At 48.8% G+C, this 144,179-nt stretch overlaps 1 long non-coding RNA gene across 8 annotated transcripts; it reads right to left on the reverse strand.

Moving 5' to 3' along the window:
- Positions 1–15,052: 15,052 nt before the first annotated feature.
- LOC119963272 lies at positions 15,053–85,902 on the reverse strand. 8 transcript variants are annotated; one of them, XR_005460064.1, is made up of 7 exons: positions 85,721–85,902; positions 60,984–61,088; positions 60,065–60,207; positions 32,469–32,621; positions 28,052–28,328; positions 24,979–25,047; positions 15,053–17,357 (listed from the first exon to the last, which is right to left on the reverse strand). It is a non-coding gene; the product is annotated as an uncharacterized LOC119963272 (long non-coding RNA). The 8 variants fall into 8 exon arrangements; XR_005460062.1 differs by lacking the exon at positions 15,053–17,357 and adding an exon at positions 17,399–19,336; XR_005460063.1 differs by lacking the exon at positions 28,052–28,328.
- Between the last annotated feature and the right edge of the window lie 58,277 nt (positions 85,903–144,179).

Raw genomic sequence — 144,179 nt, forward strand, 5'->3', positions numbered from 1 at the left:
TCAAATAATCATGGAGATGCACTATCAATTACGACGAGACGAGAGTAGAATGTAATCGAGGCTTTATTAAGCTGAGATGTGTGGCCTCCTGCAGCTGCTGCCGAAATGGCCGCAGCACGGTGAGCACACACATTTATACTCCGCCTACTGAGCGGAGCCAACAGGCAAGGATCTGCCCCCGTACCTGTAGCACAGGAGCCTTACCGTATTACATCTCATATGTGATATATACAACAGTGGTGACGACCACATTCACCCAGAAAAGAGTCCAGCGGGGGTAGTGGAAAACTATTTACAAATTAACAAAAAGTTCACAAATTCAGCAGATCGGGTGCCTTGATCCTCCGTTGTGAGCGCCGCAGACCCGGTGGCGATGCAGGCATCGGCTTAGTCGCCAGTGACTCCGGGAGCGTGTAGACCTCACCTTCATCCGCGGGTGGGACCAAGGGGAGGACGGTCGTCCTGGAGCGGGGGCTGTGGTGAGGTGTGCTGGGGGGGAGGAAGGGTGGCGCTGGGGCAGAGGGGGGGTTGGGGACCCAGCTGGTGCCAGGTCCCTGAGGGAGACGGTGTCTTGGCGGCCGTCATGGTATGCCACGTAGGCGCACTGCGGGTTTGCATGGAGTAGCTGTACCCTCTCGACCAATGGGTCCACCTTGTGGAGCCACAAGTGTTTGCGGAAGAGAATGGGTCCTGGAGCTGCCAGCTACGTTGGGAGCGAAATCCCGGAGGTGGACTTCCTGGGGAAGGCAAGGAGATGTTCATGGGGGGTGTGGTGGTATGATTTGCATAGCTGTCTGCCATTGGTGCAGAACACCGGCTTACCATTGGCCCTGGTCGGTCATGTGCCTCTCGACCGATTGGTTGAGACCAGTCATGTGACGGCTCTCTGATTGGTGGAGAGGCTGAGTTAACCACGCCTCCAGATCGAGGTATAAATAGCCAGAACGCCCGGCGGTCGTCCATTTACTGTAGTCGACCGCAGGGCTAACTTCTAGCTTATTAAAGCCTAACTTTTGTACAGCAACTCGTCTCGCGTTCGATTGATGGTTCATCAATTTAATAAGCTAGAATTTCGAAGATGGAGCTCCGGATCAAGCCCGAATGCCTCCGCATCAGCCCGCAAACTCAGAACGCTTCAGAAATCTTTCAACATCGGCTGGCATGTCTCGAGGGATACCTGGCGTCTGCAAACAGTCCCCCCACCATGGCACAGAAGCTTCACATCCTCCACTCCAGCGTGGGCACGGCAGCCTCCGCGGTGATCAGGGAAGAAAAAGATTACGATGCGGCCATGCTTAAGCTGAATGGACAGTTTCTTAAACCAGTCAACAGAGTATTCGCCCGACATCTGCTGGCCACCAGACAACAGCTCCCCGGTGAGTCATTAGACCAATTTTACCAGGCCCTCGCTATCCTGGGGAGGAACTGCTCCTGCCTCGCAGTTTCAGCTACGGAGAGCATGGAACTTCTGATCAGAGATGCTTACGTGGCTGGGATGCAGTCTGCCGCTATCCAGCAGCAGATGCTGGAGAAAGATGACCTCAGCTTAATTGAGGCACGGACTCTCTCCACCTCCCTGGAGGTCGCCGATTTAAACGCCCGCGCCTATGTCCCACCCTGGGCCTCCTGGCACGCTTCCCCACCGCCATCCGCCGCTCCCAACCTCCCTCAGGCCTGAGCCGCGGGACGCCCCGACAAGTCCATGGGGCCCCGCTGCTATTTCTGTGGGTTCGCGAAACACACTCGCCCACGCTGCCCAGCCCACTCCGCCCTCTGTAAGAGCTGCGGGAAGATGGGCCACTTCTCCTCCGTCTGCCAGGCCAAATCGGTCGCTGCTGTACCGCGCAGCGACCGGGGATCCCCCCCTCCGGGCCCTTACTGGCCCCTCCAGTACGCCGGGCCCCTGCGCCCGGCCTGCGCGCCACCCCCTCTCCTCCGGGTCTTTCCGGGCCCCCCCAGCGCACCGCGCAACTCTCTCCTCGCCGCCCCCGGGCCCCTGCGCCTGGCCTGCGCGCCTCCCCCTCTCCTCAGGGCCCTTCCGGGACCCCCCAGCGCACCGCGCAACTCTCTCCTCGCCGCCCCCGGGCCCCTGCGCCTGGCCTGCGCACCTCTCTGCCCCCGCTCTTAGCCGCTCCGGTCGGCCCGCCGGCACCGCTAACTCCGCCCCCCTCAACCACGAGGGCCCTCGGGTGCTGCCATCTTGGGGCGCCGACTCCACGTGCGGGACCTGGGCGCCGCCATCGTGGGGCCCCAACTCCACGTGCGGGTCCTGGGCGCCGCCATCTTGGGGCCCCGACTCCACGTGCGGGTCCTGGGCGCCACCATCTTGGGATCCCGACTCCACATGCAGATCCTGGGCACCACCTTCCGGGACTGGCACGCAAGGTTCTGCCAGCTACTACTCGGGTGAAGACGACTGCGACGATGGTTCTTCTCCACGGCTCGCGGCCATTCAACGCGACCAGTCACGTCCACGCACGCTCGCCAAAACAACAACGCTGATCCACCTCAACGGCCACGAGACGGGCTGCCTGCTGGACTCCGAGAGCACGGAAAGCTTCGTACACCCTGACACGGTAAGACGCTGCGCGCTCCCTGTCCATCCTGTAAAACACAAAATCAGGTTAGCCTCAGGTTCACACTCTGTCCGCATCACCGGGTGCTGCATCACGGACCTCACAGTCCAAGGGAAGGTTTTTAAAAATTACAAACTCCTTGTCCTCCCTGACCTTTGCGCACCGGCACTCCTAGGACTGGACTTCCAGTGCAACCTGCAGAGCTTGACCTTCCAATTCGGCGGCCCTATACCCCCCTCATTGTCTGCAGATGCGCGTCCCTCAAACTGGACCCCCCCTCCCTGTTTGCTAATCTCACCCCCGATTGCAAACCCGTCGCGACACAGAGCAGACGGTACAGCGCCCAGGACCGGTCCTTCATCAGGTCCGAGCTGAAGGAAGGGGTCATCGAGGCAACAGTCCCTGGCGAGCCCAAGTGCTGGTGGTCTGGACTGGGGAGAAAAACCGGATGGTCATCGACTACAGTCAGACCATCAACCGGTTTACGCAACTGGACGCGTATCCTCTCCCCCGTATTTCCGCCATGGTAAACGATATCGCGAAATACAAAGTCTTCTCCACGGTGGACCTTAAGTCCGCCTATCACCAGCTGCCCATCCGCGCGAGTGACCGAAAATACACCGCGTTTGAGGCAGATGGGCGCATCTACCACTTCCTTAGGGTTCCATTCGGTGTCACAAATGGGGTCTCGGTCTTCCAACGGGAGGTGGACTGAATGGTCGACAAGTACGGATTACGGGCCACCTTCCCGTATCTCGATAATGTCACCATCTGCGGCCACGACCAGCAGGACCATGACGCCAACCTCCAGAAATTCCTCCAAACCGCAAAACTCCTTAACCTCACATACAATAAGGATAAGTGCGTGTTTAGCACGGATCGTCTAGCCATCCTCGGCTACATAGTGCGTAAAGGAGTGATAGGCCCTGACCCGAACGCATGCGCCCCCTGATGGAACTCCCTCCCCCCAATGCCCTCAAATCCCTCAAATGCTGCCTGGGTTTCTTCGCTTACTACGCCCAATGGGCTCCCAATTACACTGACAAGGCCCGTCCCCTCATTCAAACCACGACCTTCCTGCCGTCGACAGAGGCCTGCCAGGCCTTTAGCCGCATCAAAGCGGACATCGCAAAGGCCACGATGCGCGCCATGGACGAGTCCCTCCCCTTCCAGGTCGAGAGCGACGCATCAGAAGTAGCTCTGGCGGCCACCCTGAACCAAGCGGGCAGATCCGTGGCCTTCTTCTCCAGAACCCTCCAGGCTTCCGAACTCCGCCACCCCTCTGTGGAAAAGGAAGCCCAGGCCATAGTCGAAGCTGTGTGACATTGGAGGCACTATTTGGCCGGCAGGAAGTTTACCCTCCTCACAGACCAACGGTCAGTAGCCTTCATGTTTGATAATGCATAAAGGGGCAAGATTAAGAATGACAAGATCTTACGGTGGCGGATCGTGCAGTCCACGTACAACTATGAGATCTTGTATCATCGTGGGAAGCTCAATGATCCTCCTGATGCCCTGTCCCGCGGTACCTGCGCCAGCGCGCAGATAGACCGCCTCCGCTCCCTCCACGCGGACCTCAGCCATCCAGGGGTGACCCGTCTCTACCATTTCATTAAGGCCCGCAACCTGCCTTTCTCCATCGCGGAAGTCAGGACAGTAACCCGTGACTGCCACATCTGCGCAGAGTGCAAGCCGCACTTCTACCGCCCCGAGCGCGCACATCTGATCAAAGCATCCTGTCCCTTCGAACATCTCAGCATTGACTTCAAGGGGCCCCTTCCCTCTAACAACCGCAACATTTACTACCTGGCGGTAATCGACGAATACTCCCGCTTCCCCTTCGCCATTGCCTGCCCCGACATGACCACATCGACCGTCATTAAGGCCCTCCTCTCCATCTTCTCCCTGTTCGGCTACCCCGCGTACATACATAGCGATCAGGGGTCCTCATTTATGAGCGACGAGCTGCGTCAATTCCTGCTCAACAGGGGCAATGCCTCTAGCAGGACGACCAGCTATAACCCCCGGGGTAACGGGCAGGTCGAGCGAGAGAATGGTACCATCTGGAAGACCGTACTACTGGCCCTCCGGTCCAGAGATCTCCCTATTTCCCGATGGCAAGAGGTTATCCCCGATGCCCTACATTCTATCCGCGCACTCCTCTGTACCGCAACAAATCAGACACCTCATGAACGTCTTCTTGTTTTCCCCAGGAAGTCATCCTCCGTATCCCCTCTCCCAACGTGGCTGGTCACCCCCGGACCCATCTTGCTCCGGAAGAATGTGCGGGTGCACAAGTCCGACCCATTGGTGGAACAAGTCCAGTTACTCCACGCTAACCCGCAGTATGCGTACGTGGAGTACCCCGACGGTTGGCCGGACACGGTCTCCCTCCGGGACCTGGCACCCGCCGGTGTGCGGCCTTCCCCCCCTCCACCACAGACCCCCCCCCTGTTTTTTTTCCCCCAGCGCCCCACCCTGGCCACCCCTTCCCCATCCACGGCGTCTCCACCGCCAGCTCGGGTGACGGAGACTGTTCAAGGGCCATCGCTCCCGGACTCCAGGACGTCAGCGGAACCACCACCATCGGCTGAACCGACGTCACCTACTCCACTGCGGCGGTCTGCCAGAACGTCACGGGCCACGAAAAGACTGATCGAATCGATTTAATTTACAACAACTCCATGGACCTTGTTGGGACATTTTGTACTATTGTTAATTGTCTGGGCCAGTGGGAAGCCAAAAAATAAAAATAAAAAAAAAGATAAGAAAATGTTTTTCTCCCTTCTCTGGCTGCTACTCATACCACCAGTTCTCTCCCCCCCCCCCCCCCCCCCCCCCCTCCGGCTCTCGCTGATACCCCCCCGGCTTCTTTCTCCGCAAGGGGTGAATGTGGTGGTACGATTTGCATAGCTGTCTGCCATTGGTGCAGAACACCGGCTTACCATTGGCCCTGGTCGGTCATGTGACTCTCGACCGATTGGTTGAGACCAGTCATGTGACAGCTCTCCGATTGGTCGAGAGGCTGAGTTAACCACGCCTCCAGATCAAGGTATAAATAGCCAGAACACCCGGCGGTCGTCCATTTACCGTAGTCGACCGCAGGGCTAACTTCTAGCTTATTAAAGCCTAACTTTTGTACAGCAACTCGTCTCGCGTTCGATTGATGGTTCATCAGGGGGTTGCATTAGTCGCAGTGCAAAGTAGCGACCGGATGGAGTGAAGGGCGTCGGGGAGGACCTCCTGCCAGCGGGAGACCGGGAGATTTTTGGATCGTAGGGCCAGCTGGACGGCCTTCCAGACCATCCCATTCTCCCGCTCCACCTGCTCGTTTCCCCGCGGGTTGTAGCTGGTCGTCCTGCTCGAGGCGATGCCCTTGCTGAGCAGGTACTGATGCAGCTCATCGCTCATAAATGAGGATCCCCGGTCGTTGTGGATGTAAGCGGGGAAACCGAACAGGGCGAAGGTGGTGTTGAGGGCTTTGATGACGGTGGCAGACGTCATATCGGGCCAAGGGGCGGCGAAGGGGAATCTGGAGTATTCGTCGACCACGTTAAGGAAGTACGTGTTTCGGTCGGTGGAGGGGAGGGGCCCTTTGAAATCCATGCTGAGGCGTTCAAAGGGGCGGGAGGCCTTCACTAGATGCACACAGTCTGGCCGGTAGAAATGCGGTTTGCACTCCACACCGACCTGGCGGTCACTGGTCATAGCCCTGACCGCCTCAATGGAGTAGGGCAGATTGCGGGCCTTTATGAAGTGAAAGAACCGGGTGACCCCTGGGTGACAATGGAGCACCGTGCAGGGTCCGGAGTCGGTCCAGTTGTGTGCTGGCACATGTACCTCGGGATCGTGCATCTGGGGGCTCGTCGAGCTTACCGGGGCGATACAAAATCTTGTAATTATAGGTGGAGAGCTCGATCCTCCACCTCAAGATTTTATATTTTTGATCTTGCCCCGCTGTGCGTTATTGAACATGAAGGCAACCGACCATTGGTCATTGAGGGAGTGAATCTCCTCCAAGCCAGGTAATGCCTCCAATGCCGCACAGCTTCTATGATGGCTTGGGCCTCCTTCTCGACGAAGAAGTGCCAAATTTCAGAGGCATGGAGGGTGCGTGAACAGAATGCCCCGGGCCTGCCTGCCTGGTTGAGGGTGGCAGCCACAGCGACGTCTGAAGCATCGTTCTCAACTTGGAAGGTGAACGTCTCGTTGACCGCGTGCATCGCGGCCTTGGCGATGTTGGCCTTGATATGGTTGAAGGCCTGGTGAGCCTCGGCCGTCCGGGGGAAAATGGTGGAGTGAATGAGTGGGCGGGCCTTGTCCGCATAGTTAGGGACCCACTGGGAGAAGAACCCCAGGCATCGTTTCAGGGTCTTGGGGCAGTGGGGGAGGGGGAGTTCCATGAGGGGGCATGCAATCGGGGTCGGGCCCTAGGACTCCATTTTGCACCACATAGCCGAGGATGGCTAAGTGGTTGTTGCTGAACACGCACTTCTCCTTGTTGTACGTAAGGTTGAGGAGTTTGGCGGTGTGCAGGAATTTGGAAAGGTTAGCGTCGTGGTTTTGCTGGTAATAGCCGCAGGTTGTGACGTTATCCAGGTACGGGAAGGTGGCCCGCAGTCCGTACCGGTCAACCATTCGGTCCATCACCCGTTGGAAGACCGAGACCCCATTAGTGATGCCGAACGGAATCTGAAGGAAGTGGTAATGGCGGCCGTCCCCTTCAAACGTGGTGTACAGGCGGTCCGCCTTACGAATGGAGAGCTGGTGGTAGGCAGATTTCAGGTCCACTGTCAAGAACACCCGGTACTGTGCAATCTGATTGACCAAATCAGACATGCGTGGGAGGGGGTACGTGTCGAACTGCTTGTACCGATTGATGGTCTGACTGTAGTCAACGACCATCCAGTTTTTCTCCCCAGTTTTCACAACAACCACTTGGGCTTTCCAGGGGCTGGTGCTGGCCTCGATGATGCCTTCCCGCAGCAGCTGCTGGTCCTCAGACCTGATGAATGTCCTGTCCTGGGCGCTGTACCGTCTGCTCCTTGTGGCGAGGGGTTTGCACTCCATGGTTAGGTTTGCAAACAGAGAACGCGGGTCGACCTTTAGGGTCGTGAGACTGCAAACAGTAAGGGGTGGTAGGGGTCCGGCGAATTTCAGGGTCAAACTTTGGAGGTTGCACTGGAGGTCCAGGCTGAGTAGCAAGGCAGCGCAGAGGTTGGGGTGGAGTGGGATCCGGAGGCCAGGGAGGTTCGCTAGTTAATGGGGTGTACCATGAGGGAGCAGCGCCTCACCGTATCGGGGTGGATAAAGCTCTCTGTGCCCCCGGAGTCAAGAAGGCATGATGTCTTGTGCCCATCGACCTTTACCGTCATCGACGCGGTTGTGAGGTTGTGTGGCCGGGACTGGTCGATCGTGATGGAGGCGAGCTGTAGCTGGTGTTGGAAGGCCCCTGGCTGGTCGGCGGTGGATGTAGGCGATGAGCGGCCCTATGAGATGCCCGACGAGCAGGGGTCCTGAGGCGTGGAAGATGGCGGCGCCCACGGGCCGCACGTGTGCTGAGGCAAGCAAGATGGCGGCACCCATGGGCCGCACGTGTGCTGAGGCAAGCAAGATGGTGGCGCCAATGGGCTGCACGTGGTCTCAGGTGAGGAAGATGGTGGCACCCATGGGTCGCACGTGTGGGGTGCAGGAACAATGGGCCTGGTTACAGTGGCGATAGAGCAGGCCTGGCACACAGCAATGAAATGTCCTTTCTTCCCACAGGCTTTGCAGAGTGCGCTCCGCGCCGGGCAGCGCTGCAGGGGGTGCTTTGTCTATCTGCAGAAGTAGCACTTGTGTTCCCCGGGATTGGCTGGCTTCTGCGCGGCACAGTCTTGGGATTGACTGGGGGCAGTCTCTGGTGGGGTCCACAATGGGGTGTTCGCTGGGGGGTCCACGATGTCCAGGAGGGGGGAGCCGTGTGGTCGGGGGCGTACGCTTGTACATTACGGGAGGTGACCGTTCATGAGATCGCGAGTTTCTTGGTCGCCGCGAGGTCGAAGGTAGCTCCTTCTAAGAGGCGCTGGCGGATGTGCACCGACCCTATGACCGTAACGAAAGGGTCCCTAATTAGGAGTTGGGAATGGTCAATGGCTGAAACGGCCTGGCAATCGCAGTCCCTCGCCAGGGCGTGCAGGGCACGCCAAAAATATTCCACAGACTCACCGGGGAGTTAATGCCGTGTGGACAGGAGGTGCCTGGCATTGAGTTTGTTGGTTTGCTGGGTGCTGTTCTCCTTCAGTAGCGTCACGGCTTCAGCGTAGGTGCGTCCCGGATGAGGGGAAAGATATCGGAGCTCAGCCGCGTGTACAGGATCTGGAGCTTCTGTGCCTCTGAGGGTGGTTCTGTCGCAGATCCGATGTTGGCTTCAAAGCAAGCTAGCCAATGTGCGAAGGCCGACTTGGCGTTGTCTGATTTTTTTTTATAAATGTTTTTTATTGAGTTTTCATATTTTATATATGACAAATTACAAATTATTAGAGAGAAAAAAAGAAAACACAAAAATTTAACATGTATATTTACAGGTAAGCATCTTCATAACAACAATTGTGGCCGCCCCCTTTAGCCGGCATACATATTTTACATTCCCCAATATGGCCGAGACACATGTTTATAGGCATTTATTTATAGTTTGGTTTTGGGCCTTAGCTTGCCATCAAACCCCCATAACGAACCCGTAACCCCCCCCCCCCCCCCCCCCGGCTACCTTCCCCCGATTCCCGTCCATTTTCCCCTGATTTTTGGCCACCCGACTATTCTTCCTCTTGTACGTTGGCCACAAACAGGTCCCGGAACAATTGCACGAATGGCTCCCACGTTCTATGGAAGCCGTCGTCTGACCCTAGGATGGCGAATTTGATTTTCTCCATTTGGAGAGATTCCGAGAGGTCGGACAGCCAGTCTGCAGCTCTGGGCGGTGCTGCTGACCGCCAGCCAAACAGGATTCTACGGCGGGCGATCAGGGAGGCAAAGGCAAGGGCGTCCGCCCTCCTCCCCAGGAATAGATCTGGCTGGTCTGAAACCCCGAAGACCGCCACTATCGGGCATGGCTCCACCCTCACCCCCACCACTTTGAACATAGCCTCGAAGAACGCTGTCCAGTAATCCACAAGACCAGAACATGTGGGCGTGGTTGGCCGGGCCTCTTTGGCACCGTTCACATCTGTCCTCCACCTTCGGGAAGAACCTACTCATACGGTTTCTCGTTAAGTGGGCTCTATGTACCACCTTTAGTTGCGTCAGGCTGAGCCTTGCGCACATGGAGGTGGAGTTGACCCTATGCAGTGCTTCGCTCCAGAGTCCCCACCCTATCTCCATCCCCAGGTCGTACTCCCATTTCCTTTTTGTTGCGTCCAGTACGGTGTCGTCCCTTTCTACCAGTCGGTCATACATGTCGCTACAGTTCCCTTTCTCTAGGATACTTGCGTCCAGTAGGTCTTCCAGTAGTGTCTGTCGTGGCGGTTGTGGGTACGTCCTTGTCTCCTTTCGTAGGAAGTTTTTGAGCTGTAGGTACCGTAGCTCGTTCCCCCCAGCTAGCTGAAATTTCTCTGTCAGTTCATCCAGTGTTGCGATCCTGTTGTCCGTGTATAGGTCCCTGACTGTCAGTGTCCCCCCGTCCTGCCTCCACCTTTTGAAGGTGGCGTCAGTCAGTGCTGGTGTGAACCTATGGTTGTTGCAGATGGGAGCCTTGTCCGACATTTTGGTCAGGCCAAATTGCTGCCGCAGTTGGTTCCAGGATTGGAGGGTGGCTGTCACCACTGGGCTACTGGAGTGTTTTTTGGGTGGGGATGGGAGTGCTGCCGTGGCGAGGGCCCGGAGGGAGGTTCCCATGCAGGAGGCCTCCTCCGCACGCACCCACTCGGCTTCTGGCTCCTGAATCCATCCCCTTACTCGCTCGGCTGTTGCCGCCCAGTGGTAGAATTGTAGATTCGGGAGGGCTAGCCCCCCCCTGGATTTTGTTTTTTGTAGGACCTTCTTTGGGATCCTAGCATTTTTACCCCCCCATACGAACGCCATGAGGCATTGTCTGATTGAGGGTGCAGCTGCAGGCGATCCCGCTTGATACGGAGATCCATCATTGTAAAATCTTACCTTAATAAATTGATGCACTATCAATTACGACGAGACGAGAGTAGAGTGTTATCGAGGCTTTATTAAGCTGAGATGTGTGGCCTCCTGCAGCTGCTGCCGAAATGGCCACAGCTCGGTGAGCACATACATTTATACTCCGCCTCCTGGGCGGAGTCAGCAGGCAGGGATCTACACCCGTACCTATAGTACAGGAGCCTTACCGTATTACATCTCGTATGTGATATATACAACAGTGGTGACTACCACACATGGCCCCTTCATTTGAGTTTAAATCATTGGTATATTGGTCTGTACCCAAAAGTAAAGTCACCATAGTCCCTGATGACCATAGGCTGCTTTCCCCTTTGAGGGGAAAGGCTGATTGGTGGAGATTTGGCCTGAGGCCCACACCTCAGGCAAGGGGCAAGGTTCAGAAGGCCATGAATAACCAATTGAATCTGCATCAAAGAACCAGCTGTCCAGCCAACTGAGTTAAAACAGCCCCTAGTTATAGTTCAGACACTCCTCAGCATTTGTTCCTTAGCCAGTCACAATGAACATACAACATGGTATCAGAGGTGAGATCTTACAACATAGTGGCCACAATGCAGGACCATGAAATCTCTGAAAATATATATATTTTTAAATGTTCGCAAGTCTGCCCTGAACAAAGGCTTCAAATCTAAAAACTTTGGTGAGACAGTTGAAAAGTTTCAAAAGAACTCCAGAGAAGGAGTGGAGGCAGAGAAGAAGAGAGAAATAAAATCAACTGCTGTGGTTGCAGCATAGCATGTGGTGGTGTGAAAAATCCCGATCAAGCAGCAGTGTCAAAAAACCTAGCGATGATCAAGGAAGGGTGAGCAAACCTTGAAATAGGTTCAAAAGCTTTGATTTAGTGATGCAGTAAGCAGGCAGCACTGGAAAACTCCCATTCATATTGAGCGCGGGTTTCGATACACCTTGCAGTCTGCGTCCAAGGTCAGCACCACTACACATGGGGAGGGCCAGGCAGCAATTGAAAACAAGAAAATCAGCTGCTGAGATTCCTCAGCAGAAGGAAAGCAGTGAACAGAGCTTAATAGTGACTTCTAGAGAATAATTCAAAAACCCAGAAACAAACACCAAAAGAAAAGGGGCTGCAGCAGGTTTTAGTGAAAGCTGTGGATTCTAAATTCCTGTTGCCTGACTGGTTTTGCCACATTAAAGGACAAAATCAACTTGGAACTGGGTACTATGGAGGAAGAGGTTTTTAAGATACCAAATTGCCGCCAGATTGGACAATAAGTCTGAGGTTGAATGAGCCAATACATTATTGTAATCTATGGAAGCAATATCAAATGAGATTGCAGCAAAACAAGGAATTAATGAAACATCAGACAAGTTTGAAGAAACCTTGGATAATTATTTTCAATTTCAGAGTAACGAGACATTCGAAAGAGCCAGGTTTAACAAATGGGTCCAGAAACCAGGTAAAACTTCACCAATGACCTATTTCAACTGACTGATTGGTGAAAATACCCTGATCATAAAACAGAACTCATTTGAGACCACGTTGTAGATGGTGTGAGGGTGGCGCATTGGTGAGCACTGCTACCTCACCGTGCCAAGGACACAGTTTCGATCCCGGTCCTGGGTCACTGTCCATGTGCAGTTTGCATACTCTCCCCATGTCTGCATGGGTCTTACACTCACAATCCAAAGATGAAGATGGTAGATGGATTGGTCATATCTTTTTATTAAAACAGTAAAAAATATATGCAAGGCCATATCATTTTATTAAAACAGTAAAACAAAATCTATACAAGGCCAAACGGTACAAACACTAATTTTGTATTGGAGAAACAGGGTACCCTCCCCTCAGTACCAATGTACAGGGAGGGGTTTGGATACTCTGATTATTAAAACAGTTCACAACACATTTCTACAAAAAACAAATGGTACAAGCACTGAACTTTGCTGTGAAGAGACCAGATACCCTCGCCTCTGTACCAACAGAAGGGAAAGGAACGGGGCGGTGGGGAGAGAGGGGAAAGGAGGGTAGTGGGGAGGAAGTTGGGGTGTTGGTGGAGGGGGGCCCCAATAGGACATTGCCTGAACTATCTACGGAGGTAGAAAAGCAAAAGAACCTTCAATTATGATGTGCCAGATTCCAGGAGTGCCCCAGTGGGGAGTGAGGGGTGACACAGTGTCAGGCACAAGTGAGCGCTGCACCCCACTGCAGTGAGCCTCATGTGCACCCTGTGCTCCCGACACTGCACAGCTGACAACCTTCGGACGGTCGCCCTCCAGGCCCGAATGCTCCACCACACTGAGTGCGGTGGGTGACATGGGCCCACCAACCAACCCAGGGGCTGCCTTGATCCCGCCACTGGGATCATCGACAGGCGGGATCTCCTCAGGCTCCCCCCGGAGTCCCGGGCCAGTGGGAAGCAGGAGTGCAGATCCTGCTCCACCCCTGCCGCCTGGTCACTTGAAGGCCCTGAAAATAACTCCGGGAACAGGTCCGGGATGGTGGCAGAGGTGCCCAAAGACAGCGGTTGGGACAGGGGGTCTTCCAAACTATAACACGCTAAGAACCTGAGTAGCAGGGGGTTATCGCTGACCCCCTCCCCTGAGAAATTGAACAAATCCAGGGTGCTAAATTGTACTGGGTGGAACAGGACCTCTTGGGTCCTGTCCGACCCCGAAGCCCCCTGCTCGGGGGGACAGCGGCAGCTTCCTCACTATCCCCCCATCCCTTTTCTTTCGGGGACTTGATGTGACATCTATGGAAAAGAACCTGGATTGACTCCATTTGCGGGGAAGAGCGTGACACACCGGGAAGACCTATATCTCTGGAGGCCACTCCAGGTTGACTCCTTGTCCCTCAATGCATCTCTCCAGAATTTGTGGCTGGGTCAGAGCACCCCCTGGTTCGAGGTCGCGCACCTCACTACCGCCACCCAAAGGGGCCTGCGCCGAAGTGTCGCTGGGCCCGGCATCTGATGGCGAAATGTCACCGGGCTGAGGGTGTTGCTGGGTGATGGTGGGGTGATGGGTAATGGCTGCACCTGAGTCAGTAGCCAGGGGCACTGGCCCAGACAGGGTCAGAGGGTCAGAAGGATCCAAACCTGATCGCTGGCGAATCGCCCTGTTGGTCTTTCACTCAGCCTTCCTGCCACGCGGCTGTCCCCTCACCTCCATGCCAGTGGAAGTAGAGGGGGCGGCGGCACCATCAGCAGCAGTGTTAGAGGTGAGAAATCTTTCTAATACGCCCCACCTTCTTGCAGGCGTGGCACTGCACACCACCCGCAAACCAAAAGATGCAGTAGGTTTTGTCCCCAGAAGAGATGTCAAAAGCCCCTTTCAGGACCTCCTCCCAGGCCAGACAAACAATGACCTGGCGCCGGAGTGAGAAAACATGCTTGAGGGTGGGGTCTTTGAGGCCGAGCGGGAGTGGTATCACCCCTGACCGTGCCTCCCCCAATTGATGGAGGTGGGTGAGGCGGATCTCCGTAGGAATAAAAGGCAGGACATTAGAGAGGATAACTCTCTCGGCAGTGGCCTCCAGCGGGTCCACCGCCAGGTAGATCCCGCTCACCGTGAGCCCTTTTTCCAGAGTGGGATTTCTGCGTGAACGGCTATTCTCTGCTCCCATGCCGGGCGCGATTCCGATGCGGAGGGTTGGAGAATCCCGCCCCTGATTTTTTATGGAAGCATTGCTTGTGACATGCCTCTGACTTGTAGTTAGCTTGATCCTTCCTAAGCCGTACAGGAAGGCTTCCTGTATTGCTACACAACAGGAATTCCTCAGGGTAGTGCACAAGACCCAATCATCTTCAGCTACTTCATCAATTGCATTGTTTTCATCATAAGGTCAGAAGTAGGGATGTTCGCAGATGACACAATGTCCCGCACCATTCGCGACTCCTCAGATAATGAAGCAGTCCATGTTCAAATGCAGCAGGACATGGACAAGATCCAGGTAGAGCTGACATGTGGCAAGTTACATTCGTGCCACACATGTGCTAAACAATGACCACCTCATGCACTGCAGTAACTCGCCAAGATTCCTTCGACAGCACCTTCCAAACCCACAACCACTGCCATCTACAAGGACAAGAGCAGTAGATACCTGGGAACCCCACCACCTGGAGGTACCCTCAAGTTGCTCACCACACTGACTTGGAACTAATTCTCCGTACCTTCACTGTCACTGGGACAAAATCCTGCAACTCCCTCCTTAACAGCACTGATGGTGTTCCTCCCCCTCAGGGAATTCAGTAGCGCAAGAAGGCAGCTCATCATCAAGTTCTGAAGGGCAACCAGGGAGGGGCAATAAATGCTGGCCCAACCAGCGACATCCACATCCCGTAAATGATTAAAAAAAAACTTGAATAAAGTCCTCTCCAGAATTTTACAAGGCTTCAACCAACTTCAATCACCACAATATTCACCATTCTAAGCCTCAAGTACAAGCAGATTACTTAATCATATGTTCTTTGTCTCTTTATTGGACTCCAACTTTCTTACTTCTCTAAAAATCTTAAAAGCCTTGTTGTGACCAACAAAAATGATTGAATAGAAAGGGAGCCAATTCTCTCCTCGTCACCTGGTCATAACAGTATGCAGAGTTGGCAGGTTCTCCATTGAGGGGGAAAGCTGACGGGTGGTGATTTAACCTGAGGATCCTTCCACAGTCCAAAGATGTGTAGGTTAGGTGGATTGGCCATGCTTAAATTCCCCTTAGTGTCCAGAGATGTCTGGATTAGGTTATGCGTTTAGGGCGTGGCAATAGGCCGAGGTAAGATGCTCTTTCAGAGGGTCAGTGCAGACTCCATGGGACGATTGGCCTTCTTCTGCACTGTAGGAATTCTAACACATTTCTACCCCTGTTAAACTCTAAAGGGAGTCATATGGACTCAAAACATTCGGCTGGCTTCTCCGCAGCCCTGCGCCGAAATTGCGTTTGGTGGGGGGATGGAGAATCGATGTTTACACGAGAATCGGGCCCGGCGCTGCTCCAGCGTTAATTACGCAGCGCGGCTGGGGGGCCATTGCCAGAGGCCCTCCCAGCGATACTCCGGTCCCTACTGGCTGAATTTCCGACAGCGTTGTTCTAACCATGTATGGCCAGTCGGGACACTACGCCGACGAGGGGACATAGCCCAATTTTTGGAGAATCCAGCCCATTAACTCTGCTCCTCTCTCCCCAGATGCTGGCAGACGCTGAGTTTATCCAGCATTTTCTGTTTTGAGTACAACTTTGGTCTCCTTAATTGAGGATGAAAATTCTTGCTTTGGAAGCAGTTCAGAAAAGATGAACCAGGCTAATTCCTGGCACAAAGAGGAAAGATTGAGCAGTTTGGGCCTATACCCATCAGAGTTTAGAAGAATGAGAGGTGATCAGAGGTGAGAGTGGCTATCCTTGACACCAAGGCAGCAAATGACTGAATCTGACACCAAGGAGCCCATACAACTGAAGTTGATGGAAATTGAGGGAAAACTCTCCACCATTTGGAGTCTATTTCCTGAAAAACATCCATTTATGGATGTCCTGAGATCATCACAGAAGCTATATAAATGCAAATATTTCTGCACAGCCAACAACTTTTTTACTTCAAAAAGTTATAAACCACTGATGTGAAACAGACATTTCCATATCATTAATATGGAAAGATCCCAGGTAGTTCTCAATTTTGTTAATTATGACAGCTTGAAGTACCTCAGGCATTGCCTCAAGGCTCCATTCTGGATGAAACAATATTTCTTGCTGTCTTCATTTCTACAGACGCGCAAATAGTTAGCAAAGCTACTGCTTTGACAAACAATGTAGATATCCACAGGTCAGACTTAAGGAGGACAAATGGCTTTAGCTTTCAAATTCTTTTTAAGCAAATCCTGTGAATGTTTTGTTCTTTACGCCCTTGCCATCTATGACCTCACTGTGAATGATTACATTGACACTAGAGGCAGAATTATAACTGCTAAAGGAGGGCTTAAATGTTGGCATGGGTTTAAGTCCTTGAATCGTGGCGTGAGTCAGGAATCCAACATTATCATGCATGCTTATTAGTTAGTTGATAGTTTTTGTTCATTAAGCTGATTACTTAGTCTTTGGGTTCCAGTACTAGGTCATGCACTGCTAAATTAAGACAGGTCTAATTAATCAAAACACCCAATTTAAAACTTACATTAGAAAAAAGAAGCTGCATTGATGTTGTGAACCTTTTACAACAACAATATTCTGAAATAATTACTGATGAACAACAGATGAGTTAACTAGAAGGAAGTACCTCAATTACTCTGGAAATTGAAAGTTAAGTAACTAATAATCAATAGATAACTAGAAGCCTGTTTGTGGTATTTCTGTACTTCTGAATTAACATTTCTTATGATAGAATTTAAAAAAAAATCTTTTGTTGTCACAAGTATGAAGTTACTGTGAAAAGCCCATAGTCACCACATCCCTGCACCTGTTTGGACACACAGAGGGAGAATTCAGAATTCTCAGCCGGTACGGGAATTGAACCCTCACTGCTGATCTTGTTCTGCATTACAAACCAGCCCTGTGTAATGAAAGTGTTATAAAATCTGGGAATGAAATGTAATGACAGAAGCCTTGGACTCCCTCGCTATCAGGATGCACACTGTTCTTGCTTGTTGAATCTATCTTAATGAATGAAACTCCTGTAAAAAAATCAAGAAAAGAGACATAGCTTAAAGGAAGGCAATATCCTAAGTTTAAGACAATGTGCGCAATTAGCTAGAACCAATGTACCTAACCCTTATGATATAATTGACAAATTATAGACCAATCAGCTATTTCCAACAACTTGGGTTAAGGTGGGCTAATAATGTATTTTGAATATTAAAAAGGTTACAGAAATCACTTCTTTGTACATCAAGTGTGGAAGAACTAGTTCAGATCTTCAGGAATAGCTGAGCGTCCTATTTCTGCAAAGGTTGTTTCCAATTAACTTCAGGGCAGTTGAGTACTGAGTATGGTTTGTATTGGGACTGGGTCGGTGACGGCTTTACTGCCAGTCAAAATCCCAGGAAAGCGTAGTGCTTCTCCGAAGCAGCGACAGTTTCTCTGTCAGCATGAAAAGTTGAAGTTCTGGTTCCACATCTCTTAGATTGATCACTCACTTGAAAGCGTGGAGTTGATACATTTTCATTGATAAGTATACTTTACTTACATTCTTCCTCTATCAGTTGATAAATTTTAGTCCATTAAGTTGATTATTTAGGCTGATTGATAACTTTTTGATTGTTGATGATAGTATTGTTGTCTCAGATTTGTTTATAATCAATAAACTTCAATACTGTTGACTAATTTGGTATCTGAGTCTTTGACTGATGATTATTTCCTGTCAAACACCCACATTTTAAATGGAGAATTTGAGTTCCAGAATTAAGCCATGTATAGCTAAATTAAAATAAGTCTAACTTATCAAAACATCCCTTTTAAAACCTCCAATCATGCCCACTGCCATATTTGACCCAGATGGTGACCTGCTGTGTTTGATTCTCCATACATGTAACCCTAATTTTAGTGAACACCAGCACAAATATCTGAGATATCATAGCACTGATGTGTGAGATGAACTCCTTTATTGTTCTCCAAGAGTGCTCATTGCCTTTTTGGAAATGCTGACAGAAGCACACACATTTCCCATTGCTGCTCTCCAAAGTTCCTTTGTGGATGATCCTCCAGAGACTCAGCTTCTACAGCCAGCTAAACAGAGCTCCCATTACTCTGGGCTTTCTGATGGGAATGCTCCAATTCTGTCCCTATCTCCAGGGCCTGCTCCTACTCACATTGATTTGGGCCTCACCTTATGACAACCCCATTATCCCTAGTGCCCACCGAGGTGTGTGTTTCTGTGCTAGTGGAGAATGCATATGAGTCACAACATGGTGTGTGCTCAGGTTTCTCGCCTTGTTCTGAGAGCTCCTCTACTCCCTCCCACCCCATCTACATGATCAGCATTGAATGACCTGTGCGATATCAAACACGAGTTCATGTCGACACAGAGAAAGGATACAAACTCTGTATGCAGATCACCATATTGTATTTAGCGATGCCATCAAATCAACATGAGGATCTGTTAAGTCCCAACTCCCAGTAAGGTATCTTTGGCTGCCACCAGGTCTCTGGACCAACCTCATCCCTCCATCACAGACACCTAATGCCCGTGACACCCCAGCACATCACATGTGAGCACGATCTGCTTTCCAGAGTCAAAGTGAACCAAGAAGTTCAAGGCTTGCGTCACCACTTGAAAAGCTTCCTCTTAGGGCTCCTGCCATTGCCACCACTGATGATTCCTCAATAGTTGATATAATGGTGCCAATATTACATCTACGTTTGAAATTAATCTTCCATAGTAGTTTACCACACCGAGACAAGATTTGAAATCACTGGCGTTTCTGGCTGCAAGGACTTCATAGCTGTGAACTTTCCCTTCAGTAGATGAAACTCTGTTGCAGCAACACAAGATCTTAGATGTGCCACTTCATGGCCCAGGAAAGTAATTTGTTTGCATTTGAGATGGACTTTCATGTTGCAAGACCTTTTTAACGCTTCCTCCAGTCTAGACATGTGCTCTTTGGGGGTGTTGCCGGTGGTCAGAATGTCATCAAGGTAGTCGGCTGTCTATCCCCTAGGAAAACGGATTTATAATTAGTTTGTAGTCCCCACAAACTTTCATCGAATGATCCAGTTTGAGAACAGGGACAATGGGCACCGCCCACTCAGAGAACTGAAGCGGTTTGATTGCGTCCAGCTCTTCAAATATCTTAAAATCAGCTTCAGCCTTCTGATGCAGGGCACGGGGCACTGGTCTGGCCCTGAAGAACTTGGGCGTCAAATCCAGATTGACAAAGATTTTGGCTTTGACGCCTTTGACCTGGCCCATTTTCCTTGTGAAAAATGCCTTCTTACCTCCTCAGGACATCTTGGAGGACGGCGTTGGAAATTTAAAACATTTCCAACCAATTGAGCCTAATCTTCTGTCGCTAGTCTCCTCCCATCAGGCTGGGTCTGTGCCCTTCCTTGACAACTAAGGACAGAGTGGTCTCTTTTATTTGTACCCCATTGGTGTGTTGGTGGCTCCAAGCATTTTAAAGGCTTCGCCAGTGCAAGTGGGAAACCTGGCTGTGGCACTGTTCAAATGTAAAGGGTGAGTTCCATCCCTGATATATTTGAAAGTCTGTCCTCTCACAATGGTCACCAAATCTGTGGTGCCAATGTCCATTTTGAGGGGTTTTCCATTTACCCTGAAGATGACTTCAATTAGGGCTGGACTGTTATTGAACTGGACTGCATTCAACCCGTGCAGAGCATTCCCCTCTTCAGAGTTCTTCTCCACTATGTTCATTTGACCCATCAAGTCTGCTCCCCCAATAAATGAGACCATGACTAATATGATATAATCCTCAACTCCACTTTGCTGCCTTATACCCTTGATTCCCTTCCTGATTAAAAAGCTGTTTAGCTCAGCCTTGAACATACTTAATAATCGAGCCTCAACAGCTCTCTGTGGTAAAGAATTCCACAGATTCACAGACCTCTGAGAGAAGAAATTCCTCATCTTTTTCTTAAATGGCCGACCCCTTATTCTGAGATTATGCCCTCTGGTCCTCAACTCTTCCACAAGAGGAAACATCGATAAAGAGTCATCCAGACTCGAAATGTGAGCTCTCTTTTCTCCCACAGTTGCTGTCAGACCCACTGAGATTGTCCAGTGTTTTCTGTTTTTGTTTCAGATTCCAGAAGTAATTTGCTTTTAACTTCTTCCCTAATGATTGTTATGATATTAATTTCTTCCCTCCTTCTGGCCCTTGATTATTTAGTACTTTTAGAATGTTACTAGTCTCTTCCACTGTGAAGACTGAAGCAAAGTATTTATTTAACTCCTCTGCTATTTCCTGGTTCCCCATTATTATTTTTCCGGTCTCATTCTTGAAGGGACCTATGTTCATTTTGGCCTTTCCCTTTATATATTTAAAGAAGCTCTTGCTGTCCATTTTTATATTACTTGCCAGTTTACCCTCATGGTTTATCTTCTCCCTCTTTATTTTTATTTGTCATCTCATATAATCTTTATTAGTGTCACAAGGAGGCTTACATTAACACTGCAATGAAGTTACTGTGAAAATCCTCTAGTCGCCACACTCCCGCGCCTGTTCGGGTACACAGGGAGAATGTCCAAATCACCTAACAGCACGTCTTTCGGGACTTGTGGGAGGAAACTGGAGCATCCGGAGGAAACCCACGCAGACACAGAGAGAACGTGCAGACTCCGCACAGACAGTGACCCAAGCCGGCAATCAAAGCCAGGTCCCTGGCGCTGTGAAGTAATAGTGCTAACCACTGTGCTACCGTGTCGCCAATATTGTTGTTATTTAAAACTTTCCCAATCCTCTGATTTACCACCAATCTTTGCCACATTATTTGCCTTTTCTTTCTGTTTAATACGATCCTTCAATTCCTCAGTTCACCATAATTGTTGTATCCTCTTCTTAAAATCCTTCTTTCTCACTGGGATATATCTTTGTTGTGAGTCATGAGCTATTTTCAGAAACATCTGCCATTGCTGATCAACTGTCTTTCCTGCTAAACCCCTTTCCCAGTCCACTCCAACCAATTCTGCCCTCATTCCTTTGTCATTACCCTTAGTTCAGTGTGGCAGAGCTGTTTCTGACCCAAGATCTTCACTCTTAAATTAATGCTAAGTTCTGTCATGTTATGGCCACTGCTTCCTAGGGGATCTTTTACTCTGTGATTGTTTATTAAACCTGCCTCACTATGCATTACCAAATGCAAAATAGGGGGGCCTATAGATATTTCCACCAGTTTCTTCTTTCCCTTGTTATTTCTCACCTCCACCAATTTGGATTCTAAGATTCCGATCCAAGATCGCTTCTTGCATATTGTACTTATTCCATCTCGTACTAACAAAGCTCCCACACCACACTTTCCTTCCTGCTTGCCCTTGCAAAAAGTCACATACCCCTGAATATTCAGTTCCCAGTTTTGATCTCCCTGTAACCAAGTTTCTGTAATGGCTATAACATCACACCCATGAACCTCAATGCGTGCCATTAATTCACTTATTTTATGCTAAATACATGCATTTATGTAAAGAGCCATTAATTTTTTCCTGCTTCCATTTTTTTTCATTTTCTGACCCTATTTGTTGCTGTTTTATCATGTTTGTACACTCTGAACCTTTGTGTCACACTTTGGCTGTCATTACATGAATAGCTGTCTTGTAATGGTGTAATATCCTTTTGCTTGGTAAGCCTACATATCTCCTCTACAAAATCCCCCCATTTAGTTTTAAGCCCTCTCTACTCCCCAAGTTACGCAATTTGCAAGAACACTGGTCCCTGAACAGTTCAGAATAGCCATCCCAACGGACAGCCACCACTTTCCCCAGTATGGATGCCATTGCCGCACGAACCAAAACACACTTCTCCCACACCAGTCTTTGAGCCACTTATTCATCTCTCTAAGTTGATGTACCCTATGCCAATTTGCATGTGGCTTAGGTAATAATTCAGAGATGATTAATCTTGTAGTTTCTGTTGTTTGATTTCATACCTACTTCCTCAAACTTTTTCTGCAGAACCTCTTTCCTCGTTCTACCTATGTTGTTGGTACCTATATGGATCATGACAACAGGATCTTCTCCTCCCACTGCAAGTTCCTCTCCAGCCCACAGCAGATGACCATTCCTAACTTACTGTTCTCTCTTCAAACACACACACAGACAAACAACACAGAGAGGAAAGGTTGGTGGGAAGGGAAAAAAATAAAATGAAAATGAAAGGGTAAGGATCTTTGATGCCCTGGGATAATTTCCAGTCAATGTCTTTCTGAAGTTCAGGTTTTTCTTTTGATACTTTTTCCTTCAAGGCTTGAGATGGGTTTCTCTGGCAAGGTTGTCTACTTTCTCTGCAGACGTGGCATAATTTCTGGTTTACAGCAAAGGATGTGCCAGGCACTCTTTTGCTAAGTTCTCTCAGAAAGCATCATGCAGGAACCAATCAATGATCATTGTCAGGCAGAACACTATCCCTGGCCAACCCATCAGTTAACAATTAACCAATCATACCAACTCCCTCTAAACCTGATCCCTCCTAAGATCCACTCAGTGCCGAAGGGTCTGCCTTCTCCTTTCCAAAATACAAAACTTGGGAATGCAGTGTCCTGGCAAGCAGGCTGTTTCAACTCTGAGTCTTTTGATTAAAGATACATCCCAGTGAGAGATCCACAGGCCAAAATAATAAAAGAAATGAGAAGAAAGGAAATAAACAAGGAGGACACCTACACTTGTATCATAGTATTGTGGTCAGTTTGCTCACCCTCTCTACAGTTCCCGCTCTCATCCACACAGTGAGCCTTAGGCCCTGTTGAACAAGGGCAGGGGCTGAGACTCCTGCAGTGCTACCTTTAGATCCCTCTACCTGCCTTACGTTTAGTCACACCCTTCTGTCCCTGACCACTGACTGAATTCAAGATAGTTAATCTAAGGGGTGTGACTGCCTCCTGAACACAGTGTCCAGATAACTCTCCGCCTTCTTGATTTGTCGCAATGTCTAAAGGTCAGACTCCAGCTCATGAACTCTGAACAGAAGTTCCTGAAGCAACCAACATTTGCTGTAGATGTGGTCATTATGAACCACAACGGGAACCACCAGCTGCCACATGCACTCAGATCCTGCATGGACCAGTTGGCGATGTGTTCGCAGACATCCTCAACATCTCGTACCAGCCTCACTGGACAGGCGCCGGAATGTGGTGACTAGGGGCTTCTCACAGTAACTTCATTGAAGCCTACTCGTGACAATAAGCGATTTTCATTTCATTTCATTTCACATCTGTCTACTCCATTCCGAGGTTCCCACTTGCTTCAAGAATACCACCATCATACCGGTGCCAAAGAAGAACCAAGCAACATGCCTCAAATACTACCTCAAATGCTTCGAGACATTGGTCAGGAGGCGCATCCACTCCGTACGTCCAGAATGGCAATTCATTTACCGCCACAACCGGTCCACAGCAGACGTTATCTCCTTCGTCCAACATTTATCCTGTAGCATCTTGATGACAAGTACTCCTGCCTCAGACACCTACTCATTGACTACAACTCTGCCTTCAACACCATAATCTTAGCTGGCTCATATCAAAACTCCAAAACCTGGGACTTGGCTCCTCCCGCTGCAACTGGATCCTCGACTTCTGACCCTCGGATCACAATCAGTAAGGATAAACAGCAAAATCTCCTCCACGATTGTCTTCAATACCAGGGCCCCGCAAGGCTGCGTACTTAGGCCGCCACTAAACTCCCTGTACAGACACGTGGCAAAATCTGGCTCCAAATCCATCTACAAGTTTGTTGATGACACAATCGTAGTGATTTAGATCTCAAGCAATGGTAAGCCTGAGTACAGGAGGGGGATAGAGAACCTAGTGGCATTGTGCAACAACAGCAATCTCTCCCTCAATGTCAGCAAAACTAAGGAGCTGGTCATTGATTTCAGGAAGCATAGTATTGTACACACCCCTGTCAGCATCAATGGAGCCGAGGTGGAGATGGTTGGCAGCTTCAAATTCCTAGGTGTGGACATCACCAACAATCTGTCCTGGCCCACCCATGTTGATGCTACAATCAAGAAAGTACAACTGCGCCTGTACTCACTCCCTCAGGAAACTAAGGAATTTCGGCATGTCCACATTGACTCTTACCAATTTTTGCAGATGCACCATAGAAAGCATCCTATCTGGCTACATCATAGCCTGGTATGGCAACTGTTCTGCCCAAGACCGTCTGAAACTACAGAGAGTCTTGAACACAGCCCAGTCCATTATGAATTCCACCTCCCATCCACCGACTCTGTCTACACTTCCTGCTCTATTGGAAATGCGAGCAGCAAAATCAAAGACCCCTCCCACCCAGGTTATTCTCTCTTCCAACCTCTTCCATTGGGCTGAAGATGCAAAAGCCTGAGAACACACAATCACAAATTCAAAAACAGCTTCTTCTTCATTGTTACCAGTCTCCTGAATGACCCTCTTATGGACTGAACTGATCTCTCCACACATCTTCTCTATTGAGTAGCAGTTCACTCCATACGCTTCACCTAATGTCTGTGTCTATGTATTTACATTGTGTATTTATCGTATGTCCTATGTTTATCACATATGAATGATCTGCCTGGACTGTACACAGAAAAATACTTTTCACTGTACCTCGGTACACATGACAATAAATTTGAATCTAATTTCCACACTTACCTCAACTCCAGAGTTCCACTCTTCAGCTAACAGTCCTTTATGAGTTTTGGAAGCCTTCCTAAATCACACCTGCAGGGTGGCAGTGTTAACCATTGATTGGAGGTGGGAAGAGAATGAAAGATGGGTAAATAATGGTCCTGCCTCCTTTACAGTTCATCATGAATGTGTTTGTTCAGATGACCTTATTGAAATCTATCAGAGGGCTCTTGACAGAGTGCATGCTGGGAGGATGTTTCTGCTTGTGAGAGAGGCCAGAATTTGGGGGGACAGTTTAAAAATAAGGGCTCTCCTATTTAAGACTCATTGGAGAAGAAAGATTTTCTCATAGGGTCATGGGTCTGTCGAATTCTCTTCCCCAGAAAGCAGTCGAGGCTGGGTCACTGAATATATTTAAGGCAGAGTTAGATAGATTCTTGGCTAAAGTGGGAGTTAAAGGACATAGGAACAAGGAAGAAAAGAGGAGTTGAGACACAATCAGATCAGCCATGATTTTACCAAATTGTGGAGCAGGCTCCAAGAGAAGACTGGCCGACTGCTGCTCCTAATTCGTATGTTTGTATGACATATTGGGCCCAATTCTCTCAATAAATTTTCAGAAGGCATTTGACAAGGTGCCGCATAAAAGACTGATCCAGAAGGTGAGATCGCAGGGGATTCAGTGTAGAATACTAGATTGGATTGAGGATTGAGTGACTGACAGAACAGAGAGGGTCGGGATAAAATTGTCCTTCTCTGACTGGTGAACTGCCACTAGTGGGGTGCCGCATGGGTCAGTCCTCGGACCTCAAGTGTTTGCAATCTATATAAATGCTCTGCAAGCAGGAACAGAGTGTAGCATAGCAACATTTGCGAATGATACTAAAATAGGTGGGAAAACAGGCAGTGATGAGGAGATAAAGATTTCACAGATGGATAAAGATAGGCTAGGACTTTGGGCTAACATTTGGCAGATGGAGTTTAATGTGGATAAGAGTGAGGTTATCCATTTTGGCCGAAAAAAAATAGAAAGGCAAACTATTATCTAAAAGGAAAGCAGATTCAAAATGTATCTGGGCAGAGGGATCTGGGTGTCTTTGTTCATGAGTCGCAGAAAGTTGGTATGCAGGTACAGCATGTAAATAAAAAGGCAAATGGAATGTTGGCTTTTTTTGCAAAAGGATTGGAATATAAAAGTAGAGAAGTGTTGTTGCAATTGTATAGGGTGTTGGTGAGACCTCATCTGAAGTATTGTGTCCAGTTTTGGTTTCCTTATTTGTGGAAGGATGTGGTGGCAATGGAAGCAGTTCAGAGGAGGTTCACCAGATTGGTTAATCTAGAATGAGAGGTCACAGATATTGGTTAAGAGGTGGTATATTTAGAACTGAGATGAGGAGGAACTACTTCTTGCAGTGAATTTGTGGAACTCGCTGCCCCATAATGCAGTGGACTCTGAGTCATTAAAGGGTTTCAAGAAGGAGACAGATCCATTTCTGATTTTAAAAACAGGTTAAAGGGATATGAGGAACAGGGAGGGAGGTGGATTTGAGACGAGGAATAGATCGGCCATGATCTGATTAAATGGCGGAGCAGGCTCAAGGGGTTGAATTGCCCACTTCTGTTCCTAATTCCTATGTGCCTATGTTCCTAAATTTCGAAGTGTCATTTTGGATGGGTTTGGTGGGGTGTTTCCCGTCGACTTTTTAGTTGAGATCCAGACTCAGGTTCACCCACACTTTGTCATTTTTGAAGGCCTTGAGTAGTTTCTCCCCAGTCGAGCCCACACTTGGAAATATTTTCAGCACTAGGGAGCTGAAATCGCCACGAGAATGGCTCAGCAGAGATCAGTGTGCCCTTTTGAAACTCTGAGTGAGTCTGAGAGTCCATCACACCACGTACACATGGACAATGCCACCCCCCCCCCCCCCCCACCCCCACAGTCATGGGCATTCCCCTCACCCCCAAGTGAGCACACCCCACTATGAGGTCGCTGTGGAACCCTCCATTTCAGGACCCTCCTTCACTCCCCCAACCTTTCTGAAGCTCCTTCATCCCCCTCTTCACCTGCTACACGTCACACACGGCCTTCATCCCTCCTTTCTTGGGCATGACCCCCCTCAAGCGCTGACCTTTGGCACCCTGGCACTTACAATCTGGCACCCAGGTAGTGCCCCTGGCAAGTTGCCAGCTGCAAGGTTGCCAGCTTGGCACTGACAGGGTGCCCATGAACTAGAGAGAGTGTTAGGGTGGTGCCCTGCCCAATCCCTGACCACTCAGGGAGCTCTAATTACCTCTGAGATCCCCAGACTTGCCATCGCACTGGTCTCTGCTTGTGAACACCAATACTAATCGGCGCCTGGATGAGGCCTCGCGCGTGCGGATGGTGACTCTGCCGTGCCAGGAAAACATGCCCTCAAGTAGGCCACGCCTATTTAAATGAACCAAATGGCTCATTTAAATACCTTTATCTGGATCTCACCCAGTGGGGGCGTGACCCAGACTGCCCCGAGCGCTGCGAGTCTGGTGACTTGTGTGGGGTTTCATGCCTGCTGCAAAGCCCGATTTGGGCCTCTCCAGCAATGCACCCAGATCAGAGCCTGGCGCAATGCTGGGGGAAAAATCACAGCCATTGTAGTCTCAGTTAAATCTGTTTATTAAAGCGAGCAGTGACAGTGTTCCGATTGGAAAAGTAAGTGGCCATTCAATTAATGTGGTTTCCAGGTTGTTACATTTGATAACTGGCAAGCTTTCAAGTGAAGGAACATCATTGTAAAAGTGGAAAAATGTTCAGATGCATTAGAAAAAAATATTCACTGAATAAATTGCTATTCTGCTGTGTTTAATATTGAAAGGCTAGCCCAGTGTATGATCCAGGGCTAATTGTTCAAACTATCTCCCTACCTTTTATTCATTCATTCAGGAGAGTTCAAGCCATTTGGCTGTCTGAAAGCTTTGTCAGCTTTTGGCAGCCTCCAAAGGCAGTAATGGATTCTGCACTGCAGAAATTCAGAAAACTATTGTAGGGAAAGTGAGTTTGATGGCTTTGCTACCATTCAAAGCACTAATCGATTCTTTAGGGTTTGTTTACACAACTTACCTGGGGAATATGAGTTTGATGCCTTCACCAGATTTATGAGTTTCTGAAGAGGCCAATGGTTTTTCATGACTCTGTTGCACTTTGATGTTGCATTTGAGACTGTTGAACTCTAATTCCTCATTACATGCCACTTGCACCAATAAACACAGATTTTGGTGATGCTGTTCCTTTGTTCTTCCCACAAGAGTAGTATCATCTGCGATACAGATGCACCCTGCCACAGTTCAGGTAATGTGGTCCATGTGAGCTTCAAAGAGATTCTGGATACCAGGTAGCCCTAAAGGAAGTTGTTGAAAACAGTATTCTCTGAATGGAGTACAAAATATAGTAAGCTCTTGGGACCTCTCCGCACGATATACTGACCAGTAACCATATTTGGCAAGAAGCTTTGAGAAGAATTTTGCACCTGTACATCTCAGATTGAATTCTTCTAATGCTGGTATTTTGTAAGGACAGTGTTTCAAAGCTGCCTTTAAATGTCTCAATGATTCATCCTTTTTCATGACTCATTTAATTGAGCTCCACTAAACTGTGTGTCTCGTACCCTTCAAATGTTTTGCCTTTCTCCATTTTGTTTGTTTGACCTTGAATTTGTCTTTATGTGGATGCTGCACTTACATTTTGGTCATTTGACAGACTTGCACTATCCTGCAAATGGGGATGGGACAATTGGGCGCGGCCGTTTTGGCGCGGCCGTTTGGACGCAGCCGTTTGGGCGCCATAGGACAATTGGGCGCAGCCAATTTGGCGCGGCCGTTTGGGCACAGACGACAGAAAACCTTAAATTAGTTCATTTAGTTTAGTTCATTTGGTGATTATGAGCAAGGCTCCTCAAGTACTCAAATTTTCAAATTTAAGAACACTTTCATGTATTCTTTTATCTTTATTGTAAATTAAAAACCTTAAATTAGTTCTTTTAGTTAAAAACCTTAAATTAGTTCATTTAGTTAAAAACCTTAAATTAGTTCATTTAGTTAAAAACTAAAGTTAAAAAACCTTTAGTTTAGTTCATTTGGTAATTGTTCATTTAGTTAAAAACTAAAGTTAAAAAACCTTTAGTTTAGTTCATTTGGTAATTATGAGCAAGGCTCCTCAAGTACTCGTTAGCATCCATGTTTTCAAATTTAAGAACAGTTTCATGTATTCTTTTATCTGCATCTCTATACTTTTTTAGTTTTTGTGGCGGTTCATGGCCGGCTAGTAACCTTTCATAATATGCATCTCTACCTTTCTGTACTTTACGCAGGCCATCAATTAGTTTCCATATGGTGGGATGATGCATGCCAAGTTCATATTTCAATCGACGGTGGGCTGCCTCCGCATTATTGTTTGTGCGGTCTTCCCCGTTTAATGTTCTCTGATAAAGGTTCCAAATCTCAGGGCGAAATAAAGGTGTTCGTCTACCATTTCCTCGTCTGTTCAGACGACCAACATATGTATCTTCAAACCAGTTCAGTAAATCTTGAAGTTCTTGCGGCAGTTGGGTCGCTAAAGCATCCAGATATTCATCGATTTTGTTCAAAGGGACAAAGGCAATGGCAATAATCATTTTAGCTTTAAACGCGAAATCTGGATCAGTGTTATACAAACTACGGAACCCCATACTAGCTAGATGTTTTTGCATATTTTGAGCTAAATGAAAAAAACATCCTTTTATTTGAACATCAGGGAATATGTCTTTCATAGCACTGTGCGCAGCTTGTTCATAATCACAGACGATTGAACTGGGTTTCAAGTTGGGTTCGATTTCTTTCAATAATGCGAACATTCTCGTATATGTGGTGCGTTGCTTGTTGGGCAAAAGAGTATAAACCGTAGGAGTAACTCCTCCGTGTTTTTTTACCATAATTACATATATCTGAGAAAAGAGGCTGGGAGCAATACTGAATGTGCCATCTGCAAACCACATATCAGATGTCAATAAGTGCTGTAGCCAGCTCTGTCTTCCGAAGATTAATATCCGGTCGTGACCTGGTCCGCTATCACAAAGTAAAAATTTTTCTTCCACTCCTGGTTGAGGGATATATATCCTGTAGCATTCTGGCACAATCAATTGTTGTAAATCACTTGGATTGGTGGGGGGGTTCAATACATAATTACGCTTTCTGCTTATCATTCTCCTCAAAGCAGATATATTAGGAATGGCTGGTAGACTAGCTTGGGATATGTCTGTCAAACATTCATTAACAACTACAGTCGGTGCCTCAAGGGTTTCCTGTGCTCTCTTTTTTATTTTAGTTTTCACGAGTGCAACCTCTACTTGTGCAGCAGAAGCATCATGCGAATGGCTGTTCAGCTGCCTCACCATGTTTGCAGCTTTAGTATGGAGACGTGCTTTGCACCGGTTTTTTTGCTCACAACGCCAAAATTTCACTTTGCTGTCACCTTTGCTTGTTTTGTCAAAGACGTAAAGGAATCCGTTATGAACAAATTTTTCTTTACCACGTTTCGTTGATACTGCCTCAGCCATCATATGGGTATGCGAATTGGTTTAGTTACAAAATATATAAAAAGATGGTGATAGAACGCACCAGCACCCAACTCAACGCACCCGCACCAGCAGCCAACTCAACCGAGGCTAATTCACAAATAAAGAAATGTTATTTTGGTGCCAAAACGTCAATAATGCCAATATATAACGCCAATATATAAACAGATTGTGATAGAACGCACCAGCACCCAACTCAACGCACCCGCACCAGCCAACTCACCTGAGGCTAATAATAAAGAAATGTTATTTTGGCGCCAAAACGTCCGGCGCCAAAACAGCCGGCGTCAAAACGGGTTGGCGCCAAAACGGCCGCGCCAAAACGGCCGCGCCCAAATGGCTGCGCCAAAAAGTACCTAACCCCCTGCAAATGTAGTGTTGCAGCTCCCATGAAAACTGCTAATTTTGTCAAACATCCTGGATATATTGATAGTACTAGTTTCTGAGGTTGTTCTGCCTTTTAATGTCTGACTGATTCTATGGATTGCTGCTGGTAGACCTACAATTGCTGAGCCTTCAGGTTCCACAATGTAGAATATCTGTGATACCCCAGGAGGATTGCTTGTACTTGCATTCCAGGACTATGGATTCTGCACATGGAATTAGTGAATCATTGCACACTGAAAGTTTCACACCAGTAATTTTCACCATGGCCTTCCACGTCTATGGATATGCGTTTTTTTTAGAATTAACAGTATTAGCATGTTAACACTTACTGATCTCTACCAATAACAAGCGATTGCCAAATCTCTTTGCACAGATAATTTGAATCTTGTCAAGCATTTTGGATGGTGTGGTGACATCTATAATTTCCGTGTGATTGATAGTGTGAAACGTGTGTTCTTCATGCACATCATCATCATTTTCTGGTTTGTCCATCACCTCATATATGTGTTTCTGATGGGATACCAGATTGTCATTCTTATTGCTTGGAAAGTACCCATTTTATATGGTCTTTTTGGATCAGTGCATGGCTCATTGAAGCTGCATCAACTATTCCTCCAGAGCATTGTTTTTCAAACTTTTTTTTCCCGGAGACCCATTTTTACCAACCAGTCAACCTTCTGGACCCATGCCAGCTGACCTTCGCGACCCACCATTTTCTCCTACCTTTAATGGAAGAGGTGAGCTTGCTTGGTCCTCATTTACTTGTTTGCTGCTGACAAAATGGAGGGTTCATAACCATGCTGAAAACACTTGGCGTCACTTGGTGCATGACCTGCTCTCTGCCTCGCTTCAGGCAGGAAGATTAGAATTAATTTTATAAAAAATCTTCTCCTGCGTCAGCGTGCTGACATCAGGAGGAGGCGGTGCTTCTCACGTAGTTCTGTGCATGCGCACTGATGAGCAGGCACGTATGCGCCGTGCACCCGCATTGTTTTATAGGGTCGCGGCCGTCATTTTCAAAACTGCTCGCAGCCGGCATTGTTAAAAGCCGGCTGCTGCGGCTGCTGTGCGCGAATTTGCGTGATCGGGATCGCCATGACAGACGGCTCCACAATCCTCCTGACACCCTCTCATGAGCCACCCGTGGGATGCGAGCCCCACTTTGAAAATGCCTGCTCAAGAGCACTTCCACTATCAATGGCCCTTTCTGCCACATGCCTTGCAGAATTAATGTAAATCTGGGCATTTCCTTGAGGCATGTAGAAGTCCATAAATTCCACATGTCTTGCTAGGTTTGGGAGTTCTAGTGGATGCCGCAACAATTGGGGTTGTACATAGAGTCAGTAACCTTTGTCGACCTGCAAGGATCGCTTTGTATTTTCATCCACACTGGAGATGCTATACATTTTGGCTATATTGATGTTTTTGAAATATTTCATTAGGAGTGGATACAATCATAAACTCAACAACATTGGCCCGTAACTTCTTGCCTGCAGTGGGAAGCCATAGGCCACCTTTTGAAAGAGAAATCTGCTGACTTACCTTGGCTCCGATGATGCGTCCAATCTTCCTTACCTTTCGGCAGCCTGGAGCCTCCAGCGTCCCGGTCTTCACAGGCTCCAGCACCGTGCAGGAGGAGTGCAGCCCCACGCCCTAATGGCACGGCCAGCTTGGCAACGCCTATTGAGATCAGGCCTTTAAGCAGAAACAACAAGCAACTATTTTAACAAATGCTTTAAAGGTATGTAGACGTTTTTTAACAGTTCTTTTTGCTCCTTCTTTTAAACAGGCATTACTATTGTTGTTGATTCTTTTAAAGTATTTTTTTTTTTCAATTTTTATAACTAAAGGTGATTATTTGTAAGTGAACATAGGTTTGGCTATTCGTTTTAAGTCTGAGAAACTATTTAAATCTGCACTTTATCATTACAAATTTTATGTGTGGGATGCTTAAAAATGTTGGTATGTTTTAATTTAGATTATGGTCATAAGATTTTAAAAGCGCCCCAGAGCTTTTTGCTGTCACTGTCCTTTCACCATCTGATTTATTTTTGAGTAGTGTTTACAGAATCACTGCAGTGCAGAAGAAAGTCCTTCATCCTATGCTCCCGCCCTATCCCCATAACCCCACCTGATCTTTGGACACTATGGGGCACTTAGCAAGGCCAATCCACCTAACCTGCACGGCTTTGAACTGTGTGAGCAAACCGAAGCATCCAATGGAAACGGGAATGGCATGATGGCACAGTGGTTAACACTGCTGTCTCACAGCACCAGAGACCCAGATTCATTTCCAGCCTTGGGTGTCTGCGTGGAGTTTGCATTTTCTCATGTGTCTGGGTGGGTTTCCTCTGGGTGTTCCAGCTTCCTGCCACAGTCCAAAGATGTGCAGGTTAGATGGACTGGCGATGCTAAATTGCTCCTTAGTGTCCAGGGTTGCTCAGGTTAGGTTTTGGGGTAAGGTGAGGAAGTGAACCCAGGTAGAGTACTCTTTCAGAGAGCTGGTGCAGACTTGATGGACTGAATGGCCTCCTTCTCAACTGCAGGAATTCTTTGGTTCTATTCCATGATTCTAGGAAACTGCAGACATAAGGAGTATGTACAAACACCCATGGTCCAAAATGAACACAAGTCCCTGGTGTTATGACGCAGCAGTGCTAACCAGTGTACCACCATGTTAAATATATGTCTACGTTGTTTACTTCAATTATCTTATTCATTTATAATATCTCAATTAAATGTTGTGTTCTGATGTTTCAATAAGACATTTATAGAAGCTTGTAAAGTTTAATGCAAAACATTTAATAACAAATTAATTTTATAAATACAAAACTTCAAAACCAGTTAACCTTTAACTTAACATTTAACTTTATTAGCTGAACAAGGACATCATGCTGCCTCAACTTTTACAAATTTCTTGCAATGAAATATATTTTATCACTTAAACACAATATTGGCCGGGGTTCTGCCTTCCGGGGACTAAGTCCTCACGCCAGCGGGAAAACCGACGCCGACTCTGGCTTCAACGGGCCCCCAAGGTGAGGAATTCTCACCTGTCTCGGGGGCTAGGTGGACTCGTAGGGGTTGGCGCCGTTCCAGCCGGTGCTGAAGGGACTGCGCAAGTTTGCGTATGCATGTAACGGCCGTCGTGATCTTGCGCATGTGTGGAACAGTCCGTCGTATTTTGGCGCATGCGCAGGGGGTTCTCTTCTCCGCGCCGGCCATGGCGGAGTCCTACAGGAGCCGGCGCAGAAGGAAGAAGCGCCCCATGGAACAGTCTCGCCCTCAGATTGGTGGGCCCCGATCGCAGGCCTCGATCGCGGGATCTCCCCATGCCCCACCGAGGACCGCCCACGCCGGTGGGACTGGCCAGAAACGGACGGCCGCTCAGCCGATCGGGGCCCGGAGAATCGCCGGGGGTGGCCCCCGACCGGCAGGCCATGAGTCCCGCCCCGCGCGAAAAACGGCGCCGGAGAATACAGCAGCCGGCATCGTGGCAGAAGGGCGGGATTCGTGCCGCCCCCTGGGGATTCTCCAACCTGGCAGGAGGGGAGGGAGGGAAGGGGCGAGGAGGAAGAGAGGGTTTTGACAATTATTAATTGACAAGCTCAATGTCCAAAAGTAGTAGCTGCTGAAGGGCAGTGTCCTGGCATACATCTCCTCTGACATAATTTTGGGATGTCTTTGGCAATACTTTCTTGAGGCTGGATGATTGATTTGCTGCAATACCTATCAGACAGATTGTTCACATTAGCTCACAGGAGGCTTGCATATATCAACTAAAGCATTACATTTTGTTAAAGCATTTGAAGTAATCACTGAGGCTTATAAGGGTGAACATTATATCAGAGATACTCGTGAACAACTCAGCTTAAAATACATTGCAAAATCCAAATGTATTTTAGCTCTGAATTAACTGGGAGGACAGGCGTGCTAACATTAGTGTCCTTGAAGGAATCAATACCATCAGTATCATCCAAAGCCAAATCTGCTGGGCCACCTATATGCTTAGGTTGTCAGAGTCACGACTGCCAAAGCAAATCTTCTTCATCCAGCTCAACGAAGGATCCTGAACAAGAGGAGGACAAAGGAAGCTCTTCAATGAAACCTTGTAGGCTTACCTCAAGAAATGGAACATGGACGTCATTGCCTAGGAGACTTTTGCTCAGAAGAGACCTAGGGCATGGAGGTGGAGTCATGGGGTGGGGCTATAGTCGGGGTTGTGGAGGTGTAGTCAGAGGGTAGGGGTGTAGTTGGGGGGGGGGGTGTGGGGTGGGGTGTAGTCGGGGAGAAAGGTTGGAATTGGTGGGGGATGGTGGATGTGTAGTCGGTGTGTGAGGGTTTTGTCAGAGGTTGTGATCGGAGGGGTGGGATGCAGTGAAGGGCTGGGGATGTAATAGGACTTGTCGAGTATAGTCGGGTGGTCCTATGAGTGGTCAGATGTAGTCAGGGAGATGGGGGCATGTAGTCAGGGAGGGGTGGGGCTGGTGGGGGGTGTAGTTGCCATAGGCTTCTGTGGAGTGTCCCAGAGGTAGGTTCGGTGTGGGGAGTCCTATGAGGGGTCAGTATAGTGCTAGACAATTGCCCAATGGTAGTTTGAACATCCCGGGAAATTGTCGTGCAATACTTAAATGGGACTTATGAAAGGGTGACCCCAGTGCTTCCTGAAGTAAACCCCCCCCTCCCTTACCCGCTGCCCGCCCCACCCATCCCATCCAACGACTGGACACTCTGGAACCTGGAAGATATGGACTGATATGTCAGCCTAAATTATCGGCGTGAACTTTCCCCAGAATCCAGGATTGTTCCACTTGTCCTCTGTAATTTCAGCAGAAGAGACCCCCAAACCTTGCTGCTTCTCTGGTTTCCATTGCTCTTCCATTGACATTACAGTGGACGGAAAAGTGAAAGGGTCCCAGGGGATCCTTGTATGCAAGTTGTGGACTTGGCTTTCCTACAACTTCCTGAAGCAGAGGCAAAAGTATCATCACTGAGTCAAGCTAACAACAGGTTTAAGTATGGGACAAAGTCATTGCCACACATAATAGGACAAGACAAATTATTTTACTTAATCATGCAATAATCTTTTTGCTGTACATGAATTTTAAAATGAAAATCGAGAAACAGGATGTATTCATTATATTTGAAATAATGCTTCGAGGAAATCTGAAGGGTGTGAAGATCTTTTTAGGTTCTGAAATTCACCTTAAACCAATGAGGAATGTGGCTGGGGAAAGAGCAGCGACTATATTTGGCTTTAAGTCTAACTGATGTCATTTACTGTGGTTTGTGATTTATATTTAAGTTTACAGGCTGCTAATCTGAATCATTGTACTCCGCGTAATGCAGTGATTACATTGATTTGGAACAAAACCTAGAAAGGTCAATAAATTACTAAATAGACACCAAAGGATTTACAACTAGTTCTCTGAACTTGTTTACACAGCATTTTTAAAACCACTGTTAATCTGGCAATTATGATGAAATTCAAATTTACTCCAGGAGTTTTGTTATTTTGGTATAACATGCATCCCAGACAACTTCAGAACCATTACACCTCTATCTTGCAAGCCATTTGTTAAATAATTAACAATTCACATTTCCTCAACCAATTTCTGTCAGGTCACGGGAAATATTTTGTTCTGTGCGTATGTTCGTGCTGAAGAAAGATTTATTTTCTGTTTGCAACCACTTGTACAGAACAACGACAATCAAACAACGCCAATCGCAGTAGGACCTGTCCATATATCGAACTACAACACTGTTTTTTTTACATCTTTTTCAGAAAATGTTGCTGCTGCAAAGCAAAAGAAAAAAGGTGGGGGGGGGGGGGCAGCAGGCACCCCCCCCCCCCCCCCCCCCCCCAGGAACCCTCTGGCTCCAGCGGACCCATCAATGAGATGAGCATGCTCCAGTGCAACCAGTGCCATCTTCTTGGCTGGCATGAGGGTGTTGCAGCCATCTGGGATGGACACTTACAACAAGAAACATGGATGTTTGCAAAGCCTGAAGGGAAATATGGGCAATAAGATTCAGGCAGACACAGGGCCTGCATGTATATTCGTGAGCAGAGAATCCAGACAGCATTGAAACCCTCAACCGGTTAGCATTTTAATGACCCATCTCCATAAGGCAAAGGACTGATACTCAGGAAATACAATTCCAGAAACATCGGCGCCACTCCCTTTACTCAGGAAGCATAAACAGCAAGGTCAATGACCGCTTAGGACACGCCCAGCCATCAAGGTACCAGCCCCTTTATTGGCTCAGATTGAAGGCAGTGATCAAGAACTGCCCAATTAATTGGGTCCAAACCTAAGGACCGCCCAAAAGAGGGCGAAACCCCCCCAAGGATAAAGAGAGGCACTGCCATGTGTTCAATCTCTTTAGGACCTGGCGCTCCGGCAACGTCCATCTCCAACTGCAGCACCATGACCAGAAGTAAGTCCAAGTTCAACGCTCGCTACCAGATGGATGAGCCGAGCTGAACAGCAGTTACTTCTCCAGATGCAGCAGATCCAGATTCGAACAAAGGTCAGCGTTCCTCTGACCTGAGCTGGGTGCTCGAAGTTAAGTACAGGTTGTCATAGTTGTTAGGTGTAGTTTAGCTCATAGTATTTATGTTACATGTATAAGTTAATCTTGTGTGTAAATAAAGTATTATTGAACTTGAACTAACTAACTGGTTGTTGGGTCTTTGATTGATATCCGGTTGAACCTTGTGGTGGTATCATTTAATACATGGCGACTCTGAAAGAAATATAATATTAATATCTAGACAAAAGAAGGGCAACCTCATTGACTGCCATATGTATAGTGAGTAAATATAGCAATAGTGTGTGGGGATTGGAGTGCCTATATGCAGTTCCTGCTTGTCATGCTCTCCAGTGCCGATCCTGACCCAGCGAATCACATGCTAGCGTTCATTGGAACTGCACGAGTTCCCCATGGTGAGTGTGCCAGTCCAATAGGATGTCCTGAATCGCTCCAGGACCAACGTTGTTTTCGAGGCCATAAAACTCACACGGTTCAGTCCCTCTGAAATGGAGAATCCGGCTTTCTTATCAATTCTATGCGGACAAGTGAATTATCATTGTGGATGTGTTGGGAATTGGGGGTTCAAATGAGATATCTCCAAATAACAGGCATAAAGATTGTGGGACAAGATTAACCTGCCCCTGTTCATTGTGTTCATTACAAGCAGTGACAATAAGCGATTTTCATTTCATTTCATTTTCATTCACCTCCAACTGTATAAGTGGCCGCCCTATGCCAGCGGTTCTGAAGGTGACAGTTGCCCTGAATTTTAATGGGGTCGGTGGGAGATCTCTGCAGTGTCGCAATCTGCTGCACACAGCTGTATCAAGCTGGCACACTGTTCCAAAGGGTCAACACTTTCCTTCACATCAGGACAGCCAGGTAGAGTGAGTCAGAGGTTTTGCGACAATTGCAGAACTTTCATGAATTTAGGGAGCTATAGACTGCACACATGTGTCCATCAAGGCACCACTGTATATAAGGTCAATCAGTTCAGCATCGATCTGTTAAGACCCGGTTGGCAACTACCGGGAGTGGTGCATTATAGCCTTGTAAATAAACCTAAGTTTCTTTGATACTATTCGGTTTAGACTCTCCATAACGTCATAAAAGAGCACTTCATTATCCTCCTGAATATGTCTCCCTTATTGTTGTCTGCTGCACACTGCACAACCTTGCGCTGTCAAGGGGGACCCGTTGGAGAATGAAGGAAGTGATCCTTCTCCACAGGCTGCAGAGGACGATCCCAGTGCCGGGTTTGAGGTGGTACCTGAGTAGCCCCAGGGTGAGGACCAAGATTCTGATGTGAGTCTGCTTATGGGAGGCAGGGAGACTAAGGAGGCCTTGATTTAGAGGACTTACAGTTTGGAATCCAAAGCAAGGAGTTAAGCTGCTAGTTAGGGAAACACAACATTGCTGATGAGGTATACCTGTCACCCTTCACTCATGTCTCTACCACTGAAATAAACATTGCAATCTTTCATATGTGTGACACACAACTCCCGGATCTCTTCCCTTTTGAGTTGCATCAAGCAGACTAAGGCCATTGTGCATAATGTAACATTTTAATAATGAAGGCAACAATATACATGCACCACTTCACATGTGTCAAAGAAACATTAATCATCTGTGAGACCTCAGTGCATGATCATTGTGACTTAAATTTCCACTTGTGTGTGCTACGCCCTGGTGCTCCTTGGCAGCTGGATCTGAGGCAGGTTACCGACTCTGATGCTCCATCCGCCTTGATGATCTCAGCGGTTGTCCACTGGTCGATGGAGCCTGTATAGCCCCATCTGGTGCCATGGCTGGGCACACCTCAGTCATCCTGGTCTCAACATATGTAACAATCATTGGAAGTGGGGCAGAGGAGCTGCTACCGTCATCAAGAACACCCTCAGAGGAGCTCCAGATGCATGGTGCAGCCTGTCCGCCAACCTGAGGTTGATTTGATCCATCCTGCTGGACATTCAACATCTGCTACATGTTGGGCCACTCCAGAGGCTCTGCCTTTGACATGGTCCGAGTCTTCAGCAATCTTCTGACTGCCTGTACCCTGGGCACTCTCTGCCTCTCTGCCAGCTCATCAGGCGAGTGTGATGTACCTTCACCACTGTACACTACCATCTGCTCCAATGTGCATATGCCCACCAATGTGCCTGTATCTGCGCAGATGTATGGTGCACAGGGAAGATGTGACTTGGGTGCATCTGGCAGGCCACCTCAGATGATGTGCCATCTGAAGGAGGAAGCAAAAATGTCACAATGTCGAAAATCATTATGAAGTCAGAGTGCATGCGGCCTGGCTGCTATTCAGAATGGACATCTAGCTGAGTGAATACATCTGCATGGACAGGCAATGGGGATAACGGGATTTTAAGGGCGGAATATCCGTTGCCCGTCGCCAATATGGACGGAGAATCCCTGGCCAGGATTCTCCAAGCATCTACGCCACAATCGTGCACGGCGCGGGGCAGAGAATGGGGCGTCAGACCCACGATCGGGTCCGACACCTTCCCATGATTCTACGAGGACTGGAGAAGCGCCACCAATTGCGTGCGCGCGGTCTACATGGTGCCGGTCAGGGGCCATTGAAAGAGGTCCCCGCGGCGATTCTCCTCCGATAACTGGCTAAGTTCCCGCCGGCGCGGTTCACTTATGGTTCCACCCGGCGGGCACTCGGAGTGGCGACTGCAGACACTGGTAGGGTCCGGGGGGGGATCCTTCAGCGGAAAGGGCCTCCAGGATGGCCAGGATTGTGATTGGGGGCCATCGATCGGCGGGCGCACGCAATCTGGTGGGGGCCTATATTGACGGGTCGGCTCGTTGTGTGGGTCTGCCATGTCGCGCGGAGCGGCGGACACAGGCGGACGCCGCGCGCATGCGCGGACCCGTGGCCGGAAGTGCAGGGCCCCATATCGACAGCTGGAGCTGCATGGACTACTCCAGGGCCCTGAAAGCCCCCTGCAAAATTAAGAATCACTCTGGGCTTTCTCCAGGAAAATCCAGAGTGATTCGCGCCCGTTTTCTCGTGGGCATGGACACATAGCCCCATTATTAGAGAATTCCACCCCCTGTTTATGACCGAATCCGGGGCGGGGCCTGTTTTTGGATGCTGCGCCCCCTCTAAACCAATGTAATTGAAGCATACGCTGTACGCCATTGGGATGGCCTCAGGACGTTACCTGAAGGCTCTCCCCCGATGCTCCACCCCTGATGGGCCGAGTTCCCGACCGTGTGAGGCACATATGCTCTCAGTTTTCGTGAACCCGTCGTGGCTGCTGCGGACTGTGTCCAGCTCCACCACAGTCGGGCGGGAGACGTGTTGCTGGCCTGGAGGCTTTAGCGAGGGCTGAGGGGAATGGTACGAGATGCCGAGGGGGTGGCGAGGGGGTGTCCAGAGGGGCACTATCTGGCAGGTCAGGTGCACACACGGCAGGCGCCATATTGTACGACCCAACCGCTGCAGGTCATCACCGTGTGCATGTGCGGCCACGGACCCGGCAATTCTCCAGATGTTTATATCAAAAAGGCCGTGCGTTTTACAATGCATGTCTGCTAGCCCCTCACTAGTCAGAGGATCAGTGCGGGGACGGCACCAATCTTTTCATCATAAAACCAGACACACCCTTCAGAGAATCCAGCCCCATATGTCAGTTTTCCAACCACTGCCCTATATCTCTCATACCCTCCACCAATCTCTTCTCCGTATACTGGACTCTCACCCTCATCCAACATCCCTGCCTCTCCATGACCTATAAACCTGGCTTCACATTCACGGGACATTTCTAATGCCTATTCCTCCCCCTGATTTAGTATAAGAAGGCATGGGATCCCACCACCCATCCATCCTCACTCCAGCACACTGGAACATATCTTCTCATGTGAGGGCAAAAGTGCTTTCATTAGTTTCCCTCAACATGCCAGGATAGTGAAGAAATTAGTATTAGTTCAAATAGTTTCCTGAGTCCATAAAGTGTTATGGGTCAGGGCTTAGAGAACCCCAAAGTATATCATGGAGTTCACCTGACCCACAACTTTTACTAGATTGTGGTATGGGGAGCACATGACCCACTCTACAGGAGTGGTACAGCAGGACTGAAAAGTAATTTTTAAAGTAAAACAAAGTTTATTCTATGAACTCAAGTTAACCTTTTTAAAACATACAGTGAACATCTTAGCAACCACTAATTCAAATACAACAACCAAAGACTACAACACTAAGTAAACCTTTAAGCTTTCCTTTTTAACATCCATAAGACTTAAAACATCTTTTACCAGAAGCACATCAGGTTAAAGTCACTACCGTTGTTAGTTTTAAATCACCAGGATCGATTTACAGTCTTTAGATTACAGAGAGAGATTCATACACCTTCTGGCTGTGACTGCAACTATCCAGCTCTGAAAACAAAACTAAAACACACCCTGCAGCAAACAGCCTAAAACGAAAGTAAAAAGCTGACAGACAGCCCAGCTCCACCCACTCGCTGACATCACTGCAGTAGTAAACATCCATTTTTTAAAGGTACTCTCACTACAGATATTAATATACATACCCATTTATAAACACCCATTTCTTAAAGGTACTCCCACATGACAAAAGTCAAAGCCCAGAGAGAGTTTCCTTCACAGAGGAATTCAGTTGAGATGGGTCCATGGTTGAAGACAGCAGCATGAAAATCCTTTAAAGCAAACGATGACACAGAATGAGGAGGTTTCTGTACATTGACTGCTTGGCAGCTGATGATAGGATGCTTTTAAAATAAAACAGGCTTTGAGGAGCTGAGATGAGTTGCCTGCTTGGTCAGCTAGTAGTCCTGTTGTTGTTATTTTCAGCTTAATCAGCAGACTGATTGTTTCTCAGTTCTCAACTCAATATAGAGATTTCAAAATGGCCACTCAAGTAATGTGGCCCCTTTCCTCCACAATGATTTCAAAATGGTTGTTTATCTGGTGCGTGGGTCTGGTCCTTTGTCTAATGGCTTCTTGTGTCTCAATTATTGGCCTCTGAAAGAGTCACCATCCAGGTTGAGGACCTTGCTTCAGGAAGGCATTTCCTGGGCAGGCTCCTTGACTCCACTAGAGGAATAAGCTTGTCAAGATATAAATTATGTCTCTTTTCCCCCGGGGAAAGTCCCAGGTGTGAGATGGATCTGTTACCATCTCTGCAGGAATGATGCTTTTCAATCTCTATGAGTTCCCTGGTTTATATCCTTACAATGTGCTGTAAGATTCCACCAGGCTGAAAGGGGAACTCTTTTATTCCTGTGACTCCTGTTGGAGGTTTCCGGAGTAGATGGGAAATCCGATGAGTACTGTGACGTGTAGCAAACATATTTTGCTTCAGAAAGAAACTATTTGAAAGTAACAAAAAAAAATGATGTTTGATGTATGTAGTTTTCATTTTTTTTCCTGTCTTGTTGATGTGTCAATGGTGTTCAGATTGGTGAGGTGGACTTGGCATGGGCTGGAGTGTGGAGTTTGAAAATTACGGCAGTGGTTTCAAATCAAAGTTAACATTATGATGTCTGTGCTGTGTGCTGCGAGTGATCTCTAAGCATATGTATGCAAAACGCACTGCCCTGTGCATTTCTCACTGCAATTGCATACGTGATTTTTATATCCCACTTTTATACCTTTTGTGGCTGTGGAGCAACAAAAATATTGACCTGCACAGCCCGAAGTAACCTCCCCTCCACCTACCAGATGTTATCGGGATTAATTACTGTGAGAGAAGATTTTAAAAATTCCTGCTTTTGTGAATGTCATCACATGCTTTAAATGTTGAATGGAAAAATTGTTAAGTGACCTCCTTGAGGATTTTGGGTAATTACATAAGCTGAAAGATGCTTATTTAACCGATTAAGTAATTAATGAACTTCCAGGTAATGACAGGCGATTTCACTGGAGCACATCTGCTACTTGGCATCAAAGTGTTTATTTCAGACTGTTCTATTCTAAAATGCAATCTCTAACATGTAGTCAAGTTGTATCCATGGCTTTAAAAGAATGACTTTGGTCATACATTACATCATTGTAAGTCTTTTCAGGGGAAAAGAGGATGAACAAACATTGCAGGATATCTCAGAAGTCTATGCAAGTGACCATCAGATTTGTCATCAAAAGTAGATGAAACAGTATAATCAAATTATCAATCAATTTTAGTTTCTTAATGTCTTCTTTATTAATGATGATATCATGGTATTCTAAAGTTCCATATTCAAATCATAAAAGTGAGGACTTCACAGGTCTTAGTAATGAGGCATGTTTGATTTGCACCCTGCACCAATGTGAGGACGGATCCTCTTTGTCATTGATGTTTTGTGTCTCATCTTGTGGTTTCCCTTGAACACCCTTATAAACCTCTCCCAAGCACCCTTACAAACCTTTCCCAAAGTGGTGTGTATCTGTGCCATTGACTATTCAAAAACCAAAAGAAAAGGGTAATTGAATACAAAAACAACCTTGGGCGGGATTCTCCCAGCCCTGGGCCGAGCTGGAGAATCCCCGCGACCGGGCCACAGCGCCCTGATGCCGGCACGCGATTCTCCGCACAGCGGAGAATTGGTACCATTGGCGCCGGCGTGGTTGGCACGATTCTCCAGCCAGATGGGCCGAACGGCCATAAGAAAAGAACCGAGTCCCGCTGGCGCCGTTCTAACCTGCTCTGAGCCGGCAGGACTTTGGCGTTGAAGGGTCGAGTGGTGGCCTATGGGGGGGAGGGGGTGGTACGACACCGGCCTGGCCCACGATCGGGGCACACCAATCGGCGGGCCAGCCTCTGTGGCTGGGGCCTCCTTTCCTACGCGCCGGCCCCTGTAGTCCTGCGCCATGTTGCTTCGCGGCCGGCGCATTGAAGGAGGCCACTGCGCATGTGCGCGCACTGCGCATGTGCGCGTTGGTGCCAGCGCCACTGCGCGTGCGCAGATCCCGCGGCACACAGTTTGCACCGGGATCGGCAGCTGGAGTGGCACGAACCACTCCAGTGCCGTGCTGGTGCCTATCGGGGCCAGAATTAGTCCTGGCAGCGGCCCATTCACGCCATTGTAAAACACGACGGCGTTTATGACGGCGTGGACACTCTGCCACGGGATTAGAGAATCTTGCCCAATAACATTGAATTTGTACAAGATATTGAAGTATTGGATGAAGTTTTGGGCACACCATCATAGGAAGCATAATAGGGTTTGAGAAAGGCTAGACCAAAGTTTCACCATAATACCTGGAATAAAGTTTTATAGTTACAGAGATAGTTCAGCATGATTCATTGGAACAGAGAAAGTCACAGTGAATGAATGTTCTATTATATGTTTGTTTCCTAAGGTTGATATAATGGTAGTTGCTTTGGTAATTAGTGCTCCTCAGATCCTGGTGTTGGAAAGTTGTGGTCTACTTTGACTGTAAGAAGAGCAAATGGTACATTGAGTGAGCAAGAAATACTAATCCATAAGGTTGTTTCACTGTCATTGCATGTTCTATTATGTATTTGAGTTCAATCTCTGTTTATGGATGTAGTTTGCACAGTGCAACACCTCCGGAGATCTCCATCAAACTGCCTCCTCAAATAACATTGTGGTCTGGGTGTCTGCCAGCATCCTAGGACCCGTAAGTACAAGCTTTTCCTTTAAATGGAAAAGTGTAAATGAAGTCATGTATGTTAGCTTGTTGGAATTGCTTCCTGCAGTACTTTCTCTTTTAGCATGTGTAATATTATTTGGAAAATCGTGAGGTTCACAATTCCAATATCCTAAATAGAAACTTCCTCATTAGTATTTCTCCGTGGCAGTACAACATTTTTTGCATACTTCTTTAATAAACTGCTTTCAGTATTTATTTTCCAAGTCCTTCTGATAGTTGGCAGAGAGTTCAGCTTTTCTAAAATCTGCTTTCTCTGTTGCTTTTTTTTTTTAGAGAAATACAGCACAGAACAGGCCCTTCGGCCCACGATGTTGCGCCGAACGTTTGTCCTAGGTTAATCATAGAATTTTGGACAATTTTTCATGGCCAATCCACCCAACCTGCACATCTTTGGACTGTGGGAGGAAACCGGAGTACCCGGAGGAAACCCACGCAGTCACGGGGAGGATGTGCAGACTCCACACAGACAGTGACCCAAGTTGAAATCGAACTTGGGACCCTGGAGCTGTGAAGCAATTGTGCTATCAGTTGCTGCTGAGTTTGTCTCCTCTTCTTAGCCTGGAATAATAAACTTGTATGTGTCTCCTGATCAATAGGCTTGAAAAGTGCTTTGGATCATTCCTGAAGTTGTCTTTTGCTTGGTTGCCACTTTTGTTGTTCCAGATAATAAAACTTCAATTTTAGGAAATAAATAATTAGAAATTCTGCCATTTTGCTTGTGGTTTAATTTTAATCAGGCTACTTGGGCATTTATTTTATATCAAGTACAGGCTAGGCCCAAAATTCCAATGTATTGCATCTGTAGACAGTTTATTAAGATAACACACTGTTATTTGTTAGGTATTAGGTGCTGCACCGACAATTACTTGATAGCATTACATAGAATTTACAGCTCATAAGCATGCCATGTAGCCTGACTGATCTGTGACATCATTTATACTTCATATGAGCCTCCTCCCAACCTTTCTCCTTCATGAAATGAAATGAAAATGAAAATCGCTTATTGTCACGAGTAGGATTCAATGAAGTTATTGCGAAAAGCCCCTAGTCGCCACATTCCGGCGCCTGTCCGGGGAGGCTGGTACGGGTGGTCATTTAGCCTGATCAACATATCCTTCTCTTCCTGTCCCCCTCCTGCTAATTTAGCTTTCCAGCTTCACCTTAAATGCATCCATGTATTCACATCAGATACTTCCTTAGACAGTGGATTCCATATTCTAACCACTCTCAGGTTAAATACGTTTGCCCTGAATTCTCTGTTGGATTTATTGACAACTGCCTCTAGTTTTGGTCTCCCCACAAGTGGAAACAATTCCAGGTCATTAGACCAGAACACATAGATTCCACAGATTCACTACCCTCTGAGAGAAGAAATTCTTCCTCATCTCTCTCTTAAATGAGTGACGTCTTACTCTGAGATTATGCCTTTTGGTTCTAGACTCTCCTAAAAGGGGAAACACCTCTCAGCACCAGTTCTCTACGTCCAATTAAACCACTTCATTATTTTTAAAACCTTTATCAGGTGAAACCTCAGCTTTCTCTTTCCTCCCCAAAAATGCATCATCCTGACTAATCTTTTGTGACAGTTCTAACTTCTCAGTTCTGCTATCGCCCGTGTAACATTTTGTCCCATTTCCAGTGTCTCTATTTCCTTTTTATAACATGGAAACGTACATTGTTCCCAGTACTACACATATTGTCTAACCAAGATTAGATACAAGTGTAACATAACCTTTCTACTTCTGTTCTTCTTCCTGGATGAATGCCAGTGCTTTGATTATTTTTATGACCATGTTGATCTGCATCGCCATTTCTAGTGATTTGTGCTTCTGATAAATTTCCATTATTTTCTTCTCATTAACATCAATGCAATCAGTTCCAGGCATCCAAGACATGTATGTTGAGCAGAACAAGGGTTTAAAAATAATAAAGCGATTTGAGAGTGCCTGTCATTGCATATTGACATTATGCTGAGGAAAATTAATGTGAGTTGTTTGAAGTCTGTCTACCAACCAACTGAAAGTGTATGATAAGGATCTGTGAAAGTAGTAAGAATTGTTGGAAGCAGGAAATGTCAGAAGATGAAGTTTGCTTTTATTTAATATGCCAATCACAGTAGAATGGACTAAGTGAAAAAGGATAATGATTTCAAAAATCCCAGAGCCTGAAGAAGGGAAAGTGCCAGATGATGGCATCTGATTTAACTATCTCCTGCTACATTTTCTTATTTGGTTATTCTTAGCATTGCTGGCACACTAACATTTACTATCCATCCGAGCTGGCCTTGCAAGGTGTTGGTGAGTGGTCATCTTAAACTATTGCAGTCTATGATAAATTGGTAGCCATGATGTGGAGATGCCGGCGTTGGACTGGGGTGAGCACAGTAAGAAGTCTTACAACACCAGGTTAAAGTCCAACAGGTTTGTTTCAAACACGAGCTTTCGGAGCACGGCTCCTTCTTCAGGTGAATGGAAAGGCTTGTTCCAGAAATGTTTATATAGACACAGTCAGAGATGCCCCGGAATGCGAGCACCTGCAGGCAATCAAATCATCAAAGATGCAGAGAGAGAGGTAACTCCAGGTTAAAGAGGTGTGAATTGTCCCAAGCCAGTTCAGTCGGTAGGCCTCTGCAAGTCCAGGCTTGTTGGTGGGGGCCGAATGTAATGCGACATGAATCCCAGATCCCGGTTGAGTCCGCATTCATGCGTGCGGAACTTAGCTATAAGTTTTTGCTCAGCAATTTTGCGTTGTCGCGTCTCCTGAAGGCCTCCTTGTAGAATGCTGACCCGGAGATCAGAGGCTGAATGTCCTTGACTGCTGAAGTGTTCCCCAACTGGAAGGGAACAGTCCTGCCTGTTGATAGTCGCACGATGCCCGTTTATTCGTTGTCGCAGTGTCTGCATGGTCTCGCCAATGTACCACGCTTCGGGACATCCTTTCCTGCAGCGTATGAGGTAGACTACATTGGTCGAGTCGCACGAGTATGCGCCGCGTAACTGGTGGGTGGTGTTTCCACGTGTAATGGTGGTGTCCATGTCGATGATCTGGCATGTCTTGCAGAGATTACCCTGGCAGGGTTTTGTGGTGTTGTGGTTGCTGTTCTGAAGGCTGGGTAATTTGCTGCAAACAATGGTTTGTTTGAGGTTGCGCGGTTGTTTGAAGGCCAGTAGTGGGGGTGTGGGGATGACCTTGGCAAGATGTCCATCCTCGCTGATGATGTGTTGGAGGCTGCGAAGAAGATGTCGTAGTTTCTCCGCCCCAGGAAAGTACTGGACGACGAAGGGTACTCTGTCAGTGGTGTCCCGTGTTTGTCTTCTGAGGAGGTCGGTGCGGTTTTTTGCTGTGGCGCGGTGGAACTGTCGATCAATGAGTCGAGCGCCATATCCCGTTCGTACGAGGGCATCTTTCAGCATCTGTAGGTGTCTGTTGCGCTCCTCCTTGTCTGAGCAGATCCTGTGTATACCGTATACACAGGATCTGCTCAGACAAGGAGGAGCGCAACAGACACCTACAGATGCTGAAAGATGCCCTCGTACGAATGGGATATGGCGCTCGACTCATTGATCGACAGTTCCACCGCGCCACAGCAAAAAACCGCACCGACCTCCTCAGAAGACAAACACGGGACACCACTGACAGAGTACCCTTCGTCGTCCAGTACTTTCCTGGGGCGGAGAAACTACGACATCTTCTTCGCAGCCTCCAACACATCATCAGCGAGGATGGACATCTTGCCAAGGTCATCCCCACACCCCCACTACTGGCCTTCAAACAACCGCGCAACCTCAAACAAACCATTGTTTGCAGCAAATTACCCAGCCTTCAGAACAGCAACCACAACACCACAAAACCCTGCCAGGGTAATCTCTGCAAGACATGCCAGATCATCGACATGGACACCACCATTACACGTGGAAACACCACCCACCAGGTACGCGGCGCATACTCGTGCGACTCGACCAATGTAGTCTACCTCATACGCTGCAGGAAAGGATGTCCCGAAGCGTGGTACATTGGCGAGACCATGCAGACACTGCGACAACGAATAAACGGGCATCGTGCGACTATCAACAGGCAGGACTGTTCCCTTCCAGTTGGGGAACACTTCAGCAGTCAAGGACATTCAGCCTCTGATCTCCGGGTCAGCATTCTACAAGGAGGCCTTCAGGAGACGCGACAACGCAAAATTGCTGAGCAAAAACTTATAGCTAAGTTCCGCACGCATGAATGCGGACTCAACCGGGATCTGGGATTCATGTCGCATTACATTCGGCCCCCACCAACAAGCCTGGACTTGCAGAGGCCTACCGACTGAACTGGCTTGGGACAATTCACACCTCTTTAACCTGGAGTTACCTCTCTCTCTGCATCTTTGATGATTTGATTGCCTGCAGGTGCTCGCATTCCGGGGCATCTCTGACTGTGTCTATATAAACATTTCTGGAACAAGCCTTTCCATTCACCTGAAGAAGGAGCCGTGCTCCGAAAGCTCGTGTTTGAAACAAACCTGTTGGACTTTAACCTGGTGTTGTAAGACTTCTTACTATGATAAATTGGATTATAAACATTTGGAAATGTAATCGTTAAAAGTCTGTTCGTATGGGGCAGCACAGTGGCACTATGGATAGCATTGCTGCTTCACGGCGCCGAGCTCCCAGGTTTGATCCCGGTTCTGGGTCACTGTCCGAGTGGAGTTTGCACATTCTCCCCGTGTTTGCGTGGGTTTCGCCCCCACAACCCAAAGATGTGCAGAGTAGGTGGATAGGCCAGGCTAAATTGCCCCTTAATTGGAAAAAATGAATTGGATACTCCAAATTTATTTTTAAAAAGTATGTTCGTGTGTTTGACTGCAGTTGTTATGTTTTTAAAAAATAATCTAGTTTTGCAAGGCCAGCAAGCTTTTAGGAGCTTTAGGACCAGAGTAATGTGTTTTCAGCTTGGGCTAATGCAATGCTGTTTGACTAGGGGTAGCCCCGAGAGAGCTAATGCCCCGTAACTTCCAACTAGCACCAGAAAGCCACGGGCATTTGTACTTCGGAAGCTGGAACTACAAGGAGAATATCAACTTTACAGGTTGGAGGTAAAACAGAAGCAGAGGAAGCTCAGATGAGGAGGAGCGTAACAGACATCTACATATGCTGAAAGATGCCCTCGTACGATGGGGTATGGCGCTTGACTCATCGTTCGACAGTTCCAACGCACCACAGCAAAACAACGCACCGACCTCCTCAGAAGACAAACATGGGACACAACTGACAGAGTACCCTTCGTCGTCCAGTACTTCCATGGAGCGGAAAAACTACAACATCTTCTTTGCAGCCTTCAACACGTCATCAATGAAGACGAACATCTTGCCAAGGTCATCCCCACACCCCGGCTACTTGCCTTCAAACAACTGCGCAACCTCAAACAAACCATTGTTTGCAGCAAACTACCCAGCCTTCAGAACAGCGACCACGACACCACACAACACTGCCATGGCAATCTCTGCAAGACGTGCCAGATCATCGACATGGGTACCACCATTACATGCGAAAACCCCACCCACCAGGTACGCAGTACATACTCGTGCGACTCGGCCAACATTGTCTACCTCATACGCTGCAGGATAGGATGTCCTGAAGTGTGGTACATTGGCGCGATCATTCAGACGCTTCGACAACGGATGAACGGACATCGCGTGACAATTGCCAGGCAGGAACATTCCCTTCCAGTCAGAGAACACTTCAGCAGTCAAGGGCATTCAGCCTCTGATCTCTGGGTAAGCATTCTCCAAAGCGGCCTTCAGGACGCGCGACAATGCAGAATCGCCAAGGAGAAACTTATAACCAAGTTCCGCACACATGAGTATGGCCTCAACCAGATTCATGTCGCATTACATTCATCTCCCACCATCTGGCCTGGGCATGCAAAGTCCTCCCAACTGTCCTGGCTTGAGACAATTCACACCTCTTTAACCTGTGATTATCACTCTCTCTGGATCCGTAAAGACTTAGTTACCTGCAAATGCTCGCATCCAAAGTATCGTCTTGCATCTTTGATTTTGTCTGTATATATGTTTCTGAAACCTACCTCTTCATCCACCTGAGGAAGGAGCAGTGCTCCAAAAGCTAGTGTTTGAAACAAACATATTGGACTTTAACCTGGTGTTGTAAGACTTCTTACTGTGCTTACCCCAGTCCAAAGCCGGCATCTCCACATCATGGAATTAGTGCTGAGAGGAGTAGTGTGCCATTATGTAAGGTAAGGTTAAATAGTCCAGTAAAAAGTGGTGAAGTGCTGGTGGGAGTAATAGAAAAAATACCTTTTCCGGAGTACAATTTATCTTAGGTAATGATAAAGCTGGATCACAGGTGGGAGTTCAGCCTACAGTGGTTGAATAGCTAGCGGAAATTCAAAAAACATCAAACTGAGGTATTGCATGAAGTATATCTGCGAGTGTTTCCTGATTGTGTGGTGACAAGATCACAAAGCCACAGGTTGAGGAGTACCAAGTGGGAGGCTGAAGATTTAGTTGTCAGAAACCATGCTTGATCAGATGTTTGATAAAGAACAATAGCATGTGGTGGGTGCAGTGGATATCTTTAATTCAAGCAAGTTGGTTGAATTACATCAGAATGATTCAGAGATGAAACAGTCGAATTAGAAAGCATATACAGAAATAGAATCTGAGTGTACACCAGAGTGATATTACATTTGAAATAATGTATTAATGAGAAAATGGGGACTTTTACATATTCAAGCAGATGGGAAATGGACAGAAGTTTATCAAATGGAATTACTGGTGGGTCAGAGAAAGGAGGTGATGCGGGTAGAGCATAAGGGGCTGGTTTAGCACAGTGGGCTAAATATCTGGCTTGTAATGCAGAACAAGTTCAGCAGCGCAAGTTCAATTCCCGTACCGGCCTCCCCAAACATGCGCTGGAATGTGGCGACTAGGGGCTTTTCACAGTAACTTTATTGAAGCCTAATTGTGAAAACAAGCGATTATTATTAGGATCCAGGAGGGGGTCATTTTAGAAGTAAGGAAAACTCAAAGCAAAAACAGAAAAATATTTTTGTAAATGCCGGGACTACATAAAGATGTAATTGAATTTTGCCACAAATGTCACAGTGTCAGGTGATAGGGAAACCTCAGGCAGTAATCATACCAGCACCTTTCATACCCATTCCAGCATTTGAGGAACCTTTTACTCGGTTCTAAATAATTCCTGTGTAAATTAACGTGTCAGGAGCCTCACATGTATCAGGTGTAACATGTTTTAATAGTGAACACAATAGACATTTCCATTTCCCTGAGCTACAGATAGTGACCCCCCTCTTCCCTTAGTACCCCTGCCTAAAACAAAAAGTGGGAATCAGTATCTGTTGATTATAATGGATGTGTCTACTAGATTTCTGGAGGCAATTCCATTAAGAAGCATTACATATAAGTGGGCTGTATTGGAGATAACCAAATCTTTTACTAGATATGGACTACCAAAAGAAATTCAATCAGATCGGGGATACAATTTTATGTTGAAGTTATTCAAGAAAGTTATGGATAGCTTAGAAACAAAGCAATTTAACTTGATGGTGTATCATCCAGAATCACAAGGGGCATTAGAAAGCTGGGATCAATTATTACAGATCCAGAGAGGGATAATCATAGGTCAAAGAGGTGTGAATTGTCCAAAGGCCATGTTGAGGGCCTACAGTCAGGATTATCCAGAGGACTGGGATAAAGGAATTCCATTTGTACTATTCGCCATTAGGGATGCACCGAATGAAACACCTACATTCAGTCTACTTCAACTGATTTTTGGTCATGAGAGGATCACTTAAATTGGTGAGTCAGCATTCGGAGACTACGACTGTGATCTAATGGTTGAGTCACGACCGGCACAGATCTGAGCGAGCCGGTGCCATTTAGTACTCCTTTTCAAAAATGTGAACTGGCACAATGGCTGCTGAGGGGACCCGAGGAGGTGAGTACCCAATTCCATTTGCAGACATGCAGATCAAGGGCATCAAGAATTGCTGCCCCAGTGCTCTGGGGGGAGGATGGGAAACACCCTAGGGGGTGATGCTTTGTCGGGGGCGCTGAAGTTTTCCATGTCGGGGAGTGCCCCGAGGCCAGGGCCGGAGCTATGGAGCGGGAGGGGGTAGCGGGGGGAAACAAGGGGTGGGGGTGCAGGCATGCCCGCTGTGTAAATTAACGTGTCAGGGGCCTCACAAGTATCAGGTGTAACATGTTTTAATCGTGAACACAACAGACATTTCCATTTCCCCGAGCTACAGATAGTGACCCCCTCCTCCCTTAGTGCCCTCCAGTGCCCAATCATTGCTCCTCGCTCTTCTTCATCTTACGTGGTCCAGTGCAACGTCAGGTGTGTCCCAAGGATGCACATCAGAGGTGGAGGCAGTCTGTTGCATTTCATACCCTGTGGTCTTTGATGCCCTTGGCGGACGTCCTCTGGAGGGCCTGGAGCTGGAGGGCCCCGGCCGACGTGTCGGTGTTACTGGCATCACCTTGTCACTCTGTTCTGCCCATGAGAAGCATCGCTGCGAGGCTGGGCAGATTCAGACGGACAGGAGGCCGCCGGTGTCTCCCTGGTGGAAGGCCTTGGGTTGGAATCCAGTGTTTCCACCTCCCTGACGGTGCCCGTTGGGCACTGGGGGACTCCATGGGATGGAAGGGCAGCTGGAGGAAGCTCCAAGGGCATCTGGGTCATTTGGCGATGCTAGTATTGGAGGCTCCCCATTGTCTTCACCATGGTGTCTGCACCCTCAGCAATGCTCCTCAGTGACTGGGACATTCTCTGCAGTGCCTCAGCAATGTCCACCTGCAATTCGGAAACGTCCCTCAGTGACTAGAACATGCTGTCGAGGCTCTCAGCCATGATTGTCACTGAGTGAGCCATGCCTTGGGCACAACCACTCATGCTGTGAATGCCGTTCACCAGGCTTTTCACTGTGTGATTGCCACCCTAGCAGTGTTGGCTTTGGTACCACACAGTGCCGGTGCCTTCTCCTGCACCCATAGCCTTTTGGACTCCTCTAATTGGCTGTAGATCGCTGAGTGTTGCGGACATCCCCTCTGAACCTCACGGCCACACCCTAGTGACTGCATGAGGTCCGGTATAGCCTGGTCCAGAGGCTCAGCATCTGACTGGGACTCAGCTGTGTCCTGGGGTGCTGCAGACCTTTAACTGCTGACTCCCCTGGACGTTTCTGCCTCCATCTGATGTGTTTTAATATCTGTGTGGTGTTCACCAGATTCAACCGCAGAAATCTGTCCACTAATGTTTCCCACTTAGCTGTGCATCCCTGCACTGGTAGAAGGTGCGGATGAAAGCTGTAACGCATCGGTGGTGGTCTCCTCTGAGATTTCTTCCAAAGTGGTCTCTTCGGTGTCCGGATTGTGGGTGGTGGGGAGGGGGGGCACACCCAATGGCCTGGCCCCATCAGGTGGAGATCCAATGAGAGAAGAGACATACAGTCAGTGAGAGTGAAGGATCATTTTTATCTGTCTTGATCAACACACCTGAGGCAGGTCATCTGGGTGAAGGGGGAATGGATCCTCACCTCGGTAGCACACACCAACTTTGCAGTCGGTGACTGCTCTGTCCTCTGTTGCATCCGTAATCTCATGTCGGGTGAGGGCTCTGATATCTGATATTGGATACTCCGCCCCCCCCACATCATGTCTTGTTCCCTCCTGTTATGGACGAGCTTCTCCTGCGGGGACAAACACAGGAAATTTTGGAGGCACCGCTTGATGGATCAGGAGGACCATGTGAAGGGCAGTGAATCTGGCCATGAAGGGGTTGAGCTGGTGGTCGCCAGAGAGTTCTGAGGAACAAGCACAGAGATCAGCGTGGGGAGGGTCCGATGTGTCAGCCAGTGATTTGTGGGAGGGATTGTAAATTTGAAGGGTGGCAGGAGGAACTTATGCCAGAAAAGAGGTGGTGACTTACTCTTGCTGCTCATTGGAGGCAGTTGGTTTTCTTCCGACACTGGGTGGCGGGGGCGCACTCGCTTCTTGCTGCCACTGCCTCCCAGTCAGAATTTCAGGCCCTGCTGCTGGATCTCCGACCCCCTCGGGGGTACAGGATGGCCTATCTCACATCCACCGTATCCAATAGCTGTCCAGGTTGGCATCACTGAAGCGAGGGGCTGGTCTGCGTGCTGCCATTCTTCTTTTTTCTGTGTTGACTGCGGTGAGGGAGTGTTTAAAAAAGCAGCTCCCTCTTGTTAGCAGTGAGCAGCTGCGGTGCAAGTGTGACGAATCAGACGGTGAATGTTATACATCTCATCTGATCTTCCTTCCCATTGAGTCAATCCAAATGAATATTGGATGTGTGTCTGCAGGTGCCCAAACTGCAAAGCTGAGTTTATCAGCCAGTGATGAATATTAAATGTTTTGGGACCATAGAATGATATAACAAAGAAGGAGGCCATTCGGTTCATCATGCCTGTGTCGTAATAGCAGAATTATGTAGAGAAAAGCCTTTCACATGACACAGTTTTGCCAAAGAATATATTAACAAAAGCAGGCCCTATAAGATAAAAAGGAACCAAGTGTGAATGAAAATAAATTGCATCAATGCCTTCCGTGTTTCCTACCTAAAATGGGAATGGAAAATGAACATGGTGACAGAAGAAAGACTTCATCTAGCGAAAATAAATAACTGTTTATATTGGTTATGGACAATAAACAGCTACTATATAAGAAAATAGTATTCATGATAACAAAATCAAGAATAGGCTCCCCCCACCCCCCCGTTCTACTGTAAATGAGGCAAGCTCATGCAATAACCTGGCTTATTAAAATTTATTCTCTGTTTCATAAGTATGTGATTGAAAACGAATGACTTCCATGTCGCAATGAAAACACTTGAGGTCTGATATCATAGTCGGTGGACTATTCCTGCAGTTGAAAGTAGGTGAAGGCCTGATTTATCTGTTTCCACTCATCATCATTCAGAAGACAGTTCTTAATGACCTTTAAGGCAGTCAGAAAATGTGATTATTTAGATTTATGTGCAGCAGCTGCTCTCTGTTCTCTCTGGAGCTTTGTTTTTATTAAGACAGGTTCAGACCTGTAATAAGTACTGGGTATATTTATTTTATAGCAGTAAGAACGGACACAAAAGTGAGGTGCAAAAGGGTTCTAATCCACTGTGTTAAACTGAAAAATGTGTGACTAAAACTGCAAAAGAACTTCTGGAAAATACTGTTGCCAATTCGGCCACATAAATACTTGCCTCAAGGTATTGTATAAAAATAAGGACAGAACATATGGAGGCAGAAAATACAAGAAGTTTGACTGGAAGTCCACACAAATTGCCACAAGATGAACTGCAACTGAAATGCTTCCAATCCTGCCTAATTCTGTTTGGCCATGCATATCCATAGCCTTCACCTACACCTTTTGATGTAGCCATCAATGAACACGAGATGAGCAGTAAACGTAACTGAGGCTTTAATAAACTAAACAGAAAGCCTCCTGGCCTCAGGTCCCAAACTGGGGCAGCGGCGGAGACCAGCCACCTTTATACTGAGCCCCAGGGGAGGCGGAGCCTGCAGGCAGTGGTTTACCACATTACATATAATACAGTGGCAGTTTACCACAATACACATATTATATACTACAGTGGTTCGGAGCCAGCAGGGACAAGGCCGGCATGTAGCAATACAACAGTACAATACAATACAGTGGTTTACCACGCCTTTAAAGATTAACATAAGGGAGGCAGGAAGATTAATAGACCACTGAGCACTTTAGGCATGTTCTCGACCCTTTGCAGAAAGAAATGTTTCCCAATTTCATTCTTGTGTTTTAAAAATTGTGCCTTCTAGTCTCAGAGTCCCAAACCAATAAGAAATTGTTCCCCTCCCTCTACCCTGAATATTTTGAACACTTTAATTAAATTGCTCCTTAACTTCCCAGATTTCAAGAAATGCAAACTTTGGCCGAGGTCTTCCTGCTGTTCACACCGGTGGGAACTTCTGGGCCTGCCGCAGGCATACTCCCTGGGAAACTCCCAGGGGTTTCCCAATGCCGTGGGGTGGAATCAATGGAAAATTCCAATGACAGCGGCGAGATCAGAAGTTCCCGCAACTGGCCAACAGCGGGCTGTCTCCCACCGCCGAGAGACATGCCACGGGGAGGCCAGAGAATCCCACCCTTAGTCTGTGTAATTTCTCCTTGTAATTTAACACTTGGGTCGAGATGACAGTTCTGGATGAACAGGGACCCGAATTCCTCGCACGTCCATGTGAAGTAACCTTCTGCATCCCTGATCCTGATGGCACTACATCTTTCCCAGCAACAATTGACTCTAAACGGGGTCGGTCCAACCCTGAGGGGACAGCGGCAGGTACCACCACTTTATGAAGAATTTGCTTCATATACTCATTCTGCTGTCTCATTAGCTCAATTTTCTGCAATAAAAGTTCTGTCATAATATGCACCCATGCACATCATGAGGTAAAAGCAGGCAGTGACAGACACCCAGGTGAGCCAATCAATATACAGAACAGAACACGACCAATCACAAGACAGGACACCAAAGGGGGGCTTCCATCTATAAAATACACTCGGCCTCTTTCCACTGGTGACAGTTCGAGTGTACAAATCATTCAACATCTCCTACAGGTGGATCAGAGCTATCCTGGTCTAGATAGTTAACTTTAGTTTACTTAGGGTAGTAGACAGTCAACCCACAGGGAGCTGTGTGTTTTGTTACTAGAGTTCAATAAATCTCATATTGAACCAATGCCTTCATTTGGTGTATACTTGATCAGTTAATTGCATTATGTGCAATCCGTGTTACCCCAGGGTGAACAACACGACAAGTTCCTTTTGCAGTTTCAGCAGCTCATGCACTTGCTGAGAAACCTGATGGTGATCAGCACTGACGTCAAGTTCCCTTTGGAGCTGCTGGAGGACTTTATTCCTCTTGGTTCCTTGCACTGGCCTCAAAACATCCAGCCACCGCTGTCACAATTTCACCTATTTGTTCGATGCGCAAATCAATGATGCCTGGGGGTTTTGAACTATACGTTCAGGAGGTGCCACTGATGCTGAAGGCTCTGCACTTCCTGAAGGCTCTGAGTGCTCTTCCTCAAACACTTCAGTCAAGGTATCAGAGGTCTCCCCATCTCTCTGAATATCACTGTATAGAATCATAGAGTCATAAAATGTACAGTGCAGAAGGAAGCCATTTGGCCCATCGAGTCTGCACTGATCACCTGGGAAAGCACCATACCTAGGCCCACTCCCCTGCCCTGTCCCCGTAACCCCAACTAACCTGCACATCTTTGGACTGTGGGAGGAAACCGGAGCACCCAGAGGAAACCCACGCAGACACAGGGAGAAAGTGCAAACTCCACACAGTCACCCGAGGCCGGAGTTGACCCTGGAGCTGTGAGGCAGCAGTGCCACTGCAGTGCCACTGTGCCACTGTGCTGCCCTCTACATTTCAACCTGGTGAAAGGGCTCAACATCCTCTGCTGCCGCTTCATCACTGCACTGCTGTGATGTGTTTGCTTCCATCAGATCTGTCGAGATATCTGTGCTGCTGTGTGACAGCCACCTATATTCTCCTGTGCTGTGTTCTGGAAAATACAGAATGTGTCATTTGAAACATAGAGGTCTGCCAATATCTGGTCTGGGAGAGTGCAGGGAAAGATCCCACAAGAGGTTGGTGGCAGCTGAAAAGAGCAGAAACTGTGGCCAGCTCTTCTGTGAAAAATGCAGTCAATTTCAGTCTGTCAGAATTGTTATTACAACCTGCAGCAGGAGAAAGGGAAAAAGAAAAAAACAGAGTTTGCATACATTTCTTTGTGTTGTTGAAATATTGTAATGGACTGCCCCTTTAAGCCCCGTAGTCCTTTCCCTATCGGAGGTCCCGATCTCCCGCCAAAAATCACTAAGCGCGGGCTTCTCTCGCTCCTCCCACTCCCCCCACGCGCGAGGCAGAAAAAGACAGCAGCAGAACGCGAAGCAAGAATAGCTGACGGCCCGGGGGAGCTCCGCTCCCCTCAAGGAGGTGGAAGGCTCAAAGAAATGGCAGCAAGAATGAGGAGGATGAGAAGGAAGATGTTTGTTGGTGGACTCAGCTGGGAAACAAGTAAGAAAGATTTAAGGGACTGCTTTTCTGGAGGTGGAGAGATTGTAGACTGCTTAATTAAAATGGATCCTGAAAGAGTAGACAGGGTATTGAATGGGGAGCACAAACTTGATGGGAGAGTTATTGATCCCAAGAAAGCTCAGGCTATGAAGGGCAAGGTTGAAATAAAATTGGCCCAATCTAAGGAAGTGTACCAGCAGCAGCAACCAGCAGCAATGGGGAGGACAGAACACAGAGAACAGAGAAAACAGAGAAACAGCAACAGGAGAGAAGGGGAGGAGAACTAAAAGAGAGAGAGAGAGAGAAACAGCAGAAGGGGAGGAGAACTACAAGAGAGAGAGAGACTGAAGGTCCCTACAACAAACCAGCAGCATCCAGAATCACTAATCGTTTTTCCTTTCTGTAAAGAAAGTGTTTACAACTTATTAAAAAAAAAAGTATAATAATAATAAAATAATTTAACCTGAAAAAGTGGTTATTAGCTTACTTCACTTCCTTAGCAATGCAGGACCCAGGACATCGATGCTACTAAGGGGTAAGTAGGTAAAATTCTTCGGTGAAGGTATGGGTTATACCGGGGAATAACTTGGAAATATAGTTTGACCTGAATGGCACCCACAGAAGCCTGCATCGGAGTCAGGGAGTGAGAATCCCTGTTCACCATTTTAGAATATTGGCCCTTTTTTGGTATAGGGGGAATTCTAAGACAGAGTGGTGGAATTTACAAAAACAGCTGTCACCGTGCCATCTCCAACGTTAGAGAAAATACAATTAGTTTTGCAACAAATTGACTCTTATCTTGATGCTATTGATCTATTAACTTTTCTCTTTACTGTGACTCACCCCTAAATCTGCATCTCCGTTACTCAGGGTTGTGAAAGACCCGACAATAGTCAAGCACGGTCTGTCTGTGGAGTAAGAACCTTCAGATACAGTAATCCACCTCCAGTCACTGAACATTCGCAGACATCATACACTTGTTACACCTGCAGAAAGAAATGGAAATTTATTTAAAAGAGGGTACATTGTGCTGAAGCTCAATCACAGCTCAAAGCTTGTGCACTGTGGAGGTTGTGCATTGTTGTGGGTCTGCTTCCATTGTTACACTTACGACAAGGTCAGAACCATCTCCAAGATAACAGCATTTTATGGCACCTGAAGGAGGCAGTCTTATTTACATTAGATGTCCCAATTAGTTTAAGCATTGTTATGAAGGGGAGGGGGTGGAGTAGTGGTATTGTCACTGGACTAGTAATCCAGAGACCCAGGGTAATGCTCTCTGGTCCCAGGTTCGAATCCCACTGTGGCAGATGGTGAAATTTGAAGTCAATAAAAATCTGGAATTAAAAGTTGAATGATTATGATGAAACCATTGTCGATTGTCATAAAAACCCACTGGTTCACTAATGTCCTTCAGGGAAGGAAATCTGCCGTCCTTACCCGGTCTGGCCTACATGTAACTCCAGACTCACACAGTGATGCGGTTGGCTCTGAACTAGACCCCCCCCCTCCCGAAATGGCCACTCAGTTCAAGGGCAACTAGGGATGGGCAACAAATGCTGGCACAAGAACGAATACATTTTAAAAAGTACATTTTATGGCCTGTAACTCAATCCTTTTGCAGGCGATGCAGGAGACATCTTCTCATTTACATTTCCATCTGCAGGCTTTGACTGCTATTTTGTTTTTGAAACTTTAGTATGCAGATTTAAGTTTTAGCAGCATTTTAAAAATTAAGTTATATATAAAGATATATACATACTTTGTATTAAATCGTTCAGTTTCTTCCTGCACTGTTCAGCTTTTTTCTGCTACTTGCTTCAAGCCGCTGCTTGAACTCTTCTTGGTGGCTTAGATTTTCCACAGCCTAAAATCAGAATTTTATTCTGTTCAACCTCATGCATTAAAATGTCGAGATCTTCATCTGTGAAGTTCCGCATTCTTTTCTTCGCAGCTAAACTTACAGTTGCTATATTCTAACTTAACACGCAAGAACATTTTTAAGCATGCCACTCTTTACAGTTATTACAGGCTAATGAGGGGCTGGTTTAGCTCACAAGGCTAAATCGCTGGCTTATAAAGCAGACCAAGCAGGCCAGCAGCACGGTTCGATTCCCGTACCAGCCTCCCCGGACAGGTGCCGGAATGTGGCGACTAGGGGCTTTTCACAGTAACTTCATTGAAGCCTACTCGTGACAATAAGCGATTTTCATTTTTCATTTCATGTCGTAGTTTCACAAATGTAAAACTAACAACAAATCATCTGTTCACTTATAAGTAGTTGAAAAATAAACTACTTATACAAGTAGTTAGAACAAGTTCGAACAAATCATCTGTTCACTTATAAGTAGTTGAAAAATAAACATATTAAATCACAAAACAATATTTAAATTACACTTTAAATGTGGCAATTATAATTGTATTAATTGTTCATAAAGAAATAACACAAAACAAAACAGAAAAGAGCTTCAACATACCTTGGTAATAGCTGTGAATCGTGTGGCTGGCTGTGTTTCTTCTGTGTTTTGAAAGTGTTCTGACAGCCTTCCCAGGTCATAAGGAGGTGGGGTGAACTCCTTCTGCTCCGTGCAGGAGCCTGCACAGACCGGGGTGCTGGAGGCCCGAGGCTGCATCTCAATGAGGAAGGTCCGTCGCAATATTGCACTTGCCTCAAAACATCCAGCCACCGCTGTCACAATTTCACCTATTTGTTCGATGTGCAAATCAATGATGCCTGGGGGTTTTGAAATATAAGTTCAGGAGGCGCCACTGATGCTGAAGGCTCTGCACTTCCTGAAGGCTCTGAGTGCTCTTCCTCAAACACTTCAGTCAAGGTATCAGAGGCCAATTCCGCTAATAGGAGGTTACGGGCCATGATGTGCTGAACACGGGCTAACTGGGGGTCCATCAGGGTCCAGGCTCGGACTTGGGATGCCTTGAAGGGCAGCATATACATAAAATGCAAAGTGCCGATGACTTCGCCGGTGCTGGCAGTCTGGTCGGGTGGGGAAGGCGACTCAATGCATCCGCATGAGGGATCTTCATCCCGGGGAGTGTCTATATGGACTCATGGGCTGCCAATAGCATGGCCCATTACTGAATCTGTGCGGACGCGACAGGGGGAACTGCCCTGTCCTCTTTGAACAATCTCAGCAAGGGTTTTTGATCTGTCAGCACCATAAAAGTGTGGCCATAGATGGACTGATGGAAACTCTTTACTGCGAATACTATGGCTAAATCCCCCTTTTCAGTCTGGCCGTAATTTCGCTCGGCTGCGGTGAAAATCCAAGAAGCGAATGCGACCGGCAAAAACTGCCCCGCGCTGTAAGGTGAGGTGCCACAGCAGAGCATCGGTAGCTTGGCTGGGTCGAAGTGGGTAAGCAGCCGTGAGGAGGAGAGCTGCTTTTTACCTCAGTGAAGGCTGCCCACTGTGATTGACCCCATGCCTGGCCCTTTTTCAGCAACCGCTGCAAGCTGGTTTAGCACACTGGGCTAAATTGCTGGCTTTGAAAGCAGACCAAGGCAGGCCAGCAGCACAGTTCAATTCCCATACCAGCATCCCCGAACAGGCCCCGGAATGTGGCGACTAGGGACTTTTCACAATAACTTCATTTGAAGCCTACTTGTGACAATAAGCAATTTTCATTTCAAGGGGGTCAGCAAGATCACGAGGTTCGGAATGAACTTCCCCCAAAGGTTGATCAGCTTGACCTCTGTTAGTCTGTCCGGAACAGGAGCCTGCTGTATTGCCTGCGCCTTTCCCTCAACCAGGCGAAGGCCACTGTGATCCTTGCAGTCACCAAGTAAGTAACTTCCCAGGTGTAGAGCATACATTTCTCCCTGCGAAGCCGAACACCAGTGGCTAGTAAATTCGGAGCACCTCACAAGGTTTCTTAAAAGCCCCTGGTGAGGGCAGCACAGTGGCGCAGTGGATTAGCCCTGCTGCTTCACGGCGCCGAGGTCCCAGGTTCGATCCCGGCCCTGGGTCACTGTCTGTGTGGAGTTTGCACATTCTTCCCGTGTCTGCGTGGGTTTCGCCCCCACAACCCAAAGATGTGCAGGGTAGGTGGATTGGTTACGCTAAATTGCCCCTTAATTGGAAAAAATGAATTGGGTACCCTAAATTTAAAAAAAAAGTTTTTTTTAAAAAAGCCCCCGGTGTGACATCCCGGTAATCAGTATGTCGTCAAGGTAAATTGCGACATGTAGTAGACCCCACAATAAATTCTCCATGACACCCTGGAACATAGTGCTAGCCAATGATACTCCAAAAGGCAGTCCGGTATATTCTTACAACCCGTGATGTGTATTCACCGTCACAAATTTCTGCGATCCTAGGTCCAAAATCAGCTGAAGATTTTGTGAATTGCACAGAGTGGATGATGCCCAAATTTTCCAAAAGGTCAAGCTCAGTGTCTACCTTCAGCTACAGGTCACATGGGGCTGGCTGGGCACGGAAATAACGTGGCTGCGCTGATAGGTCAATGTTGATCTTGGCCATGCCCCCGCCGATAGTGCCCAAACTTTTCTGGAAGACCTCATTGAATTTTGTCAGTATGGCACCCAGCCCATCCAGACACATTTGGCAAACCCGCTGTCAGTCAAGGCAGAGGAACTTCAACCAGTCTTGTCCCTGGCCATCTCCACATACCACGACCTGTGGTAAACAAGGGGATTGCTGCCTGTATTCAACGGAACCACTGAGGTACTGGCAATTGCTAACAGCTCTCCCATATATGTGGCCAATCGAGCATCCATTTCCTGTGACCCCAAAGCTTGGATCCCAGAACTGATGCGGTCAAAAGTATGCTGGCTGATAACGGAGATAGCAGCCCTGGATCAGGTATCCTTAACTTAGGGCTTTAACTTACCTTCCGGGAGCGGAGACAGTGGACCTGCGAGGGACATCTCCACTCAGGCAAAGGATAAATACAGCGAGGCTCAGGTCCATCACTTAGCTTACGGGAATGGAGAGAGCCGGACCTGCAAGGGACACCGCTATTAAGGTTAGCGGGCTGAGTTTGAAAAACACTCTAGGAGTGACAACATCGGAAAGCAGTAAATTCATTGGCAAGTAACTGCTACGTATTGTCTAATTGTAGTGAAAGGTCAGAGTGCTTCGGTGCAGAGGGATCTGGGTGTCCTTGTGCAGGACTCGCGGGAAACTAGCATGCAGGTACAGCAGGTAATAAGGAGGGCAAATGGAATTTTGGCATTTATAACTAAAGGAATAGAGTTTAAAAGTGGGGAGGTTTTGCTGCAACTCTACAAGGCATCTGGAGTACTGTGTACAGTTTTGGTCCCCTTATTTAAGGATAGATGCACTTGCATTGGACGCAAGTCAGAGGAGGTTCACAAGATTGATTCCAGAGATGAGGGGTTTGTCTTATGAAAACAGATTAAGCAGTTTAGGCCTATACTCTCTCGAGTTTAGAAGAATGCAAGATCTAATCGAGGGATATAAAATAATAAAAGGTATTGACGAAGTAAACATGGAGTGGATGGTTCCTCTTGTGTGGCAATCTAGAACAAGAAGTCATAGTTTTAGGATAAGGGGTAGCAGATTTAAAACAGAGATGAAGAGAAATTACTTCTCTCAAAGAATCATAAATCTGTAAAATTCACTACCCCAGAGTGCAGTGGGTGCCGGGACTTTGAGTAAATTTAAGGAGGAAAGCAACAGATTTTAATTAGTAATGGGTTGAAGGTTAATAGAGAATGGGCAGGAAAGTGGAGTTGAGACCGAAATGAGATCAGCCATGATCATATTAAATGGCAGAGCAGACTCAAGAGGCTCCGAGTTCTTATACTCTTGCATTCTTATTTCCCCAGCCTACCCTCGCAGATTGGCTTTCCCACTTAAGACTCCATTGCCTCCCCCTATACTACCAGTCACTGGCACACTCTACACTCATGGATGCCATCTACCACTTTCAAGCCCAATATTTCCAACATGGAGCCATTGACTAGTTATCTATATTTCATAAATCCCTGCTTGTTCTTGCAGAGCAAATGTGCTGTCTGTTCTTCAATAATAGTTTGAAAGTAAAGGAGGAGCATTGTTTAGATTAATGAAGAAATTGGACTTTTCTTGTCAATTCCAATTGAACTTTAGTGCAACACCAGTTGTATTCTCCGTTGGCAGGATCCTCCGTTTCGCCGGCAGCGCACTTAGGCCTGCGGATTTTACGTCAGCGAGGGGGTGCCCATAATGGGAAACACCCCTGGCCGGTTAATGGGATGGAGAATCCCGCTGCCCTTGGAGGCGCTGCATCAGATTACGGGTACGGTGGGATGGAGGATCCCACCCAATGTTTTTAACATAGTAAAGCAGACCAAGGTACTTCACGGAAGTAAAATAAGGCAAAATTTGACAGCAAACTGCATAAAGAGATATTAGGATAGGCAATCAAAACTTTCACCAAAGAGGGAAGTTCTAAGGTGCATTTTAAAACAGGAGGGACAGGCAGAGACATTTACAAAACGAACTCCAGAACTTAGGGCCAATCACATAAAAGTAATATCCTGCCATTCGTTAAGACCTGATATAGAAATAATGAAAGCAGAGAAGAGCATATTTGGAAAACTAACATGAAGTATTGCCATAATCCATTCTGAAAGCTGAAAGAATAGTTACGGCATGCTGTACATTTCACACAATGAGGGTCGGTTAGAATAAACAAAATGATGGAGAAAGTACTGCAGAACTACTAGCAGGAGATCATGGGCTGGATTCTCCGTTTTTCCAAAATCGTGAAACGTGATTGGGCAGAGAATAGCTTCCCAAGCTGAAATCATCGCTGCAGTTACGAAAATGCTGTAAATATAGTAGGCATTTCATAGTGGGCCTGACACCTGATGCTCCGGGGGCCTCGCGATTGACTGCTTCTGATGGGCCGAGTTCCCAACGGTGTCATTCACTTGCGCTCTCACAAATTGTGAACCTGGTGTCCTGGCTGCTGATTGAAAGAGTGGTGGATGCAACTGGTGTGGAGTGACTGTGGGCTGCTGGCCCAGACACTGGCCATGCTGGCTGCGGTGGGTGAGAGGTGGGGGCCTGCCAGGGCAGGGGGAGGGGAGTGGGATGGGGGGAGGACGGGCCGGGCAGCCAGGGTGTCCCCCAAAGGGACTGGGTCAGTGCCCAGGCACCGACCGCCATCTTGCTGAACACACGCTGGCTGACCACCCACCCGGGCCCCTGGGTCTACACGGCGGCACCAGCCGTATGAGTGTGTCCCCCTCCCCCCCCCCCCCGCCACAGTGACCCACCCCCCTTGGCACTGAACTCCCCGCCCAATCGTCAGCCACCAGGGCCACACCCAGGGCAGCCTCAGTGTGGGCAGTGCCAGCCAACAGGGTCCCTGGCAGCAGGGACGGGTGCCAGGAACGGGAGGCACCAGCGGAGAACAGGCCGGGGGTGAGGGGGGTGAAGCAGATAAGGGTGAGGGGGTTGAGGGGTGAGGATGACGGGTGTGGGCATCCAAAATGGCCACCCACACAGTTCAATGGGACATTGGTCAACACAGAGACAGGCTGCAGCTTGCAAATATATAGGGGCTGCAGCCCAGACCTTACAGAAACTAACACAGGGAAAAGGCCATTGAAAGGCCATCCCGGGACAATGGGCTCCAGGTAGAAAGTAACAATATGTGTGGCAGACTTGGAGGTGTCGGTTTTGTTATTTGAGAAGACCTATGTGCCTCGGACACTAACGGCCCTGGCCGACTGGGACCCGCCCCGCCATCGAGGTGTCCACCGCCAATTGGTTGCGATCGATCAAGGTGATCGATTGGACATCCACCTGAGGCTGCCCAAAAGTGCGCAAAACCTGCAAGGGATAAAGGGTGTTGTGCAGCCCACCACCCGCTCACTCGATCACCGAGGACAACAACGGTGATACCTGCACCAGTCAAGGAGGGGACCATCCACGCCATCCACAGAGGGGCCAGCCGGGGACAGCGACGACCAGCAACAGACATCCAGCACTGCCAGACGATGGATTCCAGCTGAGGCCATATCTGCTCTGCACATGCCAGTCACCTGGAAGTTAAGTTGGTCTTTCATGTGTGTTAGTTTAAAGTCCAATCTGTATGTGTTGGACAGGACAGTCTTGGAGATTCCGCATGATCCCGACTTAGGTAGGCAATCGACCTATGTAATGGCCAGTATCCCAAGTACATCGAAACGTAATATAAAGGTCCCTATTCTTGAGGATTATTCACAGATCAAACATAAACCACAGGTGTGAACTCCATATTGGAAAAATAACCGGATTTTAGAAGTGTGTACTAACTGCGTGCTTACCTAACAAGGGCGGATAGGTGTGGTTGTATGATTAGCATAGCTGCCTGCCATTGGTGCAGAAAACCGGCTTACCATTGGCCCTGGTTGGTCATGTGCCTCTCGACTGGTTGGTTGAGACCAGTCGTGTGATGGCTCCCCGATTGGTCGAGAGGCTGAGTTAACCCCGCCTCCAGGGCGGGGTATAAATACCCAGTACTCCCGGCGCTCGTCCTTATACTGTAATCGACCGCAGGGCTAACATCTAGCTGATTAAAGCCATACTTTTGTCCAGCAACTCATCTCGCGTTCAATTGATGGTACATCAATAGGGTCAACCTGGCAGATTTGCACGCAGTTTCTGATGGACTAGAGCTGGAACACAGCCACAAGCCGTACCTGCTGTCCAATCGGCCCTCTACCCCCTTGTTCCCTAACATCAATATGGCAGCTCGGACAACAGGTAGAGATGTAGAGGCACGGAAGACAAGAGCAGAGAGGTATCCCATATGGGAGAGGGTAGTATGGAGATTTATCAAGGGGAGAGGTTGGCACATGTAGTCAGACTTAATCAGGCACTGAGACAGGCAGCAGGGCACACTTGGTGGGAAGACGTGAGCGAAGCACACGGGAAACATCGCCGAACTATAAATAGCCATTGGCTGCACCTACAGCATCATTGAGGTGAAGAGCCTGCCCCGCACCCCTCACCCAGGAACTGCACGGCCGATGCCAGGGCCAGTACCCATTACGGACGTCTCTGGCAGCCTCCCGGCGGTGAGCCGATGAATGCGATTAACGTCTCCCAGACTAACGTAGCCAACCTTTTTTTTTTATAAATGTTTTTATTCAGTTTTCATATTTTATATTGAACAAATTACAAATTGTTAGGAGAGAGCAACAAAAAAAAAAAAAAAACACGCAAAAATTAACATACATATTTACAGGTAAGCATCTTCGTAGTAGTAACTGCGCCCCCCCCCCCCCCCCCCCCCTCAACATGTTTATTTAGCTTGGTTTTGGGCCTTAGCTAGCCATCGAACCCCCGTAACGAACCTGTAGCCCCCCCCCCCCTCCCGCTACCTTCCCCCGACTATTCTTCCTCTTGTACATTGGCCACAAATAGGTCCCGGAACAGTTGCATGAATGGCTCCCACGTTCTGTGGAAGCCGTCGTCCGACCCTCGGATGGCAAATTTGATTTTCTCCATTTGGAGAGATTCCGAGAGGTCGGACAGCCAGTCCGCAGCTCTGGGCGGTGCTGCTGACCGCCAGCCAAACAGGATTCTACGGCGGGCGATCAGGGAGGCAAAGGCAAGGGCGTCCGCCCTCCTCCCCAGGAATAGATCTGGCTGGTCTGAAACCCCGAAGACCGCCACTATCGGGCATGGCTCCACCCTCACCCCCACCACTTTGGACATAGCCTCGAAGAAGGCTGTCCAGTACTCCACGAGTCTGGGGCAAGACCAGAACATGTGGGCGTGGTTGGCCGGGCCTCTTTGGCACCGCTCACATCTGTCTTCCACCTCCGGGAAGAACCTACTCATACGGGTTCTTGTTAAGTGGGCTCTATGTACCACTTTTAGTTGCGTCAGGCTGAGCCTTGCGCACGTGGAGGTGGAGTTGACCCTATGCAGTGCTTCGCTCCAGAGTCCCCACCCTATCTCCATCCCCAGGTCGTCCTCCCATTTCCTCCTTGTTGCGTCCAGTACGGTGTCGTCCCTATCTACCAGTCGGTCATACATGTCACTACAGTTCCCTTTCTCTAGGATACTTGCGTCCAGTAGGTCTTCCAGTAGTGTCTGTCGTGGCGGTTGTGGGTACGTCCTTGTCTCCTTTCGTAGGAAGTTTTTGAGCTGCAGGTACCGTAGCTCGTTCCCCCCAGCTAGCTGAAATTTCTCTGTCAGTTCGTCCAGTGTTGCGATCCTGTCGTCCGTGTATAGGTCCCTGACTGTCAGTGTCCCCCCGTCCTGCCTCCACCTTTTGAAGGTGGCGTCGGTCAGTGCTGGTTTGAACCTATGGTTGTTGCAGATGGGAGCCCTGTTCGACATTTTGGTCAGGCCAAGTTGCTGCCGCAGTTGGTTCCAGGATTGGAGGGTGGCTGTCACCACTGGGCTGCTGGAGTGTTTTTTGGGTGGGGATGGGAGTGCTGCCGTGGCGAGGGCCCGGAGGGAGGTTCCCATGCAGGAGGCCTCCTCCGCACGCACCCACTCAGCTTCTGGCTCCTGGATCCATCCCCTTACTCGCTCGGCTGTTGCTGCCCAGTGGTAGAATTGTAGATTCGGGAGGGCTAACCCTCCCCTGGTTTTTGTTTTTTGTGAGACCTTCTTTGGGATCCTAGCATTTTTACCCCCCCATACGAACGCCATGATGAGTTTGTCCAGCGCTTTGAAAAAGGCCTTGGGGATGTAGATCGGAATGGATCTAAACAGGAAGAGGAACCTGGGCAGTACGTTCATTTTGATCGTCTGAACTCTCCCCGCGAGGGAGAGCGGGAGTGTGTTCCATCTTTGCAGGTCCTTTTTAACTTCCTCCGTCAGGCTGGTGAGGTTCCATTTGTGGATCCCTTTCCAGTCATGGGCTATTTGGATCCCCAGGTAGCGGAATTTATGTCGGGCTTGTTTGAACGGCAGCCCCTTTAGTGCTGCCCCCCCCCCCCCCTGCGGGTGTAATGGGAAGATCTCACTTTTGCTCATGTTGAGTTTGTAGCCCGAGAAGGCTCCAAACTCTTTCAGGAGCGCGATGATTCCGTCCATGCTGCTTTGTGGGTCCGAGATATAGAGGAGCAGATCATCCGCATAGAGTGAGACTCTGTGCTCTCTACCTCCCCTTCGGATCCCCCTCCAATTTTTTGCTGCCCTGAGCGCGATTGCTAGCGGTTCAATTGCTAGTGCGAACAGCAGCGGGGACAGTGGGCATCCTTGTCTGGTGCCCCTGTGCAGCTGGAAGTATTGGGAGTTGGTATTGTTGGTCTGTACACTCACCATGGGAGCGTTGTACAGGAGCTTTACCCAAGCGGTGAACCCTGTTCCAAGCCCGAACCGCTCCAGTACCTCTATGAGGTATTTCCACTCGACTCTGTCGAAGGCCTTTTCTGCGTCCAGGGAGACGATCACCTCTTGTGTTCTCTCCCCGGAGGGGGTCATTATTACGTTCAGCAGGCGCCTGATGTTCGCGGTCAGCTGTCTACCTTTGACAAAGCCCGTCTGGTCCTCTGTGACCACCTCAGGTACACAGTCTTCTAGCCTTTTGGCTAGGAATTTGGCCAGTATTTTGGCGTCTGCATTCAGCAGAGATATGGGTCTGTATGACCCACATTCCGTTGGGTCTTTGTCTTTCTTAGGTATCAGCGAGATTGAGGCCTGTGCTAACGTGGGTGGCAACGTGCCCCTAGCTAGCGAGTCTGTGAACATCTCCCGCAGGTGCGGGGCCAGCGCTGTCACAAATTTTTTGTAGAAGTCCGCCGGGAATCCGTCCGGTCCCGGCGCCTTCCCCGCCTGCATGGAGCTAATGCTCTCCATGATCTCTCCCAGTGCTAGTGGTGCTTCCAGATCCCGTTTTCTGCCCTCTCCCACAACTGGTATGTTCAGTCCGTCAAGAAACCGGTTCATCCCAGCCTTCCCCGTTGGGGGCTCTGAGGTGTACAGCTCTTGGTAGAAGGCCTTGAAGGTTTTGTTAATCCTCTCTGGTTCTGTTTCCAACGTGCCTCTGGTATCTCTGATTTGCGCAATTTCTCTGCTGGCTGCCTGCTTTCTCAGCTGGTGGGCCAACAGGCGGCTGGCTTTGTCTCCGTGTTCGTATAGGGCCCCGCGTGCCTGGCGGAGTTGGTGTACTGCTTTCCTGGTGGAGAGCAGGTCAAAGTTCCTTTGTAATTCTTTTCTCTCCGCCAGGAGTTCTACAGTCGGGGCCTCGGAGTATTTATGGTCTACCTCCAGTATGGAGTCGACCAGCTTCTGCCTAGCCACCCTTTCCTCCCTATCTCTTTGCGCTTTGTAGGCTATGATTTCCCCTCTTAGTACGGCCTTAAGCGCTTCCCAGAACGTGGAGGGTGAGACCTCCCCGTTTTGGTTGATCTCAGTGTACTCCGCTATGGCCTGCGCTATCCTTTCGCTGAAGGCCTTGTCAGCTAGTAAGGCACCGTCCAACCTCCATTTGGGGCGCTGGGCCCTTCCCGTCTCTAGCCGCACATCCATGTAGTGTGGAGCGTGGTCTGATATCACAATTGCGGAGTATTCCACCTTGTCTATCTCTGGAAGCACCGTTTTCCCCACCACAAAGAAGTCAATTCTGGTGTACACGTTGTGTACTGGGGAGAAGAAAGAGAATTCTTTCTCCCCCGGGTGGGCGAATCTCCAGGGGTCTACTGCTCCCATCTGCTCCATATAGTGGCTGAGTTCCCTTGCCATGTTTGAGGTTTTCCCCGTTCTGGGGTTTGATCTGTCCGTCTTTGGGTCCTGTACACAGTTGAAGTTCCCCCCCATGATTAGTCGGTGCGTCGCTATGTCCGGGATTTCTGCCATGGTCTTTTGGATGAAGCTCGTGTCGTCCCAGTTGGGCGCGTACACGTTAACTAGAACTACCGGCGCCCCATCCAGGGCCCCGCTGACCATGACATACCGTCCCCCTGGGTCCGTAACCGTCTTTGTCGCCCTAAACATTGTCCTCTTGCCAATCAGGATCGCCACCCCCCTGGCCCTTGCCCCATAACAGGAATGATAGGTTTGTCCCACCCAGCCCTTTCTTACCCGCAGTTGGTCCTGCTCCCTCAAGTGCGTCTCTTGGAGGAAGACTATGTCGGCCCTCATGTTTCTAAGGTGGGTGAGGACTCTAGATCTCTTCACTGGGCCGTTAAGTCCCCTTACGTTCCAGGTGACTATTCTGGTGGGGGGCTTCTGCCCCCTTGCTCCTGTGGGGTTAACCATATTTGTCCGGTGGACGCGCCCCTGCCCTCTGGGGTTTCCCTTTGTTAGGGGGCCGTCCAGGATGTCCACTATCACTGCTCTCCCCATGCGGTCGGGTCCCTGCGCTCCGGGGTTCCCCCTTGTCCCGGGGACACCCGCCATGGCCGTCCACTGTGTGTCCGCCACGCGGGTAGTCCCCTGCACTCCGGGGGGCCCCTTCACCCACAGACCGTACTGGGTGGGTGCTTGCAGCAGTTCCCTGTTTCGAGCCCTTGTCTGTGGCACTTTGTGGCCCTATTCCCTTACTGGCCTCTTTTGTCCCTTCGTCCCTGCATTTCCCCTCCCTGGTCTCTCGCCCCCCGAGTGCACCCCCCCCCGGCTCTATCCCTTTCGGGGATACCCCTGTATACCCCTCCATTGCCCCTCTCTCCCCCATTCCTGTCCCCATTTGCTCTCCCACCTTTGATGGGTGATCCCCCCCCTCCCCTGCCTGGCGCCTTCCCCCCTGTTGGGGGTGCGCTGCGGCCCTGCTCTGTTGCGCGCCCCCTTCGCTAGCTTTCCTGCTAGCACGGTGGCTCCCCTCTCGGAGGTTGCTGTCCCGCTTCCCCTCTCCCCTCTCCAGTACTCCCGTTCCCTCGTGCCGGGGCCTGGCCTCCCACCTGGAGCGGGCCCTTGGGCATTGGGTTGTTTTCCGTTCTGGGTGTTCCTGCCAGGGGGGAGGGGGCTGGCTTTGCCTCGCCCCTCCCCACCCCCCCGTCGGCATGACGTATCTCCTTGCCATGGGCCCCTCGTCCCTACTTCCCATGGCGTTTTTCCAGCCCGTGCTCCTCGACGAATCTATTCGCCTCGGCAGGGGCTGTAAAGAAATATTCCTTGTGTTGGTATGTGACCCAGAGTTTTGCTGGGTACAGCATACCAAAACGTACTTTGTTCTTATAGAGAGCTGCTTTCGCTCTGTTGAACTCCGCCCGTCTCTTAGCTATGTCCGCTCCAAAATCCTCGTAGATTCGGATGGCGTGCCCGTCCCAATTGCAGGCTCTATTCTCCTTGGCCCAGCGCAGGATTGTCTCCCTATCCCGGTACCGGTGCAGTCTGGCTATAACTGCTCTCGGTTTTTCCCCTTCCTTGGGCTTCGGGCGCAGTGACCGATGAGCTCTGTCCATTTCCGGTGAGGTGGGAAAAGTTTCCCGCCCCACTAAGGAGCCCAGCATCGCAGCCACGAATGTTGTGGGATTTCTACCCTCTATCCCCTCTGGCAGGCCCACTATCTTAATATTTTGCCTTCTCGAGCTGATCTCCTGGTCGTCTACCCTGCCCTTCAGGCTCCCCTGTGTTGCACTCAGTTTCACCATTCCCCTCTCCAGGGATATGACCCGGTCGCTCGCGTCAGTCGCTGCCTTCTCCAGCTCTTTAATGGTTGCCCCCTGGGCTTCCAGTATCTTCCCTTGGGCATCCACTTTCTTCTCCAATCTGGTCAGAACCTGCTGCACCCCTGACATGGCCCTGGTCACTGCTGCCTGTGCTGCGGCCTCTGCGTCTGCTTTTAACTCTGCCTTGATTGCCTGCAGCTGCTCCCTCACCACCTCGGCAAAGGCTTCCTTCCAATTCACGCCCCCCTCTAACCCCAGGGGAGAGGTTGCCCGCCCGTCCAGCTCTTCTGGATGCGGCGAAACATCCTTCCCGCCGCTTCGCGTGTTGACTCGTTCGCCCGAGCTGGCTTGCCCTTTGCCCCGTCTACTTCCGGTGCCCCCTTTCTCTTGGCTCCCTTCTGGCACTTTTTTCTCCCCCTTCCCCTTCATCTTTTCTTCTCTCCTTGTTCTTCTTTTCCCCCTTTTCCGCACCCTATTTTTATTTTATTTATTATTATATATCTATATATGTATATATATATATATATATATATATATTTTTTTTTTTATAAATTTATTTCCCCTACCCCTTTTCTCTTTACCAGTTTTCTTTTGGGAAGAACAGAAATACAAGTCTCTTTTTTCTTTTGTCTTCTCTCCCCACTCAACCAGGAGAGAGAGAGAGAGAGTCCCTTTGTCTCTTTGTCCTTACCACGTGGTGGTCACTGCAGTTGGGGGAGGGGGAGGGGCGAGTGGGCCGGTGGTCGCTGCCGGTTGGGGGTGGGGGGGGGGGGGGTGTCCCCGCTGCTGGCTGGGGGGGGGGGGGTGTCCCCGCTGCTGGCTGGGGGGGGGGGTGTCCCCGCTGCTGGCTGGGGGGGGGGGTGTCCCCGCTGCTGGCTGGGGGGGGGGGTGTCGCCGCTGCTGGCTGGGGGGGGGGGGTGTCCCCGCTGCTGGCTGGCTGGGGGGGGGGTGTACCCGCTGCTGGCTGGGGGGGGGGGGGGGGGGGGGTGGTGTCCCCGCTGCTGGCTGGGGGGGGGTTGTCCCCGCTGCTGGCTGGGGGGGGGGTGTCCCCGCTGCTGGCTGGGGGGGGGGTGTCCCCGCTGCTGGTTGGGAGGGGGGGGGGGAGAGAGAAGAGGGGCCGCCGCCGCCGCACCGCTCCTGGCCCGCGTGGGGGGGGGGGAAGAGAAGAGGGGGCCGCCGCCGCCGCACCGCTCCTGGCCCGCGTGGGGGGGGGGGGGAAGAGAAGAGGGGCCGCCGCCGCCGCACCGCTCCTGGCCCGCGTGGGGGGGGGGGAAGAGAAGAGGGGCCGCCGCCGCCGCACCGCTCCTGGCCCGCGTGGGGGGGGGGGGAAGAGAAGAGGGGCCGCCGCCGCCGCACCGCTCCTGGCCCGCGTGGGGGGGGGGGGGAGAGAAGAGGGGCCGCCGCCGCCGCACCGCTCCTGGCCCGCGTGGGGGGGGGGGGGAGGGAGAGGGGATGGACCTGCTGCTGTTGGGCCCCCCTGTCGCTGCCTCTCCTCTGCCGTCGCTGTCGCCGCTCCGCTGCCGCTCCGGCTCCTCCGCTCCGGCTCCTCCGCTGCCGCTCCGGCTCCTCCGCTCCGGCTCCTCCGCTGCCGCTCCGGCTACTCCGCTGCCGCTCCGGCTCCTCCGCTGCCGCTCCGGCTCCTCTGCCGGCGCTCCTCCTCCGCCGTCCGGCCTGTCGGGGGGGGGGGGGGGTTGTTCTTCTTGTCTGCCGCTTGCGGGAGCCCCTCTCCCTGCGACCTCCTCGCTCACCGCCCGGAAGTCCCTAACGTAGCCAACCTAACTCAGACCCAACACACAGACGATTCCAGAGGACAAATTCTGAACAGCGATTTCCAGCCCCCTACGAAACATGGGAGGATGGGCTGACCATACAGGACAGATTTGTTTAAAGGATGGGAATGATGTGTGTCCTTACCCAGGACCGAAACCAGCTCATATACCAATCCCATGATCGACACGGACACCAGGGTATGGAGACCACTATGGACCACCATTATGTTGGTGCCCGGAACAAAAGGAGGATGTCACTCATTACATTGAGCATTGCCTCATTTGCGACCAGAATATTCTTGACGATGATACCAGGAGGGGACATATAGGACACACACGTCCTGTGAAGGGTCCCTGGATGAATCCCCATGTGGATTACATCGGCCCACTCCCACCATACAAAAATGGATTTAAGGATGTACTAGTTCTAATTGCCACCTTCACGAAGCAGTTCCCACCCCCAACGCAACCGCCCCACAACCACTCATACTCCCCAGTCCCCCGATTGGACATGGGACCATGCCAAACGATTGGTCAGAGTAGCTGAATGATTCGAGGACCAGGACACGGTAACCCTGAACCCAATGAACGCAAGCAACCGGCAGATGCGGGTCTGGCGACCAGGGGAGGTAGATGATTCCATGGATGAACCTCCCGGGGGGTATTACAAGAACAACTGTGGAGCGCAGTGTTCTGAGGTGTGTGGAGCACAAACATTCTGAGGTGTCCAGATGATGACAATCGGACGCAACCCAATAAGCATGATACACGATTTCTGATGGAACCAGCCCCATCATGTGTGCTCCACACACGCTAGTCTTCTTTGTTGTTTTACTCTTCTCTCCCCATCCCTTCTTCTCCTCCCAGCATGCTATTTGCAGGTCAAACTGTCCCTCGCCTCTCACTGATCAGACTCGAAGAGCACCTTCGTCATCAGCACTCAAACTGAGCTGTTTTTCCTCCCACAGATGACAGACTACCAACCCATACTACATTGAGTGCCTGCCACACAACTCCACAAATGTCCCCCACTACTCAGAGCAGTTGTGATATTCACTCACTGACCATATTCTCCCCCCCCCCCCACCACCCAATCAGAGTCCAATCTTCACCATCGCTGCCCTGAGGGTGTTGTGTACTCTCTCCCGGCACTGCTGGCCAGTCCGGGTGACATTGCCCACGGTGCTAACCGCGTCTGCCACCTGCGCCCAGGCATGGTAACAGCGGCGCCTAGCGGCCTTCCTCCCAGGCCAGGGTACAGGGTCATCCTTCTCTCCTCCACGGTGTCCAGGAGAGTGTCCATCTCAGTGTCCCTGAACCCTGGCGCTGCTCTCCTTGCAGCAGCTTGTTGGCTGGGAAGGTGTATGTGAACATAGAACATAGAACTTACAGTGCAGAAGGAGGCCATTCGGTCCATCGAGTTTGCACCGACACACTTAAGCCCTCACTTCCACCCTATTCCCTTAACCCAATAACCCCTCCTAACCTTTTTGGACACTAAGGGCAAGTTGGGGGGTGGATCGGCGTGTGGGCCTCTGTCCGCCAATCACGGACCCGGCGAGTCCGGCGCCGTTTTGCTTGGAACCGGTTGTGTTCCACGCGGCGATGGTGCTCGCCCATTTGAACTTGCTGAATCGGTGCAGCTGTTCCCACGCCAGCATCAGCACTTAGTCTCAAAACCAAAGAATTCAGCCCATGTTCGAGTGTGAGGGCAGCAGAGTCTGTATTTTAGCATGGAAACCTTCTGTGATTTGAAGGACTTTTTAATTTCTAGCTCCAAGGACCCCACAGCCTGTACGTCAGAAACCTGAATGTAACGTTATCTGGTCTGGGTGCTGCTACTCTCCCCGAGTCACTCATCCACCTCCAGCCACGGTAATGTCCCTTAGGTGCTCGGATGTTGGCCACTCCGGCCATGGTGTTGCTTCCTGAAGTTTTCAGGTGCAGTGTCCAGGCATCACAGCTTGATTAGGATGCTCAGCAATAAGCCCCTCATGCTACATGGCGGCCTACCCAGGGGGATCCACTTGGCAAATATGAGGTGCTCACTTAACTACGGTTGCCAATTCCCTCTTGTGGTGAATGTATCATGGCAACCACTGTATTGCATTGTGCTATGTTGTTGCCCTTTTGGGCTCCACCTATAGACCATTGCATTACATTACATCGCATTGTATCATGTTGGTGCCCTTGTGGGCTCCGCCCATGGCTCCACCCCCTCGGGGGAGGTATATAGATCTCCTGCCCTGCAGGCAGCTCTCAGTGCAGAGCAGTCGCAGGCAGACACAGTTCTAGCTGATTAAAACTATTGCTCACTTCAACTCTCTGTCTCGTGTGAATTGATGGTCGCATCAATTTAATCAGCTACAACATCGCGATGGAAGCAGCCCTCAAACCTGATCGACCGGAACTCGACCCACAAGCCGCTGAAGCCAAAGGGATTTTTTCGCACTGGCCCTGCTGTTTTGATGCCTACCTCACCGCCTCCTCCTCACCCTCTACCACCGACGAACAGAAACTGAGCCTCCTCCACGCCCGGGTGAGCCACAGAATCTCCATGCAAATCGAAGAAGCGAGCACGTACGTAGACGCGGTCGCGATCCTGAAAAGGCAATACGTGAGGCCGGTGAATGAAGTGTTCGCGCGGCATCCCCTCACCACTCGCCGCCAGCGGCCCGGGGAATCGCTGGAGGAGTACCGACGCGACCTGAAAGTACTCGTGCAAAGCTGCAACTACAAGGCCGTCACGGCCTCACAACACATGGAACTCGCCATCCGGGACACCTATGCGGCTGGAGTCCGGTCCAACTACATCAGACAGCGCCTACTCGAGAAGGGCGCCCTCGACCTAGAAGAGACTATCCACCTCCCTAGAAGTAGCCTTTCAGAGTCTCAACGCTTTCCCCTCCCACCACGCGACCCCCTCGTGGAACCTGACCAGAGGGTGCCCCAGGCCTGTGCCGCGCAGCTGCCTGCCCAACCCGGGGGGCTGCCCCGATATTTCTGCGGCCAGCACCAGCACCCCAGACAGCGTTTACCGGCTCGGTAGCGATGCGGCAAGAAAGGACACTTTGCCAAAGTTTGCCTGGCCAGGTCCAAAACCACAAAATCACAGGCCCGACTTTCAGACTCACTGGCCCACAGACCCCGGCGTGTGGCTGCGTGCCTGCTGGCTCCGCCCCCTCCGGATGCCTCATTTGCCTCGTGTTGTCCATGCGGGCAGCCATTTTGACTCTACCCAACATGTGCGACTCACAAGGCCTGCCATCTTGACCGCCGTCTCCCACACGGCCCGCCATTTGCGACTCATGGAGGCCGCCATCTTGGCCGCCATCTTCATCGCCGTCCGACACATCTGACAGATGGGGGCAGCCACCTTGGGACCACCCCACCACCTCCGACCACATCGGCTACCCGCAACTCGGCCTGGTCACCCTCAACCAGTCACGTCCCAAGCACCTCAGAAACTCGATGATGACCGTCCGGGTCAATGGGCACGAAACGCCCCGCCTGTTTGACTCCGGGAGCACGGAGAGCTTCGTACTCCCAGACACGGTAAGGCGCTGTTCTCTCCAAGTTTCCCCCACATTCCAAACAATCTCCCTCGCTTCCGGATCGCATTCAGTGCAGATCCGGGGGTACTGTGCCATGAAGCTCGCGATACAAGGCGCCGAGTACGTTAATTTTAGACTATCTGTCCTCCCCAATCTCTGCGCTCCTCTCCTGTTGGGACTGGACTTCCAGTGCAACCTCAGGAGCCTGACCCTGAAGTTCGGCGGGCCCCTACCTCCTCTCACTGTATTTAGCCTCGCGACCCTAATGGTCGAGCCACCCCCGCTCTTCGCAAACCTCACTGCCGACTGTAAACCCTTCGCCACCAGGAGCAGGCGGTACAGTATTTAGGACAGGACTTTTATCAAATCCGAGGTCCAGCGGCTCTTGAGGGAGGGGATCATCAAGGCCAGTAATAGCCCCTGGAGAGCCCAGGTGGTGGTCATCAGGACTGGGGAGAAGAACCGGATGGTTGTAGACTACAGCCAAACCATAAACTGGCACACGCATCTCAATATGTAGCGGACATGGTGAATCAGATCGCACACTACCAGGTGTTCTCCATGGTAGATCTGAAGTCCGCATACCACCAGCTCCCAATCCGCCTGGAGGACCGCCACTACAAGGCCTTTGAGGCAGACGGCCACCTCTTCCACTTCCTCCAGGTCCCCTTCGGCGTCACCAACGGAGTCTCAATCTTCCTAAGAATGATGGACCGAATGGTGGACCAGTATGGGCTATGGGCCGCATTTACGTACTTGGACAACATCACCATCTGAGGCCACGACCAGCAGGACGACGACGCCAACCTCCAGAAGTTTCTCCAAACCGCAAAAGCCCTCAACCTCACTTATTGTGGTAGTATAACTAGGGGTATTACGGTACCTGGGAGTGTGAGCTGCCATTTGTGCAGAGGGCTTGCTACCCATTGGCCCAGGTATGTCATGTGCCTCTCAGCCGATTGGCTGAAAGGTAGGTAGCTCCGCCTACGAGGCGGGGTATTAGAACCCGTGTTCCCCGGCAGTCAGCCATTCTTCTGTATGTCTGCTGCCGGGTCCACTTCTTGCTTATTAAAGCCTATCGTTCAGACTTCATCTACATTTCGTGTCCATTGATTGTTCATCACTTATAACAAGGAGAAATGTGTTTCCGCACAACCCAACTGGCCATCCTCGGCTATGTTGTGGAAAAAGGAGTCCTAGGGCCCGACCCCGACCGCATGCACCTCCTCCTGCAATTCCCACTCCCCCACTGTCCCAAGGCCCTGAAAAGATGCCTCGGGTTCTTTTCCAATTATGCCCAGTGGGTCCCCACCAGGCCTTCAGCCGCATCAAGGCAGATATTGCCATAGCCGCGATGCGCGCGGTGAATGAGTCCATCCCCTTCCAGGTGGAGAGTGACGCGTCAGAGGTCGCCCTCGCCGCTACCCTTAATCAGACAGGCAGGCCCGTAGCCTTTTTCTCCCGTACCCTTAACGCCCCTGAGATTCGACATTCCTCAGTCGTAAAAGAAGCTCAAGCCATTGTGGAAGCTGTATGGTATTGGGGGCACGGCCTCGCTGGTAGGATGTTCACCCTCGTCACTGACCAACGGTCAGTCGCCTTCATGTTCGACAACACTCAGCGGGGCAAGATCAAGAACGATAAAATCTTAAGGTGCAGGATCGAACTCTCCACCTATAATTACAATATCGTGTATCGTCCTGGGAAGCTCAACGAGCCCCCAGATGCCCTGTCCCGCGGCACATGCGCCAGCGCGCAAGATGACCGACTCCAGGCCACCCACAATGACGTCTGTCACCCGGCTTCTTCACTACATCAAGGCCCGCAACCTGCCCTACTCCACCGAGAAGGTCAGGGCCATGACCTGGGACTGCCAAATCTGCGTGGAGTGTAAGCCACACTTCTATCGCCGTCTCCCGAAGTCTATGGCACCAGAGATTCGGCGGGGGCGGGAATCGCGCCGCGCCTGTCGGCGGGCTCCCCCCCGGCGATTCTCCGGCCCGCGATAGGCCGAAGTCCCGCCGCTGTCATGCCGGTCCCGCCGGCGTGAATCAAACCACCTACCTTACCAGCGGGACCAGGCGGCGCAGGCGGGCTCTGGGGTCCTGGGGGGGGCGCGGGGCAGTCTAGCCCTGGGGGGGTGCCCCCACAGTGGCCTGGCCCTCGATCGGGGCCCACCGATTGCCAGGCGGGCCTGTGCCATGGGGGCACTCTTTTCCTTCCGCCTTCACCATAGTCTTCACGATGGCTGAGACAGAAGTGACCCCCCTCCCCTGCGCATGCGCGGGGATTACGTCAGCAGCTGCTGACGCTCCGGCGCATGTGCGGACTTCCGCCGGCGGGCGAAGTCCCTTCGGCCCCGACTGGCATGGCACCAAAAGCCGTTCCCGCCGGCCGGCGGGGCACCAACCACTCCAGCGATGGCCTAGCCCCTCAATGTTAGGGCTTGGCCCCTAAAGGTGCGGAGACGTCCGCACCTTTGGGGCGGCCCGACGCCGGAGTGGTTCACGCCACTCCATCCCGCCGGGACCCCGCGCCCCGCCGGGTAGAGGGGACTCCCTCCCCATAAGTCCGACCCCCAGGTCGAGAGGATCCAGCTCCTTCAAGCCAACCCCCAGTATGTCTACGTGGCGCAGCATGATGGCCGACAAGCTATAGTCTCCCTCAGGGACCTGGCACCCGCAGGTTCCCCTACGACTATCACCTACCTCCCCCCACCCTACACCGAACAGCGCCCCCACCCCTGCATGGCCTACACCCCCCTCCTACACCCCCTCCCCCCATCGCCGACCTGGAGAAGCTCCAGAAGACGCGCTCCCAGAGGCAATACCCTTGCCCGCATCGACGAGTTCAACACCCGTGCCCGCAGTGAAACCAGAGCTCAAGTGATCGCAGCGCACGATCAAGGCGCCGGACAGACTCAAACTGTGAGCCGCTTCACCCCCGCTGGACTTCAATTTTTTAACAGGGGGTGAATGTGGTTAATGTATTATGGCAACCATTCATCACTGTATTGCATTGTACTATGTTTTTGCCCTCGTGGGCTCCACCTATGGACCATTGTATTACATTACATCGCATTGTGTCATGTTGGTGCCCTTGTGGGCTGCGCCCCCTCGGGGGAGGTTTATAGATCTGCCGCCCTGCAGGCGGCTCTCAGTGCAGAGCAGTCGCAGGCAGGCACAGTTCTAGCTGATTAAAACCACTGTTCACTTCAACTCTCTGTCTCGTGTGAATTGATGGTCACATCATCTATTAGCAATGGCCTTCAACCGTACTGCCAGAGCCCTCCGCGGTCAGTGGGAGTTATGGGTAGTTGGTGGAGCAGATAGACAGGGGCTAGAGTTGCCCCCAGAATGGGAACTCACATTCCAGGGGTTGCATGGCGGACCTGCAGGCGATTAGACCCTCCCTCCCAGCTGAGACTGTGTGCGGCCAGACCCCCAGTTCCGCGCCCCCCTGGCGACCCACCTTCAACCAAGGCTGGCCCCCAGTTGCTCCCCCATCTCCTCTGAACACTGGGGCAGCAATCCCAGTGCCCCCGGGCTCTTTCCCTATGTGCGAAGATGGCTACTCACCTCCTCGGGTCCCCGCTGAAGCTCCTCCACCAGTTTCACCAAAAGGATTACTAATCAGCGCCTGTGCGACCACTTGCTGGAGAAGCCAGATCATAGGCTAGATCATAGACAGCCGTGAGATCATGAACAGCCATTATTGTATGCAGATGGGGCTTAAGCAGTGATTATTGCTTTCTCGCCATTCTAAGGTGAGATCTGGATTTCACCAAGGGCAGCTGGCCATTAGATCGCGAACAGATTGGCACCTGGCGAGGTTCTCGTTTTTGGCCACGCCCGCGATTTTTCTTTTTTTTTGTATAAAGTTAGAGTACCCAATTCATTTTTTCCAATTAAGGGGCAATTTAGCTTGGCCAATCCACCTATCCAACACATCTTTTGAGTTGTGGGGGCAAAACCGTGAGGCAGCAGTTCTATCCACTGCGCCACCGTGCTGCCCCCGCCCGCGATTTAACAGCCTTGTCGCACACTCGCTTAAGCGCAAAGCGGCCATTAAATCACGCCCCTAGACTCTGATTCTGGCAAGTAGTTTTGCTTCAGCGCAATTTGACTTGAGCAGCAAGCAGGCAATAAGTACAGAGTTTGGACTTTTGACTAGAAGTCGGGTGTCGACTCGGACATGAGATTGAACATTACAAGAGTATATATTTTATATCCAGAATACCACATCACTCACTGTTCTGCAACACATTGCGAGAAAAACAGTCAATGTCAGCCTCAATATCTGTACCAAAAAGTTAGATTACTTCTGAGACCCACAAGGTGCAACTATTCCAAAATCATGTTGAATCTGTGGCCCAACACCCATCTGACACAGTCTCAGCAAACTGATCCTGAAAGCCTGAAACCTCAGTCCTGGGTGCATTTATATTTCTCAGTTTACCTTGTTTGAATTTTGTGGAGCTAAAGGTTTCAAAGGCCAATTTTAGCATTGTTACCTCATCAGTAGATAAGTCTATAAGCTGAACACAGAAGATCCATTAGTTCAGTAACTTGAAATATGTGTGAATTAATGGGAACATTGATAGAATATTCATGTGTAACTGCCAAACTTCATGCTTTCACTTACTCAGTTTCACAAATCTCGGATCCTATTGATGTGCAAAATCTCATAGGTATCTCTAAATGTTCAGGAGTTCCATGAATGATATGAAACCTCTTGCCCCCCCCCCCCCCCCCCCCCCCCCCGCCCCCCCAGTTCCCCGATGATTTGTTCCTTCCTTCTTGCTGGACCATAACAAGAAATGGTCTGAAAACATTGCAAAGCCATAGAATCAAAGATTGTTGCTTCTAAGTGCCTTCGGATGTTTTACTACATTAAAAGTGCAAGCTGTTGTTTTCAAAATTGACAAAATGTTTGCTGGGGGCCACAGAATCACTTTGACAGAATTACAGATTCTCACAGCTGAGTGCACATTTTCATCGGTCTGTCTCGGCAACTGATGGCTAGTGCGAGCTCCTAGGAAAAAACAGAACAGTGATCCAGATGGATACATTGATTGGGAGGGTGTATCAGGCACATAAATGTTCAGTGAAGCTTTGCAGCAACTATTCATGTGGGGTCCTTGGATTAGTACAGGGCGTTGTGGAATATTTACAGCAGCTTGTACTTTCCTGGGCATAAATGTCGAGGTCAGGTTTTATCATTGACATTTCTTGTTTTGCAGCTAAGCTGTAACCTTGTCTAAGAACTGGCAACCCACTCAGATCCTTTTTCTGTGTAGTGGAGATTGGACTCCATGATAGAATAGGCCATCTGATTAAGTCCACTTACCAAATGACTTTTAGAGAAGACGGAGTCTAGCGCATTATAGAGTTTTTCTCCGCTGCCTGCAATCCACAGCTATGACATGTCACCACAGGATAGATCTCTGCTTTTAACTTTGAATGGCAACTAGTCACACTGCTCTGAAGGATCCCCACTCATCATCCATATTTTTATTGATCATATATTCATAGCGTTTAATCTGTTACGACATGATGTGGAATTAAACAAAATAAAAATACAATGGAAAATGGGTGATGCAAATCATAGAATACATTATAAAAGATTCCAAAAGAGAAATTGCTTTCATTTTTACAATTTTACACATTGGACAAAGTCTTGTAAATGTAACATATTCTTACGAGATTGTGTGCTATCATATCAATTTTATGTGGATAGTAAAAACGATTCTTCAACAGTTGAGGTACTTTCACTCATGAAAATATAAATCAATTTATATTTTATCTCCACAGAGACATTTTCCATGACGTTCATGTTTGCTACTTTAGTAGTTATTGTTATCCTTTAATCATAGGACTCACGGCAGATTAGGAAATAATATTGAGCATGTCATCCAGTGTCCAGATTGTCGGAGACCGGATATACGACTGAGGTGTGCTTGGAATCCTATGCAAATCCTGAACTGCGGATCTCTGAGAAACGGCCAGAAATTTTCAACTCCCCATGGACAATTCCCCTGTTACCTGGGACCTTTCCCGAATATCTCTGACTTTGAGTTAGAGCCAGAGGCTTGGGATGTGCCTACCTGAAATATTTACCCAAAAAATGTTAGCCAGATTAAAACTCAATCCAACTCCTGGGTAAGGACATAACTAGCTCCCCAATTAATTTCCAAGACCACCCAACTAGCCCCCCCTCCACCCTTCCACCCTGCTCAAAGCCATGACTCCCCCCCCCCCCCCGACTACCCACCTACCCTTCTAACCAGCCGGCTATTCTCCTGACCTGATCCACCTACCGTCCTCACCTGACCAGACTATTCCTGACCTGACTGTCCATTCACTCAGCTATTCCCTTCATGCTTACCCACTTACCCACCTCACCCACCTATCCATCTATCCACCTACCCACCTCATCCACCTAGTGCACCTAGCCATCTTACTGACCTACTCCCCTACCCATTTACCCATTTCACCCACCTACCTCCTACCCACTTACCCATCTACCCACCTCACCCAACCACCCACCTACCCACATCACACACCTACCCAGTCACTGACTTACTCACCCATTCACTCACATTCGTACTGGACATTTAAACTTACCATCTCTCAGCGAGTGCTGCAGACAGCTGGCATCTTATCTTCGCCAGGCTCTACTACGATCTGATGGAGTTCCCGGAAGAATGCCGTGCTCCACATTTCTGGTACAGCCGGGTTTGAAAGATCCCAGTAGAAATGTGGAGTAGCATTGGGTCAGGGAAATTTCCGGACACGCTGGCAATCTGACGATCAATTGGGATGGAATTCTATAATTAAATAACAATTTAAACAAAATGAAGATTTATTGGCTTTAATTGCCTGCCAAAAAAGCCTCATCAAAATTGAGATTAATTAGTCTCAAATAATCTGAAGTAGTTCAAATTCAGATTCTTTTCAATTATTTTTAATGAACCTCATAACTGTAATGTGGCTTTGACCTATTTCCTCACAAAAAAGTGGATCTGTCAAGTCTCACATCTCTGTGTTAAATAAACTATTTTTCACTAAATTGGCAGAGGTTGATAATCATTGTTTAGTAAAATATAAATTCATAGGTTTGCAATCTTTTTTGATCATATAGTGAGCAATTTTCCAATGTTAGTAGCTCTGGAAGCAAGAGAGAAATTAATAGAAGAATGTGGTAAATTTAATCAAGGTAAAGAAATGCAGTTTTAATGCAGCATAGACCATGCAGAGCCATTTTCTCCCCTCTTTAAGAATAATGGTTCAGAGCAAATCAATGCTAGCCATTTCAACATAGTGGTGAAGACAGTCCCTTGATGCTTAAGCCGCACATTATGTTAGATTTTACAGAGCTACCAGACACTTAAAAAAAAAGAAAAATCTTTTTAGTCTAGCTTTCAGCTTAGACAACATAACCGTATCTTTGGAAGATTCAATTCATGTTATCTGACGGCTTAACAATGCTGAGCCAGCAACACAGAGGTTGATTCCAATTTCACTTAACAAAGAAGGATGTAATGGCTTCAATTTCAAACTGCCGTTTGAGGTGGGTCAAATTCTGTCTGCTTGTACAAAAGAGCCTGTAAGTAACCAGTTGGATAGATCGGCATTAGGCAGCTTACTACACAGAAGAATTCATCTTTCAGATGGGCAACTCTTTCTGTAATGTGTGTCAGCCTCAGACAGGCTATTGAATAAAAGATCTCAGGCTATAGTCTGACAGTGCTTTGATACCAGTTCACCTGAAGAAGGAGCCGTGCTCCGAAAGCTCGTGTTTGAAACAAACCTGTTGGACTTTAACCTGGTGTTGTAAGACTTCTTACTGTGCTCACCCCAGTCCAACGCCGGCATCTCCACATCAGTGCTTTGATAGATTTGATTTTATTGGATGCAGAGTTTTCCCACAATGCCAAAACACTATTTGTAAAGTGTACTATTTGAGGGAGTAGCATAAATGATGAACAATGGAATGAGGAGTGTTGTTGTTCCAGCAAGGAGCAGGCTCTCAATCATGGCCACACTGCTAGCTTGGCCAAGTTACACTGCAATATATCAGTGTCCATGACTTAAAGGTGCACAAAAACATGATTAAGCCATAATTATGACATCTGGAGAAAGTTCAATGATCAGTTTAGTATTGGGTAAAATCAATTTCCTGTTAGTCAAGATACTGAACAGCAGAAACAGTGCATATACGTTATCTAAAAATGGAAAATGACTCATATTCGATGAAATTTTATTTGCCATTTATGTGGTCAGGTTTAATCTGTCAAAGCTCCTTATTGCTAATCATTTAATAATTTTTTTCTTAAAATATAAGGAACCTGAACAGTAAGAAGCCATCCAGCCCCTCAGGTCTACTCCACCAAAAAACACGATTATGGCTGACCATCTGCTTCAACTGTATCTTCCCATATTATCTCCAAATCTCTTAATTTCCTCATAGCATCCAAAAATCTATTAATCTCTGCATTGAACATGTTCAATGACTGAGAATTCACAGCACTCTGGGATAGAGAATTTCAAAGATTCCTAACCCTGTGAGGAAAGAGATTTATGTTAATCTCAGTCGTAAATGGTTGACCCTTTCTGCCGACACTGCAATCCCATTTCTAGGCTCGCTAGCCAGGGAATACATTCTTCCAGTGTTTACACTGTCAAGCCCCTTAAGAATTTTATATATTTCAAGAAGATCACCTATCATTATTCTAAATGGCGAGGCATATAAGACATAGAAAATTAGGCCACTTGGACCATCTAGTGCCCTGCCATTCACTCATGGCTGATATTTTTCTCATCCCCATTCTCCTGTCTTCTCCCCATAACCCCTGATCCCCTTATTGATCAAAAACCTATCTAGCTCTGTCTTAAAGACACTCAGTGACTTGGTCTCCACAGCGTTCTGCGGCAAAGAGTTCCACAGATTCACCACCCTCTGGCTGAAGAAATTCCTCCTCACCTCTGTTTTAAAAGATTGTCCCTTTAATCTGAGATTGTGTCCTCTGGTTCTACTTTTTCCAACAAGCGGAAACATCCTCTCCATGTCCACTCTATCCAAGCCACGCAGTGTCCTGTAAGTTTCAATAAGATCCCCCCCTCATCCTTCTAAACTCCAACGAGTACAGACCCAGAGTCCTCAACCGTTCCTCATATGACAAGTTCTTCATTCCAGGGACCATTCTTGTGAACCTCTTCTGGACCCTTTCCAAGGCCAGAACATCCTTCCTTCTTTACAGGGGCAGCACGGTAGCATAGTGGTTAGCAAAATTGTTTCACAGCTCCAGGGTCCCAGGTTTGTTTCCCGGCTTGGGTCACTGTCTGTGTGGTGTCTGCCCGTTCTCCCCATGTGTGCGTGGGTTTCCTCCGGGTGGTCCGGTTTCCTCCCACAATCCAAAGATGTGCAGGTTAGGTGGATTGGCCACGCTAAATTGCCCTTAGTGTCCAAAATTGCTCTTAGTGTTGGGTGGGGTTGAAGGGTTATGGGGATGGGTGGAGGTGTGGGTTTGGGTGGGGTGCTCTTTCCAAGAGCCGGTGCAGACTCGATGGGCTGAATGGCCTCCTTCTGCACTGTAAATTCTATGATAAATTCTGTGAAAACTGCTCACAATACTCCAAATGGGGCCTGACCAGAGCCTTATACAGCCTCAGAAGTACATCCCTGGTCTTGTATTCTAGCCTCAACATAAATGCTAACATTGCATTTGCCTTCCTAACTGCCGACTGAACCTGCACGGTAACCTTAAGAGAATCGTGAACAAGGACTCCCAAGTCCCTTTGTGCTTCTGATTTCCTAAGCATTTCCTCACTTAGAAAATAGGCTATGCTTCCATTTCTCCTTCCAAAGTGCATAACGTCACACTTTTCCACATTGTATTCCATCTGCCACTTCTTTGCCCACTCTCCTAGCCTGTCCAAGTCCTTCTGCAGTCCCCCTGCTTCCTCAATACTACCTGTCCCTCTACAGATCTTGGTATCATTTGCAAACTTAGCAACAGTGCCTTCAGTTCCTTCCTCCATGTATACTGTGAAAAGATGTGATCCCAGCATTGGCCCCTGAGGTACACCACTAGTCTCCGGCTGCCATCCTGAAAAAGACCCCTTTATCCCCACTCTCTGCCTTCTGCCAGTCAGCCAATCCTCTATCCATGCGAGGATCTTATCCTTAACACCATGGGCTCTTACCTTATTTAACGTATTTAACTTATGGTCCCAGTCTACTCAATTTCTCCTCATCGGACAATCCCCTTTCATCCCACGACAGTCTGGTGAACCTTCATTGTGCACTGTGCAAGACAAATATATTCTTGTACAAAGGCACTCATTGCCTGATCAAGGGACCCAGAATCAGGAAAGGGGGGGGGAGGGTAGCCTGTTGAAGGCAATTCCCTGCCCCTGTTGCCAAAACGCTTCCCTCACACCACCTCACGATACGTCTCCTGCTATCATTTACCTCCCCCAGTGATGCTGAACCTTGGGTGGGTGCATTACTAGCAGCAGCCACTGTTTCCTAGCAGCACTACTAAACAATGAAAAGCTCCTGGTCTGTGATAGGCATGCAAACCCTGGCAGGCGGGACTTATTCCCCCAGAATCCTTGATCTTCTGCTTCCCTTGCAGTGGGCCTTCCTGGAAAGAGGCTATGTGAGGTTCTTGCTGGCTCTCTAGCCAGCAGGCAAGGCCCCTGTCACCGACATTAAGTCTGTCCATTCATTTCCAGGATTGTGATGGACAGTCCAATGTTTGATTCACTGTTGAGGGGCTGCACTCCTTAGCAGGAGACCTTTGTTTATGTAAGATTAGCACCATTTAAAACCAGGCTAGATTTCTTAAAGCCAGACTGCACCTCTAACGGCAAGATGATTTTTGGCTGCAACAGACACTGAATTGTTTGGACAACCCCTGAAGTCCTTTGGGAAGGCCGCAAAATCTCACAACAGACCATAGAACAGACTAGAGAGCCAGCAAGAACCTCTCAGGTGTTCTGATGCCCTGCTGGAGTCAATGGTGCATGAGGGGACTGGTGGAAAGAGGTTAAATTTTCCCTCACAAGACCAAGTGCTCAAAAGGCAATGGGAGCAAATGGATGAGGCAGTGGAACCAGGTGGAAGAGGCAGTCAATACCATGGGTCTGTTATGAGGATTTGGCTCCGGTGCCACAAGAAGTTTAATGACCCCACATGAGTGGTCAAGGTAAGTGAATGCATTGTCACATGCAACACTGGCCTCACATACTGCTCATTCACCATGCTCTCTTCACTCACCTACCAACAATCTGTATCAACCGCGACTCAAGGTGTACATTCAAATGCTTTGTCTCACCCTCAGACACTTAGTATTGCTGGACTCCCGTCACACAGCCTGCACATACTGCCAGTTATTCAACTGTTGCAAATCCTATCATCCAAACACGATGCAACACACTGATTGACATAATTCCCATTTTCCTTCAGGGCTAGCTGGCACAAAATCAACAGGAGCTCATTCCCATGGAAGAGATTGTGCTGGGAATAATTGGACCATCTGTCACTGATACAATGGCCAGCAGCACGACTGGAGCCACCGAGGAAGATAGTACGATCCTGCTAATGTCTTTTAAAATCCCACTTCACCCTAATTTCTCAACCTGTTATGGGGTTGAATTCTTCGCTTCACATGCTGAAAGAGAGAACCACGATCACTGGCAGAGATAGCAAAGTTTGTGCCCTGAGCCAGCAGATCCCTGCAAAACCATCATTTGTGTGGATTCAAGTATCATGGACACTTCATGCTCCGCCCCTCTTAAGCGCCGGTCATGAATTGGTGCAAGTATTTACAAGCAGAGATTGGACGCCATGACTGCTGAGTGGGAGGCTGAAAAATTTTGAAAAAGCCTCAAAGGTTTGTCGGGCTTGCTGGGGACTGGCTGTCCCCGGGGGCAGTAGTGGGGAACGACTTGGTGCTGAGTCTGTGGACTCGGTGTGACCCCTGCCTGGCTCAGACCATCATTGCTGTAATATGTGTTTTAAACACATCTTTTTGGTGCTACTTACAGGCTCCTTGCTGCTCATACTGCTGATTGCTCACTATGGGTTGGATTCTCTCCGTCCGCTGCCAATAGCGGAGTTCCTGATGCGGCAGAGAATCCAGCATCGTCTAATAAACCTTTTCAGAGGGTCCTAGGGTCCTAGGGGCAGGGGAATTGCTTATTGCGAGATTAAACCTCCCGGGAAATTCCCGCAAAGTGATTGCATTGGGACTTCTGAGACGTCCAGTCTCCGACTGTCCAGAAGCCGGAAGATCTGGGCCATCCTATCCCTTTGGAAATAAATGATGCTCCTTTAAAATGTGTTGGACAGGTGTTAATAATAAGGTGAATAAGAATCAGGGAGAAAGATAATCAAATTGTCTTCAAGTTAAATGGAAAATGTGTTCATTCTACTTGTCAAAGATTCAAAACCCTGCCAAAAGATGCAAGTACGATTGCTGAAGCTTATATGAGACTAATAGAAGAGATTAATGAAAATTATTGGAGCACAATGCCACATTCTATTGTAAACCTTTTATTGACGTGTGATTTTAATGAAGTTGTTTCCATGGATCTAAAAGTACAGGACAATGACATAAATATTTTTGTTCGACATTTTATAGATCTGATGACCCAATTTAGTCTTTCTACAATAGTTGATAGTAAGGACTATACATAGTAAGCATTGGCACTGACAAAAGTCTGGAGAAATGGAAGCAGCTAAGTTTCTGTCTGATAATGGATGGAAATCTGTCAACGACAAGTTCAGAGACATGTGAAAACATGAACGCCATGGTCAGGAGTGCCATAGCAATGAACTCTGTGAAAGGAAGTATATGGTGATTGATGAAATGCTGCATAAAATGGAAGCTAACAACAGCAGTTTAATTGAATGTCTACTTATAACTCTTTTTGGCACCAATAACCAATTAGGGGCCTCACGGTAGCATGGTGGTTAGCATCAATGCTTCACAGCTCCAGGGTCCCAGGTTCGATTCCCGGCTGGGTCACTGTCTGTGTGGAGTCTGCACGTCCTCCCCGTGTGTGCGTGGGTTTCCTCCGGGTGCTCCGGTTTCCTCCCACAGTCCAAAGATGTGTGGGTTAGGTGAATTGGCCATGCTAAATTGCCCGTAGTGTAAGGTAATGGGGGGATTGTTGGGTTACGGGTATTCGGGTTACGTGGGTTTAAGTAGGGTGATCATTGCTCGGCACAACATCGAGGGCCGAAGGGCCTGTTCTGTGCTGTACTGTTCTAAACCCAATTGCCTATGTGAAAGGGGAACAATTAATCCACTGTAATGAAAACAAAGGGTTTGGTTCTGGAGAATCGCTACTGGTATCTGCTGGCAATAGGAGCGGAGACCAGGTGCAGTTTCCTTCCCTTTACCATGCTAATTTATGCAAAGAGCAGAGCTCGCTGGATTCCATCAAAACCCTGGTATTGGGGTACCATTTTGAACAGGCAGCCCAATGCCGAGGTCTGGCGGCAGGCCCCCCCTACCCCACCCCCCAACAATGCAAATCCTGCCCCCCTTCTGCTGACAACTAGGGGAATTCTCCCCCCACCCTGAGAATAATGGGTCATGTCTCCACAGGACGAATGCATCATGGGGGGTCTCTGATGGGGTTCTCTGTTGAAGAAGTCTGATGGCGACAGTGGGGGACGATGGTGGTGGTATGATTTGCATTATGGGAGAGGGGGAGGAGGCCTTCCGATGGATTTTAGGAGGAACCTCAGTTATGCACTGACCCCTTAACCCATTGTGGAGTCAATCACATCAGGATCACGCTTGGAAAAACTCGTTCCAAATTCCATCAGAATTTCCCTCTGTGGTAGTCGGTACATAACAAAAGGGTGGAGAACTGGCTTTGAGCCCCTTAATCAGATTCTAATGGGTGCAAATCACCAATTTGCATCCTCCCGCCGACATGGGCTGGTAGCTCACCACCGCAGCCAGCAAGGGACCAGATCATCGGAAAAGCGGCAATCCTGTTTTACGGCTGGCGCCCCATTCTCCACCGGATCAGGAAACCCTCGACTGACACCAGTCAAAGCATAATCCAGCCCAAAGTTTTGAAAGGAAACTTAAGCATAATTTCCAGTTTTTATGTTGCATTACAATACCCTATACCCCCCCCCCCCCCCCCCCCCCCCCCCCCCCCGCATCCACCCACTGATCATGTTACTCCAGTGACAGCTAGGTGTGGATATAACCACAGATGAAGAGTAGACTGTGAGGCAGAATGACACCCTAAACTGCTTTCTGCCTGGACCTGTTAATGACCACCAAGAAGGCCAAGAGGCATTCTACAAGGAGGCTCTCTGATCCACCGGCTCCCCCTCTGCAGCAGCAGGCAAAAGATAAGGAGCATGGGCTGAAGTGCAGCCAACCATTGAGGAGCAGCCCATTCAGGTAATGGAAGAGATGCTTCAATCTACACACTACATAAATATGAAAGGCAGACTCTTTCAGGCTGCAGATATTTCAGACGGCTCGAGTGTTTGTGAATCGAACATTTCACAGGACTACTACATGCAGCACCCTCCAGACAGAGAATTAGAAAGAGTAAAGCCTATGCATTGAGCAAGGAGTTTGCACTTGTTCCCTATATTTAGTGAGGAAGGAAAAGAAGTGCACTTTGTGTCATCTGAGCAAGTTGCTAAAACAATGAAATGGCCGAAGGAAGATTGGACTGTGCTCCTACTAAATGTTTTTATAGGAAAAGCTTTGGAGTTATATTCATATCCTTCAGAAGAACAGTTGGGACGCGATGGCAAAATGAAGAATGCTGCTCTCAGTGCCCGTGAGTTAGTATCAGAAGCCCATTGAGCTAAATTAAAAATGTTAAAAAGAAGATAGTGTCAAACCTTTGTGGATTTCTCTACAAAGGTATTTGATAGGTGGTGTAGTTCAATAAAGGTTGATCAAGACTTTCAAAATCTTAGAGAAATGATTCTGGTGGATGGATTTTAAGATAGTTTTCCTTCGGGAGTAAAGACCCATCTAGACAAGTGTAAAGTTTGTAGAATAAAGAATGCTGGAGAAATGATGGATGATTATGAACTGATTCATAGGCATATTAGTAACATCCCCACGGTACAAACGCACAGAGACACTGGGGAAATTGTGGGGTTGATAATGAAAATAAATCTGGATTTAGTGAATAAGAAGGTCTGCTGAAAGGACCAGCACCCCACAAGCTAGTAGAAGAGAATGTGCAGAGAATAAATTTGATTTGAGGGGACCAATATGTCTTTCCTGTCATTGTCATGTGAGAGTACCTTTAAGAAAGGGGTGTTTATCAAATAGCTGCAGTGATGTGAGAGTGTGGGTGGAGCTGGGCTGTCTGTTAGCTTTTACTTTCGTTTTTGAGCTGGCAGTGTGTGTTTGATTTCGTTTTCAGAGTTGGTGCTGCATCCAGCCAAACAAGGTGTAGTTTTGATCTGTCTCTGCATGAAAACAATGTCTTCAGATCACTTGCTAATTTAAAAGTGATAACTGCTGTCATTAAAGCATTTAAACTTGCTGTCTTTGTTAAAGAGGGTATTGTCTTATGGATGTTGCTGGGAAAGATTAGGGGTTACTTATAGAGTACTGTTTTCTTTGGGGGGAGTATTTGAGTTGATAGTTGGTAAGATGTTTACTGTGTGTTTATAAAACGTTAACTGGATTCATATAGTCTGACTCATTAGAAATGGCAAAAATTCAGTTGCAAATCAAGCAACTTAAACATGAAAAAGAATTAAACCAGCTTCAATACGAAATGAGAGAAAAGTAGAGAGAAAGGGAGATACAGATCAGGGAAAAAGAAAAGGAGAGAGAAAAAAGAAACAAAGTAAGAATAGGCCCAGCAGAACAAAAAGAAAAAGAGAGAGAGGAAAGAGAAAAAGAGAGAGAAAGGGAGATACAGATCAGCGAAAAAGAAAAGGAGAGAGAAGAAAGAAACAAAGAAAGAGAAAGGGAGGAAAGGGATAAAGAGAGAGAGTTTGAAATTCAGAAAATGGCCATGAAACATGAAAGTCAGTTAAAATTGGTGGATGTAAAGGGAAACGTACAGTTGGAGATAGTAATGAGGATAAAGAGAAAGAGCATCATAGTCGAAGGTTTGGTGGGGATCTATTTAAATATGTCCAAGCATTGCCAAGGTTTGATGAGAAGGAGGTAGAAGCCTTTGTCATTTCATTTGAAAAGGTGGCTAAACAAATTAAATGGCCACCAGACATGTGGGTATTACTGATTCAAACAAAGCTGGTAGGTAGGGCTAGTGAAATGTTTGGATCACTAACAGACGAGGTATCTGGGACAGATGAGGAGGTGAAAAAATCCATCTTAGGTGCATATGAACTAGTGCCTGGAGCCTACAGACAAAGATTTAGAAAATTAATGAAAGAACCTAGTCAAGCATACACAGAGTTTGAAAGGATCAAACAGAGTAACTTTGACAGGTGGATAAGGGCTTTGAAATAGACCAAACGTTGAAGCTCTCAGAGAAATTATACTTTTGGAGGAGTTTAAAAATTCAATTCCTGATGTAGTGAGAACTCATGTGGAAGAGCAGAGGGTTGAAACTGTGAGGTTAGCAGCAGAAATGGCAGATAATTATGAATTAGTTCATAAATCAAAGCTTGGTTTCCGACATCAGTTTCAGCCTGTGAGGGATCGAAACTGGGGAAAAGAGAAATACTCAAGTGGTAGAGGTAAAGGTGATCTGATGGGAGATAATGAGGAGAGTGTACTTCAGATTAAAAAAGAAATCCAGGAGGGTGGAAGATAAATGAAAAGTTTCAAATGTTTTCACTATAATAAACTAGGCCATGTAAAGCCACAGTGTTGGTGGTTGAAGAAAAGCATGGGAAAAGCTGATGTGGTAAAACAGGATAAGACAGTGGGGTTTGTTAAAGTGGTGAAGGAAAGCCCAAGTGAAGTGAAGGAGGTGCAAAAGTTTGGACAGCCTGATCAAAAGGTGATTGATAAGAAGGTGCCAGGTTTCTTTCAAGAATTTACTTGTGTGGGTAAGGTTTACTCACGTGTACCAGAAGGAGCAGGTAAAGAAGTCACAATTTTAAGGGATATGGGAGCAAGTCAATCTTTAATGGTCAGTGATGAGGAGTTATGTAGTTTGGAAAGAATATTGCCAGAAAAGGTGGTAATATGTGGAATTCAGGGTGAGAAGAGCAGTGTTCCATTATATAGGGTAAGGTTGGAAAGTCCAATGAAGAGTGGTGAAGTGGTAGTAGGAGTATCCAGGAATACAGTTTATCTTGGGTAATGATATAGCTGGATTGCAGGTGGGAGTGATGCCTACTGTGGTTGATAAGCCAGTGGAAAATCAAACAACTAAAATGTTGAAGGACGAATATCCTGGGATTTTTCCGGATTGTATTAAGAGGGTATTTGTCTTATGGATATTGATGAAGGAAAGGTGAAGGGTTACGCACTGTATTCTTTGGGGGGAGTATTTGAGTTGATAGTCAGTGAGATGTTTACTGTGTGTTTATAAAATGTTAACTGGACTCATAGAATAAAGATTGTTTTGTTTTAAAAGTACTTTAGATCTCTGTTGCATTACACCTGTAGATTGGGCCCTAGTGCTCCCCCATAACCAAAATATATTAAAAGTTGTGGGTCAGGTGAACTCTATGATACACTTTGGGATTCTCTAAACCTGGCCCATAATATCATAAAAGAGGACATGGGTGAATTGAAATTGGAAAAGCATTGGTAAAGTTACCAGTGTCCCTGCAGAGAATCAGGAAAAGTTTATGACAAGCCGTTAGGTTTTCATGTATTTACTGATGGGGAAAGGTGCAGGTAATTTCAGATGTTTTCTGACTAAGGGTGCAAATCCCCTAATTTTATCTGGTGAAGCAGACAAGTCAATTGCCATCTTTAAGAGATACAGGAACAACACAGTCATCGAGGGTGGTGGGTAATATGAAGTTCTCTCCAAGAGCCATGGGGCGCAGTTTACCTAAATAGGCACAGAGTCCCATAGCGCACGATTAGCTGGGTGTTTCCCTGCACTTGGAGCGCTGAGAAACACCATGCTGTCGAACGAACATTCAGGTAGATTAGAGCTTCAGAGGGGAATGCGCGGCCGAGGCGGCATTTAGTACAGTTTGTGGCACTGTATTTTTAAATGGCGTTCCAATCTCTCGACCATCCAACACAACACCTGAACCTCCCCACCGCCACCCCCCCCCCCCCCCCCCCCCCCGGCAAGGCCCATCTTACCAATATCAGTTGCCAGGCTGGCAGTGCCAGGGTGGTACCAGTAGTGCCAGGTTGTCACCCTGCCCAGAGAGCAGGCACCTAAGGCCTCTAATCCCCTGGGAGACCCACACCATTGCCATTCCATCTAGTCACTGTTTGTGTAGACCAGCACTGAACTGCTCTCGCCCGAGATCTCCAAGGTGAGGGGGTTAGATCCTACATCTTAGTTCGCACTCGGGAATGCATATTATCGTAAGACTAGCTGTCTCACTCTTACATGTAGATTTGCCAGAAAGTGATTGTGGGTGGGACTCACATCATGTTAGATCTTGAGAGGCATGACGAGCCAAGTAGATCCCGGAAGAGGGGCCAACCAGCATCTACCAGTCGGTAGATATTACCAAAAGAGCCATAGGGCATGATCTACCGGCCGTGTTCTGCCCAAACGGAGGAATGACGCAGCCGATAGATGCCGAGTGCCACAAACGAGGACCAGGCGGAACATCACTTGAGGGGGGGGATTCCCAGGGCATTGGAGGCCTCCCGGTAGGTTGTGAGCCTGGCATTGCCAACCTGGTGCCATGGCGGTGCCACCTGGGTGCCAGCCTGACACTGCCAAGGTACCTGAGTGGCACTATCAGCTGGCAGGTGTGGTGCCAGGCTGCCATTTTCCCCTGGGTGCAGGGGATCAGGACCAGGGGTGCCCTGCCTGTGTGAGGTGGGTTGCATGGTGGGCCTGAGGACCCCATTATAGGTGAGTTGAGGCATTGGAGGAGTCCGGGGTTGTGTCAGGGGTTCAAAGATCGGGGTGCCATTTAAACTCGGGCGTCCCGATCTCCTGCTGGCGAGTGGAGTTCCTCAGTGCAGGAAACGGAACTGGGTGTAGCCCCAACAGGGTGTTCCCTGCTGAGGATACTGATTGCAACAGAGTCTTGTTCGGTCGCGTGATCTTTCTGCTATGAGTGCCGGGAAACATGTGGCTAAGCGTGCTCGGTTGAAATCGGTTAAATCATGCCCAGAACGTCTTACAGGAAAGAAGCCCTGTATCCCATCGCGTCCGCTCCAACCATCAAGCACCTATCTATTCTAATCCCATTTTCCAGCACTTGGTCCGTAGCCATGTATGCATCTAAATATTTCTTGGTTATACACCTCTCCACGAAGGGGAAAAGTACCTTCCTGTCTACCCTATCTAGGTCCCTCATAATTTTATACACCTCAATCAGGTCCCCCTCAGCCTTCACTGCTACAGGAAGAATAACGTCAGCATATCCAGTCTCTCTTGAGACCTGAAGTGATCCAGTCCAGGTGAATCTCCTCTGCACTTTCTCCAATGTAATCACTTACTTTCTTTTGTGTGGTGACCAGAACTGTACACAGTACTCCAGTTGGGGCCTAATCAGTGTTTTATCCAGTTCCAGCATATCCTTCCTGCTCTTAAATTCAGTGCCTCAGTTAATAAAGGGAAGAATCCCTTCTTAACCACCTTCTCTACCTGCCTGCTGTCTTCAGAGAACATGAACAGCAGTTTCCGATCATTCATTGTATATTCCCTTGCCTTGTTAGTCCTCCCAAAATGCATTACCGGTCTTTTCATGCTTAAATTCCATTTGCCACTATTCTGCCCATCCCTATAGTGTGGTGGCACAGTGGTTAGCACAGCTGTATCACAGCACTAGGGACCCTGGTTCGATTCCAATCTTGAGTGACTGTTTGTGTGGAGTTTGCACATCCACGTGTCTGAGTGGGTTTCCTCCAGGTGCTGCAGTTTCCTCCCACTTTCCAAAGATGGATTGGCCATGCTAAATTGCCCCTTGGTGTCAAAAGGCTAGGTGAGGCTATCGGGATAGGGCGGGTGAGTGGACCTTGGTACGGTGCTATTTAAGAGAGTTGGTGCAGACTTGATGGGCCGAATGGCCTCCATCACACTGTAGGGATTCTATGATTCTAACCAGCCCATCTATATCGTCCTGTAACCTGAGGACTTGCTCCTCGCTATTTAACCACACCACCAATTTTTGTGTCATCTGCGAACTTACTTATCACACCTCCTATATTTACTCCCCGGTTATTAATGTATACTACAAACAACATTAACACCTCTTTCCTCTCAATATTAAGTTGTTCAAGTAAAGCACAATGCGCCTCTTGATTTCTATACCTATATCATCCTTAGTGAACATGGATGCAAAGTGCTCATTTAAAACCCCACCTACATCTTCTGGTTCCACACACATATTGCCACATTGGTCACTAATGGGCCCTACTCTTATCCTGGTCAAGCTCCTGCCCTTAATATACTGAGAAAATATCTTTGGATTTTCCTTTATTTTACCTGCCAGTGCTTTTTCATGCCTCCTCTTCGCTCTCCTAATTTCTTTCTTCAGTAACTCCTTCCACTTTCAATACTCCTCCAGGATTCTGTTCTTTTGAGCCCTTAGTAACTGCCATAAACCTCCATTTTTTCTTGACACCCTGAGTTCTCTGGATTTATTGCTCCCACCCTTCACTATCATGGGAACATGTTGGCCCCTTACTCTATTTCCTTTGTGAATCCCACTACTCTGAAGTAGATTTTCCCTCAAGTAGCTGCTACCAGTTAACTTTGGACAAATCCTGTCTTAATTTATTAAAGTGGCCCACCCCCAATTAAGAACCTTAATTTCCGGTCCATCTATGTTCCTTTTCGTAACTACCTTAAATTCTACTGAGTTATGGTCACTGTTTCCATCATGCTCCCCCACTGCAACTTCATCCACTTGCCCAACTTCATTCCCTAAAACTAGATCCAGTATCGCCCCCTCCCTTGATGGACTTTCTACATATTGGCATAAAAAGCTCTCCTGGATGCATTTTAAGAATTCCACCCCCTCTAAGCCTTTCACACTTTGACTATCACAGTTAATATTGGAGAATTTGAAATCTGATTTTTCTTACAATTCTCAGAGATTTGCTTACATATCTGCACTTTAATCTCTCCTTGACTGTTTAGGGGCCTGTAGCATACGCCCAGCAATGTGATCGGCCCATTTATGTTATTATGTTCTACCCATATGGCTTCATTTGAGGAACAGACTAAGATATGAGCGAGATTCTCCGGTATCCGGCGGGCGGGCCATACTGGCGCCAAAGAGTGGCGTGAACCACTACGGCTGGAGTGGTTGGCGCTGCGCCAACTGGCGCTGAAGGTGCATGCACAGGAGCACTAGCGTGTTCCCAGAAGTGCTGGCGTGATTCCTGCGCATGTACAGGGAGTTTCTTCTCCGCGCCGGCCATGGCGGAGCTTTACACAGGCTGGCATAGAGGGAAAGAGTGCCCCCATGGCACAGGCCCGCCCGCAGACCAGTGGTCCCTGATTGTGGGCCAGGCCACTGTGGCCCCCCCCGGGGCTGGATCCCCCCCCCCAGGACTCCGCTGGCTGCCCTCAGAGCCAGGACCCGCCGGTACAAACCTTATGTAATTCACGCCGGCGAGACTGGCCGAAAACTGGCGGCCGCTTGGCTCATCGGGGACCGGAGGATCACCGGCGGGGCCACTGCCAATGGCCCCCAACCGGCACTGTGCGATCCCTGCCCCCGTCAAAAAACCGTCACCGGAGAATTCGGCAGCCGGCGTCGGAGCAGCGGGTCAGATTCACGCCGCCCCCTGGCGATTCTCCGACCCGGGGGGTCGGATAATCCCGTCCATTATTCCAGCAGGGGCAGCGTTCATGCCACGCAAGTCGGGGGCCGTTGGCAGCGGCCCCCCCCAGCAATTCTCCAGGCCCCGATGGGCCGAGCGGCTGTCCGCTTTTAGCCAGTCCCACCGGCATGGGTTAGCCATGGTCGCCACGGTGGGACCTGGCAGGTAAGTCAGTGGGGCGGTCCTCGGGGGCCGCGGGGGTATCCACCTGCGGGGGGGGGGGGGGGGGGGGGGGGGAGAAGTGCCACGGTGGCCTGGCCGCAATCGTGGCCCACTGATCTGCGGGCGGGCCTGTGCCGTGGGGGCATTCCTGCCTTCCGTGCCGGCCCCTTAGGTCTCTGCCATGGCCGACGCAGAGAAGAGAACCCCCCGCGTATGCACCAGAACACGCTGGCGGTCCCGCGCATGCACCAATGGGCTGGTGTCATCTCGCGCATGCTATTTTTCCAGAGTCTACTCCGCTATTTAATAAGACCATGCCTGATCTGATAGTAACCTCAAGCCTACACCCCGCCTAACCCCAATAACCTAGAAACACCTTGCTTACCAAGAATCTACTCATCAATACTCTGCTTCCACCACCTTGTAAGGAAAAGTTCCAAAGACTCACGGGCCTCTGAGAGAAAAATAAATTCTCCTTGTCTCCATTTTAAGTTGCTACCCCTTATTTTTAAACAGTGACCCCTCGCTCTCTTCTCCCAAAAGAAGAAACAGTCTTTCCACATCTACCCTGTCAAGACCCCTTAGGACCTTCGATGTTTCAATTAAATCACCTCTTACTCTTCTAAATTCCAGTGGACACAATGGCCAGAGAATTCTGGTCAATATCCACTGGCTGCTTGTATAAAAATGTTAATGAGGCCGAAGGACCTCAGGCTAGACTTGGCCTATTGGTGGTCACTGTATGTGCAATACCAGTTATCAACTCTAAAAAGCCATAACCAATATCCATCCCCGGGTGTTTATTAGATGGAATTCTCTGGCCATTTGCTGGCGGCAGGATTCTTTGGTCATTCTTCCCAGAATTCTTCCTACCCATGGGTTTCCCAGCAGCGTGGATGGCGACCGCACCGGGACCAGAGAATTCCACCGCCATCAAATGGACGGAGAAAATGGAACGTAGGCTGAAAAATAGGATCGGCCGAATGTTCCGGTCCCCCGTCGGCTGTATCAGTAAGCTACATGCCTTGTATCAGCAGGAGGATGCAAATCAGTGATTAACCAATTGGTGCATCTGATTAATGGGCTTGAAGTCTGAGTCTCCACCCCCCCCCCCCCCCATCCCCATTATGCACCAACTCCTAAAGCAGGAAGTCCTCCTGGTTTGGATTTTTTTCCCCAGCCTGGCCCTAATGTGGTGATCCCTGAGGTGTGTCAGGTGGTACATAACTGAGGTATCCCCCCAAAGTCCATCGGAAGGCCCCATCCTCCCAAAACACAAATCTGCTGTGAGAAAGATGAAGTGAGTACGTTGACGCTTTTGATGTGCTGAGGAATTGTCAATCCTGGCAAGAGTGTTTGTAAACATTGTGGTTAGTATCAAAGCGGGGTTCTTGAGATGCATTGAAGCATGAAGGGAAAGATAGATCGACAATTGTCATGTGAGAGTGCCTTAAAGAAATGGATGTTTAAGCAATGTACCTTTAAGAAATGCAGTGATGTCAGAGTTTGAGAGAGCTGCTGGGAGTATCTGTGTTTTTGCTGAGAGCTGCAGGAAGGAAAAGAGTTGGTCTGGTGATTTCTGCAAATCCAAAGACTATAAATATATTGAATATAACCTGTTGTGCTCCATGATACATTTTGTGGTTCTGAAAACACCTCTCCCATAACACAATCCAGATTAATCAAACTGTCAATCACTGGCCAACGCAATGTATTCCTGTGTAAAATTGAATGAAAGATTTGCATTTCAAAGGCTTTCGAGGGATTCAAAGCCCTTTGAAGTGTACTTGGCTTCCAAGGAAGCCTCAAACACTTGTAACAGTTGCTGCTTTAAATACTTTTGTCTGAGGCAGCAGATGTTAGGGAAGAGTGAGTGAAAACATAGTGATTTTACACTGTACTGCCTGGACTGTACTTCAGCTTTAAGGCAGGCTGATGGGGTTTCAGTTGGGGGGTCTCTATAAGGTGTCTGATGGGGGGGTCTCTGATAGGGTGTCTATGCGAAAGGTCAAATGGGAATCTCTAATGGGGGTCTTCTGGGAGGGCTGCGGGGGAATCTGTTGTGGTAGGTCTGATGGGGAGCTGGCGATGTCATGTCACCCTCAAGAGGGAGTGACCCACGATTCATGTGGTGGCAGGGGGAGGATGCCTCTATTTGTCAGTGAAGTGGGGGTTGGGCAGGATTTGAATTGTGGGTAGAAGGGGCCTGCTGACAAACCTCAGTATCGAGCCGTCCAATCAAAATTGCGGCCCAGAATCCAGCGAGCTCTCCTCCGTACATACATTAGGGGGAATCGCACCTGAAATTGCTCTTAGTGCCAGCAGAGACCAAAAGTAAGTCTCTACTGGTGGGAGGAAAGTTTGTCTCCAGAACGGAGAATCCAGTACATTACCAAATATTTCTGTTTATTCTGAATCAATAGCCTGATCTAATTGATCCAATTCAATGCAAGATAAACTGGTTGACTGAATTTATCTTTTATTCAATAACAGGAGCGAGAAGGACTTAAGACTTCTTTATCTTGCCAGCCTCCCCGGACAGGCGCCGGAATGTGGCGACTAGGGGCTTTTCACAGTAACTTCATTGAAGCCTACTCGTGACAATAAGCGATTTTCATTTCATTTCATTTCATTTGAGTTGTGTGGGGGAGGGGACCCCCCAATGGACTTTTGGTGCACCTATGTTAAATACTTAATCCCTTGACCCACCGCGAGGTCCACCACACCAAAGCCACGCGGGCAAATACTTGCACCAATCTATGCCCGCGTGAATCCGGACCCAGAGGGTCGGAGCATTCCAGAGAAATGGAGAAATTGTTGTCCAGACCGTTAATAGAATGCAATGAGTTCAAATTACCCATTTACATCCGCCCCTAGAGAGGGGCACGAACCTCAATGCCGCTGCCAGCAGGGGACCAGAGCATCACAACTGGACGCAAAACTGTTTTTGTACCGACACGGGATTCTCCACCGCATTGGGAACTTTACCACCAGTGACAGGCGATGGAGAATCGCTCCCATGAAGTATAGTTCAGTTTGGGAGGGGGACCTGAAAATACAGCAGAAAATTTTTCCTTGAATTTACAGAAAGGACAAAATAGCACTGAGCACAAGCCAGACTCGGGATGAGATGACATCATCAAATTGCTCACACACTTTAAAACAGGGAATACTGCACTGTTACTGGAACCCAGGCTGGATTGTCCGATTTTGGAGCTCTGTCGCCACGTCGGCGTGGGAACGGTGGGGTTTTACGCCAGAAAAGCTGGTGCAAAATGGCCACCGATTCCCCGTTCTGCTGCGGGCTAGCAGGACAACAGTGTCGAGCACCCGGCTCTAGCTGCCGATATGCCCCGGAGAATTGCCTGGTCCCTGGCCACGCATGTGCAGAGCGGCGGCCTGCAGTGGCCGTGCGGTGCAACATGGCGGCTGCTGCTTGCAGACCCAGCCCACAAAATAGTCCTCCCCTTCGGCTGGCTCGCGTGCCCAGGACCACGCCCCCACAGTGCCCCCAGCCCTGAATAATATCCCCCACAGCCCGCGGATCGGCCCTCCCCCGGCTGTGGCGATGCTGGACTGAGTCCGCAGCCGCCACACCGAGTCCCCGACGGTGAGACCATGAGAGACCCACAGCGTCGGGAACTCAGCCGATCGGGGGCGGAACATCGGGGGTCGGGCCTCAGGCAACGTCCTGAGGCCGTCAATACATCGCGCGGCGTACTTTCCAAGTTGAGGGAGTGGAGCATTGTGAATGCGGCGCCACCCCCGATTTGGTCGGGAACTCGGATTCCCCGGCCGGTCACCGAATGCGATTTTGGAGTCGGCGACTGGAGAATCCCACCAATAAAATATAAAGCCCTTTAAAATGAGGCCACTTTAAAAGGGGACACTTAAAACAAGGATTTACTGTACTTGGCAGCTAAACAGCATGACAGTAAATCGATGGTTCAACTGGAGCAATCATTGAGCAGGTCATGAGGAAATTCAAGCAACTGGCCTGCTGCCTGCTGATTTTCTGCGATATACAGTTTACAATGATTGTCCTGCTTTTATTTTATGCTATATAACCATTTTTTGGAATGGAGAGAAGACGTGGAGTCACTGTTGAAAAAGGGCATTCAGGAACACTAACGAGGCAACATTGATGATGTGGGGGATGGCAGGGACACAGGAAATGTCCAACATTTGCCTGTCGTTAAACATTTCACCAAAAGTAGCGCTTTGAACAGCACTTCAACTGAACAATTCCTGCTGTCCTGTACATCCAAGATCTCATCCAGTCCTTCCATTCTCAGATAAACTGTGGCCAGGATTTTATAGAGCAGCAAGGAACAGACTCAGAGGTGCAACGAGTGAGGGCTGGGGGTGGGGTTGGGGGGAGGGTGGGGGGGGGGGGGGGGGGTGGGTGGGGGGGGAGTGCCGGGGGTATAAAATCAGAGTGAAAGTTGTTAGAATATAAGTCATTCTGGATTTCACCAACAGTAAACTTCACACATTGATGCAGTGGGAGAGCAATTAAGGTATTTAAGAGGCAAATTAACTGGAAATGTATGGTGCACTTTAGATTTTACTGGTAGTGTACAAGAACCACAGACTTTCAAAGCTTCACTTCATTAAAGGGGGCGGCAAGCACTTCATCAAAGGTGGTTGTGCTGTGAGGGTGCCATCGGGGCAGTGGTACGCGTTCAAAAAAACGTATCCAGCATGTGTGGGAAGCCATCTCGATAAAAGTCCTTGAATAAGGAGAGAGATCACCTTCCATGATCTTCCATGAATGGACCTCATTCATCTGGGCATTGGCGTTCCTGTTGAGGAGGAAGGTTAGCCGAGAGGGAGGAAAGCTTCAGGATGGGCATGCCGGAGAAGTGTTTAGAGGGGCACTCCAACAGCCTCCTGTCAATGCCTTGCTCATTAGGCTGGTCAACCCTACGCTATTGTATTGATCCAGACTGTCAGGCAGAGGGGTTGAGTCTGGGGCTATCACTGGATTTTCCCAGCGGTTAACCAACAGGACTACAGTACAAGATTTCATGTTATTAAACAAAAATAACTTTATTGTATAATTTTTATAAAAGCACTATTAACTTAGCACTTTAATTTATAAAGACTTATGCTTTACAAACTCAGTTTTGCTTTTTACTCCCCCACCTCCCAAAATTCCCTTAACTTACAAAATCTTAAAAATGTATTCACTTTTGCCAAGATCAACTGAAAATATATGCCACAGCCTTCCAGAATTTACTTTAATTTTCCTTATTATTTCAGCAATTCCTCAAGGTACAATTCTATGGGAAACCTCCATTATCTTTTTGGCTATGCGATCCTCTAACATTTATGTTATTGACCTCACAACTATGGATGGCTCATCTCTTTGTTTGGGCTGCCAGCTGATAGTCAAATGCTTTTCCATGCTAAACCTGCTGACAAATTTCTGCCACAAGGCTCTGTGGAGAACACTGTAGATTTCTTCCATTTGCTGCAAGCCAGAGCAAATCTTCCAGCTGCTTTTCCCTCTTGAAACATAAGCTGAACTGATTGTTTCTGTCAGCATAGACACAGAGATACATTAAACAAGGGAACCTTCTAATCAAGGATCCACACTGAATCACCATTTCCATGGAAACATGACACAGACAGCCTGTTCCCAGGTAGAAATGCAAATGAACTATCCTTTAATTCTAAATTTCTCCTTGATTCTGACAACCCATACAATTAATTTCTATCCCAAAATGAAGTTTGAGAGCCACATTTCTTAGAATTTTTAACTTTTAGCATATTTAATGAAAGGAATGATAGACTCACTGGCTCTATCAAGAGGTCCAGAAATTATTATTAAATATTTAGTTAACAATTCCAGCCTTGCAAGATAAACATGGGTTAGCTTGTAACTGTAATTAAAATTTTTTAATTAATTTACAAGATGTGGGCATCACAGTCTAGGCCATCATTTATTGCCTATTCTTAGTTGCCCTTCAGAAGGTGGTGAGTTGGCTTCTTGAACTGCTGTGGTCTCTGAGGTGTACATACACCCACAGTGCTGTTATGGAAGGAATTCCAGGATTCCAAGTTACGAAGGTGGGGAGTTGGAGGGGAGCTTCCAGGTGGTGGGGTTCCCAGTTATCTGCTACTCTTATCCTTCTAGATGGCATTAGGTTTGGAAGGTGCTGTCTAAGGAACCTTGGTGAATTTCTGCAGTGTATCTTGTAGATGGTGCACACGGCTGCCACTGTTCATCACTGGTAGATGGATTGAATGTTTGTGGAAGGAGGAGCAATCAAATGGGCTGCTTAGATCTGGATGGTGTCAAGTTTCTTGAGTGTTGTTGGAGCTGCACTCAACCAGACAAATGAAAAGAATATTCCATTACATTCCTGGCTTGTGCCTTGTAGATAGTGTTAGGCTTTGGAGGGGTCAAGAGGTGAGTTAAATCACCACAGAATTCTTACCCTTTGACCTGCTCTGATAGCCACAGTATTTATATGGCTAGTCCAGTTCGGGTTCTGTTCAATGGCAACCCCCAGGATGTTGATAGTGGGGGATTCAGAGATGGTACTGTGATTGAATGTCAAGGGGTGATGGTTAGTCACAAAAATACCTAATGGTCATGCCTATCCTCCATGTTGGAGGCAGCTCATGCAGTCACTCATTGTCTCCTCTCTCACTTACAGGTATCAGGAGGAAGAGGGGAAGAGCAAGAGAAGAAGACCTATCCAGCAGTACCTCAGTCAACGTAATACTGAGGCCATTGGGGAAGACGATGAGCTGTTGCCACAGTCACCAGCGCACTCGGCCAACCCAGAGAGACACACACCTTGGTGGGTACAAGATCTGGTTCAGACAAGTCACACATTCTGCTGGTCACCGCATGGACATGTATTCATAATAGACATACTTCACAAGGGGGCAGTGTCAGATCAATTCAAAGGAACTTGGAGGGCTGCTGGGGAAGAGGCATCTACGACCTCTGTGCCAGATGGCGAGTCTTTGGGATGTGCTCTGCACAAGATGCTGTAAATGCAGGGAAAGGTGGTGGTGGCCCTTAACAGAATGACACCTGGGGCAGAGGGGAGAGGAGGCTGTCCACCAACCTCCTTTTGGTGATATGCCTGTGGGCTATATCATAGATGAATGGTGTGCGACCTCCAACCAGCAGATGATGGTACAGACACACCATGCAGTCTCTAGACCAAGGTCATGTAGCCTGTGACTCCGAGGAGAGGGGAGATACATCCGGCCATCTTCAGAAGAAGATTGAGAGGGTAATAAGACATACATGTGAATGGTCAGTGCTAGGTGCAAATTCCAGGGGAGTAGTTAGCAGACTTCATGATAACGTGCACTGTATCAGATTACTATCTTACCACACGAGACTCAATAAAAGATTCTGGTTCAGGCAAGTCAAAGTATTTGGTGGATTCTTTCATAAAGTACAAAGGACCAAACACAACATGGTACCATGAGTGCAGAAGATTTAAAGATAGCGACGACAGTGACAACATTAGGTATTCGGCATGAAGACCAGTCCGGTGAATTGCAGCTTGAGGCAACCCAATGTGTAAGAATATGCTGAAGCTCAAGATGGACGGACTGAGAGCCCCTCACCAGCTTCAGATGTCTGGTAACGTAGGTGAGAACTGGCAGCTGTTCAAATAGCAGTTCGAACTTCATGTTGCACCCGTGGGCCTACAGGCCCAGCCTGATGAAAGGCGAATTGCATTGCTGTTAACTGTGGGAGATCCACAAGCGCTCAAACTGTACAAGTCGTTTGTGTTTGATAATGAAGAGGATCACAAGAAATTTGATAATGTGATGAAGCACTTTAATAAACATTGTTCCCCTAAGAAGAATGAAATGTTTGAGCGCTATACGTTCCGTATGCCAATCATTTGACAGTTTTGTCAGACTTGAGGCTGAAGGCCCAGTCATGCCACTTCAGTGATCTGAAATCTTCGTTAATCCGTGACCACATTTTCTTGATGATTTACTTGATGATAAGCTTTGGGCGATATCATTGCAGCAGAAAGATTTAGTACTGGAAAAGGAAGTGAAGATTTCCCAGGTGAGCGAGATTGCTGCACAAAGAATAGGCGCACTCTGCTCAAAACATTATGGCGCCAACATGGAAGAAGCCAGCACCATTAGTGCTGTGATGCACATCATGAAGAAACGTGGTCTCAGTGCAGGCGGCTATTTTAAGCGGCCAACAGGAGCCGCTGCCACCATCTTGTGCCAAAAGTGTGGCACTCAACATGTCTCATGGCAATGTATGGCCATTGGAAAAGTTTTTTCCAGGTGTGGCCATGTCGGGCACTTTGTAAAACAATGTTTTGCGTGTTCCACCATGGACCATGCACAAATGGTGCATGCAGTAGATGAGATAAACACTGAAGAACAGTTTTTAATTGATCCTATCGCGGCGAGAACCAGAAAAGTCTGATAATCAAAGATGAAAACAAAATTGTAAGAAAAAATGAAGATAATCTGTGCTGTACTGTTCTATTCTATAATAAGAACACTACGAAAACCTTTACGTCCATACTAAAGTCAAATGATTGGCATCAGGAACATATAGCGCTCAAGCATTTCATTCTTTTTAGGGGAACAATGCTTATTAAAGTGCTTCATCACTTCATCAATTTTCTTGTGATCCTCTTCATTATCAAACACAAATGCGTTGTACAGTTTGAGTGCTTGTGGATCTCCCACTGTTAACAGCAACACGATTCATCTTTCATCAGGCTGGTAAAGTCGATATGCTTTGCTAAAGCTAAATGTGCAGCGGCAAGAGCTGATGATAGACTTCGGAACAAGAACTAAGGAGACTTTCCATGTTTGCGAATTACTGCTTTCAGTGGCAGGCATGCAGCAAACAATACTCTTTCATATTGTAGACATGGATGTGGACTCAGTACTTGGGATAAAATCATCCGTATCCCTGAATCTAGTCAAGTGACTAAATATCCTAAAAGATAGCTGGTTACCTGAGCACAGTGAATCCCTGCAAGTCATTACGGTGTGCACGGTGTATGAGGATTTAGAAGAAATCCTAGTGGAAGACGACAGACCAGACAAGGGGACGGAACTGCCAGTGAACATTCTGCAACTCTGGTTAACAGTCGTGAAGAACGTGCACAGGCTCAATGGCATGATACGAGAACACGATGAACCTGTATTAAAGCATCTACAAGATATGAGTGTTAAATGGACAGAGATTGACAAGCCGCGGAGATTCACTCTGGAGTTTACATTGAGGCCTAATGAATATTTCACGAATGAGGTGATCACTAAAGTGTATCAGTTGGACTCACGGCAGCCAAAATCGTTCTTTGCTGAACCACAAATCATTGGCTGCATAGGCTGCAAAATCGACTGGAGGGAGGGCAAAACTGTATCAATCAGAACCAGCTGAACTAAACCAAAGTACAAGAGTCAGAGCACTCCAAGAACAGCGACAAGGACTATATCAAAATGAATTGTTCTTCAAATTGTTCGGTCCAACTGAAGTTCCACAAGGGGAATTTTTTGAACTTGGTGCTCTATTTCGTGAACAAATAATTCCTTATGCAAAGCTACATTTTTCAGGTGAAAAGACTGACGATGATGCTGAATCCGAGGATGATTACTATGAATATCTGCTCGAAGTTGTCCATGATGATGGAGAAAGTGATGACATGGGTGGGACAGATGATGAACACAATGAGCTGACGTCTCTTCTCCAGAAGCAGAGTTGAGGCATGGCTCCGGTGGTCAGCAAGCAGTATCAAGGTGGTCACGGGGGATACCCAAACCGCGCTGGACTCTGTGGAGAGTCGGAGTTTGGAGATGGCGCATATAGAAATTGAAGATGAGATCAGCTATTGATTGAACCACAGACGCAAGAAGTCATCCCAATCTTGGAAAAACTGGCCTCGGAGGTATGTGGTGACCCATTACAAGTCCTTGAAAAGCTCCGATAATTTACTCCAAAACAGTCGACGACACTGATGACGAATGCAAGTGTGGTAGTCGGTATTAGGGGTATTACGGTACCTAGGTTGGAGGTACTCGATACTGTAAGACTATTGGTATTGGAGGTACCTGATACTGTAAGACCATTGGTGAAGCCTGCCTGCTGGTTCCGCCCTGTTGGAAGGACACTACATCCACCCAGTAAATCAGGTTTACGCCCGACATCTGCTGGCGACCAGACGACAAATCCTGGGGAAATCGCTAGACGAATTCGACCATGCACTTCTGGTACTAGGTAGGAACTGTGACTGTCCGCAAGTTTCAGCCAACGACCACACCAAACTTTTAATCCGGGACGCATTCAATGCAGGTCTGCTGTCCTCCCAAATCCGTCAGCGGCTGCTAGAAAAAGAGACACAAGGCCTCAGGAAGGCACAGGCCCTCGCAAGCTCCCTATATGTGGCCTCCCGCAACACCCGAGCATACGTCCCCGACCGCGCGGCAGCCCCTTGGGCAGCGTGGAACCCACCCGCGGCTGACCCCGATGCACCCCCCATCCCCCCACAAGCTTGTGCCACGCGGCTGCCAGGCAATCCCTGGGGGCGCGGCTGTTATTTTTGTGGGCAAGCTAAGCACACCCGGCAACGCTGCCCGGCCCGCTCCGCCATTTGCAAAGGCTGTGGCAAAAAGGGGCATTTTGCGGCGGTATACCAGGCCCGGGTGGTCGCTGCTGTCTCCGGGGGCGAACCGGAACCGCCGCCACAACTCCCATCACAGGTCACGTGCGGTCCGTGGGCGCCGCCATCTTTGATCGCACGAGCCACATGCGGACCCCGGGCGCCGCCATCTTGTTCCCCAGGGACCACGTGCAATACATGGGCGTCGCCATCTTGCCCACCTCCAGCCATGTAAGACCCGTGGGCGCCGCCATCTTCGCTGGAGTCTCAGGACCCCGATTCGGATGACCGCACACCGCCCGAGGAAACTCAGCTTCTGCCACCACCCGCCTCGGTGACTCTGGACCAGTCTCGGCCCCGAACTCTTTCAACCACCACGATGACTGTGCTCATCAACGGACACAAGACATCCTGCCTGATCGACTCCAAGAGCACAGAAAGCTTCACACACCCCAACACGGTAGGGCGCTGCTCCCTTCCCATACACCCAGTTAATCAAAGAATCTTCCTGGCTTCGGGGCCTCACTCTGTAGAGATCAAAGGGTATTGCATAGCTAACCTCACAGTTTAGGGAAGAGACTTTAAGAATTTCTGACTTTACGTCCTCCCTCACCTCTGCGCTGCCACGCTCCTGGGATTGGACTTCCAATGTAACCTCCAGAGCTTAACATTTAAATTCGGCGGCCCTATACCTCCCCTCACGTCTGTAGCCTCGCGACCCTCAAGGTAGACCCACCTTCCCGTTTTGCAAATCTGACCCTGAATTGCAATCCCGTCACCACGAGGAGCAGACGGTACAGTGCCCAGGACCGGACCTTCATTAGGTCGGAAGTCCAGCGGTTACTGAAGGAAGGTATTATTGAGGCTAGCAACAGCCTCTGGAGAGCTCAAGTAGTGGTTGTAAAGACTGGGGAGAAGCACAGAATGGTCATTGATTTTAGCCAGACCATCAACAGGTGTACGCAGCTCGACACGTACCCTCTCCCCCGCATATCTGATTTGGTCAATCAGATTGCACAGTACAAGGTGTTTTCCACGTTGACCCCAAATCCACCTACCATCAGCTCCCCATTCGCCTGGACAACTGCAAGTACGCTGCATTCGAAGCAGATGGGCAGCTCTATCACTTCCTAAGGGTTCCCTTCGGTGTCACAAATGGGGTCTCGGTCTTCCAATGGGAGATGGGCCGAATGGTTCACCGGTAAGGTTTGCGGGCCACGTTTCCGTACCTCGACAACGACACCATCTGCGGCCACGACCAGCAGGACCACGACACCGACCTCCACAAATTTCTCCATACCGCCAATCTCCTTAACCTGACCTATAATAAGGAGAAGTGTGTATTTAGCACCGACCGGCTAGCCATCCTCTGCTACGTAGTGCACGATGGAATCATAGACCGAGACCCCGAACGCATGCGCCCCCCCATGGAGTTCCCCCTCCCACACTGCTCCAAGGTCTTAAAGTGTTGCCTGTTTTTTTTTCAAATTATGCCCAATGGGTCCCCAATTATGCGGTCAAGGCCCGCCCACTAATCCAAGCCACGGTTTTCCCCCTGTTGACAGAGGCCCGCCAGGCCTTCAGTCGCATAAAAGCAGACATCGCAAAAGCCACAATGCATGCAATCGATGAATCCCTTCCCTTCCAAGTCGAGAGCAATGCATCCGACGTAGCTCTGGCGGCCACCCTCAACCAAGCGACTATGCCCGTGGCCTTCTTCTCCATGCTTCAGAAATCCGTCATTCCTCCGTTGAAAAGGAGGCCCAAGCCATAGTAGAAGCTGTGCGGCATTGGAGGCATTACCTGGCCGGCAGGAGATTCACGCTTCTCACTGACCAATGGTCAGTAGCTTTCATGTTCGATAATGCACAGTGGGGCATGATAAAGAACAATAAGATCTTACGGTGGGGGATCGAGCTCTCCACCTACAACAATGAGATCTTGTATCATCCCGGGAAGCTAATCAAGCCTCCTGATGCCCTATGCCACTGCATATGTGCCAAACGTACAAGTGGACCAACTCCGCACCCTCCACAAGGACCTCTGCCACCCGGGGGTCACTCAATTCTTCCATTTTATCAAGACCCGCAACCTGCCCTACTCCATCGAGGAGGTCAGGGCCGTTACCAGAAACTGCCAAATCTGCGCGGAGTGCAAGCCGCACTTCTACAGGCCAGAGAAAGCACACCTGGTGAAGGCTTCCCGCCCCTTTGAACGCCTCAGCATGGACTTCAAAGGGCCCCTCCCCTCCACCGACAGCAACACGTACTTCATGAACGTGATTGATGAGTACTCACGGTTCCCATTCGCCATCCCCTGTCCTGACATGACCGCAGCCACGGTCATAAAAGCCCTCCACAGTATCTTTACCCTGTTCGGTTTCCCCGCCTACATACACAGTGATAGGGGGTCCTCCTTCATGAGCGACGAACTGCGTCAATTCCTGCTCAGCAAGGGCATTGCCTCCAGCAGGACGACAAGTTATAACCTCCGGGGAAACGGGCAGGTGGAGAGGGAGAACGGAACGGCCCGGAAGACCGTCCTACTGGCCCTACGGTCCAGGAATCTCCCAGTCTCCCGCTGGCAGGAGGTCCTCCTCGATGCACTCCACTCCATTCGATCACTGCTGAGTCCCACGACCAACGAAACTCCTCATGAACGTCTCCTTGTCTTCCCCAGGAAGTCTTCCTCCGGGACCTCGCTCCCAACCTGGCTGGCAGCTCCTGGATCCATTTTGCTCCGCAAACACGTGCAGGCACACAAATCGGACCCGTTGGTCGAGAGGGTCCACCTCCTTCACGCTAACCCTCGGCGTACCCCGACGGCCAGCAGGATACTGTCTTCCTGCGGGACCTGGCGCCCGTTGGATCCCCACCCACACCCCCCTCACCAACCCCACCCTTCCTCCCACCGGCGCGCCCCACAGCTGCCCCCTTCCCAGGTGGATCGGTCCTTCCACTGATCCCACCCAGGGGTGATGAACCTATTGAGGAAGCTGGAGTCACGCTCCCGGAGTCATGGATGACCTAACCGGCGTCTGCATCACCGCCGAAACTGCGACGATCACAGAGGATGACCAGGGCCCCCAATCGCCTATTGTTTCATTGTGAAATGTACTCATGAATAAATGCTGCAAATAGTTGTGTGACATGTAATAAGGCAAGACACTGTACCACCAGCGGGTACCGCCATAACCTCCACCACTGTGTAACACGAGCCCACCACACCCGCCAGACTCTTTTTTTTAAACAGGGGGTGAATGTGGTAGTCAGTATTAGGGGTATTACGGCACCTAGGTTGGAGGTACCCGATGCTGTAAGACTATTGGTGTTGGAGGTACCTGATACTGTAAGACCATTGGTGAAGCCTGCCTGCTGGTTCCGCCCAGTAAGGCAGAGTATAAGAGTCTGTGTCTCCCTAGCTGCTGCATTCTGTATCTGTGCTGTTAGGGGATTTGTACTCCAATTTCGCTTTGAGAGTTATTGATCGTGCATCAGCAAGGACATAGATGAAGCTGCTGATTACTGCAATGTGGAGATCGCAATAATAGGCAACTCTGACACTGACTCTAAAGACGACCTAACGAGTATCTTTTTTTTTTCTAAAATATTTTTATTCTCCTCCTTTTTCACAATTTTTCTCCCGAATTTACACCCAACAACAATTAATAACCAACAACAAATATCTCAAACCCCATAACAGTAACAACGATCCCATCCTCCCACCATGCCCAGACATCAGCCCGCATGTTAATATAAACAAATGACAAAGAGAATCAAAAGGAATCAGGATTAACCATAGCCATCTTCAACATCTTATTATGCAGCTCCAAAAATCACTCACACATTTGCGAGTTTGATCAAGAAGACTCAGGACCTGGATCAGCTCAGCCAGAAAGTATAGTCATCTCCAGTGATGAAGAGCAAGTAACCGATGCTCCAGCACGCCAAGAAGAGGTGAAAGCGACAACCCCAGTTCCATCCTTCATGCGGCACTAGAAACCAAGATAATGCAGCATGGCAATGAGGCCGTAGAAATGGGCGTGGTTACACCATCCAGAGATGATGCGATGCCTAAACCTCTGCAAACAAGTCAACATACAACAACACCCAGCACCATGCCAGAGGCAGCTACAAAGAAAAAAAAAAAAACAAGTTAAACCTAAAAATTAAGAGAAAAAAGAGGAGGAGACTGGGAGAACTACCTTATCCCACCAACCAACCAGCAACGAAAACAATCGCAAGTCACAAGCAACATCTTGCAAGAAAGCAGAAGAGAAAGCAACTGGTAACAAAAGTATGGCAGTCTTGGACACAGGCCTTTCAAAGGCACAGGGCAAAGCGCAAGAGAAGAAAGACGCCGGCAAGTAAACCAGTCTCTGATGGGGTGGGCAACAAGTCGAAAGAATGAGATCTCTACAAAGGAAATGGATGCTTGTCAGGCACAGCATGCTTATGGACACTTTCATAAAACTTGTTCACTTTACTAGCTACATGTAATGAATGTATAAAGTGTAATGTTTAATGTTGCCTGTAAAAAAATATCTTAATGTATTGTGAGGAAGGGGTGTGTGGTGATATGCCTATGGGCTACGTCATAGATGGATGGTGTGCTGCCTCCAACCAACAGGTGGCAGTACGACGCACCATGCGGTCGGTCTCTAGACCAAGAGCATGTGACCTATGACTCCAATATAAGGGGAGAAACATCCGCCCGTCTTCAGAAGAAGATTGAGAGGTTAATAAGACATACATGTGAATGGTTAATGCTAGGTGCAAGTTCCAGAGGAGTAGTTAGCAGACTCCATGATAACGTGCACTGTATCAGATTGCTATTTTACCACATGAGACTCAATAAAAAATTCTGGTTTGGACAAGTTGAAGTGTTTGGTGGATTCCTTCATAAAGTACAAAGGACCAAACAGAACATTGCTGATGAAGTGGTTCTGATGAAGTGGTTCTGACCTGTGCGCTCATGAAGGTCTCCATGGGGAGGATGGCGAATGTTATTGTCCAGCAGAACACTTAAGTGTCTGTTGGAGGTACGCATACTCCATCACTGTAACAATGGGAGATATCTTGTTGTGGCTATCCGAGAGGGGGACAGAGCATCTTGACCTCCCTTCAGGTGTCCCTTCTCCTCAAGGCGTCAGTTAAGGGCCTCGGGCACATCATGGGAGGTGGAGAGGCTGTTGGACACCCGGGAATCTCCATTTAAGACTCTCTTAGTGTGTTTGGCACAGGCAATGCCCCTTGCCTGTGACCCCTTCAGCTTCGCCCTCTGTGACCATAGACGGAGCAGCTGCCCCACAGGAGATGAGCCAAAGTAAGCAAGGGTCCTCCAGGCCTCAGGTCTCCAGAGGACACCCACAACAGCCATTCAAGCCAAGAGGGCAAATTAGTAAGCAGGCTGCCACCATCCCTGCTGCAGATGTTGGGCAAGTACAGAAGTGGAAGAAGTGGTAGGGAACAAAAGATCAACAAACTATGATTTCACATGTGGTTGCACAGGTCCACTATGATCGTTTGTTGCTCTATTTATTGATCTCGGTGAACCACAAACCTGTCCCTTATATCGATCAAATGACCACACAACCAATAGTTAGTTCAAAAGATGGTTTATTTACATACACAAGAGTTATCTCAACATGCAAACACGAGTTAAACTACACCTATCAGCTACAATAACCTATACTTCTCTTCAGAGCGACCGGCACTGTGCAAATGGATAAAGGCCTTTATCTGGATTTCGCTTGGCTGGTTTGAAGAAAGTGGTCTGTCTCTTCTGGGCTCATCCGTCAGGTAGCGATCGTTAGTCTTGAACTTAGCTGGCTGTTTCTGCTGCAATTGGGTAGGCACAGGCCGGATCCAAGAGAGACAGAACACATGGCTGTGCTCTCTTTTATCCTGCTGGGATTTTGCGCTCTTTGGGGCGGTCCTTAGCCTTGAACCCAATAGTTTGACAGGGCTCTGATCACTCTCTTCGATCTCGGCCAATAAAGGGGCAGGTGCCTTGGTAGCTGGGCGGGTCCTTAGCGGTCATTGACCTTGGCAGTTGTGCTTACTGAGCAAGGGAGTGGCGCCAGTCAATCAGTCTGTGGCTGTACCGGTTGCTTTTTTGGAGTTCTATTATCCTGGGAAAATGGGCCATTGAAATGTAAACGAGCGGGTGTTTTGGTCAGGCCTGGCTGCCTGTGTTTTAGATACACATAGGCTGTGTATCTGTCTGAGTCCTGGGTTGGCCATAATTCCCATGGTCCTTTGCAGGTGGCCATCTTAGATGGCTACACGTTAATGTTCTGACACTTTCGTAAATAGACTACATTTGCATTTTAATGAGGTCTGATGTTGTTTAATTATGAGCCCATGCATTACCTTCACCATCTTTAGGGGGATGCAACAGGCTAGGTCTGTGTCCCCTGGAATCATGCATGTTCAGGGAGGCAAAGATCTTTGCCAAGTCCCTTGTGTGCCACATGCAAGAGGCCTTCAGGCACACTGGATCCTTTGTCCTTCACATGCTTATCTGTTGAAATGCTTCAGCATTGTCAGTCCGACATGCTGGGGTTCCCCTTCAGTTGTCCAGTTGAGCTGAACGGCCACCCTGCTCACCACCGCTGACCCAACTCCCATGCAGCATCTCAAGATCTCCACTTTGAGGCTCTGGATAGTTGAAAGTGGCCATGGTGTGTGTGACACCTTCCCAATCTCTCCCCATGTCCCCACATCTCTCTTCAATAGCCACTGACTCTCCCAGTCTGACCTTTCACCTCCCCACAGTCACCTAACAACCCTCCCTCATTACCCTCCATCCTGTGCAGGTGAATATCCATGTTCCCTACCTTCCAAAGGAGCTCACCCCCGGACAATAATCATGGCTCCCCCTCATCCTGTCGGCCCCCAGAATCCGGTTTTACTTCCATGTTTGTTCAGCATCTCTTCATCCATCATCATTGGATTCGCAACCTCCCACGCTATGGGCTACTCCTGCCTCAGGGGCTAAATCGCTGGCTTTGAAAGCAGACCAAGGCAGGCCAGCAGCATGGTTCAATTCCCGTACCAGCCTCCCCAAACAAGCGCCGGAATGTGGCGACGAGGGGCTTTTCACAGTAACTTCATTTGAAACCTATTTGTGACAATAAGCGATTTTCATTTAATTTCATTTTTCATTTTAACCTCGCCATATATTCCTATCAATAATTCTCTCAGTACGCACCCCCCTCCGCACCCCAGGCCTCATCAGTTGATGCCATGGACCCCTCCCTCTAAATCCCTTTCCTTTCTTTCCCCCCATGCCCATTCACATCTTCATACGATCACCACCGCCCCAACATGCTATTTCCCAGCGTGGCTCTGATGTGGTGGCCCTTGCGATGGGCCAAGGCGTAACTCCTTAAGAAAGTTGTCCCCAATGTGCATCCATTCCCCCACCCCAATGCGAGACCTGCCCACCCACTCACACCAGATTAAATCCATTGGCAAGGGCTTGGAAGAATTCCACCCTAAGTCCATGCTCTAGAATTCTGGTGAAAATGCACCCAAGCTAAACAAAGAAACATTCAACAAGTATGCAGGTCCGGGTGCATCTCCAAAATCCACTGGACGGTCTATAGGATCAGGCTTTCCCTGAGGATTTGCCAATCTCTCTATGGAGGAAGCCATGTGTATACACATCAAAGACATGCCAATATTCATGGTCTCGATGGACACCTTTATTGCCCACTCATGGATGCATATAGCCTCTGCCATCTTATCATGTTATATTACTGACAACCCCAGAGGCATTTCGTCAGCATAGGATGGGGTCCCCACTCCCAGCATCAAGTCATTTGCTTCCTCCATCCTCCAAAGTGCCCAATGCACACCCTTCTCATATAGCCAGCATCTATTGCTTCCTATGAAATCATCCTGCTGCCCTCCTCATCTATTATTTGATTTCTTTCATAGTCTGAGCCACTTTTAGGAGGTCAAGTTCAGGACGACAGATCACTTTGAACAGATAAAAAAAACAATGGACAAAATTAACGAGTGTGATATGGATTTCGCCCATCAGTTGGAGAACCTATGTGAACTGCACATCACTTTTCTGCAGGGGCCAGATGCAATTCAGAGATAATCAGGCAGTTACCTGGGCCTCCCACTCAAATAAGTTCCCAGGAGGGCAGAAATCCTGCCTCCGGAGCTGACAGCCAATTAAAGGCCCCTTCCCTGATGCTGCATACTCGACCAGGTACAGAATACTTGTCAACTTCCCTTGCACCTCCCCAATCTAAGACATTGACAAACCCAATAGGGTTTGATGTGTTGGGTAAGCTGGGTCTATGTGGACTGCGTTTGATGCAGTGTAGAGAGAGACAGGCTTCCAACACTTGATGAGATGCAACATGATTTTATTTAACATCTAACTATATTACATGATTAACTGTGGGTTGACACTATGCTGACTTGACTGGAGACCTGAGGCTAACCTGACCAGACTAACTGACTACCACATGGTGTTTGCACTGGCTGCTGCTCACGGGCTCTGACTGTCTCAGAGGCTGGATCCCAAGAAAGCGGGAAAACTGGTACCCTCTGGCTTTATCGTGGTCGTGTCCTGTCTGGTGATTGGCTGCTGTGTTCTGTGTGCTCACTGGTCATCCTGTGTGTCAATCACTGCCTGTCTGCACTCCATCATATATATGGATGTATATTATGACAGGGTTTGCTTGGTAGCCTCTCCAGATGGAAAGTCCCAAACCTGGCCCTGGTGCCTATCAGCATGATGTTCAATTCATCGCAAGCTCCTTTCCTTCCAATGCAATATTAACAAAACCGCTTTGAAATTTCCATGATAATTTAAACCAAAATATCGCTTTCATTTCAAAAAGCAGCTAACATCTGGAGTACGTCATTGTGGAGAAATCATTCCAGAAATTAGTTTAAACAACTGGCAAATCAACAATGCAATTGTTTTGGATATACATCTATATTGTGATTATGCATCAAACATCTTTGTGATAAAGCAACAGCAGCCATTTAAGTGCTGGTCTGTTCGCCATTTCAACTATTTCAGCGTATTGCTGCATTTCTAAATAAAAGCAGATCTATTTTGTGTAAGTATTTTTCTGAAGAAGATTGCCTTCCTGTGGTTGGTGTTAGGTCAAAGTCGGCCAACTGGTCTCACTGGAATAGCTCAATTTATGACGGCTATTCAAGCATCACTGTTTCCTGCCTAACCCCTAACCCTTGCTTGTAATGACAACATTTCATTGCAGCAGGATCCAGCTGTATGAAGGTCTGTTGACTCACTGTGCCGATATAGAAAAAGCAGCTGCAAGATGGAACCATAAGAACACCAACAGTGGTTAATGTGTATTTAGTTCCTTTAACTGACAAAGCAAGGACGCACAAGAGCGATTACAAAACATTAGTCTCACTGTGGGCTTTGGATGACTCATAAACTTGTTTTTTTTATTATACGTGGACATCATAATAATTTGTAACAAGCTTAATTTGAATGTTTTCTGGCAGGAATTATTCTACCAGCCAGTGTTCTCCCTTTCTGTTGACACATGATGACATTTACTGATGGATGAGTAATTCTGAGATAATCACAGTAAATTTATTAAACTATAATCAAGTTAGATGCGAGGGCATAATGCAGTTAGTGTAAGTATCCTGAAATATTACAGCTATATCTGGAAGTTGATGTCAGTCAATGGATTCAATAATGATATGAAGCATAGGGTAATAGTTGACAAGTGCTTTTGTAACTGGAGGGCTGTTTCCAGTGGTATTCTGTGGGCTCGGTACTGGGTCCTTTGCTGTTAATGGTATATATCAATGATTTACATTTAAATGTAGTGGCCATGCTTAGGAAGTAGGCAAACAGCACAAAAATTGTCCACGTAGTTGATCGTGAAGAAGAAAGCTGAAAATATCATTGGACTAATCAGAGGGGCAGAACAGTGGCAGATGGAATTCAGTCCAGAGCTGAATAAGGTAATGCATTCGATAAGAACAAACAAGGCAAGGGAATACACAATAAATAATAGAATATTCATAAGTGTAAAGAACAGAAGGACCTTAAAGTGCATGACCACAATAGTGATCCTGCTAAGCTGCATGGGTGCAAGGCCGCACCACCATCTGAGAAGAACCACACATTCCTTTAGTTCTCTGATAAATAGCACATATGCAGGGCTCATGTGACAATATTTCAGGGGACAGCACACTGCAAAATCTACAGAACGATAAAGATTTACAGGAAATATTGCTCTGCAGATTCTATCACTCTAACTGGGGAGGTTTAAGCCATTAATAAATCTGGACTGTCAAGCTAGTTTCAATACTGGTGACCATGGCAACTATCATCAATTGTTGTCAAACCCCTCATGGTTCACAAATCTCCTTTAGGGAAAGAAATCTGCCACCGTTATCTAGTCTGACCTACATGTGACTCCAGACCCAGAGCAATATAGTTGACTCTGCAATGGCCTAGCGTGCCATTAAGTTCAAGGGCAATAAGGGAAGGGCAACAAACATTGACCTTCTCAGTGACACCCACAACCCATGAAGGAATTGGAAAAAAATCCTTGGATGTAGCAGGACAGGGAGGTAAAGTCATGAAAAAGGCAATGGGAGACTTTTATTTATTCGTTGAAATTTGGGAGAGCAGGGAGGTCAATCTAGATTTGTGTAAAACATTAGTTAGAGCACAACTAGAATGCCGCTTATAGTTCTGGTCACCACATTAAAGGAAGGATATGATTTCTCCAGAGAGGATACACAGGAGATTTACGAGGATGTTGCCAGGAATGTGAATTTTAACTGTGAGAAAAGATCAGATAGGCAGGAGTTGTTTTCTTTGGCACAGAGAAGACTGAGGGAGAATTTAATTATGAGGGGACCAGGAAGCATCTATTTTCCTTAGCAGAGTGGTTAATAAATGGGGGGCATAAATGTAAAGTAATTGGTAGAAGGAGTCGAGGTGTGAAATGTTTTCCACCCAGTGAGTGGGGCTCACTGCCTGAAAGGATAGTGAGGCAGAAAACTTTGCCACGTTTAATGAATACTAAGACATACATATGAAGTACCATAATCTGTGGAAGTTCCTCACTGAAAAGTGGAATTAGGACGGATCAGACTTTACTGGCCAGCAAAAACACGATATTATTGATGATATAAATTTTCTGTTTCTATGTCATCCGCTCACTGTAGGAGTTGGTGCAACATTAACTTTCCTACACTGATCTTTCAATTTTCTAGCTGGTCATTGTAGCCATCTAAGATGGCCACCTGCAAAGGACCATGGGAATTATGGCCAACCCAGGACTCAGACAGATATAGAGCTTATGTGTATCTGAAACGCAGGTAACCAAGCCTGATCGACACCCCCCCGCTCGTTTGCAATTTAATGGCCCATTTTCCCAGGACAATAGAACTCCAATCAAGAAACCGGTACATCCACAGACTGATTGGTGCGACTCCCTTTACTCAGAGAGCCCAACTGCCAAGGTCAATGACCGCTAAGGACCCACCCAGCCACCAAGGCACCCGCCCCTTTATTGGCCGAAATCGAAGACAGTGAGCAGAGCCCTGTCTAACTATTGGGTCCAAGGTGAAGGACCGCTCTAAAGAGCGCAAAATCCCATGGGGATAAAAGAGGACACAGCCATATGTTCTGTCTCTTTTGGATCCGGCCTGTGCCAGCCAACTGTAGCAGGATCAGCCAGCCAAGTTCAAGACCAACGGTCGCTACCTGACGGATGAGCCCAGCAGAGACAGAGCCACTTTCTTCAAACCAGCCAAGTGAAATCCAGATAAAGGCCTTATCCATTTGCACAGTGCCGACCACCCAGAAGTTAAGTATAGGTTATTGTAGCTGATAGGTGTAGTTTAACTCCAGGTAGATATTGTGTTTACACGTTGAGGTAACTCTTGTGTATGTAAATAAACCATCTTTTGAACTAACTAACTGGTTGTGTGATCATTTGATCGATATAAGGGAAGGCTTGTGGGTCACCAACATTATCATTAATATCAGCAACAGTATTGGCGACGCTGTTGGGATCAAAACAAGCAACATCATTGTCATCAGCTATTCAATTTTAGGGTACCTTACAGTCAAAGCTGACCCTATTTCACCTGATGTCTACACATGGGCACTTGTCACTGGCTGACAATTAGGCAAGCAAATCCTCCAAAACGCTTCTCCTCCCTAACTCAGCTCTGGTTTCCCAACTATTGTCACTTGTTCTTCTGCTTCCATACCACACTAACTAATATATTCAACCAACAAGCCACCGACGAAGCTCCCTTTCCACTCGGGAGTCATTTTGAATCACGTAGAACTAGGCAGTAGGGAATCAACAGTCGGTTTTACACTTCTCCCAATTCTTATTTCAATTGAAGTAATAATCGGGAGGTGTGTAAAAAGATGACCTCTTTCCTGTCACGTGATTGCACAGAATCAGAATTATCCCAAGGGATTGCCATCAGTTCTTAATCATTACTGTCCCCCCCCCCCCCCATTTAATCTGGTATGTCAGATTAAGCATAGGGTGGAATTTAATGGTCTCCTACTGGTGGTTATGAAGGTAAGGAGTGCAGTAAAATACAACACGTGGCCTGACCGCCCATCCGACCTGTTTCCTACCTTAATGGCGGGAGGGGGGGGTGGGGGGGGGGGCCTGCTGGCAGCAATTACTAGCCACTTAAGTGCCTCATCCTGCCCTTGCTGCTATTTCAGTTATGGTAGGAGGAGGCCCACACCAAGCGGGTAACCCATCAGCTTTTATTGGGTGCGCTGGTGTTGGATAAGAGGCGCGAGGACCTCCTTTGGTAGGGGGTGGGGATTCCCTGTGTCCATCGGGTGCGGCCCCACAAAGGAGAGGGAATCGCTTCTGTGCACCACTCCTAGCGCCAGCGCAAACCAGAAGCGATTCAGCTCCGGTGGGAGAACATAGGGAGGGATTCGCCATTGCCTGACACCAATCGTAATCTGAGATCAGGTTGAGAATCCATTCCATCGCCCAAATCGAGGGCAGCGCTGGTTTAACACCGGTTTTCTATTCTGCACCCCTTCCAAAATGGCTTAATCAGGCCATGCACCTCACGCCATTAAAACAAAGTTGGCGTGTCACCTGAGGCCCTCCTCCGATGCGCCAAGTTCCTGAATGCGTAGTTGACATGTGGTCTCAGTGGTCAGTAATCCGCCGTGGCAGCTGCAGACTGTGTCCAGTGCTGCCACAGTCGGCCAGCAGCCGTGGTTCTGGCCGGGGGGGGGTCTTCCACGAGGCTGGGGGGACTGGCTTGGGTGGCCAGAGGGTGGCCGGGGGGGGGGGCAGTATTTGGCAGGTCGGGTCCACACATGGCCAGCGCCATGTTTTACGGCATGACCGTGGCAGGTCACCTCCGTGCGCATGTCCGGCCAAGGACCCGATCATTCTCCAGTCCTATTTGTCATGGGAGCCGGGTGTTTTAGCCGGCATGGCTGTTAGCCCCTCACCGGTCCCAGGATCCATGAGGGTTAGGTGCCGGTTTTGGCGTTGCAAAACGCTGCAGTTCCCATGCCGGCATCGGCATCTAGCCTCAAAATCGGAGAATCCAGCCCAAAGTCTCCCAAATGGAGAATCCAGCCTGATTTTTCTACATTATTAAACTTACCCCAATCAGAAACATTGTGATGCAGGAGATAGTTTTACATTTTTAATTAAATCTTCCTCTTCATATAGCCTGTTAAGGTATTAAAATCAGTAGTAAAATTGAAGCAGAATTTAAAGATATAAAGTAGCAATTACTACATAAATGTTATCTTATGAGAAGGAAAGCAGGACACATATTATTGTAGCAAGGTAATGGTATCTGCCATTAGCTGTAGTTGGACTTGCTCTTTTGGGGTTTTTTTATTTTTTGGGTAGCATGTTGCTGAAAGCATGATTTGCTAAAGTTGCAACAAGGAAAAGATACTCGGTCTGTTGTACATCCTCAACAAGTCAGATTGAAAGATTGTGAAACTATTAATACAAGGACTGAGCATGGAAGCATAAATTAGAGAGAGTGAATCCTAGGCCAAATCAAGGAGAGAACAAGAAATAGATTAGATTAAGAGAGACCGGGAGCAAAAGACAGAAAATAAAAGTTAAAATCTGACATTTTTAAAATCTCCAACAATAATTAAAGCCTGAAGGAATGAGACCCCACATTTGCAGTGGTTTATTTTACGTGCCAGAGAGGTTGATAACATGTGGTAGTCACCACTAACTGTATATTAGATGTAGTAACTGTATATTAGGTGTAGAATGGTAAGGCTCCTGTACTAAAGGTACAGGGGTAAATCCCTGCCTGCTGGCTCCGCCCAGTAGGCGGGGTATAAATGTGTGTGCTCACCGGAGCTGCTCCCATTCTGGTAGCAGCTGCAGGGGGCCACACATCACAGCTCAATAAAGCCTCGATTATTCTCTACTCTCGTCTTTGTAGTAATTGATAGTGCATCATAACAATAATCAACACTGAACAGATTTTAATAGGAAGTGGACAAGGCTTTATATTCTGTGGCAACCGTGGGATTTCTGAGTTCAACTGCTTATCTGCTCTCACCTGGGTTTGCTGCAGCATTTGATCATTAATAATGGTTAATGGCATTTAGCTTCATCATCATTTTGACAGGAAAATCTAGGTTAATGTTTTTCTGTATCTATTTTTGGTAAAACAAAATGGTGTCTGTGCTGCTTTTAAAATCAATTGCTCTGCATGGTGTAAGGGCGTATTACCTTTCCATCCGCATCTATGTACTTTTCTTTTCCTTTCCTCAGGCTAATTTGATGATGGCCCAAAGTGGTTTTGTCACATAGGAGCTTCTGGGGGTGATGGATGTTGTCTCAACCGAGATTGTGTCTCCACTATGTCGGCTAAGAATATAAGGATATAGAATTCAATAAAGCATAGAAATGAGCACAGCAGTGCTGCACTTGACAGCATGTCATTTCAGGTATGAGCTGGTGCAGTTTGGTTTCAACCTGAAAAGAAAATTCTCTAATGGAGGGTTTAAAGTCTGAATTTTGACAAAACAGCAAATTGTTCTCAAGTCGGAAATCATGCAATGAATATTCCATGTTTCTATTCTGATTCTCCGGAAAGATGTTTTGCTTTTTAAAATACTTTTTTGAACCACTTTTCCCTCCTCCCAATTTTTTGCCTTTAGATTTACTTTTAATTTAAATGCAGGAAACCAACTGTGTTTTTGGTTAGCTCATCAAATGGGGCCAGGACATTTTTCACAAGTCCACAGTTCATGGAGGCAGCTGTATATTTAAAAGTGCAGGGGCCTTCAAACAAAAGCAGTTTGCTCACCGTTTCTGAAACACTGCTCATGGGCTTTAGACATTTGAAGAAAAGGTGTCAACCTGTTGGAGTTATTTTGAGAGATAAGGGCCGGGATTCTCCGACGTCCCGGAGTGCTGTGCACTGCTCCGGTGCCGAAAGCTGGCCCTACATGGCCTGCGCGGGTCCGTGCATGTGCGCCACGGCCATCTCCGCGCCAGCCCCCGGGAAACATGGCGGAGACCAACAGGGGCCCGGCACGGAGGAACATAGGCCCCACCCGCCCAGGAATGAGCGCGCCCACCGATCAGTAGACCCCGATCGCGGGCCTGACCACTGTGGAGGCTCCCCCTGGAGTCAGCTCCCCCGCTCCCCCACAAGGACGGCCCCCGCAGCCAGAATGCCGAGGTCCCGCCAGGTGGGACCATACGCAAATGACGCCGGCGGGACTCGCCTGAACTGGGCAGGCACTCAATGGCCCCCAACCGACGCCGCGGAGACCCCGCCAGCCCGATTGGCGCCGATTCTCCGGTCACCAGAGAATCGGCAGCCTGGCATCGGAGCAGCGTGGTGGGATTCGTGTGTCCCCCCCGGCGATTCTCCGACCCGGCGCGGGCTCGGAGAATCCTGCCCGAGGTACTCTTTTGGATAGGTGAGGTACCCCTTTGGGAGATGTCAGGTACCTCACTGGGATTATTAAGAGAAGACATAAATTTTATAAATGTTTTTTTATTGAGTTTTCATATTTTATATATGACAAATTACAAGTTATTAGAGAGAGAGAAAAAAAAAAAAGGAAAACACAAAATTTTTTTACATGAATATTTACAGGTAAGCATCTTCATAACAATAATTGTGGCCGCCCCCTTTAGCCAGCATACATATTTTACATTCCCCAATATGGCCGAGGCACATGTTTATAGGCATTTATTTATAGTTTGGTTTTGGGCCTTGGCTTGCCATCAAACCCCCATACCGAGCCGTAGCCCCCCCCCCCCCCCTCCCCCCGGCTACCTTCCCCCGATTCCCGCCCATTTTCCCCTGGTTCTTGGCCACCCGACTATTCTTCCTCATGTACGTTGGCCACAAACAGGTCCCGGAACAGTTGCATGAATGGCTCCCACGTTCTGTGGAAGCCGTCGTCCGACCCTCGGATGGCGAATTTGATTTTCTCCATTTGGAGAGATTCCGAGAGGTCGGACAGCCAGTCTGCAGCTCTGGGCGGTGCTGCTGACCGCCAGCCAAACAGGATTCTACGGCGGGCAATCAGGGAGGCAAAGGCAAGGGCGTCCGCCCTCCTCCCCAGGAATAGATCTGGCTGGTCTGAAACCCCGAAGACCGCCACTATCGGGCATGGCTCCACCCTCACCCCCACCACTTTGGACATAGCCTCGAAGAAGGCTGTCCAGTACTCCACAAGTCTGGGGCAAGACCAGAACATGTGGGCGTGGTTGGCCGGGCCTCTCTGGCACCGCTCACATTTGTCCTCCACCTCTGGGAAGAACCTACTCATACGGTTTCTCGTTAAGTGGGCTCTATGTACCACTTTTAGTTGCGTCAGGCTGAGCCTTGCGCACGTGGAGGTGGAGTTGACCCTATGCAGTGCTTCGCTCCAGAGTCCCCACCCTATCTCCATCCCCAGGTCGTCCTCCCATTTCCTTCTTGTTGCGTCCAGTACGGTGTCGTCCCTGTCTACCAGTCGGTCATACATGTCACTACAGTTCCCTTTCTCTAGGATACTTGCGTCCAGTAGGTCTTCCAATAGTGTCTGTCGTGGCGGTTGTGGGTACGTCCTTGTCTCCTTTCGTAGGAAGTTTTTGAGCTGCAGGTACCGTAGCTCGTTCCCCCCAGCTAGCTGAAATTTCTCTGTCAGTTCGTCCAGTGTTGCGATCCTGTCGTCCGTGTATAGGTCCCTGACTGTCAGTGTCCCCCCGTCCTGCCTCCACCTTTTGAAGGTGGCGTCGTTCAGTGCTGGTTTGAACCTATGGTTGTTGCAGATGGGAGCCTTGTCCGACATTTTGTACAGGCCAAATTGCTGCCGCAGTTGGTTCCAGGATTGGAGGGTGGCTGTCACCACTGGGCTGGTGGAGTGTTTTTTGGGTGGGGATGGGAGTGCTGCCGTGGCGAGGGCCCGGAGGGAGGTTCCCATGCAGGAGGCCTCCTCCGCACGCACCCACTCGGCTTCTGGCTCCTGGATCCATCCCCTTACTCGCTCGGCTGTTGCCGCCCAGTGGTAGAATTGAAGATTCGGGAGGGCTAGCCCCCCCCTGGATTTTGTTTTTTGTATGACCTTCTTTGGGATCCTAGCATTTTTACCCCCCCATACGAACGCCATGATATGTTTGTCCAGCGCTTTGAAAAAGGCCTTGGGGATGTAGATCGGAATGGATCTAAACAGGAAAAGGAACCTGGGCAGTACGTTCATTTTGATCGTCTGGACTCTCCCCGCGAGGGAGAGCGGGAGTGTGCTCCATCTTTGCAGGTCCTTTTAACTTCCTCCGTCAGGCTGGTGAGGTTCCATTTGTGGACCCCTTTCCAGTCATGGGCTATTTGGATCCCCAGGTAGCGGAATTTATTTCGGGCTTGTTTGAACGGCAGGCCCTTTAGCGCTGCCCCCCCCCCCCCCCCCCCCCCCCCCCCCCCTTGCGGGTGTACTGGGAAGATCTCACTTTTGCTCATGTTGAGTTTGTAGCCCGAGAAGGCTCCAAACTCTTTCAGGAGCGCTATGATTCCGTCCATGCTGCTTTGTGGGTCCGAGATATAGAGGAGCAGATCATCCGCATAGAGTGAGACTCTGTGCTCTCTACCTCCCCTTCGGATCCCCCTCCAATTTTTTGCTGCCCTGAGCGCGATTGCTAGCGGTTCGATTGCTAGTGCGAACAGCAGCGGGGACAGTGGGCATCCTTGTCTGGTGCCCCTGTGCAGCTGGAAGTATTGGGAGTTGGTATTGTTGGTCCGTACACTCGCCATGGGAGCGTTGTATAGGAGCTTTACCCAAGCGGTGAACCCTGTTCCAAGCCCGAACCGCTCCAGTACCTCTATGAGGTATTTCCATTCGACTCTGTCGAAGGCCTTTTCTGCGTCCAGGGAGACGATCACCTCTTGTGTTCTCTCCCCGGAGGGGGTCATTATCACGTTCAGCAGGCGCCTGATGTTCGCGGTAAGCTGTCTACCTTTGACGAAGCCCGTCTGGTCCTCTGTGACCACCTCAGGTACACAGTCCTCTAGCCTTTTGGCTAGGATTTTGGCCAGTATTTTGGCGTCTGCGTTCAGCAGGGATATGGGTCTGTATGACCCACATTCCGTTGGGTCTTTGTCTTTCTTAGGTATCAGCGAGATTGAGGCCTGTGCTAACGTGGGTGGCAGTGTGCCCCTAGCTAGCGAGTCTGTGAACATCTCCCGCAGGTGCGGGGCCAGCGCTGTCGCGAATTTTTTGTAGAAGTCCGCCGGGAATCCGTCCGGTCCCGGCGCCTTCCCCGTCTGCATGGAGCTAATGCTCTCCATGATCTCTCCCAGTGCTAGTGGTGCTTCCAGATCCCGTTTTCTGCCCTCTCCCACGACTGGTATGTCCAGTCCATCAAGAAACCGGTTCATCCCAGCCTTCCCCGTTGGGGGCTCCGAGGTGTATAGCTCTTGGTAGAAGGCCTTGAAGGTTTTGTTAATCCTCTCTGGTTCTGTTTCCCACGTGCCTCTGGTACCTCTGATTTGCACAATTTCCCTGCTGGCTGCCTGCTTTCTCAGCTGGTGTGCCAACAGGCGGCTGGCTTTGTCTCCGTGTTCGTACAGAGCCCCGCGTGCCTGGCGGAGTTGGTGTACTGCTTTCCTGGTGGAGAGCAGGTCAAAGTTCCTTTGTAATTCTTTTCTCTCCGCCAGGAGCTCTACGGTCGGGGCCTCGGAGTATTTACGGTCTACCTCCAGTATGGAGTCGACCAGCTTCTGCCTAGCCACCCTTTCCTCCCTATCTCTTTGCGCTTTGTAGGCAATGATTTCCCCTCTTAGTACGGCCTTAAGCGCTTCCCAGAACGTGGAGGATGAGACCTCCCCGTTTTGGTTGTTCTCCGTGTATTCCGCTATGGCCCGCGCTATCCTTTCGCTGAAGGCCTTGTCAGCTAGTAAGGCACCGTCCAGCCTCCATGTGGGGCGCTGGGCCCTTCCCGTCTCCAGCCGCACGTCCATGTAGTGTGGGGCGTGGTCTGATATCACAATTGCGGAATATTCCACCTTGTCTATCCCTGGAAGCACCGTTTTCCCCACCACAAAGAAGTCAATTCTGGTGTACACATTGTGTACCGGGGAGAAGAAAGAGAATTCTTTCTCCCCCGGGTGGGCAAATCTCCAGGGGTCCACTGCTCCCATCTGCTCCATATAGTGACTGAGTTCCCTTGCCATGTTTGAGGTTTTCCCCGTTCTGGAGTTTGATCTGTCCGTCTTTGGGTCCTGTACACAGTTGAAGTCCCCCCCCATGATAAGTCGGTGCGTCGCTATGTCGGGATTTCTGCCATGGTCTTTTGGATGAAGCTCGTGTCGTCCCAGTTGGGCGCGTACACGTTAACTAGAACTACCGGCGCCCCATCCAGGGCCCCGCTGACCATGACATACCGTCCCCCTGGGTCCGTAACCGTCTTTGTCGCCCTAAACATTGTCCTCTTGCCAATCAGGATCGCCACCCCCCTGGCCCTTGCCCCATAACAGGAATGATAGGTTTGTCCCACCCAGCCCTTTCTTACCCGCAGTTGGTCCTGCTCCCTCAGGTGCGTCTCTTGGAGGAAGACTATGTCGGCCCTCATGTTTCTAAGGTGGGTGAGGACTCTAGATCTCTTCACTGGGCCGTTAAGTCCCCTTACGTTCCAGGTGACTATTCTGGTGGGGGGCTTCTGCCCCCTTGCTCCTGTGGGGTTAACCATATTTGTCCGGTGGACGCGCCCCTGCCCTCTGGGGTTTCCCTTTGTTAGGGGGCCGTCCAGGATGTCCACTAACACTGCTCTCCCCATGCGGTCGGGTCCCTGCGCTCCGGGGTTCCCCCTTGTCCCGGGGACACCCGCCATAGCCGTCCACTGTGTGTCCGCCACGCGGGTAGTCCCCTGCACTCCGGGGGGCCCCTTCACCCACAGACCGTACTGGGTGGGTGCTTGCAGCGGTTCCCTGTTTCGAGCCCTTGTCCGTGGCACTTTGTGGCCCTATTCCCTTTCTGGCCTCTTTTGTCCCTTCGTCCCTGCATTTCCCCTCCCTGGTCTCTCGCCCCCCGAGTGCCCCCCCCCCCCGCTCTATCCCTTTTCCCCCCTCCCCTGTATACCCCTCCATTGCCCCTCTCTCCCCCATTCCTGTCCCCATTTGCTCTCCCACCTTTGATGGGTGATCCCCCCCCTCCCCTGCCTGGCGCCTTCCCCCCCTGTTGGGGGTGCGCTGCGGCCCTGCTCTGTTGCGCGCCGCCGTCGCTAGCTTTCCTGCTAGCACGGTGGCTCCCCTCTCGGAGGTTGCTGTCCCGCTTCTCCTCTCCCCTCTCCAGTACTCCCGTTCCCTCGTGCCGGGGGCTGGCCTCCCACCTGGAGCGGGCCCTTGGGCATTGGGTTGTTTTTCGTTCTGGGTGTTCCTGCCAGGGGGGAGGGGGCTGGCTTTGCCTCGCCCCTCCCCACCCACCCGTCGGCATGACGTTTCTCCTTGCCATGGGCCCCTCTTCCCTACTTCCCATGGCGTTTTTCTAGCCCGTGCTCCTCGACGAATCTATTCGCCTCGGCAGGGGCTGTAAAGAAATATTCCTTGTTTTGGTATGTGACCCTGAGTTTTGCTGGGTACAGCATACCAAAACGTACTTTGTTCTTGTAGAGAGCTGCCTTCGCTCTGTTGAACTCCGCCCGTCTCTTAGCTATGTCTGCTCCAAGATCCTCGTAGATTCGGATGGCGTGCCCGTTCCATTCGCAGGCTCTATTCTCCTTGGCCCAGCGCAGGATTGTCTCCCTATCCCGGTACCGGTGCAGTTTGGTTATAACTGCTCTCGGTTTTTCCCCTTCCTTGGGCTTCGGGCGCAGTGACCGATGAGCTCTGTCCATTTCCGGTGGGGTGGGAAAAGTTTCCCGCCCCACTAAGGAGCCCAGCATCGCAGCCACGAATGTTGTGGGATTTCTACCCTCGATCCCCTCTGGCACTATCCTAATATTTTGCCTTCTCGAGCTGTTCTCCTGGTCGTCTACCCTTCCCTTCAGGCTCCCCTGTGTTGCACTCAGTTTCGCCATTTCCCTCTCCAGGGACATGACCCGGTCGCTCACGTCAGTCGCTGCCTTCTCCAGCTCTTTAATGGTTGCCCCTTGGGCTTCCAGTATCTTCCCTTGGGCATCCACTTTCTCCTCCATTCTGGTCAGAGCCTGCTGCACCCCTGACATGGCCCTGGTCACTGCTGCCTGTGCTGCGGCCTCTGTGTCTGCTTTTAACTCTGCCTTGATTCCCTGCAGCTGCTCCCTCACCACCTCGGCAAAGGCTTCCTTCCAATTCACGCCCCCCTCTAACCCCAGGGGAGAGGTTGCCCGCCCGTCCAGCTCTTTTGGATGCGGCGATACATCCTTCCCGCTGCTTCGCGTGTTGACTCGTTCGCCCAAGCTGGTTTGCCCTTTGCCCCGTCTACTTCCGGTGCCCCCTTTCTCTTGGCTCCCTTCTGGCATCTTTTTCTCCCCCTTCCCCTTCATCGTTTCTTCTCTCCTTGTTCTTCTTTTCCCCCTTTTCCGCACCCTATTTTAATTTTATTTATTATTATATATATATATATATATATATATATATATAAAAATATATATATATATATTTTTTTAAATAAAAATTTATTTCCCCCCTTCTTTTCTTTACCCCTTTATTTTACCCCTTTTCTCTTTACCAGTTTTCTTTTGGGTTTTTAAAAAAAAAGAACAGAAATATAAGTCTCTTTTTTCTTTTGTTTTCTCTCCCCACTCGCCCAGGAGAGAGAGAGAGAGTCCCTTTGTCCTTGCCACGTGGTGGTCACTGCAGTTGGGGGGGGGGGGGGGAGGGGCGAGTGGGCTGGTGGTCGCTGCGGGGGGGGGGGGGGGGTCCCCGCTGCTGGTTGGGGGGGGGGTGTCCCCGCTGCTGGTTGGGGGGGTGTCCCTGCTGCTGGTTGGGGGGGGGGGGGTGGTGTCCCCGCTGCTGGTTGGGGGGGGGGGGTGGTGTCCCCGCTGCTGGTTGGGGGGGGGGGGTGGTGTCCCCACTGCTGGTTGGGGGGGGGGGTCCCGCTGCTGGTTGGGGGGGGGTCCCCGCTGCTGGTTGGGGAGGGGGTCCCCGCTGCTGGTTGGGGGGGGGTCCCCGCTGCTGGTTGGGGGGGGTCCCCGCTGCTGGTTGGGGGGGGTCCCCGCTGCTGGTTGGGGGGGGTCCCCGCTGCTGGTTGGGGGGGGTCCCCGCTGCTGGTTTGGGGGGGGGGGGAGAAAAAAAGAGGGTCCGCCGCTGCCGCACAGCTCCCGGCCCGCGGCCGGGGGGGGGGGGGGGGGGGGGGGGGGGAGGGAGAGGGGTTGGACCTGCCGCTGCTGGGCCTCCCTGTCGCCGCTGCTCCTCGCCTCCGCCTTCCGCCTCTCCGCCGCCGCCTTCCGCCTCTCCGCCGCCGCCCGCTCCTCCTCCGCTGCCGCCCGCTCCTCCTCCGCTGCCGCCCGCTCCTCCTCCGCTTCTCCTCCGCTGCCGCCCGCTCCTGCTCCGCTTCTCCTCCGTTGCCGCCCGCTCCTCCTCCGCTGCCGCCCGCTCCTCCTCTGCTTCTCCTCCGCTGCCGCCCGCTCCGGCTCCGCTTCTCCTCCGCTGCCGCCCGCTCCTGCTCCGCTTCTCCACCGTTGCCGCCCGCTCCTCCTCCGCCGTCAAGAGAAGACATAAATGAGCCCCGCCCCTTTACCCCAGCTCCAACCCTTTTCCCAGGCCTGCCCCTTTCCCCCAGCCATGCCCCTTTCACCCAGCCCTGCCCCTTTCCCCCAGCCCCACCCCTTTCCCAAACTCACCCCTTTCCCCAACTCACCACTTTCCCCCAACTCACCCCTTTTCCCCAACCCACCCCTTTTCCCAGCCCCAGCCCTGCCCTTTCCCCCACAGCCCCGCCCCTTATCCCAGCCCCAGCCCTGCCCCTTATCCGAGCCCCACCCTTTCCCCCACAGCCCCACCCCTTTCCCCACCCCTGTCCCCCCAGCCCCACTCTATCCCCCAGGCCTGCTCCTTCCCCAGCCCAGCCCCACCCACCCCTTCCCCCCCCCCCACCCAGTCCGGGTCGTTTCCTGTTTCCCCCTTTCACACTCCCTTTCCCCACCCCCTTCTCCGACCCCCCCTTCCCCGACAAAAAAAAGAGAAGACATGAATGTTCATAAAAATGAATCATTTGGAATTGGTAAGCTGTGAAATCAATTACATCTCTTGCCATTTGAATTTTGAAAAAATAACAACCCAATCTGCAGTTTGAACAAAATGGTGGTTTCAATTTCAAAAGATCTTTTTGACATATCCTTAAATGCTATCATCATAGTATTATTTCTGCTTGATTGCTTCAACAACCTATCAATATCAAAGCTTGTGTGTGCAGGGGGTGGGGGTGAGCACAAAACATTCAGTTTGATTGCCAGCTGCAAATTGTTATAAATAGATTAGATGACTTTGATGTGTGGCTATGAATAAAAATGTTTGTTTCTATTATGGATTAAATACTTAAAGGAATGTTTGTCATTACAAGGGATTAAACTTTTGAAGGAAATGGTTGGATTTATAATGGATTAAGTGCTTGAAAGATTTAAATAGAACATAGAACAGTACAGCACAGAATAGGCCCTTCGGCCCTCAATGTTGTGCCGAGCAATGATCACCCTACTCAAACCCACGTATCCACCCTATACCCGTAACCCAACAACCACCCCCCCCTTAACCTTACTTTTTAGGACACTACGGGCAATTTAGCATGGCCAATCCACCTAACCCACACATCTTTGGACTGTGGAAGGAAACCGGAGCACCCGGAGGAAACCCACGCACACACGGGGAGGACGTGCAGACTCCACACAGACAGTGACCCAGCCGGGAACCGAACCTGGGACCCTGGAGCTGTGAAGCATTTACGCTAACCACCATGCTACCGTGCTGCCCCAATGTGTTGATTGGTATTTTATCAATGAAAGTACTTTCTCTGATACAATAAGGAATACAATAGGTACTTAGAACTTTATTTAATTTCAGCATGGTTGCTGATGTCAGTCCATGGTGGATAGTGGAAAGGTGTGGTGAGTGGGGAGAATAGATAGGCAGTAAGTTTACATAAGGACTGTAAAGGGCTATGGGGATGAGTTGGGGCATTGGTTGGCATAAGTTGGCACTAAATTGACATGGAGGGTATGAGAGCCATGGGAAGTGGGTAGAGGTGCATAACTTGATGTGTAGCATATGAGGGACCACAAGAGTGAGTGGGGGCATGAAGTGGCATGAGTTGGCATTGATGGGAGATGTGAGGGGTGAGGCTGTAGGGTTTTTTTCTGTTTTATTGTTTTCATTATGATGGGCATTGTAACCAGCCTTCCTCCGCACTCCGAAGCCCCTCTGCTTTGTTTACAGGACCAGTGGGTCCAACTCCAGTCAGCACCCTCTCCTGCAGAGGGAAAATCTGATCATTCAGGACACTTCCTCCTACATCAAGTTCGGAAATTTCCAAACTCTGTGGATCAGATCCGAGAGTGAAAATGTGGCGCTTTGTGTCCTCCTCAAAACTTGCTTTCCTAAAATTAGCAAATCTAACCACAGGACACTCATTCCCTTCATCTAATTCATTAACACAGCCCATAAATAGCTGAGGGCAGCAGGGTAGCATGGTGGTTAGCATCAATGCTTCACAGCTCCAGGGTCCCAGGTTCGATTCCCGGCTGGGTCACTGTCTGTGTGGAGTCTGCACGTCCTCCCCCTGTGTGCGTGGGTTTCCTCCGGGTGCTCCGGTTTCCTCCCACAGTCCAAAGATGTGCGGGTTAGGTGGATTGGCCATGCTAAATTGCCCGTAGTGTCCTAAAAAGTAAGGTTAAGGGGGGGTTGTTGGGTTACGGGTATAGGGTGGATACGTGGGTGATCATGGCTCGGAACAACATTGAGGGCCGAAGGGCCTGTTCTGTGCTGTACTGTTCTATGTTCTATGTTCTATGTTCTAATGAGTCCAGTGACACCACAATAGTTACAGTTTGCCATCCTGAAATTTACCCATTTATCCCAACTTTCCTCTTCCTGTTATTTACATCTACTGGTTCCCCTTTACCCAAACTACTTTTTACATCCTCAAAGAAATTTAATAAATTGGTCAAAAACATTTTCAAATATTCTGATGCAAACTTCCTTAATTGTGGATTTTGGTATTTTCCCAATGAAGGATGTGAGGCGAAGTGGCCTTAGTTTCCTGTCTCCCTCCTTTCCTAAATAGATACTTTGACATGAGTGGAATATGAAATTAATGGAGGTGTAAAAGTAATTTTGCGTCTAATTTATCAGTTTCATTAAGTGTGGGTTAGATTAAAATTACCCCCTTTTAAAAAAAAATAATTTTATTCTCCTCCTTTTTCACATTTTCTCCCAAATCTGCACCCACCAACAATAGACAATAAGCAGTAACGAATGCAATGTCAATCCCCATGTCAACAACAACAATCCTATCCTCCCACCAAACCCCCAAACAACTGCACGCATGTTAACATAAACAAATAACAAAAAGAAATCAGGAATCACCCATAGTCACCATGAACACATACTGTCCCCCTCTCCCCAACCCTACTAAACCCCCCCCCCCCGCAATGTTCGATGTTATCCAATTCTTGAAAGTGCATAATGAATAACGCCCATGAACTATAGAACCCCTCCATCCTTCCCCTCAGTTCAAACTTAACCTTCTCAAGAGTTAAGAATTCCAACAGGTCCCCCCACCACGCCAGGGCACAGGGTGGAGAGGTTGCTCTCCATCCCAACAGGATCCACCTTCGGGCGATTAACGAGGCGAAGGCTACAACATCTGCCTCCGCACCCGGTGCCAACCCCGGCTGGTCTGACACCCCGAAAATGGCCTCCCGAGGGCCTGGATCCAGTCTCATGTGCACCACTTTAGAGATTACCCGAAAAACCTCCTTCCAGTAATCCTCCAGCTTTGGACAGGACCAAAAAATATGAACGTGGTTTGCGGGGCCCTCCCCGCATCGTTCACACATCTTCTACCCCTCAAAGAGCCGGCTCATCCTTGCCCTTGTGAGGTGTGCTCTATATACCACCTTCAGCTGTTTCAGCACCAACCTCGCACACAAGGTGAAGGCGTTCACTCTCCGGAGCATCTCACACCAGAAACCTTCCTCCATGCCCTCTCCCAACTCTTCCTCCCACTTTGCTTTGATGCTTTCAAGTGGTGCCTTCTCCTCTTCCAAAATAGCCCCGTAAACCGCCGATACTATCCCCTTCTCCAGTCTCCCTGTTGTCAGCCCCTCCTCCAGCAATGTGGAGGCTGGTTCCTCCGGGAAGCTCTGTATCCCCTTCCTGGCAAAATCACGAACCTGCTGTATCTAAACACTTCTCCCTGCTCCAGCCCATACTTTGCTTCCAGCTCCTTCAATCCTGCAAACTGACCCCCAAGAAATAAATCTTTTAGTGACTTAATCCCCTTCTCCTCCCATTTCCGAAAATTTCCATCCCACTTCCCTGGCTCAAATCTGTGGTTCCCCTTAATTGGCATTTCCCTTGACCCTGCCTCCAACCCGAAGTGTTGGCGAAACTGCCTCCAAATTCTCAATGAAGCTATTATTACCGGACTCCCTGAGTATTTCCCAGGGGCCACCGGGAGCGGCGCAGTTGCCAGTGCTTTCAATCCCGACCCCCTCCACAAACTCTCCTTTATTCTGATCCATTGGGAATCAACCCCTCTGATCCAGCTCCGCACCTTCTCCACATTCGCCGCCCAGTAGTAATACATCAGGGTCGGAAGATCCAAACCCCCTGCCTGCCTTCCCCTCTGTAGCAGAACCTTTCTAACTCTGGCCACCTTCCCTCCCCATATGAACGAGGTAATCATTCCTTCAATCGCTCTAAAAATATGCCTTTGGCAGGAAAATCGGCATTGGAAAATAAACGGAAATCGCGGCAGCACGTTCATTTTAACCACCTGAATCTGACCCGCTAGTGACAGAGGGAAACCATCCCACCTTGCCGGATCAGCTTTCACCCTCCCCACCAAACTAGAAATGTTATACCGACAGCACCCGCCCCCCAATCCCGAGCACCCTGCACCCCCAGGTATCCAAAGTGAGTCCCTGCCTTACGGAATGGCAGCCCCCCAGCCCTGCCCCACCCCTGACCGAGACACCACAAAATACTCTTGTCTAGATTTATTTTGTACCCCGAGAAAGACCTAAACACCCGAAGCAGCTCCAATATTCCCCCTATTGAAACACTCAGTTCCGACATGTATAACAAGTCACTGGCATATAAGGACACCCTATGCTCAATAATCCCCCCCACCCCCCAGGTTTTCCTGATCGTCCACTCTGCCCTTCAACCTCCCTTGCGTTATGACCATCTCGCCACCTCCTTCTCCAGGGCCGTGATCCGGTTGCTCTTGTCAGTCACGGCTTTTTCCACTCCTTAATGGTTGCCTCGTGGGCTTCCAGTTTCTCCTCTTGGGCTTCCAGTCTCTCCTCCGCTCTGCCCAGGGAGAGCTGAACCTCCGCCAGGGCCTTGGCAATTGCTGCCTGCAGCGCGGCCTCCATGTGTTTCCTAGCCTCTGCCTTGTTTTCCTGCTGATGTTCCCTCAGCGCCTTGGCAAAGGTTGCCTTCCAGTTCCAGTTCCCCCCGGCACAGGGCGAAAAAGCTCCTGTCTGTCCAGTTCTTTTTGTTGCAGTGGGCTTTCCGTTCCACCGCTTCGTGTGCCGGTTAGCTCGTCTGAACGGGCTCTCTCATTGCCCCTTCTGCCTGTGGTGCCCTTTCTCTCTCTGCTTTGTCTACCTTCTGGCAGTTTTTTCCCCCTTTTTATTTTTTCTCCCTCCCTTTCCCTTTTCTTTTCTTCCCCTTTTCTTTCCCCCTTCCCTTCTCTCCTTTAACACTTTCTCCCCTCTTAAACCCCTTTTTCAAAAAATGTTTAAAACATTTTTTTTTAAAGGGGAAAATTTTTTTTTTCTTTCCCTTTACAAGTTTCCTCTTCAAAACGTTTTTGGGGAAGTTCTTTTTATCTCTCACTCACCCACACGCCGAGTCAGGAGGGTCGAGAGAGAGAGAGAGGCTACTGGCTGGGCCGGGTGTCCTCCTTTGTTCCGCCACCTGCTTAATGGTCGCCGCCGGGGGGGGGGTTGTCGATCCCTGCTGCTGGCTTGATCCCAGCTGCTGCCTTGATCCCCATCGCTGGCTCAGTCCTCGATCGGTCCCTGCGTTTTCTCCTGCCATGCGCGGGGTGGGGGCGCGGTTTTGTTGTTTTTGTCTATCCCCCGGGAACGGGACTCGACTCTCAATTTCTTTGTTAACCTGTGCTAATTTTAAAGGGTTAAGTCTATATGGATGTTGTTTAATTGGAACAGCATTTCCCACATCTACATCATGTATAGCCATTTTAGTACTTCCCAATTTATCTCCACAAACTTGCTCATGTGATATCAATAACTCTTTCAGGTCATTTTGTTTTTCCTCTGGAAGGTAACTCAACAATTTATCCCAATTTTTAAGAGCATCCTTGTTTTCCAATTTAATCTGAGGTCTGTCAAATTCACAGTCATCTGAATTTGTCACTTTGAGTTACAATCATTAAAGCCTCCTCCTTTTGTTCTCCTTCCCTTTCAAAGTACCTTTTAAACATATTCACATGACACACTCGGTGAGTTTTCCTTCTATCCGGCCATCTTACCAAATAATTCACCTCACTTAATTTCCTTTCAATCTGATAAGATCCACAAAACCTTGCTTTTAAAGGTTCACCTACCACTGGTAACAATACTAAAACCACAGGCAAAACTACAAACTTTGGATTTCTTGTCCGCGACCCGTTTCATCACATGTTATGCAGCTTTTAAATGCTGTCTAGCCAATTCACCTGCTCTATTTAATCGTTCCCTTTTGGACACACAATCCAATAATGTAATTTCCGATTTCTCACTCATCAATTTTTTCTTAATCAATTTAAGTGGTCCTTTTACCTCATAACCAAAAATTAGTTCAAAAAGACTGAATTTGGTTGACTCATGAGGTGCATCCCTAATTGCAAACAGTACGAATGGAATTCCTTTTTCCCAATCCTCTGGATAATCTTGACAATAAGCCCTTAACATTGTCTTTAATGTCTGATGCCACCTTTTTAACGCTCCCTGCAATTCTGGATGGTACGCAGTTGATTTAAATTATTTCATTCCTAAACTATACATAACTTTTGTGACTAAATTTGAGGTAAAATTTGATCCTTGATGCGATTATATTTGTGTAGATAGTCCATATCTAGTAAAGAATTTAAGTAACTCCTCCACAATCTTTTTAGATGTAATATTGCGTACTGGAATGGCCTCTGGAAACCTAGTAGACACATCCATTATAGTCAAAAGATATTGATTCCCACTTTTGGTTTTAGGAAGCGGTCCTACACAATCAATTAAGATCCTTGTAAAAGGTTCCTCAATTGCTGGAATGGGTATTAAGGGCGTTGGTTTTATCGCTGCTTGAGGTTTCCCTGTCACTTGACATGTGTGACATGATCAACAAAATTTAAAAACATCTTTATGTAGTCCAGGCCAATAAAAATGTTTTTGGATTTTAGCTTGAGTTTTCCTTTCTCCCAAATGACCTCCCACTGGTACCTCATGTGCTACCCGCAACATTTCCTTTCTATACCCTACCGGCAATACTACTTGATGAACTTCTGCCCACTTTTCATTCACCTGCATATGTACAGGTCTCCATTTTCTCATCAAGACATCACTTTTACGGTAATAACACTCTGGTATAATCTTAGATTCCTCTTCCGTATATGCTTTCTGATACATCCGTTTTATTTCTACATCTTTCTGTTGTAACTCCGCCAATTTTCCTTAACTAAAAATATCCGCCTCATCCTCCACCTGTTCTTGTTCTTTTTCAACCGTCTCATCAAAAATCGTTTCTGATCATGGCACTTTGCCTTTATCTTCACTCTCTGATTTCTCCTCTTGTCTTAACCTGTGACTTTGCGACCTTGTTACTACACAATCCGGAAAAATCCCAGGATATTCGTCCTTCAACAGTTGTCTGATTTTCCACTGGCTTATCAACCACAGTAGGCATCACTCCCACCTGAGATCCAGCTATATCGTTACCCAAGATAAACTGTATTCCTGGACAAGATAGTTTCTCTATTACTCCTACTACCACTTCACCACTCTTCACTGGACTTTCCAACGTTACCTTATATAATGGAACACTACTCTTCTCATCCTGAATTTCACATATTACCACCTTTTCTGGCGATATTCCTCCCAAACTGCATAACTCCTCATCTCTTGCCATTAAAGATTGACTAGCTCCCGTATCTCTTAAAATTGTGATTCCTTTACCTGCTCCTCCTGATACACATGAGTAAACTTTACCCACACAAGTAAATTCATTGAAGAGATCTGGCACCTTCATATCAATCACCTCTTGATCAGGCTGTACAATCTTTTGCACTTCCTTCGCTTCACTTGGGCTTTCCTTTACCACTTTAACAAACCCCACAGTCTTATCCTGTTTTACCGTATCAGCCTTTCCAGTGCTTTTCTTCTACCACCAACACTGTGACTTTACATGGCCTAGTTTATTACAGTGAAAACATTTGAAACTTTTCATGTCTCTTCCACCCTCCCGGATTTCCTTTTTAATCTGAGGTAAACTCTCCTTATTATCTCCCATCAGATCACCTTTACCTCTCCCACTTGAGTATTTATCATGTCCCCAATTTCTATCCCGCACTGGCTGAAACTGATGCCGAAAACCAAACTTTGATTTGTGAACTAATTCATAATCATCTGCCATTTCTGCTGCTAACCTTGCAGTTTTAACCCTCTGCTCTTCCACATGAGTTCCCACTACATCAGGAATTGAATTTTTAAAATCCTCCAAAAGTATAATTTCTCTGAGAGCTTCATACATTTGGTCTATTTTCAAAGCCCTTAACCACCGATCAAAATTACTCTGTTTGAATCTTTCAAACTCCATGTATGTTTGACCAAATTCTTTCCTTAAATTTCTAAACATTTGTCTGTTGGCTTCAGGCACTAGTTCATATGCACCTAAGATGGATTTTTTTCACCTCCTCATAAGTCTCAGATACCTCTTCTGATAGTCATGCAAACACTTCACTTGCCCTACCTACCAGCTTTGTTTGAATCAGTAATACCCACATCTCCTGTGACCATTTCATTTGTTTAGCTACCTTCTCAAATGAAATGAAAATGCTTCTGCATCCTTCTCATCAAACCTTGGTAATGCGTGGACCTACTTAAATAGATCCCCACCAAGCCTTCGACTTGAAGCTCTTTCGCTTCATCCTCATCACTATTCTCCAACTGTACGTTTTTCTTTCCATCCAGCAATCTCAACTGACTGTCATGTTTCATGGCCATTTTCCGAAGTTCAAACTCTCTCTCTTTCCCTGTCCTCTCTCTCTCTTTCTTTTTCCTTTCTCTCTCTCTCTTTCTTTTTCCCTGATCTGTACTTCCCTTTCTCTTTCTTTTTGTTCTGCTAGGGCCATTCTTTCTTTTCTCCTTTCTTCTCCTTTTTATTTTCCTTTCTGGGTGCAATACGCCCCCCCCTTCCATGCCAGGTGGGAGAATCGCGGGGGCGCCGGGCGAGTCCCGCCGCGCCGCCCCAACACCCGCACGTGATTCTTCCACCCTCCCAAAAACGGCGCGCTAAGATTTACGGCAGGCCGCTCGGAGAATCGCCGCTCGCCGTTTGTAACAGGCGAGCGGCGATTCTCCGGCCCGAATGGGCCAAGCGGCCTGCCCAATACGATGTGTTCACGCCGGCGCCAACCACACCTGGTCACTGCCAGCGTGAACAGCGCGCGAACGCTGTGGGGGCGGCCTGTTGGTGAGGGGAGGGAGGATCGAGACCG

The sequence above is a fragment of the Scyliorhinus canicula genome, chromosome 3, assembly GCF_902713615.1.
Source record: "Scyliorhinus canicula chromosome 3, sScyCan1.1, whole genome shotgun sequence".
Lineage (NCBI taxonomy): Eukaryota > Metazoa > Chordata > Chondrichthyes > Carcharhiniformes > Scyliorhinidae > Scyliorhinus > Scyliorhinus canicula.